Genomic DNA, 144,179 nt, shown 5'->3' on the forward strand with positions numbered 1-144,179 from the left:
AAAGTCTGATACTGTTTCCACTGTTTCCCCATTTCCCATTAAGTGATGGGACCGGATGCCATGATCTTTGTTTTCTGAATGTTGAGCTTTAAGCCAACGTTTTCACTCTCCTCTTTCACTTTCATCAAGAGGCTTTTGAGTTCCTCTTCCCTTTCTGCCATAAGGGTGGTGTCATCTGCATATCTGAGGTTATCGATATTTCTCCTGGCAATCAAGATTCCAGCTTGTGTTTCTTCCAGCCCAGCGTTTCTCATGAGGTACTCTGCATAGAAATTAAATATGCAGGGTGACAATATACAGCCGTGATGTGCTCCTTTTCCTATTTGGAACCAGTCTGTTGTTTCATGTCCAGTTCTAACTGTTGCTTCCTGACCTGCATACAGATTTCTCAAAAGGCAGGTCAGGTGGTCTGGTATTCCCCATCTCTTTCCGAATTTTCCAGTTTATTGTGATCCACACAGTCAAAGGCTTTGGCATAGTCAATAAAGCAGAAATTGATGTTTTTCTGGAACTCTTGCTTTTTCGATGATCCAGCGGATTTGGCAATTTGATCTCTGGTTCCTCTACCTTTTCTAAAACCAGCTTGAACGTCAGGGAGTTCACAGTTCACGTATTGCTGAAGCCTGGCTTGGAGAATTTTGAGCATTACTTTACTAGCATGTGAGATGAGTGCAATTTTACCTCTTATCAATTCCCTCTAATTCATCCTACATCCCAGTGCCAAAATAATTGTAAAATATACTTTAGAACCACATTCCCATCAGAATCCAGATAATTTCCAGCCTAAACTATGCCACACACTGACCAAACTCTGCTATCCTCTTCTACGTGCATTTAAAGCTTTTGTTTATTCTGCCTGCACTGCAGAATGCCTTAGTGTGTTCCCTTCTCTACAGATCCAGATTATTCATGCTCCAGTTTAAATTCCTTTATGAAGTCTTTCCTAATAATCTTTCCCCAAATGTACTCCTCACCCAGGCCCCAGGTGAAAGTAATCCCTCTTTCTCTCTCTCCTTAAATGCTCTTGCCATTCCTGACACTTGTAAACATACACATTCTAAGCTTCCCAGTAAGAGGAGGAGGTAACTTTACCTACTTCACATTTTTCTCCTGGTAGTGTCTTAGAACAAATTTCCTCTTCTTGGGCTCTAAAATCACTGAGGATGGTGACTGTAGCTATGAAATCAGAAGACGTTTTGCTTTTTAGTAGGAAAGCGATGACAAACCTAGACAGTGTGTTGAAAAGCAGAGACATTACTTTGCCAACAAGGTCTGTATAGTCAAGTCTATGGTCTTCACAATGGTCAAGAATGGTTATGAGCCAGACCATAAAGTAGGCGGAGCATCGAAGAATTGATGCTTTCGAACTGTGGTGCTGCAGAAGACTCCTCTGAGAGTCCTTTGAACAGCAAGATCATCAAACCAGTCAATCTTAAGAGAAATCAATCCTGAATACTTGTTGGAAGGACTGATGCTGAAGCTGAAACTCCAGTATTTTGATCATCTGATGAGAGCAGCTGACTCAGAAAAGTTCCTGATGCTGGTAAAGACTGAAGGCAGGAGAAGAGGGCGTCAGAGGATGATGAGATGGCTGGATAGCATCACCAATGCAATGGACATGAACTTGGGCAAACTTCAGAAGATGGTGAAGGACAGAGAGGCCTGGCATGCTGCAGTCCATGGGGTTGCAAAGAGGCAGACGCGACTGGGCAACTGAACAACAATAAGTATCTTGGAAAATATTAGGCACTCAAATATTGAGATGTTCATTCTCAACTCCAGGCCTATTCTGACCCTGCTCCCTCATTTTGAACTTGGCTTTTCTCTCCCAAAGCCTCTATTTAATTCATCCTTTAAAGTACAACCTAACAAATATTACATCCAAACTAATCTCATTTCTCCAGCAATATAGCACATATTTGGATACCTGCAGTCATATGTTGTTTCCGTATGTTGCTTAATTCTCACATTTTATATCCTAAACTCTCCAATACTGTGAAGTTGCTCAATCATGTACGACTCTTTGCAATCCCATGGACTGTAGCTTACCAGGCTCCTCTGTCCATGGAATTTTCTAGGGAAGAGTACTGAGTGGCTTGCAATTTCCTTTGCCAGGGGATCTTCCCAAGCCAGGGATCAAACCCGGGACTCCCACATTGCAGGCAGAGGCTTTACCCTCTAAGCCACCAGGGAAGCCCAAACGAAGCTTTACCCAAACAGGGACATGAACCCTGAGTCCAATACTGTACCATTCTCTAAAGTATGCCCACTGAACTCTCACCTCCCCTACCAAAAATCTCCTTGAATTTATTTATGCTGTTTCTTATCCTACTGTATTTTGGCCTATCAAAATCCTATCATTCTTGGGATAGACTGGGAGTCTGGGATTAGCAGATGCAAACTATCATATTTATATAATGGATAAACAAGGTTCTACTATATACTATATTTGATATCCTATAATGAACAATAATGGAGAATATGAAAAAGAATATGTATAACCAAATCACTTTACAATACAGAAGAAATTAACACACTGGAAATATACTTAAACAATTTTTTAAAGTCCTATCATCCTTTAAGCCAAACTCAAATGGAAGTCCATTCAGTAAGTCCTTCCTAAATGCTTCTTAGATTTGTTCTAAGTTCTTACGGAACTCTGTACCAATATTCCATAGTACCTAATGTATTTCAACGCTAGTTTTATTTATATCTGTGCCCTCCATAATTTAAGAATTCAGAGCAGGACTCCTAATATTTCATTTTTCTCTTAATAACCTAATTCCTGCATTTAAATAAACAATAATACAAAATGGCTTGAAAAACCATTTTCAAGAACTGGGAGTACAAAAAACATCCTGTAATAATACTGTAAAAGTCCTATAATAAACCTTTGAATTGAGTCCCGGCAGAAGACAGAAGCCCTAACTTCAAGTGCCTGTGTGAAGTGAATGTGAACTTATTTGGAAACATGGCTTTGCAGATGTAATTAAGTATCTTGATGTTAAGTTTTGTTTCATGAAGTTAGTTTCACTACAATGTAAATCTTTATCTTCTGAATGGTGAAGGTGCAAATTTTCTATGTAACTTAATATCAGGAATAGGTCAATATTTTTACTATTTAGAAAATTTAACCCAGCAGTACCCTTTAACCTTTGTATCATGCTTGAAGTTATCCAACTTTTGCTTTTCTCACTGTGCTTAAAGTAACACTAAAATAAGTTCAATGATCCTAAACCACAACCAAATTCCTCAAATTAAAAATATAAATAATTGCATAATCTGTTAATCTGTTTACCTACTGTTGTTGTTGTCAGTCACTCAGTCGTGTCCAACTCTTTGTGACCCCATAGTCTGCAACATGTCAGGCTTTCTCGTCCTTCACTATCTCCTGGAGTTTGCTCAAACTCATGTCCACTGAGGCAGTGATACCATCCAACCATCTCATCTTCTGTCACCCACATCTCCTCCTGCCCTCAATCCTTCCCAGCATCAGTGTCTTTTCCAGTGAGTAAGCTCTTTGCATCAGGTGGCCAAAGTACTGGAGTTTCAGCTTCAACATCAGTCCTCTCAGTGAAATTTCAGGGTTGACTTCCTTTACTATTGACTGATTTGCAAACTTTGCAGTTCAAAGGACTCTCAAGAGTCTTCAACACCACAGTTCCAAAGCATCAATTCTTTGGCAATCAGCCTTCTTCATGGTCTATACGGACTTTGTAGGCAAAGTGATTGTCTCTGCTTTTTAATATGCTATCCAGGCCTGTCATAGCTTTTCATCCCAGGAGCAAGGGTCTTAATTTCATTGCTGTAGTCACTGTCCACAGTGACTTTGGAGACCAAGAAAATACAGTCAGTCACTGTTTCCATTTTTTCTCCATCTATCTGCCATGAAGTGATTGGACTGGATGCTATGACCTTAGTTTTTGGAATGTTGAGTTTTAAGCCAGCTTTTTCACTCTCCTCTTTCACTTTCATCAAGAGGCTCTTTAGTTCCTCTTTGCTTTCGGCCGTAAGGGTGATGTCATCTGCATCTCTGAGCTTATTGATATTTCTCCTGGCAATCTTGATTCCAGCTTGTACTTCATCTAATCTGGCATTCTGCATGATGTATGTACTCTGCTTTTAAGTTAAATAAGCAGGGTGTCAACATACAGCCTTGACATATTCCTTTCCCAATATAACCAGTCTGTTGTTCCATGTCCTGTTCTAACTGTTGCTTATTAGACATGCATTCAGGTTTCTCAGGAGACAGGTAAGGTGGTCTGGTACTCCCATCTCTTTAAGAATTTTCCACAGTTTGTTATGATCCACACAAAGGCTTTAGCATAGTCAATGAAACAGAAGTAGACGTTTTTCAGGAATTCCCTTGCTTTTTCTATGATCCAACCGATGTTGGCAATTTTACCTCGGTTTCCTCTGCCTTTTCTAAATCCAGCTTGTACATCTGGCAAGTTCTCAGTTCATGTACTGTTGAAGCCTAGCTTGAAGGATTTTGAGCATTCCCTTGCTGGCACGGAAAAGCGCAATTGTGGAGTAGTCTGAACATTCTTTGGCATTCCCTTTCTTTGGTATTGGAATGGAAACTGACCTTTTCTAGTCCTGTGGCCACTGCTGAGTTTCTGAATTTGCTGGCATACTGAGTGCAGCACTTTCACAGCATCATCTTTTAGGATTTGAAATGGCTCAGGAGGAATTCCACCACATCCACTAGCTTTGTTCATAGTAATGCTTCCTAAAGCTCACTTGACTTCACACTCCAGGATGTCTGGCTCTAGGTAAGTGATCACACCATTGTGGTTATCCAGGTCATTAAGACCTTTTTTGTACAGTTCTGTGTATTCTTGCCACCTCTTAGTATCTTCTGCTTCTGTTAGGTACATACTGCTTCTGTCCATTGCACTCATCTTTGCATGAAATGTTCCCTTGGTATCTCTAATTTCTCTCTAGTCTTTCCCATTCTATTGTCTTCCTCTATTTCTTTGCATTGTTCATTTAAGAAGGCCTTAACTCTCCTTGCTATTCTTTGGAACTCTGCATTCAGATGGGTTTATCTTTCCTTTTCTCCTTTGCATTTTGCTTCTCTTCTCTCAGCTATTTGTAGGGCCTCAGGCAACCATTTTGCCTTTTTGCATTTTTTCTTCTTGGGCATGGTTTTGATCACTGCTTCCTATATAGTGTTACAAACCTCTGTTCCATAGTTCTTCACTCAGTCAGATCTAACTCCCTTGAATCTCTTTTTCACTTCCACTGTATAATCATAAGCGATCTGATTTAGGTCCTACCTGAATGGCCTAGTGGTTTTTCTCTATTTTCTTCCATTTCAGTCTAAATTTTGCAATAAGGAGTTCATGTCCTGAGCCACAGTCAACTCCCAGTCTTGTTTCTGCTGACTGTATAGAGCTTCTCCACCTGTGGCTGCAAAGAAGATAATCAATCTGACTTTGGTATTGACCATCTGGTGATGTCAATGTGTAGAGTCGCCTCTTGTGTTGTTGGAAAAGAACGTTTGCTATGATCAGCACATTCTCTTGGCAAAACTGTTAGTCTCTGCCCTGATGCATTCTGTACTCCAAGGCCAAACCTGCCTATTACTCCAGGTATCTCTTGACTTCCCTATGGCAGTGGCATTTTCAATTAGCAGATAAAATTTTATTATAGCAAAGCTTAACAGTAGACACAGTTTCTCTAGAAAGGAACCCCAAATAAATGCAAATTAAAATTTAAAACATCAGTCTTTAAGTACTACTTTTAAGTAAAAACCTATTTTTAAAACATTTTCAAATTTTAAAAACTTATTTAAAAAATTTTCAAAAACTCAAGAGTTTAACCCTACTGAGACATATTAAATTATACCTTCCACATAAAGACAATAAAGAGCATAGGTAATTTATTTTACACTTTTTCCTGACTTATTTAGCCAATATAATAAACCAAATTTAGCTGATATACAATTACATGAATTTGGTAAAACTATTTCATTAGAAATTATGATCCCCTGAAGCTTGGCATTTTGTTCAATTGCAATCACATAATTTTAGCACTTAAGGTACTAAAAAGTTAAATTACTACTATTCAATTCTTATATTCATTTAATAACCTGTAAACTCAAGAAAATTAATATGGAATTACTGCTCTGACTGAAATACTACCTCCTGTCTATTCCTTTAGACTACTTTTATGACTATTGAATATATGCATGGAGTAACACCATGTCAATTTGCTATTCTCTAAAATAACTTTGTTATTATATGACAAGTGCAAACTGGACAAAACCTTATTTATCTTTCCCATAATGCAATGGGATTCCCTGGTGACTCATGGATTCAATCCCTGGGTCAGGAGGATCTCCTGGAAAAGGGAATGGCAACCCACTCCAGTATTCTTGCCTGGAGAATTCCAGGGACAGAGGAGGCTGGCAGGCTACATATAGTACATGGGGCACACAGTCATAGTCAGATATGACTGAATAACTAACACTTTCACTTTTTCATAATGCACACACAGCATGAGCCAATGCTGAACACCTTTTTGGAAAGGAAAAGTCTATTGAATTCACCTAGTTTTATGGAGGAAAGGTTTTGAATCCTGCCACCCTTTATCACCAAATCTCTTCCAGTAAAGAGTTTATCTCTAACAAGCCCACTGATTTTTTTTTTTTGCTACGCAGTTTTTACTATCTTAGGATTGATTAGAGAGCCACAAAAGAATCACCTACTTTGGCTTATATTATAGTCTTATCTCACTTATCCAGAAGTCAAGATTTCAAAAAATATCAACCACTCATGTATTATAAAATGGGAAGCATAAAAAATTAAAAAACAAAACAAAACTTGTTTATTACTCAAGACAAGGATGTCAACTGAAAAAGAGTGCACAACCTAAAGGCTGAGAATTGTTTTATTCAATGGACTTACTGAGGACTTAAGAAAGAAATACAGCCTCTCAAATCAAGGGACTGTTGTAAGTCAGATAACAAAAACAAGGAAATGGAATAGGACTAAGATGGGAAGACTTCATGTCAAGAACAATGACACTTTCTTAGTCTTAAACAGAAAAAGACATGATAAAATGTCTCTCTTCTCATCATAGATCAAAGTTATTTTCATTTCTTTGGCATTTCCTCTTTATTCTGAACCTGCTTTGCACCTTCAAGAGACACATGCAAAATGCAAGACTGTAATGTATAAGTAAGCAATTACATTTTTGCATCAGAAAAATGGATCCAATCTGTATAACCAATGTCTAAATTTCTTTCAAAAAATGCATTTTCTGCAGTGAAAAGCTAGGAAATAGAAAATTAGAAATTCAGTCTTTATGGTAGTTGCTGGCACTGCCTTAGCTAAATAGGATTCTATGGCTTTTATTGTAAAACTATTTTGCCAACCAGTAAGTCTTCTCAATCAAGGCTTTAAATTCCTAGATGAAGAGACAGAGCCTTCTATAATACAAGATGGAATACAGAATGTTGAAGAAATTTTTCCAACTCTTAAGTACCTGCAAATGAAAGATATTTATTTTCTACATTCAACTATTCAAAGACAGTTGAAAACCTATCTTATGTGTTTGATAACAAAATCTAATGCAATTTATGATCATAAACATTTTGATCAATAAAATGTCAAATAGGAAAAAACAAAAAAAAGTCTTGTTTTGAGTAATGAACAGTATAAAAAAGCATTTAGCATTTACTCTTTCTCAAAGGAATCAGTCTTGATTCATTACTCAGGAATCTAGAGCCTCCTGGGCAGTCCAGTGGTTAAGGCTTCGCTTTCCAATGCAAAGTGTGGATTCAATCCCTGGTCAGGGATCTAAGATCCCAGGCTGCCAAAATGCAAAACATAAAACAGAAGCAGTTGTAACAAATTCAATAGACATTTTAAAAAATGGTCTACATCAAAAGAAATCTCTAAAAACAATCAGAACTGTGGGTAGAAAAAGGTTTAAATTTTGACTGAAGTGGTTATCTATTTGTTCCGGAAAACCTCATTAAAGTTCTTCCCAGTCTACTGTAAATTAGTAATGTTTAGAAGCTAGAGAAACAAATAGGAAGAAAGCTGCTCAATACACTGTGAATAAATATGGATTATTAACTTGGGGACTAACACAAAAGATATGTGAAAAGTAGACAAATGTAAGAGCATCACGCAGCCTAAGTGATTAAGGACTAGAGTCCCCTACCCACATCCAGATCCCTGAAAGTACCACCATATTACAGCAACATAAAATAAATCAATGTTCACAATTTCTCAGTAACTAGGAAAAAGTTAGCATGCTAAGAATGGTGTTATTAGAAATATGAAGCACTTAATAACTAGAAAAATCTTCAATGAAGTGGCATTTTTAAACATTTATGGTCTTCAAGAGTTTAAAGTTGCTTAAAGAGTAAACTATGGTTTATAAAGAAGTATCAATTATGACATAATTTTTCATTGGATAACTTGTATCTAGAGGTAAGAAAAACACAGAAAGTCACTATGTGGTTATACAAAATTATAATACCAAAAGCAGGGGAAAAAAAAAAAATCAATGGAACTTACAGATATGCTTTGGGGTTCTAGAAGAGATTTGGCAATATAGGGAAACACAGCTGGAACCAAAAGTGTGCCTCAATCTTTCATGAATCAGTAGGCATTCCCTGTCAAAACTGTCTCTAAAAAGCTTCATCTGCTTAAACTTTCATGGTCTCCTCAAGAAGTTTAACTTCAGATGCATCTAAGCAAGCTTCACATGATTTCAAAGGGTATCCAAATTCTCACAAAATCTTTTGTCTCAATTCTGTACAGGAAAATTTTCCTTACATTCCACTAGTTCTGTATAGAAAATTCTAATCCCCTCACCAAGCATGTACAATACTATTAATACTGGATACTCCTATTATAGTTTCATTACAAATAACTTTCAATGTTATTTACTTCTGTAAATTGATTCTAAATTTACATGTGCCATTTTTATAAACACATAACAATAGCAATATAGTTAAATATTTTAAAATTATTCAAAGGTGGTATTTCTCAGGAAAAGTAAAACATTAGAAAAACTTAATTTCTTTAAAAAAAAACTGTTTTTGGTGAGCTTATTTTGAATGTTTGCTTAATATGAAAAAATTACTTTGAACTAGCTGCTAGGTATTCCATTCATTCATTTGACATTCATTCTACATTCAATATTTTTTCTTTTCTGCACCTAACAGAGTTAATGATGGGTTAAATAAACTTGAGCTTTACTTTTATTTAATTCTCCAAGTCCAAGTCACATACAAGTACTTAGGATCAAACATAAATGAAACCCACAAAAGAGTCAGTGGAAGCCAATGGGCATATGTAGACCCTCCTCTCACTAAGTGAGTTCAAGACTAAACAAAGTTCTCTGGAATACAGCTATACATTTGCCAGCACTGATCTTAAAATTATCTTGTATATGTTCCATGACTTCGATGTCAGTGCTGCTCTTGTGATAGTCAAGAAAACTCAAAAGTAAATAAAAAGGAATAAGATTTCTGTCACATAGAGTTTTGAGTTCTGGAGGGCTAAAAATCATTAAGATTTTTTTGGCTCCTCTAACCCTACTCCTAAACCCCATTTGTGTGGCAAAAATATTCCCCCCTAACTGGGAAAGCAGGTCATAAGATAGAAGGGAAAAAAGGACTGAATACCTTTCATTAAATATAAGGAACAGAAATTAGTAATTTTAAAACAGGACATAGTTTTGCTTTATGCAATGAGTACATAAAGATTTCTGTTAGTGTTAGGGTAGAAATAATTTTTGGGCTATTTGATTGAGTTTTTATTAGGTATTATCAAGTTTTATCATCTATGAAAGTTTTATTTATTTTATCATCTATGAAGGTTTTGTTCATTTGTTGGCTTGCTTAAATCCAGTGGAAAATTTTCTTGAATGAGAAATCATATTCCTTGAAGATACTGCAAAAGTGAGGAGCTACTACTAAGCATCCAAGCATCATCTCCGACAAAGAGAAACTACATGGGTAAAAAGCAGAGTGTGATATTGCTCGTGGTCCAATGGTTAATACTCTGCTCTCCCAATGTAGGGGGTACCCGTTTGATCACTAATCGGGGAACTAAGATCCAACATGCCACAGGCCAAAAGAAGGAAAAAAAAGGCAGAAAGAGATTTTATTGAGTAAAAGTGAGGCAAGGCGAGAAATAAAGAATGAACTGCTTAATTTGCCTTCTTCTAACTATAAATATAAATACAGTATTACATTTTGATCCATTTACTGCTCTAAGATATTTTGACATTATGACTTAGAAGTTACTTGCTCCTATCTATCTGTTATTCAGAAAGCCAATCAGTTTGCTTTCACAGTTCCTCCCATCTTCAAATCTGTATCAGACAGATATCAAGTTTCTTACCTGCTACTAATTATAAACAAATTCCATGATAAAACTCTCACTTTACATTTAACTATCAAATTTTTATTCCCCTGAGGAAAGAACATGACTGGTCAACTGCCAAAGAAGAAACTGAAGGAGACTTCTGGAAGTATATTCATAAAGGTAGTCCAACGTAGCACAGACATCTCCTTTGCCATTATATTCTCATTCAAACAACCCTAGAACTGGAGTACAAGTTTGCTATAACTATACAAATCAGATTAGGTTCCAAGCAAAACTTTATAATACCTAATAAAAACTCAATCAAATAGCCCCAAAATTATTTCTACCCTAACACTAACAGAAATCTTAATATATACACAATAGAAACTAAACATACCTTGCAAATAAAACAAGAAGAAATACCCTCAAACTTATCAGTGAACATTCACTTCTATTAAACATTCAGTAACAAAATAAATCCAACAAGATAAGATCTGACTTCATCACTCTTACATTAGAACTGACAGAATAACTCTGATAGCTTATATTCTGTTTGATCACCTAAAGGCCTTAGAATCCATATTTATTCATGACTATCAGGGTATTTATAAAATATATTTGAGTAAAAATGAATAAGGTATACTATTTTTACATCTTTTCTTTCTGTAGCCTGGGGCAAAGCTTTTCAGGAAAAAGAAAAAAAGAAATCCTTTTATGTAAACCCTAACACCTTCTATATAGGGAAGAAGAAAACGGTTGAAAAGTTGAATTTTTTTGAAGTTTGGCAACAGGGAGATACCTTGCCTTTCAAGTATAAAGTGTACCATCTGGCTAAACATAATTTATTTCTTCAGAGGATCATATAAGATGAGCATGAAGTAATTATTAATATTTATTGGGAGGACAAGAGGAAAATGAAAGTAAAGTTTTATAAAGATTAACTTAAGTGAACATATTTACAACAGAACTAGAAACTCTAGCTCCCTGGCTAGATAAAAGCAGCCATCTACTGCACTAGTGTGTATTTTCAGCAAAATACAGAAGCAAAACTCATTAGCTCTTTAAAAAATACACACATTTAATGTTCGTCTGTTTTAATTCTAAGTAAAGCAATTCCAAAAATACAAACTGAACATCAGAGCCATGTGAACCACCATGATAAAATAAAACAGACATTCACAATAATTACGTCTAAAGACAGTTCAGCTTAATAAATCATCTTCCAAGTATGCTAAAGAAAGAATTACTAAAAATACTGCTGGTGTTCAGTTAGAATTAAAGGACTTTGGGGAAAATGAAATAATATGATACAGGTGGAGTGAATAAGGTTACACGGGATTTACATTTTCCATTACCCCTAGATATAAACAAACATTCAAAATCAACACAAACTCTTGTGTGTTATTCAAAATATTGCAGCTGCAGGAAAGGCAACTTTAAATTAATAGCTAGGGGAAAATCAAGTTTTGGTGGAGGTAAACAGAAGTGACAGTTCTTAATTTGCACTTTTGTAAAGCTCATTTATACCTGGCCAACCAGGAACCAAATGCAGGACTACAAAGTTCTCTGCTTCTTTTGGCTATAATGTGACAAGAAAAGGTCATCTTTTGAAGATGTTTAAAGAAATAAAGCAACTTTCTTATAAACAGTCAAATAATCAATCAATGGAATAAATAAGCACTAACCCACATTTTTAACCACTCTGTAATCACTACACTTTACATATTTTTCATTTTGGTGGCAAACTCTCCAATTTTTAGGCTAAAATCCATCAATCACTTTTAAGAGTAAAATGAACAGCCACCAAAATAAGAATATTCTTCTGTTTACTCTTTGGCTAAAAAAGAAAACAAATAAACAAAACAAAAAGAAACAGAAGACAACTCTAACACTGGTGATAAAAAAAACTTTTTTTTTTTTTTAAAAACACATGTAAAATAAAGTTATCAATTTAAATCTTGGTACATTTCATAAAAACAAGAGGTAATGTTGTAATAAAACAGCAGCTGCCTCGCAGGCAACACACTGTTTGTTAACCCTGTGCAATAAAATACTTTGTTCATACTACACTTATTCAACATGACTAACAGTTACTACTGACATTTCAGGAATCTTCACGGGATTCCTATAGACTTACTGTTAAAACTGAGAGACATTTACAATCATAATGTGCCATGAAAATCTGAAAACGTTACTTCTAGTAGGAGATAATGTTCATACTATTTGAATTTGTTTTAGGTACTGAACAGCTGAGTTACAAAGACTGATAATGAAAAGCATTCGAAAAAGCCCATGAACACTGTTGTTCACACCCTTCTTCAGAACACACTAAACTTGTTTGACACATTTCTCTTCATACATAGCAAGCAACAGCACCCAATAAAAGCCTGAGAAGAAATGCTGCTGTGTAAATACTGCAACTATTCCTGAAAAAAGAATTATGGGATATATACTCCAAAGCTGCCCATTCCCATAATTTGTATTGCATAGGTCACATAATCAATCACACACATATATATACACATGTGTGTATATATATGCACATGCAAAGAATATATTAAGACGACAATGAAGTCTAGTCACAGAGCAATTTACAGGCTCAATATATTTTTTACACTTTGTTTGAAAGAAAATTTCAGTATTTTACAGTCTTTTAGTAGGCATTATATACACTGCACTTCTAAAAGGTATTGAAATAAATTTTTTCCAACATTTTGGTAACAAAACAGACAATGTTTCTCCAAATACTTGTGCTATCTATCTACATGATCAGTTTGCTCTGAGAACCACTAACCACAAAAACTGACTCAATGGAATAATTAGAAAAATTATCTAACACCATGCATGGGTTTGAATCATTTTTAATATCCTATCCTAGAAACATTCTACAAATCTTAAGATTTAAAAAATTAAGTCTCTGATTTTTAAAAGATATCTTTTTATGACAATATCCGTAACAATGACAAGTACATGTTAAGGCTAGTATCATCTTATGTGATTTTTTTTAACCTTTTTAAAGATAGTAAAAGCCAGACTCCTTTAGGGTTTTGAATTGTACCTACAGAAAATGAGAGTGCAGTGAACATAATGTTCAGTCCTACAGTCAGGACGCAGTTGCTCCTTCCCATTCCACAAGATACTGCACCTTTCCATCAAGTGTCACCCGACGAGCCAATACTCGGTATTTTTCACCACATGCTATTCTACCTGCAGCACCAAAATAACTGGTAATGGAGTTTTTTAGATGATTGAGTTGTAACTCCTGATCTGCTAAGTTATTCAAAATCTCTGTGTTGAGTTCATCAAATTGGTAATCTTCTTTGCCTTCATCATCTTTTACAATTTCTGAGTTCTGAGTCTGGAGTGCTCTTCTTGGAAGACGACCCCTTCTCCTCCGTAAATGTGGTATTGCAGCAGGCCAAGATCTTCCTGTACGAGTTCTTTTTCTGGAGTCAGATAATCTACAGAACAAAAAAGGCCACAATTGTCTACCCTTGCTGACATAAAAATCAGCCAAATCAAAACAACAAATGCTATATGAAATGGATTATCACTCGCCTTCATTAAATTCAATCACCTTCTTGGGGCTGACCTTTGAAGAGCTTTTCTTCCTTAACTATGTACTATTAAGCTTAAAAGAATCAGAGGAAATTTTGATTTATGAAGCCAACAAGGCAAATTCTTACTTACCAAGAGGATTTTTAAGTCAGATCTTGTCAACATTTTTATCATTAAAAAGAAGAAAGTTCATTCATTCACTCAGTGCAAGAAATATTTAATAAGCACCTATTACATAAAAGACACCTTTACATGTGCTTTAACTGATGGCAGAACCAGTACAAAAGTTCTCTTGGTTATCAATTCTAGGCCTACTGTTAAGTAATATAATAAATTGAAATAAGCCTAAACTATACCCTTAGTATAGCTCAACATGATATTGGTCAAATTTAAATCTCTTTATCTTCTGTGTTCTCTTAAGAGATTAAGTGAAGGGACTAAACAAGACAAGCTTTGAGTTCAGAGATTAAAAGATTTTATGATATTATAAAACAAGGTCAAAATATAATATAGCCAATAAATTCTAAATCATACTGCCCAAGTTAAACCCCAGTTTTGTATTCATTTGCTAATGAACATGCCATCTTGGGCTTGTTACAAAAACCCTCTAAGTCTCAGTTTTCTTATCTACAAAATGGAAACAACTCAAAAGACTGTTTTAAAAATTAAACAACACAATGTACAAAAAAAAAAAAAGATAATGTACATAGGTTTAACAGAATGCTTGGTTGTGAAAACAAAAATTGAACAAAGGGAAGTATAAAATCTGCAAGCTCATGGCTCTGGCCCTTTTTTCTTACCTGATACATCAGACTTCAGGAAAAAGTTGCCTTTCTAAATCCTTTTTCTAATAAAAAGGTTTGTGTGCTTGATTCCAACTTATTAAAAAAAAGATTCACACTTGTATATTAAAAGTATAAAAAGGTCTCACAGAAAAGAGCACACCTATAAACACCAGGATACCTCTTCTTTGTGTACATAGCAAAATTCCTGACAAATTTGAAAATTTTAACATCTATGCTCTGAAAAGTAAAAATATTCAGATGAATATTAACAACCTAAGATATCTATATAGAGACTGCATCTCAAAAGCTGCAAGACAAACTGGTATCACTTTCAATTCTTAAAAATGTATTTAATCATCATTTTACAAAGAAAAAACTCTAGAGGAAAATTAGTTAAGAATAAGAACATAAAATATCTACCCATAATGCCTGGAAATACTAGACGAGGTAGTTTCTTTTGCACTGGAAGCACCCGTGAAATCCACATCTGAGGTATTGGATGAATGTGCAGTTCCCTCAGTTCTCCTGAGACAAAAGAATTTAAACGGTATAACAACTATATTACATAACAATAGAAATACTAATTCCCCCCCAAGAAGAAAATTCCTAGGATAGGCAAAAATAACTTTCTATTTACCCTATAGAACAAGGTAAATCCAAACTAGGATTCTCTGAAATTGACTCCTTATCCTGGAAAAGAAAAACAAAAATGTAAAGAATGGTTTCTAAAAGTAACGAAAAGAAATTAGTTTCTCAGTAATTTCAAGCAGACTTCTGCTCTGAGAACATAGACCAATATATCCTCTTACCAAAGGTGGCTCAGCAGTTTTTTGAATCATTTTTCTTGTATATGGGCCAGGTGGACGACCTACAGATTTTTTCTTTCCTTTTTTTTCTATGCCATTGCTTACTTCCCTGAAACATAAAACCATTATGTATTTAATCTCTGCAGAAAGAAAACAAAGACAATGGACAATATGTACTGTCATAACCTCTACTTATGTAGTAATTAGATTATAAAAACAAAGTTAAGCTAAATCTACAAGTTTAGTCAAGTTCACAGATAATATATTCTAATTTGAATAAATATTTCTTAAAGAGATATTTACATATGAAAGGTTTAAAGGAAAAAAGTTCTCTAATAACAATTTTGAAAAATACACATCCCCTAAAAATTTTTTACAAAACAAACAAAAAAAGTACTACTGTATTGGATGGAAGATTTCAAAACTCCTTTAAGTTCAATTATTTCATTTAAGTTGTTACTATGTAGGTACCTGGAGGATGTTTCAAGAATTTAGTACTAAATTCAGTAGTATGAATTCAGTAGTTAACCTCATGGAGCCAGGAAGTATCTATGTTAAAATTGTTCAGTCCCTATACTGTAGCTCTAGATAGAAATATCCTGTGGGTTCCTGAATGATGCTAATCAGAAAGAGGTTGGAGAATGTAAAAGAGGAATCCTTCATATTGTGCAGGGGAATCATTCAAAGGACAAAATTATAAAGTTTTAGAAAACCATTTTAGAGACATAAAGGAAAAAATCAAGCGTAAGAAGGGAAAAAAAGAAATAGGTCAAGAACACATCTAATTAACAAAAGGGAAAAATGACAAATAGCAATATGCAGAACATCTATTTCATTTAATCGGTAAACATCTCCATATAAAGGGAATACTATAATATAAAAATGTTCCCTGTACTAAGGGGTTTGAGATCTTCCCTGGTAGCTTAGCTGGTAAAGAATCTACCTGCAATGCAGGAGACCCCTGTTCCTGGGTCAGAAAGATGCTGTGGCGAAGGGATAGGCTACCCACTCCAGGATCCCTGGGTTTCCTTGGTGGTTCAGATAGTAAAGAATGTGCCTGCAATGTGGGAGACCTGGGTTCCATCCCTAAGGTGGGAAGATCCCCTGCAAAAGGCAACAGCTAACCACTCCAGTATTCTGGCCCAGAGAATTCGATGGACAGAGGAGCCTGACAGGGGCTATAGTCCATGGGGTCACAAAGAGTAGGACATGATTAAGTAAGTGACTTTCACACACACTACAGATAGAAGACAATAAACATGTATGCAAGCAGAATAATAAAATGGGTTAAGTGCTACAATAACATTATCCAGGAAAAACTGAATTAAAAAACAAGGTAAAGGAACAGATTTATATCATACGCTAGAAAGAGGTGAATGGAGAAAACAAGAAATGAATATCCCTCCTCACCAAACTGGTTTGGGGAAATAAAGGTGGAAGGAAGTATGAGGAAAGAGAAAGTAGAGAAGTAGAGGAAGAAAGTGTAACTAGAACTATAATCCAAAATCTTATCCAAGGATAAGATGGGTGGGGTGTACATTTATTTTTTTGGCAGGATGATCAACATAACATTTACAAAGGACCCCTGGACTAAAGAAAGTACCCTTTAGTCCAATTCATACATAGGGCCCAGAATGAACTGAGAATGCCTTTAGAGAAAGCTGAACCATTATCTGGTCACATCAAATGAAAATCTGGTAACTACCACAGACAGAATGTCCTATCAAAATCAAAATAGGAACAAGAAAGATTGTGGAAATCTTTTTTCTAATTTATAATATAAGCAATTGCTAGAAAAAGATTAATAATAAAAATCTGAAAGTAACAGGAATAGTATTATTCTCCTTCATAAAAAAAAACCCTTAAAGTACTACTACTTTATTACTAACTCAAATGGATACACAGCACTGACAACCCTCTGTAATTATTTTTTTCTTATTCGCCAAGATGATTAACTCATACCTTACATATTGGCTCCTTAAATTTCTCTCTCAGCTATCTTTGCCTCATCATTTCATTGAGAAAACAGAAGCTACTAGGCAATAACTTCAGTCATCACAGAATTAGCATTTGTACTCCACTGGAGTGGCAATCCACTCCAGTACTATTGCCTGGAAAATCCCAGGGACAGAGGAGCCTGGTAGGCTACATGTAGTCCATGGGGTCACAAAGAGTCAGACACGACTGAGCGACTTCACTTCACTTCACTTCTTTTTTCTCTCCACTTCAACAGAAAGACGTTAAGTCCTGCTTTAGAAGGTCAATCCCATATTTAGATTCCCACATCCTGTCCCTTATGACTTCTCAAAGACTTTACAATATCTTCAGTTACCTCTCCTTCTTCTGTACCATTCTCCTCCACTGACATACAGAAACAGGTTACAATTGTCTTATATCTATTTTTAAAAAACCATCACTTGATTCAGCTTCCATTTCACTTGTCTACTTCCCTCCCTAAACAGTACAGTGAAACTACTTCCGAGAGTTGACAACACATACCCTTCCCACTTTCTTCATTCTCTTTCAAAATTCTTAAAAAGTATTTCCTTTTTTTCCCTTTTCTTGTACTACTGTCATCATCATTATTTTGAATCTTCCCATGTCCCTAATTGTAGAAAAAGACCAGTTTTGACAGTACGTTGAGCAGTGCTGGATTTGATCATATTGTCCCACTTCCATCTGACTTTTACCTTTAACACTCAAGAAAAATAGTTTTTGTCAAAATCACTAACAACAAAATGTTATCTAATCCAATAAACATTTTTCTCTCATCTTAACCTGCCTCTCAGCAACATTCAGTACTGTTTAACAGACCCATATCTTTCTCAAACACTCTCCTTCACTTGGTTTTCATGACATCAAACTTTCCTGGTTTCCTCCTATTTCAATGATCGTTTTCTAGTCATCTCCTACATTTATTTCACTTCTTCCAATCTCTAAATAATACCAGGACATTATTCTGGGCCACATTCTCTTCTTTTCTCTCTCTAGGTAATATCATCCATTCTCATGGTTTTATAAATCAACTTCAAAATTTATTATCATGTGTCCTGAGCTCCTGACTGAACACACCCAATTGCCTGTATCTAACATCATTATCCCTTAGATATTCCTCATAAGAATCTTGAACTAAATGAGTCTAAAATGGAAGAATGCTTTATTCACGTCATCAAAATCTATTCTTCCAGTTCTTGGTACAGACATAACCACCCACTAGTTGCTCAAACAAGATATCTGGGCATGGTATAACTTTATCTTGCCCTTCCTTTAAAATTTTAATTCATTAGCAAAGCCAACAAATTATGCCTCCAGTGGAGATCTTGAATCTATTTTCTCTCTACTTGACTGCTATCACCTACAACTGCACAAGCTACCATTCTCTCTCACCTAGAAAACTGGAAGTCTTCATTTTTTCTTGTTTCTACTCTTACTTCTATAGATTTGTTTTCCAAACAGATCCAAAGAAGTATTTTAAAAGATAATTCAGTGTACATACATCTTTAAATAGCTTCCCATTATTCTGAGAAAACAACCGAAACTCCTTATGAGGTCTACAAAACACATGACCAAGCCCCACCCAACCTTTCCAGTACCCAATACTACTCTCTCCAGCCCTTGTTCACACCTTAGTAGCCTTCTGAAAGTTCCTAGAACATGCCTCATAGCTTCACACTTGTTATTTCTGCTACCTGAAGTATTCTTCCCTTTATTCTTCACATTGTTAGGTCATTCTCATTCTTTAAAGTTTCAGCTTCAATATTATCATAAACAAGCCTTCTTAAGCCTCTTTCTTAAAGTAGACCCCTATATCTCTATCCATCTCAGTACAGTCTAAATCTGTTTGCTATTTCCTAAATGGTATTAACCTGATCTATAATTATTTTGTTTACCACCTTTCTTCTCCATTATAATATAAACCCCACCAGGGCAGAAAGAAGGTCTTATTTATTATATCTCCAGCACTTAGACAGTAAGGTGCTTGATACATACAATGAATGAACAAATGAATGAGAAATGAACAAACAAATGAATAGATACCTATGCTGAACAAAATCAATAGGGCCTATTCCTGGAAAGCCTTAGATCTATAGTAGATAAATAAACATCTAGCATTAACTCTTTGTACCTTGTTCAAGCGAGAAATTTTAAATAGGATAACAAATCAGGGTCACTGCCACTTGTACTTTCAAATATACTAATGAGGCTTAAGTAACACACATTTTTAGTTACAAATGAGCTAAAGAGAAAAACCAACCCACAGATCAACTTTTACCTTGATTCAGATATAGGTTTGGATGCCTTTCTGCCTTTAATTTTAAATTCATGGGAGGTTCCTTCAGGTTCTTTCTCTGCTTTGAAAGCCACATTTGGTGGCACAGGAGGAACACGAATTCGCAACCCAAACAAATGCTTCTTCTTCTTTATTTCTTTCCCAGACATAAACCTAAATTTAAAAAACAATTAACTAAAAATTTAAAAACTGAACACATATACATGGAAGACCCTGAGTCGTAAAACACATGAAAGTCTACCCAATACTACCCCCTTGCTTTTGTTTTTTCCCTTTGCTTTATTGGGTTCTTATCTGCCCCAGAGCCAGTCCACAGTAGGATATGACAGGGGAGCAGGAGAGAGGAATAGTATTAGAAGGAAGAACACATGTCCACTTTTCTTTTTAAAATGTAACATCTAACTTTTTAAACAAAGAAGAGTAGAGAGTGGTGTCTCTTTTAGTCTCAATGTGCTTTTCCACATTTTCAGTCTTATCTGTTACAAACACCTCAAAAAAGGTTTAGGGAAAAAAGAATTCTATTTCAGAGTGAATAGGTGAGGAGAGAAACCCTGGCCAGAAATAGGTAAGAGCACTGGAAAAAAGTACATCAATCCTAGAGGCCCAGAAAATAAAAGGAGTGTCTAGCATGTCAGATCTGGAATTGGAAATAACCTGGAGCAGAGGTGACATTTCTTGTGGGCTTGGGTTTCTGAAATATATGTTCCTTAATCGTTTCCCAAAGTCCTTAGAGTCCTTATTCTAAAATAACCTCTTAGCTCTACTAGAGCATGCCTGGCCTAATAACCACTACCAAGTGCTTGGACTGCCATTCACCTTTTATATAAGTGTGAGAAACAGGAGCTCCCATTTCTACCATAGTAGGAACAAAGGTTATTTCTAGCACACTAAATTGGGATTTCAGAATTCATTGTCCTATAAAGTATTTTTACCAGCACAGTAACTGCTCAGGTAACTTTATGGCTTTTTTAAGTTGTCCTAAAGATCTAACCACTTGTAATTATAACATTTATTAATGAAAAAATGTTGCTAAGTTCAAAAAAAGCAACATGTTACAAACAAAAATGTTATAATTCAATAGCTGGTTGAAACCAGCATATACATTTTATTTCTATTGCCTTTTTAAAATATTTCTAAGAGATGTAGATATGCTCCTTTAAAAAAAAAAGGGAAAGATTTATATAAGACTATATCAATGTCACTTAATTATCAAAAACTTAGATCACTAATACTACTACTATTCCTAAAGATGGCACTAACTAAACTTAAAATCATAGAAGACCTCAATCATTTAAAAACCTATCTTCTCTTTAATATAACCCCCTATCTTCTGCATATTCCTACCAGCTAATATGATTCTGTTTTACTTTCAGCAGATTAAATTATAAGAACAAGTCATTACTGATTATGCTTTTTCAACTAAACTGACCAAATTCTCCTGAAATACTGATATGCCTTCCATCCACCATTTCCAGAGAACTGTTCCTCCCCTCTTCAATCTTTGAGAATCACTGGTTTACTCTGACTGAGCGAGGACATTAAAGTGGTATGTATTAACTCTATACCAATCTCACAATTCTTAATGCCATTATTCCTTATAATTACCAAATATCTCCCTCATAGGGATACATAAAATAACTTACATGGTCTTGTAATCATTTAATGCCTCCAGAACATGCTCATATCTTTCAGATTTTGGTGTGTCTGCCAGCTGTGAAGTATCAAAAAACAATTTAGTGCACTGTAATTTCATTGATTAGTAATACACAGGTGATAGACGCAATGTGATACAAAAGAAAAGTTGACCGACTAGTTGTCAGAAGATCAAAGTTCTAATTTCAGGTCCTCACTGACCAGCTTTGTGACTTAAGGCCATTTAGCCTCTCAAATCTTGTTTTCTCACATATAAAAAAGAGAGTATAAATCCTTTACTATTTTCTTTACTACTATCAATACTTATATAGATAAAATGATATGCTTGAAAGAACCATAAACTATAAAATACAATAAAAATGGGATTTTATTATTTATCATTGAATTTACTTTAATTCTATAACCTGGGAAAGTCATAATACATTAGAATTACTTTAATATCAACTATAAAGCTTCTAATAGATATTAACAGGAAAGAATATAAAAGGTAATGCTAAACATGCCATTTTATTTCCCAATACTTCTAACACAAATCAACAACCTCTATAACTTTGAAAAAATAACAAATTTGGGGATTTTGTTTTCATACCAATTACAGACTTTGGTTAAGCCTAAAATCAAAGTGACTCAGTACGTTTTTATCATCATATACCATTTTAAAATATAAACATTCAATTCTGGAAAATACTCTATTTTGTTTCAAAAAAGTTTCTTTCAGAGTTATTTCTGCCTTTTCTTCAAAGTTTAAAGACTAGGGCCCAATAGAAAAAAATTAAATTATAAAATACCATCTTCAATTAAAGCAATAAAAATTAAAACAAATGAACAAAAAATCTTCCAAAATACCACCACTGACTTTCAAAATGACTGCCAGTAATTTTATTTAGCAGCTGAAACTCCCAAACCTCAGAACTTCAAGTAAAAAAAATACACAAATCTGTCAAATATAACATGGTAGGTACAAGAGACTTTCACAGTCATCTACTTTTATTTTACCAATTAGTCAACAGCTATAAACCTAAATTGCCCAAATTCACACTGCTGGTTAGCTAGAGGTAGAATTTGAACCCAAATGACAAGTACATTCCTTCAACATTCACTGAGAGCCCATTGTGAGCCTGTATTGGGTACTTTAAGAGGAAAGGGAAAGTAAGAAAGTTTGGTGCTCATTCTCCTTAACCATACCACACCTTCCTGTTGTAATTTCTGAAGTGTCCAATGACAGAAAATTTCTATTAAAGGAGAAATAATGGACTCAGACTTTATAATTCAAAAGAGACATGAGATATCCACCTAATTCAAGTTTTCATTAATACTGTAATCCCTTTAATAGTACTCAAGAGTCATGAAACCTTGGTTTTACCACAGATGAAACCTAATGAAGAAGCCCATGCCATGGGCGAACAAAACATTCCCTCCTGGATTCTTTTTTTTTTTTTTTTTTTACTTTACAATTCTGTATTGGTTTTGCCATACATTGACATGAATCCACCACAGGTGTACATGTGTTCCCAAACATGAACCCCCCCCCACCCCCCTCCCCACAACATCTCTCTGGGTCATCCCCGTGTACCAGCCCCATGCATGCCGTATCCTGCATCGGACATGGATTCTCATTTATACAAGGCAGTTCTTCAAGTATTTGACAGTAGGGAAGAGGGCTAAGCATTAAGATTATGTTAAGGTTTTTAGCAGCACCATCACATGATTATTTCACACTAAGCTTGGCTAAGTACTTCCATCCTCTTCCTGGTCCCCTCAGTTCAGTTCAGTCGCTCAGTCGTATCCAACTCTTTGCAACCCCATGAATCGCAGCATGCCAGGCCTCCCTGTCCATCACCAACTCCTGGAGTTCACTCAGACTCACGTCCATCGAGTCGGTGATGCCATCCAGCCATCTCATCCTCTGTCCCCTTCTCCTCCTGCCCCCAGTCCCTCCCAGCATCAGTCTTTTCCAATGAGTCAACTCTTCGCATGAGGTTGCCAAAGTCCTGGTCCCCTACTCCCACCTTAACTCTAAAATCTCATTAAATCAACTGCCATCAAGCCAAGTATCCCCCATTATACATTGTTCTTCCATACTGTTGTTTGTATATTTAAGCCTAAAAGAAAAATTTTATAACTACTGTTGATTTGGTTTTCAGCTCAGTGTTTGAGATGATCTTTTTTCCTGATTCTGTCATCCTTCTTGAACTGAAGATAGAGACAAAAACAGAACCCTGTGGCTCGCCATTAGAATCTCCCTCAAGAATATTTCCAAGCCAAAGACTGCTTTTGCTACTAACTCATTAGCTACAAATGCATTTAAATTTTATTCTAACCAGTTCACATTCCAATATCTTATATAAAACTGAGTTATACTATGCACATTAGCACTTGACATATCAGTGCTGCTAACTGTATCTATCAAAAAAGAAACCAAGGTATTTAACATGATTTATTCTAATAAACTAGTGGTATTTTTTGACTGCTTTTTAATTCTTCACAAGAAAAATCTGCTCTACAATTTTGCAGACATTCAACAACAAAAGTTTAGAATTTCTCAAATCTACTCCTTTTCACTTTTTGGAAATCACAACAAACTCTCTTTTTTTCTTTTGGTACCTGTTCTCTATGATTTCCTGGGCCTCCCTGGTGGCTCAGATGGTAAAGAATCTGCCTGCAATGCAGGAGACACAGGTTCAATCCCTGGGTCAGGAAGATCCCCTGGAAAAGGGAATGGCTACCCACTCCAATATTCTTGCCTAGAGAATTCAAATTTTATCTGTAAGTTCTTTCAGCACTCCAGGACTATTTTGCATAGGACTGTTTATTTCAACTCGCATAATGCAGTCAAAGGTTCCCTCACTGTATTTTGAAAACAGAGTGTGCAAATATTACACTGTTAATCAAATAATCTGTATTAGAAGAGCATCATAGTCGAGTTCTTCCATCTGACCATGAGGTTTATAATATAGAACTTCAATAGAAGAAACATTTTTGTTCCTCCCTATACTGACACTAATCTCACACTGTGATTTCACGTTCAGGGTTATGTATTTCTGTACAGCAATACATGCTATTACATATAGTTAAAATTCTTCCCTTCGATAAAATACATGCCTCAGTTACCACAGTGAATTCCACACCACCTAGGCTTAAGTATGCCAAACAGCTTCAGTAATTTGTTTACCAACATATACTCTGTACGCTAATATACAACTCAAGGCCCCAAGTACTGCTTTTAATCAAATTTCTTATAATTTTCCCTTAAAAGTATTATACCACCTCTACTATTTTTCTACTATTTTTTTTCTACTATATTTTTCTCTAGCCAAAACACTGTTTCTGCCATATTATTTCATTTTATCTATGCTTTTCTCTATATATCCTTCAAGTAAAGTAGCACTCAACCCACTGCTCTATCAACCTTTTAGGTATTTAAAACTTAAGACCACAGCTAACAGAAAAGTGGGCTGTCCTTATGAAAATGAAATTTCAAATCACATTAGGAAGTAAAGACAAATGATAATAGGCAGATTTCAAAAAGTATTAATATCTCATTGTAACTTCCCAAAGCAATCTGATATAACCTCATTCTAAACACTTCATTCTATGTAAAAATTTTAAGCAACTTTTATTTGGGGTGTCAAATTATACTACATATTTTTACTATCTCAAAAAAAAATAATTCAAAACACAGTAGTTTCTCAAATACTAGATTCAGTGTATATGATAATCATTAAGGTACCAACTCTCAAAGATGTTTACCAAGATCACATAAGGAAATTATCACTGTGTTCTAACATGTTCTAAAAGTTTCAGCTTCTCTTGACATAGCAATCCTGAAAATAACCAAGAAAAAAGAAAATATGTATGTTAAACCTTACCTTTCAGTGTGAAAGGATATACAGTTGACCTCTGAACAAGTGGGTTTGAACTGCATGGGTTAACTTATGTATGGATTTTTTACCCGCCACTAAATACATACATCTAGGACTTCCTTGGTGGCTTGGAGGGTAAAGCATCTGCCTGCAATGCAGGAGACCTGGGTTCAATCCCTGGGTCGGGAAGATCCCCTGGAGAAGGCAATAGCAACCCACTCCAGTATTCTTGCCTGGAAAATCCCATGGACAGAGGAGCCTGGTAGGCTACAGTCCATGGGGCCGCAAAGAGTTGGACATGACTGAGCAACTTCACTTCACTTCTTCAAATACATACTACAGTACTATACTGCGGACAGTTGAATCTGCAGGTGCAGAACTGCAGACAGGGCAGGCCAACTCAAGGTGTATGTGATTTTTGATGACAGAGAGGGTCAATACCCCAACTCCGTGTACTCCAGTCAACTGTACTCTCTAAAATGCACTCTCTAAAATTCTAGCATAAACATCTTTGTCATATAGTCTACAGCATATATAATAAGAACTGATGTTCAAAATGACTTCAGTATTCTAAGGTACTTAAATAACCAATATAAGCATACCTTCTTTCATTGTATCTCACTTCACTGTACATCACAGATCCTACAATTTTTACAAATTGAAGGTTTGTAATAACACTGCCTCGTGCAAGACTGTCAGCACCATCCTGCAACAGTATTACTTTTAAAAAATTTTTCTGATGTGGTCATTTTTAAAGTCTTTATATCTCTACTGAATTTGTCACAATACTGCTCCTGCTTTATATTCTGGGTTTTTGGCCAGGAGGCATATGGGATCTCAGCTCCCCAACCAGGGATCAAATCCACATCCCCTGTATTAGAGGGTGAAGTCTTAACCACTGGACCACCAGGGAAGTCCCAGTTTTTAAATTAAGGTTATGTACATTGCTTTTCTTAGACATAATGCTATTGCACACAAAGACTACAGTATGGTACAAGCATGACTTTTATATGCACTAGGAAACCAAAAATTTGTGATTTGATTTATAGCATATTAGTTTTGTTGCAGTGGCCTGAAATTGAAACCACAGTATCTCTGAGGTGTACCTTTAATATACTTAGATGTAGTAATTCACATGTTTTGAAAGTACAGTTGGCCCTCAGTATTCCTTGGTTCCAACCATGGAAAATCAACCAGATACGAAGGGCCAACTCTATTACATCATTTTGAATAACTATAATTAATGTTACTTTATATAAAGATTTTTAATACAAATATAAAAAGAAAATTTTATTAACCTAATTTTGAGTTAGTCACAAAACTCAATTTGCAATTCAATTTCAGTTAGCCAAAGATTTACTACTTTAATAATTAGGAATAATACACTGTGTGTATTATCTTTGCTTCTATTACCACAAACATTTAAAAGTAAACTAAATGAACATCAATGAACAAATACTTCTTACAAATTTTATGGTCTCTTTATCATTAAAACTTCACTCTAAAAACTAATTACAATATTAAGATATAAAGTATTAATACAGAAAATTAAAACCTGAACTTCCATCTATAAATAACCAGAGAATGAGATGACTAACCTACTAAATCTGAATGTTTTCTTTTTCTTTTAATGTGGAAAAAGAGCAATGAGAAATGACTAGAAAGTCACTTCTTATGATAATAAATCTGATGGCTCCCCAAAATGGGAACATTTCCTAGAAAAGTGAAACATTTGTTATAAAGTCATATTTGATTGTAATCATGTTTTTCTTAATTTTTAAATAAAGATATATTTTTCCATTTGGGGCAAAGAATAAGAAATTGAAATTTCTTACATGTAAGACATTATCTCATAGAGTTCAGAAAATAAAACATGTACCTATTGCTGAAATAAATGTTTTCTGATGTATAGCAGAAGTTCAGCTGGAACTGAGACAGCTAGAATTCATAAATTGAACTCATTTCTTTAAAAACAGCCTGTAGTTTTTATTATTTTCTATTTTCAGCTTCTTCAATAAATCTAAGTTATCTTTTATTGTAATAAAACATGATAGCATTTGAAATAAACAAGTTAAGTTTTTATATGCATGCCCACTATCTACATGGAAGTAACCAATGCAGACTTTAACCATGTAAAACGTAACAGAAATATAAATGTATCTGCATATGAAGTGCTAAAAGAATCACTGCTAGGAAGAAAGTATTTGAAATTAATGTATGAGAACATTAAATATTCAGATGACTATAAAGAACGATATACTTAATAATAGTGCCTTACATTTTCTTCTCCAATTACTAATCAGTTTATTAAAATTTATCATATTTACAAGTCACTCACTTTCTCTCCAGTCATCTAAAAGAAGCTTTTAAGAGAAAACTTAATGAGAATATTATATTCTAATTTCTAACACTCAAAACTCTTAACTCAATTGATTTTAGTATCATTGATTTTAAAATCTAAGTATATCACAGGTGTTTATTTTATACAACTGACCTACTACTTTTAATAAATGTGTACTGTGCACTCCCTGATACCTCATAAAACCCCCAGAACAACAACAGAAACTTGATACTGTATTTGATGTAAACCTTATAAATTGCCTGTCTAAAAGCTACAAATGCAGAAATGCTTCCTAAATTTCGTATCAGTTTAGTTTTTGCCTCAAAAAGTAACACATGACTAAAATTCACACATCTATTCCACATATTATAGAACAAAAAATTTAGTATCTGTATTTTAACATTTAATATCTATATTTTAATAATTCTAAATAAATCTTTTAAAAGGTAAATATAAAAGTTACTTTCTTCTTTGTGCTGTTCAGTATTTTCCAAATATTCAATGAACATGCATTAACTTTTATATTGCTTTTTGTAAAAAAAAAAAAAACTCTTCACAAACAGCATGAGTGGTTACACTTTGCAAATGAAAAGAAAAATGAGATGTGAGAATGAGAGGGATAATCCTCAATTCAGGTAACTTCATTCTCTTATTATTCTAACATTATTACCAGGTCCCACTATTCCTGAAAGTCAAAGATATAAAAGAGAGTACCAAAAAGAGAGAAATGAAGAATGTTAATTACATCTCTAAGTTTACAGTACACTTAGAAGAAAAGAAGGAGGAACCACAGGATACCCAGTAATAAGGATTTCTCCCTCTCTTCTATCTTCAGCTACGGCAATTCTCATTTCAGAAAATGGAAGAATTAAGTAATTTATTTCCTCCTACATTTTTTCTCAAGTTAACAGGCAACAAACAGGAGAATGAGGGCTGATCCTGATAGCCTCACCGAAGTTATTTCTCCCTATCTAAAAATACAATGCTACTTTAGATGTATGGCTTGCACATGTGCCTTAGCTGCTTTCAACAAAAACAAAATAAAAGAGACATTAAGTAGCTAATGATGTTAGCTCTGAGACCACCTACCTCTCCAGGGTGCAATCTATCCCAGTTTTCATTAATGTATGTCATAAGCTCAAGTTCAGAATCAAAGTATTTCTTCTTGTGAATAACACTTAGGTTGTAAAGGCATAGGTGTGCTATATCTACCCTGGAATCCAAAAATAATCAAATCATATGAAAATAATGTTTTGGTTATTATTTTTAAATCACACATTATTATTATAAAACCAGCTATTAAAAAAATCCAAAGTATTTAGCTGAACAGATGGTTAATACCATATCATATTCACAATAAATCACATATATGAAAATAAATGAAAAACATTAATTTACCCTGAATAATAACTAAAATTTAAGATACTCGATTTCTTAAAAGAGAATCGGATGTTTAAAAGTTAATTTATGATCTAAAATTTCATGTTTTCACTACTACATAAGCTATAAAATGGATCATACTGTAACAGATTTTATTTTATCTGATTCATTAATTAAATCCTATCTTTTCCTAAAATATGTAAAACATTTAACAAAAATATCTAAGTACTTACTATAAGCATTTTCAGTAAATCTCCAAAATTCATCATACTTCCCATGCCCAAGGATTACTTAACTGAGGCAGAAACTGGCATATTATAAGACCTTTCTCTCTTCTACTGTATTCTGAAGGCCCAAAAGAACTAGAAACATGAATAAGAATTTTGAAGATCTAAAAGATATTTCAAAGTTACTTTTTATACCATTAGAAACTGAATGGCCTTATTACCTTAGCAATAAAACTAGATAACCTTTGGGAAAGATAACATCAGGCTTGAGGATAAATAAAGGAAAAGAAAGAAAGCCAGGCATAAAGGACAAATTTTTCTTTAAGCTAAGTAAATGTATATAGAAAAGTTTCATCCTGTAGATTTAAAACACAATTCTTCTTTTGCTCCTTAATAGAAAGGTCCATACTTACCATTGTAATGGTAGACGTTTGAGGTATTCTGGTCCAGAACTGCAGACAGAGCAAATAAATGTATAAAACCTAAAGAAAAAGAAAGTTGTAACTGAGTAAGCAAGAGTGTGTACAAATTATTTACCAATTACAATTAATATTCAGCAAGTACATATCCTACAATTGACATAAGGACTGATAAACAAAGCAAATTATAATCTGAATCATGACACTGTAAAGAATTTCTTCTCTAGTAATGACAAGTAATGAAACAGTTTGTATATGGTGAGGGGGGCAGGATCAGGTTTTTTTAACCATTAGAGACCTTCAGAATTCACATACAAATTCATATAAGTATAACTTACTAATGACTTGTTTGTACTGAGAATTGTGATGGCTGCTCTCATATGCTATAATCACTGTTACTTTTACATGTCCAAAACAATCTGGTAAAATAAGCCCAGAAGACAAGCTGACATTGCTAAGGTCAGAAAAACAATAAAATGCATAAACTATGATTTAAACCTAGGGTTTTTGATATTACATTTAGTGCTCTATCTATAACTTTTCTTCCTAGAGCCCTATGTCACATTCTCTTAATCAAAAAGGACATTAGGTCAGCTTTCTGACATTCTTTAGATCTAAGATATAAACTGTGTGCATCAAGGTTCTGTGGCCTTTTCCAATTGCCTATCATGAGACCTAATTGAGCTTCTTTTAAAAAAGTATAATAGAATGCATTGTGGGGCAATAGGTACCAATATAATCACTGGTTAAATACTTTAAAAGCTTTCTGTAATAATATCCAAAAGCACAGAAATTGTGTTTTTAAAAAATTATGTATAATTTAAGTATATTAAACAATATTTTCCCTCTAAGCTGAACCGTTTCCGAATCAAACTTGGGGGAAAAAAAAAAAAAACCTTTAGAAATGTGAAAAGGCAAACACACAATTTTTAAAAGCTAAAAAAAAGCCCATAAATAAGTCAGTAAAGCTCAAAAGCCCTTCTCTCACCTGTCTCCAAATAGCATTGGCTTTTGAAGGCATTGCACACAAGCTTCATGAAACCACTGTTTACATTTGCAGCACTGTAGCATCTTTAAATACCAGCTATACAAAAAAATTTAAGATTAAAATTACTACCTTTCATGACGTAAAGGTTAAAAAAAAACACGACAAAAGTGACGTGCAGAATATAGTTGTGAGTATAGCATCATAGTTCTGATATTGTGTTAAATTTTTTCCTTTCCAAAAAGTTTATTAATACTGACTACATCATCCTTTCTCGCGTTTTATTCTTGAGAATTTATAAGCTCTTGAAAGCTATGTCTACTATTTCTGGTTAACAAGAGTGTGTGTATGCACACACACATGCACACACTCAGTTACTCAGTAGTGTCTGAATCTTTGCAACCCCATGAACTGTAGCCTGCGAGGTTCCTCTGTCCATGGAAATTTTCCAGGCAAGAATACTGGAGTGGGTTACTATTTCCTACTCCAGGGGATCTTCCCAACCCCAGGATCAAACCCATGTCTCTGCATCTCCTGCATTCACAGGCAGATTCTTTGCCACTGGACCAGTTGGGAAATGTGGGTCCTAAATTAGTAAAGGATCTTTGACAAGTCTGCAATTTTTTTTTCACATCAACAGTCTCAGAGGTCACCAATATGTAGAGCTATTCTGTCCTATATACCAAATGACCATAGGCAACTTTATTCCTGTGTTTCCATCATTCTTGTTCATTATAACACAAAGGAGTATAGCAATTTAATAAATTTGATTAACATAATTACAAACCTAATCTAAGGCTCCACCGGTATAAAGGCTCTGTGACAGATTTTGTCCCCTTTCAGATAGCTGAACATACTAAAACTGAATCTTCAGCTATAGCTAAGTCTTTTTTAGTTAGTACATGGTTTTAATATATAAATATCCTTATTTGCCACCAAATTAATACCTTTTCTTCAAATTCTTTTGCTCACTAAATGAGCCCCACCATTAATCTTAAGCCATACACAGGCAAAGGCAAGACAACTACTAAAGGCAAAAGACTAATGAATACGATTTTCCAGGTACTCTGTTAGGTGTTAAAGTGTTAGCAGTATCAAATATAGTTCATGTAGTCAAGAGATTAAAGAACAATAAATAATCTGCTTCATAAAATAATGTATATAAACTTCTTTGGTGGCTCAAAGGGTAAAGTGTCTGCCTGAAATGTGGAAGACCTGGGTTTGATCCCTGGGTCGGGACGATCCCCTGGAGAAGGAAATGGCAACCCACTCGGATACTCTTGCCTGGAAAATCTCATGGATGGAGAAGCATGGTAGGCTACAGTTCATGGGGTCGCAGAGTCAGACATGACTGAGTGGCTTCACTTTCACTTTCAAAACACTAGGTATAAATGATTAAAGGGAAAAGATTCATCTCTTTTCACTGTATCTCTTTTATAAATGATTTAAAGAAACCAGACATAATGTTTTTCAAATCTACAAGAGACCAAAAACTGAAAAATATTATAAAAATGTTAAACCACAAATAAAAATTCCATAAGATCAGAGACAAGATAAAATGAAGAAATAAAAATAATTTATATGTTCACTTATTCACGTTTTCAGCACTAAACAACTTATATGTCCCTGTATCCTCTAGAGAGCACCTCTGTCTTAAGAAACATGGAGTCCAATAAGATTTAAGAAACCAATAATTATAATTTAAATAGAGTTAAATGTAAAGTTATTCACTAACATTTTTTAAGTGTAGCACAAATACATGGTACACAATTTGGTTTAATATCAGTTTATATGAAAAAAAGAACTTTAAGTTTTAGTCAACTACCAACAAACCCAGAATGAGCCAAAAGAATATGATGGGACATATTCAACCAAAGAGAGGTAACACAATCTTTTCTTGCAATAACAGAAGCATAATACCTAGAACTTTTAACAGCCTCGTTATATTGTCAGACTATTCCTGGAAACACTGCATTTTGAAATCATGGCACCATATTTCAAGAGTAAACTTTCAAAAACTGAAGAGCAACAAAGACAGAGTTCATAAAGAATGTTTGATGTGAATGGAGATTTTAGCCTAGATGAGAGAACACTTGGTATGTCACTCAGAGAGTGGGAAATATGATTATTGGACTTAACTATTTTAAGAGCTACCTCTACAAAAAATAAGATGGATGGGTTTAGTTTCAAAGAGCAGAACTAGAACCAGTGATCAGAAATTAAAGGTAAATTTCTAAACATTCTTAGAACTGTTTGCTGACTCGCTTATTCAGCAAACAATAGTAGATAAATAAAACTATGGCCTCTAATCCTCCCCAATTTTCTTCATTGATACTTTCATGCATTTACAATTCACTATCACTCCGATACCATAATCATTAACAAAAATAAAGTAGATAATATAAGCAACTAAAAATTAAGGGCATTAAATAACTGTATTTACTTACTCTCCAGGGCCTCCACAATAGCAGTAACATTGCTGGACATTGGTTTTATGACCTGCATCCCATTCAAGGTCTGCCACACTATAGGGTAATGTCTGCTTCATGACTTGCAATGCTTTGGCATTTGGTCCTTTCTTAAGCGCACCACCCCTCTATATTAGAGGGAAAAAGTTATTTAAAAGAGTGAAGGATAAAATTTTAAATATAATTCTCTAATTTTAAAATGCTTCTGAAACTTCCAAAGAAATTTGCATTCTAAATTTCTTACCACATCACAAACTGTTTGACCAATAATAATCTTTATTTATTTTGTTGTCTTTTCTTTCAAATTATTGCCCCAATTCCAAGACCACTATCAGAAAATAAGTGCAAGAATAGTTGCAAGTCACTTAAGCATCATTAGTCAAACAATAAGCAGTACCTCTTTCTACCCAGCACTGACTGCTCATTTCATTCAGATAAACTTTCAACGTACACAATCATTACGTTGATAGTGCCTTACAAATTTCCATTTAGGGCATTAGCCCAAAACACTTAAAAGATACCTTTGTTGTTGTTGCAAAAACACACTGTCGACAGAGCCATTTTTCATCTGAATCAATCACACTGGAATCAATATGAGGTGTGTGACACAACTGATGATATCCTTAATATCAAAAAAAGCATAAAGCAAATTCTATTTTATTAATAAATACTGCAACACAATTTAAAGAAGGCATTTTAGTATTCTCTTTCCTACATTAATATATTTATAACTGATGACTAAACTTATGGTAAGAGCTTCAAATTACCAACATAAAGAATTTTTAATCATTAATCATCAACAGGGGCATTAAGTATATAACAAAATGTTTCCACAAGATTAAAACAAATCAATGCTTACCTTGGCCACACTTATCACATATAACCATTTCATTGGGAGCTTCTGAATACTCTTCTTGACATATTGTACAGACCATTTCCCCACTTCCAGTGGCTCCTGAAATATTTAAAATATACATAAAGAATTGTTCCATATAACAAAACTACTTTTTTGACGCAGAGAGCAGCCTATGCTGGCAACATTTGTTTCCCAGATCATAATGGTATTTTCTCAAGTCAAAGTACTATACACAAAACACTCTCTCTCTGCTCCCTACCTCTGTTCTCACCTTTAACGAAGACGCCTTACTGTCTGCCTTCACAATTTAATCTGCCTTTTGGCAAAGGGCATAATTTAAAATGCTCTGAGGCAGGATCCCTTACCATTCACTTCCAGTGTTTCCACCATCCTGGAAGGCGGGAAAAGCCAATGTTTTTGAACACTAGAACAACTCTCCAGAACACACACCTACCCATGTACATGTATTCACTCACCCTACACTGCCTAACATCATGAGACTAAAGAAAAGGGGCAAGGAAGATCCATCAATGACTCGTTACTCTCAAGTTAAAGAACATTTATTTTTATTCACTAATTTACAAAAAGGAAAGGCTGAACATTATCAGATCTCCAGCTTCTGAAATATGGAAACATGGTGTCAATGTACCCTAAACAATATGACACTGCAACAAAAATAAGGGGTTCCATCATTAATTTTTTACCTGAATAAGTTATTTCTTCCTTAAACATTTATATTCTAAAAACAATTTTATTCCACAAAATTTAGAATTTCATCACTTTTAACACAATTATAATCTCAATTTCAATATACATAAAATATTAATACACACATATTTTATTCACATACCAACAATAATAAAAATGTATAATTTTGTGCTATGAGCCAGCACTGTGTTAGGCTCTTGACAATATTATTTTGTTTAATTCTACAATTTATTAGATAAATACCCTATTTATAGAGAAGAACTAAGACTCAGAAAGATAAAGGAACTATAGTTCAAGGACCCTTAATCAAGTATCAAGGGTAGAATTTAAACCCAGATACACCATATTCTCTCCACTGTGAGCTGTTTCTTTTCATTAATACTATGTAATAGTACAATACTACATTCATTAATATATGTAATGTTTCTTCCATCAAAAGAATTTTTCACACACTGTAGGTTTCAAAGAGTGTAACTTTTTTTAAAAATTTGGCTGTGGGATCTTAGTTGTGGGTTCTAGTAGGTCGAACCCAGGATCCTTGCGTTGCAAGCATGGACTTTTAACCACTGGACCACCAGGGAAGTCTCTCGAAAGTCTAACTTCTAATAGTTGTATGCTATTCTTTCCAGTAGAAATAACCAAATTTACTTTTTTATGACTATTCTTAGATATGCAGGTTACCAAATTTTTTGCTTGCTTTTTCCATTTTTCCATTTTTGTTTTGGCTCTTGTCCTCTCTCCTCTCCTCTCAGGCTCTGTTCACATAGCTGGATGTGGCTTCCCACAGTTTCTCAGTTTATAGCTCCAGTCAGGAGAGCAACCAGACTGCACCTAGAACCTCTCAGTCCAAATCTGCAACTTCCTGGAAAAGGAGCAATACGCCCAGATTGCAGTAGGTGCCTGATCTCTCATTATAACCATGTAGACTGCTGTGGGGGAAGGCAGTTCCTCAGAAAAGAGGGTGCTGATCCAAAAGACGTATGTGTTCACCTCAAGAAAACAATCCTGAGGAAGCAGAGAATTGCCTTTAGTTGTGATATACAGTATGTCTTTTTACCATCAAGTTTACAAAAACTTTCTGTGTAGCTTATTAGCCTTCTTAGTCTCCCTGACTCTAAGCCCAAATGACTATAAAGCCATTTCATCTTAGATGTGCCCAATTTTTTGTTGTTGTTAAAGCTACAGGAAACATTTTTCATCTGGATTTTTTACTTCTGAATTATTTCTTTTGAGTAAACTGCTACAAATGAATCTGTTGTATAGATGAAAGCATAGAAAACATTTTTATGCATTTAACGCATTTTTATGCATTTCTTGCAAATATCCAAAATAGAAATTTAATATTGCTACCAGCAGTGTACCATATTCACAGAAACCATAACAAATAGTTATTAAGATCAAAATCCTTTTAAAATTATTTAATGGTTTTAACTGTTATCTGTTGCAATGCACATTGCTTTGATTACTAATATGACCATACATTGCTTTTATGTAAACTTTCTAAAAGAATCTTATTAGATGAGTGAAACTACTATAATTTATTAAGTCATTTTGATATATAACTACTATATGCAGGATTCTTACAGAAAGAAAACTACTAAAGCTACACTCCACACTGACATCTGCCATAACGCAATTTCCAGGTTCACTTACTCATTCTATAGCAACTCCAAGTTATATGTGTGCAAGTTTCTAGGTGTTAGAAAGAATTAAATGGCCCAAGAGCTATCTAAGAATAGTAAAAGGAGCCAGCAAGGAAAAAACAATCAGAGGCCACTTAACTGACATACTGAGTATGCCACATGTAGAACACAACCCCCTCACTTCCACGACAACTTTCTACCTCTGTGTGCAATTGGTTTTCTCCTTCCTTTATGGAAGGAAGGATGAGAGAGAAGGAAGAAAGAGAAAGACCTTTATATTTAATTCACAGGAACCTCAAAAATGTGGAAAAGTTTAAAGGGACACATAGCTAGAATCAGTATCACATGTTTCAGTTCCACCAGAAGGATCCATATTTACAAACTTGTATGCAGGCTAATAAGAGCTATTCAGTATCACTACTATTGGAGACATCCTATGCTCCTCCTATTCCTTTTCTCACTGACTCAAGCTGAGATTCAAAACATCATTTAGTCCTTTAAATTGATCAGTCCTAAAAACTGGAAACAAATTTTCTCTAGAAAAACATTTTACTAAAGTTAACAGCTATTGAACTCTCCATCTAATTCCTAAGTACCATGTATAAAAATGGCAACTAGAACATTCCAACTCCATTACCAAAACTTTTTATTCTTTAAAAAAAAATAAGAGTGAAATCAAGAATATGAACACTGCAGTAACCTACCATAAAGTCGCACCTCAGATTCAAATTAAAAACCCAGTTGATAAATACTTGAAAGAATCTGTCTCCTTTCTACATAAGGAGATATAATAATATCTAAGTGGAGACCCATTAACAAATTACAAGAATACCAAAACTGGGGCTTTAGTTTGCAGCTAAAGTACTTGCACTTTTAATATTCATAATTTTTCATAACTATAGCACTTTCATGAAACAGATACCTGGGAAAATGCCTTTATTTAACAGATTTAAAGGGCATGCAACAATTATAGTTTGCAATAAAAAGCATTACAAGAAACATACCTATAACCAAACCAATGCATACCTGTATTCACTTCTACTTGTATCCAAATATAACCTAGTTTTCTCATCTAAATATAAAAACTCATAGCTAAGCAGTAATTTTAAACTATTCTTAAGGATGAGTATTTCTAGTATTCTAAAGCTATTTAATATATCCTAATCCCCCAAAACATCTGGCAAATAGTATGCTCTCAATAAATATTAGCTCTCTATATAACTTCTTACTAATACAGGTAAGTAACAGTTAAGGTGAAGCCCAAAGTATTACTCATATTAACAGCTAAAATTTTTCTTCAAAGTTCTTAGAAGGGCCCTAACAGTAATTTATACATGTGCATCTGTCCTCTAATCTACTCTTATCAACAGAGCAATTCTTGATCATCTTATCATCTATAACACAGATAACTCCTTGAAGACTGAATACCACCCTGATTTTTTTTTAAGTTATCTTAATATACTGTACTAAAGAGACAACACCAAAAAATGACACGTTGAAGAAAATAAAATTTTAGTGTAAATCATGTCCAGGGGAAATAGTAGCACCTGCCTGTTTGAATGTCCTTCCAGAGAACCCAGGATTTAGAACTGTCTTCAAATATGATGAAGCAGCTCTGTTTCAATATGTTTATCTGGAAAAGAGGAAAACTTACAGTGATTTCTTTTAAAATCAAAAACAATCTTAAATTTAAATCCAAGATTATTAAAAGTTTACTGCAAAAACAGCAAAAGATGTATTAAGGTAACTTGCCTTTTTGATAGTTCCAAGATAAAACAAGCCATCTGACCATCTAGCTAGGACATCCTGACCCTCTTCAAATTTACATGCTGGCTTTTTGACTTTATGTCCATCCTGTAAAGACAGCTTGGTCAAGGATGTTGGGGTCTTTTGGTTTCGACGTAAAGGAGACCGCTTGTGGACCAGTGAATTACCTGCCCCTGTAGAGTCTCTGTTTAGGAAATAAATAATCACATATAAGACTGATACTTATAAAACTTATTTTATACCAATCATGTATTTATCAAAATGTTTTATCCATTAAAAACCTTATAATTAGGGAAAATACTAACAAGTACCTCTCCAGAAACAAAGAACCTTAAAACAAAATTATAGCAGTTGTCAATATTCATTCAGTGTCAACCCAAGGCAGGCCAGGATTCAGCAACCACTCCAAGGTAACACATTCAGGAAAGCTATAATCAAAATGACAGCTATAAGTTGAAGTGGGTAGGCCATGGTTATGAGCAAAGGATGCCCTGAATCTCATATTTAGGTTTTTTTTAAGTATGTGTGTATTTATTTATTTGGCTGCACCAGGTCTTAGTTGCAGCACACAGGATCTGGGATCTTTAGTTGCAGAATGCAAACTCCTAGTTGAGGCATGTGGGATCTAGCTCCTTGAACAGGAAGGGAACCCAGTTCCCTGTATTGGGAGTGCAGAGTCTTAGCCACTGGACCACCAGGGAAGTCCCTCATATCTCTTTAGATAAAATAAAAGAAGCTGCATGACATAATTTCATAAGCACTCGATAAAAAATAAGAATGATTATGTCCACTACTACATATACGATAAACAACAAAGACCTACTACATACACAGGGAATGATATTTAATATCTTGAAATAACCAATAATGGGCAAGAATTTTAACAAGAATACATATATAGGGATTGCCCCGGCTGTCCAGGGGTTAAGACTCAGCACTCCCAATTCAGGAGGCACAGGTTTGATCCCTTGTCAGGGAACTAAGATCCCACATGCCGCCCAGCCAAAGGAAAGGAAAAAAAAAAAAAAGAATACATATATACACACATATATGTATAACTGACGGAGAAGGCAATGGCAGCCTACTCCAGTACTCTTGCCTGAGAAATCCCATGGACAGAGGAGCCTGGTAGGCTATAGTCCATGGGGCTGGGAAGAGTCAGACACAACTAAGTGATTTCACTTTCACTTTTCACTTTCATGCACTGGAGAAGGAAGTGTCAACCTACTCCACTATTCTTGCCTGAACAATCCCAGGAACAGAGGAGCCTGGTGGGCTGCCCTCATTGAGGTTGCACAGAGTCGGACACAGCTGAATCAACTTAGTAGCAGCAGCATGTATAACTGAATCACTTTGCTGTACACCTGAAACACTGTAAATCAACTATACTTCAACTGAAAAAAAGATTATGCCACATGTAGTTAAAATATACTAACCAGTGACTCTGGGTAGGTGGGTATATTTAACTCATTGGAAGGGTAGTCATGACCTCCCTACAGGGTATCACTACTGAATGAAGCCTTGTTCACTGATGGGAATGCATCACAGTCCCTCAAGTATACTAACTTCTAGAAGTTTAAAAATATACTGAGAGCCACCAATTTTTACAAAATCATATTCAACTGAGAAGCCAATTGTAAGATCACTTACATTTTTTAAGCATAAGACCCCAAAATTATATACTCCAAAATTACATTGTGACATATATCAATTACTGCATAAATAGCACAGCACACCACTATCAGCCTTCATAAAGATAACCAAGCAATATGTGTTTGGTCTCATCCTCCCAATTTAGACTTTTAACTAATTAAATGCACAATAACATGTAAAACTAGGTAGGTGATCATTCTAAAACAGTATAAAAGTTAGGTAAAAATGAAGTAAGTAGGGAAGAAAAAATAGTTTCCAATTGGGAATAACTATTTTCAATACCTAAGGATACACAAATTCTGGGAAATTCTGTCACAAACCACAACATGAATAAACCCTGAAAACATTAGGATGAAGTAAAAACAGACAGACAAAAAAGACAAATAATGTATAATTCCACTCACATGAGGTAATTAGAGTAGTCAAACTGATAGAAACAGAGAGTAGAATGGTCAAGTTCCAAGGGTGTGGAGGAGGGAGGTGTGAGAAGTTAGTGTCTATATACCAGTGGCTGATTCATGATGTATGGCAGAAACCAACACAATACTGTAAAACAATTATCCTCCAATAAAAAATTTAAAAACTAAATGAATAAATAAAGGGCACAGAGTTTCAGTTTTAAAGATATACTACATTCTAAAAATATCCAAAGGAATAGTGACTGATATTCCACTTTGCTAAAAAAACATTAATCTATGTAACCAAGAAGCTAAACAAACTCCAAGCAGTATAAATTCAAAGAGATCTACATCTAGACAAAACACAGTAAAAATGTTGAAACCCAAAGAAAATCTTGAAAGCAGGAAGAAAAATAATTCTTCACATACAAAGAAACCCCAGTAAAGCCAACTTCTCCTCAGAAACAATGAAGGCCAGAAGGCAGTGAAATAGCATATTCAAAGAACTGAAAGGGAGGGAAAAAACTGTCAATCAAGAATTTTATATACAGCAAAACTGTGCTTTCAAAAATGAAGGTGAAAAAAAGATACTTCCAGATAAACAAAAACGAAGAGAATTTGTTGCTACCAGAGTTACCTTACAAGTAATAAAAAAGTTCATAGGGTTGAAATTAAGTAAACCAAGGTAGAAATTCAAACATGCACATATGTGTACACACACACAAAATAAAAAACAAAGAACACTAGGAAAGGTAATTAATCATGAAAGTCAGTATAAATGCATATTTACTCTAAAGCAAACATATGGAACAATATGTACATAATTGTATTGTTAGGGCTATGACATACAAGAATGTAATATATTTGACAATAACTGCACAAAAGATTGTGGGAACAAAACTGTATTTAAGTAATGACATCATATTGTAGCTCCAACCCATAAGGACAAAGCAAGAAAATAAAAAATGGTGAGTAAATACAAATGAAAAGAATGTCAAGAAAGTATCTACCATATAACCCAAGCAAGTCATTATTTCAAGTAAAAACTTATGTTTCATGAAAAAGCTACTAGTTCAACCAGCAACTCAATGGCACAAATATCTTATATGAATTTCCTATTCTGTCACATATAATATTAAAAATCTAAACTCAAGATTAATATTAAATGAAAATAATGTTTCATCAAGAATGTTCCCTGGTAGCATAGTGGTTAAGAATCTGCCCACCAAAGCAGGGGACAGAGGTTTGATCCCTGGTCTGGAAGATTCCACGTGCCTTGGGGCAACTAATCCCATTTGCCACAATTACTGAACACATAAGCCCTAGAGTACATGCTTCACAAGAGAAGCCACCACAATGAGAAGCTTGTACATGACAACCATAGTAGCCCACACACAGCCACGAAGACCTAGCACACCCAAAAATAAATAAAAATTTTAAAAAACAATGTTCTTAAGTGCAATAGGGTTTTCTGTGAGTGTGTACAGTGTTTTTGTTTAACTGTGAGTGCTCAAAAATAAGTAATACTAGCATACATTGGTGCCTTGTTTCATGCTAAGGCATACACTAGTTTGACCAAACACTGGTTTTACACAATCATACAAAGGTCAATACAGTGGGAAAAGCAAGTAACATATAGTATTATCATGAAAACAGTTAAGACCTTGCAGACCACCTGAAAAGACCCATGGATCACATTTTAAGAGTCATGCTCTAAAGATATATATCACCATATACTGTTGTCAGGTCAGCATCAGCTGAAGAAAAAGCTCTTCAATACTATAATTAGATGATTTACAAGACTTAAAAACATGACAAGATGAGTGATAGAAATAAAAATGGAAAATGAGTCACTATAACAAATTTTATCAGCAGGAAAGATCCATGTCAGGCTGAGAGTTTTCTCTATCCAGACAGTGAAACAAAATCTTCAAATCACTGTATGAAAATGACTCTATTAGCAAGCAACTTTCTAGAAAGCTATAAATTCAAAGGTCACAGAGAGATTTTGCTTCCCTTAAAGAAACTAAAGCCTGAGCAACATAATTAATTATGTGTGAGAAATAACCTCATCAGAATGCCAGGGAGACTACAAGGACCTAGACTCTTCCAATTCTAGAGTGGAATATGTACAAAATTGCAACTGCAAACATTTCCACATACACTAGTATGCTCTGCCATTGCTTCACCAAATTCTCTCCCTTTTTAACTTTTGATGGCAAGGTCTGTCCCCATCTTACTCTCCACTATATTACTCCTACTATACAATAAGCCCTTAGATCATAAGAAATAAACCATTAAAAATTTTTTTCCACTCCTAGTGTTTCCACCTTGATTTTACTAATATTTCTGGCACATCGTATATTAACAATCCTTAATCCAGTAACAGATGCCTTTGATTCCTTATGTCTCACTTCCACTATAACCTTTTTCCCTTCCATTCACAGCCAAACTCCTAGGGAAAAGTCACTTGAGTGACTACTGTGTGCTCAACCATACATCAACCTGCACGTTTATTCACAGATCACTTTATAAGCCTGTATCAAGAGCCATTTACTGTGCCAGGGGAAAAGTGATAATACTCAGAACAATACTATGGAGACATTTTTACAGATAATGATTTTACAGATCCCTTTTTATCTATGAAAAATCTGTAACTCTAAGAAGACAGATTAAATAACGTGACCAAACTTACAGAATTACAGACCAGAGTCAGCATTCAATCAATCTTTCTACTGGCACTTTCCCAGTATCATTCAACTACTCTTAATAACTTGTAAGGATAGTGGTGGGAAAACAGAAAAACTAAAATTCCCTTGATTCTTTCCTTCCCCTCCCACCCTTTCTCTTATTTCTTTCCTCCCATTCACAGCCAAACTTTTGGTAGAAAGTTATACACATTTCTGTCTCTGCTCTTACAGTCGTCTCCCCATTTAGTCTGAAATTAACTGCAACACACACCACCACTCTCCCACCCAAACATTCTACCAAAACCAGGAAATGTGTGTTACTCTTCCGACAGCTGTAGCCTCACTGCTCTGTTATAGGGTACAGTACATAAAGCTCAGAAAGGTTATATGGAGTTTATAAAGTTCAAACTCAAATTTTTAAAAAGCTATGTAAAGTAACATTTTTTTTTCTAAAAATATATGCCAAAATAATCTCAGTTTTGCTCTAAGAATAGACTCTAATTTACATTCTAAGGAAAATGTACACCAATATTTTATCAATACAAACACATAAAACATAAATCGTGTATTATCTGAAACTACTTTAATAAAGACATTTTGTAAAAGTATTATCCTACTTTAAAATTCTTCTTCCCAAAGAAATTTTAGAGAAAACAAAGTAAGAAAGGGTAAATGACCCATAACACTGAACACAACTCAAACATAACTAGGATAAACAATGTACATCTTCCCTTTTCCCCTGTTACTGTCACTGATTACTTCCCTCCTGTCCAGAATGTATCCATTATTAGAAGTTAAAACATTTTTCTAATTTTAGAATGTATTACTTCCTTTCTAATTACAAAGGTAAACCCAGAGCTGGTTAAATAAATAATATAAAAATATACACTCAAAAATAAAATTCCCTTCACTGATCATCTGAAACTATTGCAACATTGTTAGCTGGCTATACCCCAATACAAAATGCTTTTTGTATTAAAAAAATAAATATAAAATCAAAAAATAAAAATAAAAACTTCCCATGCTACTTCCTCCCACAAAAGAAAACTATTCATCTCATTTTTCTTATGTATATAATCTACATGTAGATATAATTTACATACATATGATAACAAAAATTAGAATATTGTATACACTGCTCTATAATTTTTCTCACATAATAATATATCTTAAACCAATGTAATGTCCATCTGTATAAATATAAAAGTATGTAAGATAATCTTTCCAACAGTTGCTAAGCTCCTTTCCAACTACCACACAACTGAGGAACATTTAGGATTTTCCAGTGTTTTAGTATTACTATCACAGGTAATAATACAAAGTTCATCCCTTTACACTTTAGTTTTAAAGCATTCCAAATACTATATAGCATAAATTCAAAAAGAACTGCTGTATCAAAAATATGCATTTTCCCCTTTATTGTAGAACATTATAAATACATGCAAAAAGAAGAGACTAAGAAATGGCAAGAATACACTGAAGAACTATACAAAAAAAGTCTCAACAATCCAGATAACCATGATGGTGTGATCACTCATGTACAGCCAGGCATCCTGAAGTGTGAAGTCAAGTGGGCCTTAGGAAGCATCACTAGGAACAAAGCTAGTGGAGGTGATAAAAGTCCATCTGAGCTATTTAGAATCCTAAAAGATAATGCTGTTAAAGTGTTGCACTCACTATGTCAGCAAATATGGAAAACAGCAGTGGCCACAGGGCTGGAAAAGGTCACTTTTCATTCCAATCCCAAAAAAGGGCAATGCCAAAGAGTTTTCAAACTACTATAAAATTGTGCTCATATCACATTCTAGAAAGTTAATGCTCGAAAATCCTTCAAACTAGGTTTCAGCAGTATGTGAAACTGAGAACTTCCAGATGTAAAAGCTGGGTTTCAAAGCTGCAGAGGAGTCAGAGATCAAATTGCCAACATCCACTGGATCATGAAAAAGCAAGGGAGTTCCAGAAAAACATCTACTTCTGTTTCATTGACTATGCTAAAGCCTTTGACTGTGTGGATCATAACTGTAGAAAATTCTTAAGAGACAGGAGTACCAGACCAACCTTACCTGTCTCCTGAGAAACCTGTATGCAAGTCAAGAGGCAACAGTTAAGAAATGGACATGGGGCAACAGGAACATATATATCAATAATTACTTTAAATGTAAATGGATAAAATGCTCCAACCAAAAGACACGGATGGGCTGAATGGATACAAAAACAAGACCCACATATATATGCTGTCTACAAGAAACCTAAAGACACATATAGACTGAAAGTGAGAGGATGGAAAAATATATTCCATACAAATGAGAAGCAAAAGAAAGCTGGAGTAGCAATCCTCATATCAGACAAAATAGACCTTAAAAGAAAGAATATTACGAGAGATAAGGAAGGACATTACATAATGATCAAAGGATCAATCCAAGAGGAGGACAGAACAATTGTAAATATCTATGCATCTAACATAGGAGCACCTCAATACATAAGACAAACACTAACAGACATAAAAGGAGAAACTGACAGTAACACAATAATAGCAGGAGACTTTAACACACCACTCACACCAATGGACAGACCATCAAAACAGAAAATTAGTAAGGAGACACAAGTCTTAAATGATACATTAGATGACATGGATCTCATTATCTTCAGGACATTCCATCCAAATGCAGAATACACCTTCTTCTCAAGTGCACATGGAATATTCTCCAGGATACACCACATCTTGGGTCACAACTCAAACCTCAGTAAATTTAAGAAAACTGAAATCGCATCAAGCATCTTCTCCGACCACAAAGCTATGAGACTATATATCAATTACAAGAAGAAAACTAAGAAACACAAACTCATGGAGATTAAACAACATGTTTCTAAATAACCAAGAGATTACTGAAGAAATCAAAAAATTTCTAGAAACAAATGACCATGAAAACAGGACAACCCAAAACCTATGGGATGCAGCAAAAGCAGTCCTAAGAGGGAAGTTTATAGCAATTCAATCCTACCTCAAGAAACAAGAAAAACATCAAATAGACAATTGAATAACTTTACACCTAAAACTGGGAAAAGAAGAACAACAAAGAAAAAACCAAACCAAAATTAACAGAAGGAAAGAATCATAAAGATCCAAGCAGAAATAAATGAAAAAGAAATGAAAGAAACAATAGTAAAGATTAATAAAACTAAAAACTGGTTCTTTGAAAAGATAAACAAAATTGACAAACCCTTAGTAAGACTCATCTAGAAAAAAAAGAAGAATCAAATCAACAAAACTAGAAATGAAAAAGGAGAGGTTACAACAGACAATGCAGAAATACAAAGGATTATAAGACTATTATGAACAACTATATGGCAATAAAATGGATAACCTGGAAGAAATGGACAGATTCTTAGAAAAGTTCAATCTTCCAAGACTGAACCAGGAAGAAATAGAAATTATGAACAACCCAATTACAAGCACTGATATTGAGGCTGTGATCAAAAATCTCCCCAAAAACAAAAGCCCAGGACCAGATGGCTTCACAGGAGAATTCTATCAAACATTTAGAAAAGAGCTAATGCCTATCCTTCTAAAACTCTTTCAAAATATTGCAGAGGAAGGAACACTTCTGAACTCATTCTACGAGGCCACCATCACCCTGATACCAAAACCAGACCAAGACAACACAAAAAAAGAAAACTATAGGCCAATATCACTGATGAACATAGATGCAAAAATCCTCAACAAAATCTTAGCAAACAGAATTCAGCAACACATCAGAAAGCTCATACACCATGATCGTTGGATATATTGCAGGAATGCAAGGATTCTTCAATATACGCACATCAATCAGTGTGATACACCATATTAACAAACTGAAAGGTAAAAATCATATGATCATCTCAACAGATGCAGAAAAAGCCTCTGACAAAATCCAGTACCCATTTATGATTAAAACCCTTCAAAAAAAATGGGCATAAAAGTAACCAACCTCAACATAGTAAAGGCCATATATGATAGGCTTACAGCAAACATTATTCCCAATGGTGAAAAACTGAAAGCATTACCCCTAAGATCAGGAACAAGAAAAGGGTGTCCACTTTCACCACTATTATTCAACACAGTTCTGGAAAGTCCTAGCTACAGCAATCAGAGAAGAAAAAGAAATAAAATGAATCCAGAGCAGAAAAGAAGAAAGCTCTCACTGTTTGCAGATGACATGATACTGTACATAAAAAACCCTAAACACAGTATCAGAAAATTACTAGAGCTAATCAGTGAATTTAGCAAAGTAGCCAAATACAAAATCAATACACAGAAATCATTTGCATTTCTATATACTACCAATGAAGAATCAGAAGAAGAAATTAAGGAATCAATCCCATTCACCACTGCAACAAAAAGAATAAAATATCTAGGAATAAACTTACCTAAGGAGACAAAAGAACTTTACATAGAAAATTATAAGACACTGATGAAAGAAATCAAAGAATGACATAAACAGATGGACAGATATTCCATGTTCCTGGGTAGGAAGAATCGATATTGTGAAAATGACTATACTACCAAATGCAATCTACAGATTCAATGTGATCTCTATCAAATTACCAATGGCATTTTTCACAGAACTAGAACGAAGAAATTTCACAATTCACATGGAAACACAAAAGACCCCCGAATAGCCAAAGCAGTCTTGAGAAAGAAGAATGGAGCTGGAGGATCAAGATTCTTGACTTCAGGCTATACTACAAAGCTACAGCCATCAAGACAGTATGGTACTGGCACAAAAACAGAAATACAGAGCAATGAAACAAGATAGAAAGCCCAGAAATAAACCCATACACCTACAGATACCTTATTTTTTATAAAGGAGGTAAGAATATACAATGGGACAAAGACAGCCTCTTCAATGAATGGTGCTGGGAAAACTGGACAGCTACATGTAAAAGAATGAAATTAGAACACTTCTTAACACCATACATAAAGATAAACTCAAAATGGATTAAAGACCTACTATGTAAGACCAGAAACTATAAAACTCTTAGAGGAAAACATAGGCAGAACACTGGGTGACATGAATCAAAGCAAGATCTCCATGACCCACCCCCTAGAGTACCGGAAATAAAAACAAAAGTAAACAAGTGGGACCTGATCAAACTTAAAAAGCTTTTGCATAGCAAAGAAAACTATAAGCAAGGTGAAATGACAACCTTCAGAATGGGAGAAAATAATAGCAAATGAAACAGCTTACAAAGGTTTAATTTCCAAAATATACAAGCAGCTCATACAACTCAATACCAGAAAAACAAATAACCCAATCAAAAAGTGGGAAAAAGACCTAAACAGACATTTCTCCAAAGAAGACATACAGATGGCTAACAAACACATGAAAAGATGCTCAACATCACTCATTATTAGAGAAATGCAAATCAAAACAATGAGATTAAAAAAAAAAACAAAAAAACAATGAGATAGCACCTCACACAGGTCAGAATGGCCATCATCAAAAGTCTACAAACAATAAATGCTGGAGAGGGTGTGGAGAAAAGGGAATGCTCCAGCGTGGCTGGGGGGAATGTAAACTGATACAGCCATTATGGAAGATGGTATGGAGAGTCCTTAAAAAACTAGGAAAAAAACTACCATATGACCCAGCAATCCCATTCCTAGGCATATGCCCTGAGGAAACCAAAATTGAAAAAGACACATGTATCCCACTGTTCACTGCAGCACTATTTACAATAGCTAGAACATGGAAGCAACCTAGATGTCCATCGACAGATGAATGGATAAATAAGTTGTGGTACATATATACAATGGAATATTACTCAGCCATAAAAAGGAACACATTTGAGTCCGTTCCAATGAGTGGATGAACCTAGAACCTATTATACAGAGTGAAGTGAGTCAGAAAGAGAAAGATAAATATCGTATTCTAAAGCACATATACAGAATCTAGAAAAATGGTACTGAAGAATTTATTTACAGTGCAGCAATGGAGAAACAGACACAGAGAAGAGACTTATGGACACTGGGAGAGGGGATAAGAGTGAGATGTATGCAAAGAGTAACATGGAAACTTACATTACCATATGTAAAATAGATAGCCAATGGGAATTTGCTGTATGACTCAAGAAACTCAAACAGGGGCTCTGTATCAACCTAGAGGGATGGGATGGGGAGGGAGGTCCAAAAAGGAGGGGATATATGTATACCTATGGCTGATTCATGTTGAGGTTTGAAAGAAAACAACAAAGTTCTATAAAGCAATAATCCTTCCATTAAAAATAAAAAAAATAAAAAATAAAGAAATGGACATGGAACAACAGACTGGTTCAAAATTGGGGAAGGAGTTCAACAAGGCTCTATTTTGTCACTCTGCTTATTTATCTTATATGCAGAATACCTCATACAAAATGCCAGGCTGGATGAATCACAAGCTGGAATAAAGACTGCCAGGAGAAATAACAACCTCAGATATGCAGACGATACTACTCTAATGACATAAAGTGAAAAGAAACTAAAGAACCTCTTGATGAGGGTGAAAGAGGAGACTGAAAAAGCTGGCTTGAAATTCAACATTCTAAAAACTAACATCATGGCATCCAGTCCCATCACTTCATGGCAAACAGAAACAGAAAAAGTGGAACAGTGGCAGATGCTATCATCTTGGGCTCCAAAATCACTGAGGACGGTTACTGCAGCCATGAAATCAAAAGACGCTTGCTCCTTGGAAGGAAAGCTATGACAAACCTAGAAAGCACATTAAAAAGCAGAGACATCATTTTGCTGACAAAGGTCCAACTAGTCAAAGCTATGGCTTTTCTAGTAGTCATGTACGGATATAAGAGTTGGGCCATAAAGAAGGCTGAGCACCAAAGAACTGATGCTTTTGAACTGTGGTGCTGGAAAAGACTCTTGGAGAGTCCCTTGGACTGCAAGAAGATCAAACCAGTCAATCCTAAAGAATATCAACCCCGAATATTCACTGGAAGGACTGATGCTGAAGCTCCAATACTTTGGCCCCTAAGCAAAGAGCCAACTCATTAGAAAAGACATTAACGATGGGAAAGATTGAGGGCAGGAAGAGAAGAGGGTAACAGATGTTGAGATGGTTAGACAGTAATATTGGCTCAGTGGACATGAGTTTGAGCAAACTCAGTAGTGGAGGAAAGGGGAGCCTGGCATGCTGCAGTCATGGGGTCACAAACAGTTGGACATAACTTAGTGATTGAACAACAATAAACAAAGCAAGCACAATGAACCATCAGATATTCACCATCCAGTTTCAATTATCATCTTGTGATGGGTGTTTCATTTAAACACCCCATTTTGCCCAAAATCCGCATTATGTATATATTTTAATGTGATACTTACTGTCAAATGAATCTCCAAAACAGTACCAATCAACACTTTGACTGGATCAGAGAAGTTACTTCATGGCCCACACCTTCTCCAAAAAGGAGTATCATCCTTTTGCTATTTGACAACACACACACACATACAAGCGTGTTTCTATTTACATTTCTATTACCAAGAAGCTTTCTCCCCCATAAATTTGTTGACAATTTGTGTTTTCTTGAAACTCCAGCTGATGTTCTCAGCCTGTTTTTAAAGCTGAAATGTTAATCCTTCCCATAATGATTTTCATGAGCACCTTATATATTTCTAATACTTTGCTATTATACAGTTTGAAATATTTTCCCCAGTTCATATCATGTAAAAGTGCCTTGATAAATACTTTTTGATCAGGAAATATTACTTCTGGATGCTCAATTGACCCTGGTCAATAGCTACAAAGCTCTATCACTCATCTTGCATCAATGCTAGGTTGACTCTCATGTTTAAGTTAAATTTACACAGAAAACCAAAACAAACAGAAGAAGCTGGTCCACCTACCCTTTCTTTAAGCTCTGTAGTCCCTACCTTTGCTATTGGGTAATGAATGCTCAACACTCATTAAACGTCCAGTCCATACCTTCCTTTTTACAGGATGTTAAAAGTGTAGAGAATACAGCTTCTCCCACATGGAGTTGATGCAGGCTAAACTTCACAATATTAGGCAGTTAATCTTTAGCATATTAGGTTCAATGCAATTCCAATTAAAATCCCAGCAGGATTTTTAGAGGTAAAATACTTCAGAAAATTAATGGAAAAACCAATAGAACTGCTAAATCAACCTTCAACAGGAAGAACCAAGAGGGGAAGACTTGTCCTATCAGATACTGTGATGTATTCCAGAGAAAACTGTTCTGTCCTGATAATCTATAACAGCAATGCAACAGAACAGGTATTTCCAAAACAGATCTATTTACAGGAAACTGTTAATGATAAAAATGATACTACAAATCCATACAGACAGGATATATTATTCATTAAACATGTGTTATAGAAACTGTTTCACTTAAAAGGAAAAAAAGTTGTATCCCTAGTTCACAATACAAAAAAAGGTGAACTCCAGATGGACCAGACATGAAAGGTAAAATACAAAACATGAAATCTAATTAGAAAATGTAGAGTACTGTTTTGATCTTGGAAATGAAGAAGAGATTCAAAAACATGGAAATATTCTGCAAAAGCACAGATGAAAACAGAACAAAATTTATAACACAATTATCACTTATGCAAACTTAAAAATGCACATGTAACACCATACATAAGAACACATACATACATAAGAATATATTTAATAATATATTAATTATATTCAAGTGGGTATGTTAAGACAATTGGTAAATGAGAGCAGGGATTTGACTGAGGATTGGGGAAACTAGACATATACTGGCCATAGACTTGGGATAACACTGTATACTAGTGACATACATTATAGGTAACTGAGTAGCAGGACTCAAATCATATCTCAAAAATATTCATTACTACTATCACTATTTCCTATTTGCCTTTGGCACAGTGGTAAAGAATCCACCTGCCAAGGCAAGAGATGCAAAAGACATGGGTTCAATCCCTGGGTCAGCAAGATCCCCTGGAGTAGGAAATGACAATCTGCTCCAGTATTCTTGCCTGGAAAATTCCATGGACAGAGGATCCCACGGGGCTCAGTCCATGGCATCAAAAGAGTCAGACATGAATGAGCACGCACACACATTTTACTATTTGACAACGCACACATAAAGACTCTATCTATAACATATCTGTACCTATGATGCTATCACTATTAGAGAAGCATTTCATCACTAGTATTGATATCCATCTTGAAAGAAACTGCCTTGACAAAAAGTTTTTCCTTGAAATCAAGTGGGAAAAAAAACAAAATCAAGTGGAGACCAAGGATTCTTCCCACTCCTTTGTTCGCTTCAGTCGTGTCCGACTCTGTGCGACCCCATAAACGGCAGCCCATCAGGCTCCTCTGTCCCTGGGATTCTCCAGGCAAGCACACTGGAGTGGGTTGCCATTTCCTTCTCCAATGCATGAAAGTGAAAGTGAAAGTGAAGTCGCTCAGTAGTGTCCGACTCTTAAGACCCTTGACTCAAGAACTTGAGAACTAGATGTGTAATTCAAATAGTGTGGCTTTTTTTTTTCCTCCCCAACCCATTTCCCAATTTATCCCCCAGCTAATTAGGAAATTATCTGACTATTACTTGTGACACCGCAGACAGTTTATTTCATCTGTCTGATATAATCTCTGAGGACTACTACAAGGCTAATATTAAAATATATGAGGGATTTCCCTGGGAGTCCAGTGGTTAAGACACTCCTAGAGCATGGGGCACAGCTGAAGCCCTTATCAAGGAACTAGTATCCCACATGATGCACAGCGCTGTCAAAAAAAAAAAAAAAAGAAAAAAAAATTATTGTATATATGTAACTGAATCACTTTGCTGTACACATGAAATTAACACAACACTGTTAACCAACCTAGGTCTCCTGCATTACAGGCAGATTCTTAACTGTCTGAGCCACTAGAGAAACCCTGAATCAACTATACTCCATAACAAAATAAAGTTAAAAAAACAAAATACATGAGTTATGCACTTGACAGTATAATTTCTCAAAAATGGTAGAAGAAATATTAGAAACTCAATGTCCTTTCAGGTTAATTATTTTTCCTTCAATAAATATTGAATAAGTACTGGACATGGAACAACAGACTGGTTCCAAATAGGAAAAGGAGTCCGTCAAGACTGTATATTGTCACCCTGCTTATTTAACTTCTATGCAGAGTACATCATGAGAAACGCAGGACTGGAAGAAACACAAGCTGGAATCAAGATTGCCGGGAGAAATATCAATAACCTCAGATATGCAGATGACACCACCCTCATGGCAGAAAGTGAAGAGGAGCTAAAAAGCCTCTTGATGAAAGTGAAAGAGGAGAGTGAAAAAGTTGGCTTAAAGCTCAACATTCAGAAAACGAAGATCATGGCATCCGGTCCCATCACTTCATGGGAAATAGATGGGGAAACAGTGTCAGACTTTATTTTGGGGGGCTCCAAAATCACTGCAGATGGTGACTGCAGCCATGAAATTAAAAGACACTTACTCCTTGGAAGAAAAGTTATGACCAACCTAGATAGCATATTCAAAAGCAGAGACATTACACTGCCGACTAAGGTCCGTCTAGTCAAGGCTATGGTTTTTCCTCTGGTCGTGTATGGATGTGAGAGTTGGACTGTGAAGAAGGCTGAGCGCCAAAGAATTGATGCTTTTGAACTGTGGTGTTGGAGAAGACTCTTGAGAGTCCCTTGGACTGCAAGGAGATCCAACCAGTCCATTCTCAACCCTGGGATTTCTTTGGAAGGAATGATGCAAAAGCTGAAACTCCAGTACTTTGGCCACCTCATGAGAAGAGTTGATTCATTGGAAAAGAGGCTGGGAGGGATTGGGGGTAGGAGGAGAAGGGGACGACAGAGGATGAGATGACTGGATGGCATCACTGACTCAATGGACGTGAGTCTGAGTGAACTCTGGGAGATGGTGATGAACAGGGAGGCCTGGCGTGCTGCGATTCATGGGGTCGCAAAGAGTCAGACATGACTGAGCAGCTGAACTGAACTGAAGTACCTATTCTAGGCCTGGTGAATGAGACAGTCAAGGTTCCTATCTTCGAAGCTCAAGATCGTGGTAGGAAAGACTCAAACAGATCTTCTTAGTTCTTCAGTTCAGTTCAATCACTCAGTCATGTCCGACTGCAACCCCGTGGACTGCAGCACACCAGGCTTCCCTGTGCATCACCAACTACCAGAGCTTACTTAAACTCATGCCTATTGAGTCGGTGATGTCATCCAAGCATCTCATCCTCTGTTGTCCCCTTCTCCTGCCTTCAATCTTTCCCAGCATTAGGGTCTTTTCAAATGAGTCAGTTCCTCGCATCAGATAGCCAAAATTTTGGAGTTTCAGCTTCAGCATCAGTCCTTCCAATGAATATTCAGGACTGATTTCCTTCAGGATGGACTGGTTGGATCTCCTTGCAGTCCAAGGGACTCTCAAGAGTTCTCTCTAACACCACAGCTCAGAAGCATCAATTCTTCAGCACTCAGCTTTCTTTACAGTCTAACTCTCACATCCATACTTGACTACTGGAAAAACTATAGCTTTGACTCAACGGACCTTTGTAGGCAAAGTAATGTCTCTGCTTTTTTTTTTTTTTTTTTACTTTACAATACTGTATTGGTTTTGCCATACATTGACATGAATCTGCCACGGGTGTACATGAGTTCCCATTCCTGAAACCCCCTTCCACCTCCCACCCTATATCATCTCTCTGGAACATCCCCGTGCACCAGCCCCAAGCATCCTGTATCCTGTATCCTGTATCGAACATAGACTGGCGATTTGTTTCTTACATGATAGTATACATGTTTCAGTGCCATTCTCCCATATCATCCCACCCTCTCCCTCTCCCTCAGAGTCCAGAAGTCCGTTCTATACATCTGTGTCTCTTTTGCTGTCTCGCATACAGGGTTATTATTACCATATTTCTAAATTCCATATATATGTGTCAATATACTGTATTGGTGTTTTTCTTTCTGGCTTACTTCACTCTGTATAATCAGCTCCAGTTTCATCCATCTCATTAGAACTGATTCAAATGTATTCTTTTTAATGGCTGAGTAGTGTTCCATTGTGTATATGTACCACAGCTTTCTTATCCATTCATCTGCTGATGGACATCTAGGCTGTTTCCATGTCCTGGCTATTATAAACAGTGCTGCAATGAACACTGGGGTACATGTGTCCCTTTCAATTCTGGTTTCCTCAGTGTGTATGCACAGCAGTGGCATCGCTGGGTCATATGGCAGTTCTACTTGCAATTTTTTAAGGAATCTCCACACTGTTCTCCATAGTGGCTGTACTAGTTTGCATTCCCACCAACAGTGTAAGAGGGTTCCCTTTTCTCCACACCCTCTCCAGCATTTATTGCTTGCAGATTTTTGGATCACAGCCATTCTGACTGGTGTGAAATGGTACCTCATTGTGGTCTTGATTTGCATTTCTCTGATAATGAGTGATGTTGAGCATCTTTTCATGTGTTTGTTAGCCATCCGTACGTCTTCTTTGGAGAAATGTCTGTTTAGTTTTTTGGCCCATTTTTTGATTGGGTCGTTTATTTTTCTGGAATTGAGCTGCAGGAGTTGCTTGTATATTTTTGAGATTAGGTGTTTGTCAGTTGCTTCATTTGCTATTATTTTCTCCCATTCAGAAGGCTGTCTTTTCACCTTGCTTATATTTTCCTTTGTTGTGCAGAAGCTTTTAATTTTAATTAGATCCCATTGGTTTATTTTTGCTTTTATTTCCAGTATTCTGGGAGGTGGATCATAGAAGATCCTGCTGTGAAAAAATATGGAACGCTTCACGAATTTGCGTGTCATCCTTTTGCAGGGGCCATGCTAATCTTCTCTGTATTGTTCCAATTTTAGTGTATGTGCTGCCGAAGCGAGCTGTCTCTGCTTTTTAATATGCTGTCTAGGTTGGTCATAGCTTTTCTTCCAAGGACCAAGCGTCTATTAATTTCATGGCTGCAGTCACCATCTGCAGTGATGCTGCAGCCCAAGAAAAGAAAGTCTGTCACTATTTCCATTGTTTCCCCATCTATGTGCCATGAAGTGATGGGATGAGATGCCATGATCTTAGTTTTTTTCAATGTTGAGTTTTAAGCCAGTTTTTTCACTTTTCTCTTTCATTTTCATCAAGAGGCTCACCAGTTTCTCTTCCCTTTCTGCCATAAGGGTGCTGTCATCTGCCTATCTGAAGTTACTGATGTTTCTCCCAGCAATCTTGATTTCAGCTTGTGCTTCATCCAGCGTGACATTTTGCATGATGTATTCTGCATATAAGTTAAATAAGCAGGGTGACAGTATACAGCCTTGACGTACTCCTTTCCCAATCTGGAACCAGTCTGTTGTCCCATGTCCAGTTCTAACTGTTGCTTCCTGACCCGCATACAGATTTCTCAGGAAGCAGGTCTGGTATTCCCATCTCTTGAAGAATTTTCCACAGTTTGTTGTGATCTACAGTCAAAGGCTTTGACGTAATCAATAAAGCAGATGTTTTTCTGGAATTCTCTTGCTTTTTCTATGATCCAATGGATGTTGGCAATTTGATCTCTGGTTCCTCTGCCTTTTCTAAATCCAGCTTGAACACCTGGAAGTTCACGGTTCATGGACTGTTGAAGACTGGCTTGGAGAATTTTCAGCATTACTTGGCTAGCATGTGAGATGAGTCCAATTGTGCAGCAGTTTGAACATTCTTTGGCATTGCCCTTCCTTGGGATTAGAATGAAAACTTAAGTTCTTAGGGCTGATTCAAGCCCAGCCACCAAGTTCAGGTTACATGCTTTCTTAGTATACTATATACAGCTCTCCAATCACTGTACTTTCCACACTGTGCTCCATTTGCACAGTGGAGCATTAATTTGTCTTTACTTCTCAACCCTTCTCTGAGAGGGGAAAAGACTGTCCCAGTTTTGTTTACCAATACTTCCCAGGTACACAGCACAGTGCTCAGAATGCAGTAGAAACACAGTAATCAATAAATTATCAGCAGGAACTCTTAATTTAATTAAAAACAGTCTAAGAGCCAAACAAATGACTCACCTCCCTAATAGGAACTTCTGCCCCTCTATTGGGCTTAAGGTTTCCCTACTCTTCTGTAATAAACCCAATAAGCCAAGACAGATTCACTACAACCATGTCTCAAGTACCCCTGCCACTAACCTTCAACCTGTAAGTACTTGGCAGCAAAGAAAGCAGGGAAGAAAAACCTAGTCCCAATTCACTACTGCAATCTCCCACTGGAGCACATTCCACCTCTTACTCACCTCAATCCAGAAACTCAAAAGGGTATGCAATAGCAAGAAATGACTAGCACTGACAAAGGAAAAAAAAACCTATCCTGCTGCTACCTTAACCCCAAGCATCTCAGGTCCTGATCAATCCCATCTCATCTTAAAGAGTAAAAGTTGCCATCTTGCGCAGGCTCTTTCCTACAATTTCTTCCCTTCCCTGAGAAAAGTACCATATGTTTGGGATATAATCACATGTGAAGAATATAATGTAACCTAACAATGATGCCACTTTTGATGGGACCTTTCACAAAAATACAGTCAAATTCATGAGGTCAAGCAGGGCCAAAGCAGAGCCCAGATATAAGGGAAGTAGAAGACAATCTACAGAACCTTCACCCTGCATTAAAGCAACAGGGAAGAAATTCTCTTTTGAGGCAAATATAGTAAAATGAAGTTTGAGGTTGGTTGCCTTCTGACTGGCTGTGGTTTCATTGTAGAACATCTAAGGGAACCAGGGTTGGACCCAGAGGACAGACAACATAAGCAGGCAGCTTTATGGCTGCTCTACTCAAGTGCTTAGTTTTAGAAACAGTGAAGACAAAATAATGATTACATTTTTAAAATCAAGTATTACAGAAAGGATTAAAATGAAATGCAGTAGTTCCCCACCAATCCCTTCCCATATTTCAGTCCTGCTCTCCAGAGGCTGATGCTTTCACCCATTTCTCTTGGGAGGTGTCACCGTATTTCTAAATAATGTGCTTATATTTCTTTTTAATTGATCAACTTCAGATCTTAACTATTTATTATAAAAACAATAATCACCAAACCCCTTCCTCTACAAATCTTACTGGACTATTTTCAAGAAATCAATGAAGTGTTTTACTCAGCTAAATGGCATACATTTATTACATATCTTTTCTTATTCACTTTTTATTTTTCCTAAAATTGCTTATTAATATGATAGTTTAGTCTCCTTAGTTCAAATTGTCAGACTGTCAATTTTTTCCCCCTCATATAAGTCTTACTATTAGAATTCTCCTCATTCCTGAACCAATCTGCACTAATAATCTTCTAGGCCCCATCATCTTTGAAGTTTCCCTTATCACTTTATTTTCTGGATCACATATTCTTTTGTTGAACCAGTGGCTTGCAATAAAAAGATGTGTGCATGTACATTTTCTGAATCTTTATGTATCTAAAACTATTCAGTCCTAGAGAGTTTTATGTTGAAAATAATTCTCTCAGAAGTCTGACTGAACTCCTTAACTACATCCAGCACTTAGCACTGACAATGAAAATCAGAGTTATGCTACTCTGCTTTTTCCTCCCTGGTAGGCTAGTGCTTTTTTCCCCTCAGGAAGTTTTTAGGATCTTCCTTTATCATTGATGTTTTCAAAATTCATAAGGATGTGTCTAGATGGAGGCTCTTCTTTTCATCATACTTGCTCACTTCTCAGTAAACCCTTTCTATTATCTACTTATTCAGGAATCATTTCTTCAGTTTATCTTGGGCTCTCCTTTCATGCAACAGGCTTTCAGTGAACTTTTCCTTGTTCACTGATATTTAAGACTGCTACTGCTGCTAAGTCACTTCAGTCGTGTCCGACTCTGTGCAACCCCATAGACGGCAACCAACCAGGCTCCCCCGTCCCTGGGATTCTCCAGGCAAGAAGACTGGAGTGGGTTGCCATTTCCTTCTCCAATGCATGATAATGAAAAGTGAAAGTGAAGTCGCTCAGTCATGTCCGACCCTCAGCGACCCCATGGACTGCAGCCTACCAGGCTCCTTCGTCCATGGGATTTTCCAGGCAAGAGTACTGGAGTGGGGTGCCATTGCCTTCTCTGATTTAAGACTGAGGTTATAAGAATTTGCATGTGAATTCTTCCTTCTGATACAGAACTTAAAGAGTGATGAGATAAGCTTTAGGGTTATTAGCTGGGAAGGCAAAACTTAGGTTGAAAAGCCAAAGTATGAAGGTCTTTCTTCAGAACTCCCTCCACGTTATTTACCTGAAAAGCTAGACAACTGGGTGTGGGTCAGTGGGCAGTGTCCACCTGTTTAAGATACGGACATCTTACTTCTCACAACTGTCGATGTTATCCTTTCCACCGTCACCTTGCTGGAACACCTGGTCAGGGTTACTACTAGAGGCTTAGAATCAGCAGATACCTCAGTCCTACAGCTGGGCAATGCTGAGAAGAAACACGCTCAATTAGAGCACAGGTTTAAATTTTGAAACCATTACAGTGGGTAGTAAGTATTAGGAACACTGCAAATAAGTTATATGACAAATTATACACCAGGCGACTTGGAATCCTAATTCCCATTCACAGTGAATTATGTATAAAATAACACATATTTTACATATTAAATATGTATATGGCTTTCTTTGGGGGAGAGAGGGCACACTGCATTGCATGAGATCTTAGTTCCCCAACCAAGGATCAAACCTGCACTTTCTACATTGGAAGCAGAGTCTTAACCATTTGAATGCCAGTGTAGTCCCAGATTACACCCTTACTATAAACAACTAACTCATACACTTTTGTCTCCTAAGCTGTTAATAGCTGAAAACTGGTATCTCAGAACAAATATACTTTTAATTAACCAGACAATTTAAGCAACAAAAACAGTCCATTCCCCAAACAATTCTGAAGAAGAGGCCAAATGGAAGTTAAGGCAAATATGATGATTCTACCTGTTAGATATCTGCTACATCTCAGGTACTATGCTAGGTGGTAAGAGAAACAAATACATGACATAACACCAAGGAACCACAGACTAAATGGGGGAACAAAGGGCATGAAGAAACATTTCTTATAATGAACACACTGAGAATTTCTAATCTATCTAGGAGCAAGAGACAAGGTCAGTCAAGACTTCATCAACACTCAGCTAATTAACCTGAAACATGAGCAGTAGTTTCCCAGATGAACTTTATAAAGGGCTTTGTAAGCCTAGGGAACATATGCAAAGGCACAAAGTTCCACAACAATACACACTTTTCTAGGTACAAAACTTCAGAGAAAAAGTTGCAAAAAATAACATTGGCCAAATGAAAAATGCATATAAGGCACGCACGTGTGCTCAGTCGTGTTGGACTCTTTGCAACCCCATGGACAGTAACTTGCCAGGCTCCTCTGTCCATGGGATTTTCCAGGCAAGAATACTGGAGTGGGTTGCCATTTCCTTCTCCAGGGGATCTTCCTGACCCAGGGATTGAACCTGTGTCTCCTGTATTGGTAGGTGGATTCTTTACCACTGAGCCACTTGGGAAGCCTACATATACCCCCTACCTAGCACATAATAGGTTATCAATACTGGCTGAATGAATAAACATACAAATAAATATATGCTATCAAAGGAGAGAAAAGATGGGAACTGTAATAAATCCACAATAATCTATGAACAAGAAAATAACAACATGAATTAGAGTCATGTATAGCAGGGCTTTGAGTAACTTAGTTTATATACTTTAGGCTTTCCAAGGTTTTCATTTTAGTAATGATATTAAATAATTTTAAAAGTATACTGGACAGATATCTAGAATTAACTCCATGTGGTATTAAAGCAAACGAGAAATTTAGAATAATTCCCAGGTTTTCAACTTGAGAGAATGGGAGGATAATATGAGGGAAATTAGGAGGAAAACAGCAGCCATGTTAAATTATCTGTTTCATCAAAGAACAGATGTCTATTAGACAAAATATTTATAAACACTGACCATCTACTAAGACATAAAACAAGTCTCAACAAATTTTAAGCTATAAAAGTCATATGGCTTATGTTCTCTGACTGCAATGGTATAAAACTAAAAAGCAATAAGAATATAAATTAAAAATTTAAAAACTTAGTCATATACTTCTAAAATAACCCACGGGCCAAAGAAGCAACCATAATGGAAATTATCAAGTATTTTGAGTTGAACAATTATAAAAATATCATATATTAAAACTTTTCAGATATGGCTAATGCAGTACTTAGATAAGTCATTTTAAAAATATCTATAATAGAAAAGAAAAACATTAAGACTTATTTTGTAGCCTAATATATAACGTATCTTGGAGAATATTTCATGTACACATGAAACACATGATGGAATAGAAGAAAGTATATTCTATTCCTTTTGAATGGAATGTTCTGTATATATCTGTGAAAATCCACTTGGATCATTTAAGGTCAATGTTTCCTTTCTGAGGTTCTGTCAGCATGATCTATCCACTGATGAAAAGGGAGTATTAAAGTCCCCTATTATTATTGTACTGCTGTGTATTTCTCTCTTTGGGTCTGTTAACATTTGTTTAAACATTAAGTGATCCTAATTGGGTGCATTAGTATTTACAAATATTATATCCTCTTGTTGTATTGACCCCTTTACCATTATGTAATGCCCTTCTGTGTCTTTTATTACAGTCTTTTCCCACTATAGTGGTATGAAACTACACATAGATTTTAAGAAAAAAAAACTGAAAAAAATCACAAATATGTAATTAAACAACATACTACTGAACAACCGACAATTCAAAGAAAAATCAAAAGAGATATTAAAAAATATCTTAAGACAAATGAAGATGGAAAAAGAACATACCAAAACATATGGGATGCAGCAAAAGCAATTCTAAGAAGGAATTCTATAGTAATACAGGCCTATGTCAGGAAAAAAGAAAAATCTATAGTAAGCAACCTAACTTTACACTCCAAGGAACTAGAAAGAGAAGAACAAGGGACAGAGTTAGCGGAAAGAAGGAAATAACAAAGATCAGAGCAGAAATAAATAGAGACTAAAAAGACAATAGATATCAAATTGCCAACATCCGCTGGATCATGGAAAAAGCAAGAGAGTTCCAGAAAAACATCTATTTCTGCTTTATTGACTATGCCAAAGCCTTTGACTGTGTGGATCACAATAAACTGGAAAATTCTGAGAGACGGGAATACCAGACCACCTGACCTGCCTCTTGAGAAAGCTGTATGCAGGTCAGGAAGCAACAGTTAGAACTGGACATGGAACAACAGACTGGTTCCAAATAGGAAAAGGAGTTCGTCAAGACTGTATATTGTCACCCTGCTTATTTAACTTCTATGCAGAGTACATCATGAGAAACGCTGGACTGGAAGAAACACAAGCTGGAATCAAGATTGCCGGGAGAAATATCAATAACCTCAGATATGCAGATGACACCACCCTTTGGCAGAAAGTGAAGAGGAACTAAAAGCCCTCTTGATGAAAGTGAAAGAGGAGAGTGAAAAAGTTGGCTTAAAGCTCAACATTCAGAAAACGAAGTTCATGGCATCCGGTCCCATCACTTCATGGCAAATAGATGGGGAAACAGTGGAAACAGTGTCAGACTTTATTTTTGGGGGCTCCAAAATCACTGCAGATGGTGACTGCAGCCATGAAATTAAAAGAGGCTTACTCCTTGGAAGGAAACTTTTGACCAACCTAGATAGCATGTTCAAAAGCAGAGACATTACTTTGCCGACTAAGGTCCGTCTAGTCAAGGCTATGGTTTTTCCTGTGGTCATGTATGGATGTGAGAGTTGGACTGTGAAGAAGGCTGAGCGCCGAAGAATTGATGCTTTTGAACTGTGGTGTTGGAGAAGACTCTTGAGAGTCCCTTGGACTGCAAGGAGATCCAACCAGTCCATTCTGAAGATCAGCCCTGGGATTTCTTTGGAAGGAATGATGCAAAAGCTGAAACTCCAGTACTTTGGCCACCTCATGCCAACAGTTGACTCACTGGAAAAGACTCATTGCTGGGAGGGACTGGGGGCAGGAGAAGGGGACAACAGAGGATGAGATGGCTGGATGGCATCACTGACACGAAGGACGTGAATCTGAGTGAACTCCAGGAGTTGGTGATGGACAGGGAGGCCTGGCGTGCTGCGATTCATGGGGTCGCAAAGAGTCAGACACGACTGAGCAACTGAACTGAACTGAACTGATGAAACCTAAGACATGGTTCTTTGAAAAGATAACAAAATAGACAAATCTTTAGCTAGTTACCAAGAAAAAGAGAAATCAATAAGATCAGAAATGAAAGTGGAGATGTTAAACTGATACAACAGAAACATAAAGAATCATAAGAGACTACAATGAACAATTATACACCAACAAGGACAACACAGAAGAAAAATTCCTAGAAACATACAACCTGCCAAGAATGAATCATGAGGAGAAAATCTGAACAGACTGAAGTGGAGATGGAACCATTAATTTTTAAACAAACTCCTACCAAACAAAAATCCAGAATCAAATGGCTTTATTGCTAAATTCTACAGAACATTCGATGAAGAATTAATACAAATCCATCTCAAACGCCTTCAAAAAACAGAAGGCAAGAGAACAATTCCAAATTCATTTTATGAGACCAGCATTAGCCTGAGACCAAAACCAAAGAGTCACAAGAAAAGAAAACCACAAATCAATATCCCTGATAAACACAGATGCAAAAAAATACTAAACAAAATAGTAGCAAACTGAATTCAACAAAATATTAAACAATCATACACCATAATCTAGTGGGATCATCCAGAGATGCAAAGATGGTGTAACATTCATGAATCAGTCAATCTAATATACAACATTAACAAAGTGAAGAATAAAAACCACATGATCACCTCAACAGATGCAGAAAAAGCATCTGACAAATGCTAACCTCTTTGACCCACTTCTCAGAGTAATGAAAATAAAAATAAACAAATGGGACCTAAAAGCTTTTACACAGCAAAGGAAATCATAAATAAGATGAAAAGACAACACTCAGAATGGGAGAATATACATGCAAATGAAGCAATAATAAAGGGTCTATTTTCAAAATACACAAGCAGCTCAAGCAGGCTCAGTATCAAAAAACAACACAAGCAAAAAACAGGTGAAAGACCTAACATTTTTCCAAAGATGACATACAGACTGCCAACAAACATGTGAAAAGATATTCAACATCACTCATTATTATAGAATGCAAATAAAAACTACAATGAGACATTACCTCACACTTGTCAGAATGGCCATCATCAAAAACTCTACAAACAATAAATGCTGGAGAGGGTATGGAGAAAAGAAAACCCTCTTGCACTACTGGTGGGAATGTAAATTGATACAACTACTATGGAAAACAGAATGTAGGCTTCTTTAAAAACTAAAAATAAAACTATCATTGGCAGCTGGATTCTTAACCACTGAGCCACCTGGGTATCATTACAGCAGCATGAAACACTAAAAGACAGTAAAGTACTCATTTAAAATTCTAAGTGAAAAATAAATAGGGTGAAAATCAACTTTATAACAAGCCAAATTATGGATCAAGAGTGAAGGTACAGACTTCCCTGGTGGTGTAGTGGTTAAGACTCTGCCCTTCCACTGCAGGGCCTGTGGGCTGAATCCCTGGTTGGGGAACAAAGATCCCACATGCCTCTTGTCTTCAACCCAAAAAGAGAATGAAGGTAGTGCAAGAGTATTTTCAGGCCTATGAAATCTGTAAAGACTTATCCCCAAACACACTTTCTCTGACCCTTACAGAAGATACCAAAGAGCGGGAGTAAACCAAATAAAAAGCAGACATAGGATACAAGGGAGTCAACACAGCAGACAGGCAAAGGAATGATGGTGCAGGCAAGCCCCAAGACATCTTTTAGAGAGCTACGAGTACAGATTAGAGCAGAACTCCAGAAGAGCTCCAGGAGAGTATTTCAAGAAAAATAAACGTGATTGATTAAGTTATACAACAGATCTCGAAAAGTACACTTCAAGACTTTACAAACTGTGGAAAGATGAGTGAATATTTCAATGTTCAAAGAAAACTAAGCAAATTTTAATTTTTAGTGAGACAACTTTGAAATACAGTTGTATAAGAATTCTAGAGATAAAAGCTAAAAATATCTAACAAATTTCTGACATTGTTCTAAGATCTGTGCATGTATTAACTCACCGAAGCCTCACGATTACTCTGCAACATCATACTCTATGTGGCTCATATGTAAACTATTTTTATAAAATCCTACAAAGGAAAATGGAGTTTGAAATTTTTTGTATAACCATACTGAAAGAATGTTGGAAGACAGTAAATGAGAAAAAATTCTCATTTAACATCACAGGAAGAAAATGCCTCAAACTGATGAATCAACACACAGCTATGCTTTCTTTAGCAATATAAAGAAACAGGAGAGCTAACAAGCAGCATGCGGGCAGCGGAGAGGGGTGGGGAGTTGGGGGGTGGGGGCGGGGGTGGGGGCGTATCATGAGGCGAGATATGTCCCAGCCACCACCGTTAGTATGCCCAGAGCCATAGTGGAGGTGAGGCACGGACCCCACGGGCTTGGGGCCAGGGCCAGCAGAAGCCCTTCCAGGTGGGTTTCTACAACATCAAGCGGACCCTAGGCAAGGGCAATTTCTTGGTGGTGAAGCTAGCTGGGCATTGAGTCACCAAAACACAGGTTGCAATAAAAACAATTGACAAAACATGATTAGATTCAACCCATCTGGAGAAAATACATCAAGAGGTTCAGATCATGAAGCTTCTGAATAATCCTCACATCAAAAAACTCTGTTTATCAGTTTTGAATGCATGGAGGTTGATTGTTAAATTTAGGATGAAAATTTTAAAACTTATCTCTTTACTGCAAATGTGTCTGTGCTCAGTAGCTCCTGGGGCAGGCTGCCATTTCCTATTCCAGGGGATCTTCCCTACCCAGGGATGAAACCATGTCTCCTGCACTGGCAGACAGGTTCTCTACTACCAGCATCACCTGGAAAGCCCACACTGCCGAAAAGTCTACCATACAGTGCGAAAAGAATCTGAGTTAAACAAGACCCTTCCACCTTGGCAGATAATTATTAAACTTTAAAACTAGCTGCTCTTACTAGTTTTCCTAAACTTGTCTGTGCAAAGGCAGAGATCCTGTTTCAAACCGTCCATCAAAAATGGAGACCTGTAACACCTGTGCCCTGATGAGAGCAAGGAACCTGCCATCTAATCCACTTTAAAAACCTACCTCACCCTGTCTGTCCAGTTTGCTTTGTGACTTTACTTTTGTTCTCCTGTTGAAACTAATAAACTGTACCTTTGGGGAAAAGAATAAAAAGAAATAGCTAAAAGTTAAAAACAGTTGCCTTTAAGAAGGATAGCGGGAACAGACAAACTGTATTTTCGTTAAAATTTTAATTTTACAACTATTTGATGTTTTATACTCTCAGCAAGCAATATTTTGATGAATATTAGAAAATTATTAAAGTTAAGAAATACTCTTGGTAACATCAACATCTACAGCAGTTGTTTCCCAAAGGAAGTAACAGTTCTGGAATAACAGTTCTACAGAATATTAATAGCCGCTTTATGAAAAGTCATATGAAGAAAAAGTAGGAGGCTTTTTCATGAAGGATTATTCTGAAACCCTTCATATGTTAAGATACACTTCACAGTTTTTTCACAGAACTACCCACACTCCCTTCCCCTTGAACTAGCTCAAAAATCTTACTAAGTCAGCAGTTCTCAAATGTAATTAAGTCCACAGACCAGGGTCAATCTACAACAAAGTAAGAAAAGCAAGGATATACTGAGCTTTAATTAAGTTAAAATTATACTGAGCTTTAATTAAGTTAATCACCTTATAGACCGTTCTGTATTTTGAGAGCATATCCTTTTCACGTTCTTGGAGCTGAAATATATCTTCTTTTACGAAATAATGGTGATAAGTGGCAGTTTTTTTAAACATTTTTACTTTCCCAAATAAAAAGCTGACAACCTTATGTCAGCACACTACCTCCAGCCCACTAAGAAAAGCGAAAAGTTTATGAAAGTCAAATCTGGGAATCTTACGAAAACTCTTTTAAAAGATGATCAAAACAATCCTCTAAGGAAAAGAGTCACCACAGAAATGGAAAGATAACCCAGAGAGAGAAATAGCATTAAAAAAAAAAAAAAAGATGACTGAGAAAAAGGAGATAGTAACATATCAGATGTACCTAATAGAGGAGGTTAGGGAAAATAAGCAACAAAAGCTGTTTATTGAAGTTAACCATTCCAAAGTCAACTATGATCACTGAGCTTAAATGCCAGATTGCTGCTACTGCTGCTAAGTCACTTCAGTCGTGTCCAACTCTGTCCGACCCCATAGATGGCAGCCCACTAGGCTCCTCTTTCTCTGGGATTCTCCAGGCAAGAACACTGGAGTGGGCTGCCATATCCTTCTCCAACGAATGAAAGTGAAAAGTGAAAGTGAAGTCACTCAGTCATGCCCAACTCTTAGCGACCCCATGGACTGCAGCCTACCAGGCTCCTCCGCCCTTGGGATTTTCCAGGCAAGAGTACTGGAGTGGGTTGCCAATGCCAGATTACATGGGGCTTTACAAACAGGCTGAATTTAGCTTACACTTTTTAAGCTCCTCAGAGATCAAAAGATGTTTTGGGATGGACAAACTTAACCATTAATATAAGCTACTGGTTAAAGAATGAAGAGATGGTTGAATCTAGGTTATTTACTAACCATAAATATTAATAGTCTAACAAACCTACTCTCATAAACTGATGATTAAGTCTGAATCTACTGTGTAAAACATATATTAAAAACAAAATCCAAGAATTTTCTAGGAATGTATCACCTAACAACTTCTCACAAATGGAATTTGCATTTCAAATTACAAATGAAAAGAAATATATTGCTCTCTAAAACTTTACATAGTGTCTGGCAGAAAACAACAGGTACTTAATAATTATCTCTTTAAAAAATTAATCAAAGCTTATATTCACCAATACACATATATAAGTAAAAAAAAAAAATCCACCTATCAAGCAAATATCACTATCCTATGAATGCACATATTTTACTATAGAAAAAGCCAAAAACTTTTAAATTGCCTTAATTTCACCTCACTTGAAGACTGAAACTAAAAGCAGAGAGGCAATTCTCCACCCCAACCTCAGTTTCAGCCTATATCCTCTAGAATTAAAAATAGCTTAGCCATCTAACAGGTCAGGCAATGACAGAGGTGTTAACAATTTCAGTTGAGTGTGGCTTTGGCTCTCCGTGAAATTATAGAAAATATACTTTAAAACCTTCAAATTTAGGCAAAAATATCAGTTTTATAGAACACTTTCGTATGTTCAGGCTTTTGCAACAAGTATATTTTGTGATCACAAAAAGATTTTTATAAACTATTAATAAAAGATCATTTTTTTAAAAAAAAATTGTAAATGACACTTAAATATAACATATCAAGTGTTTTTGGAATGGCAAAGAAATACCAAACATTTAGAGACAGTATAACATTTCAAAACTATATTGGATTTTTTTTTAAAAGATAGTCGGTGCCTTTTCATCATAATATCCACAGTCATCTAAACTGTGCAAATAGAAAACAGAATGTCTCCACAATGACATTTTATTATTTAGCTAATAATATCAGTTTGCATATCCCTGATGATATTAGTTATGAGATGAACAGTTATCTTGCATGCAATAATTAGCTATACTGCATACAATAGATAGCAGGTAACCACAGATTTAAAACAACAAAACCGACAACGCTAATGTTGTTTAACTGCTAAGGCGCGTCCAACTATTTTGTGACCCCAAGGACTGAACAGCCTGTCAGGTCCTCTGTCCATGGGATTTCCCAGGCAAGCATACTAGAGTGGGTTTCCATATCCTTCTCTTGAACTGGGGATTGAACCCCGTTTCCTGCACTGACAGGCAGATTCTTTACCACTGAGCCACCTGACAAGCCCAAAATGCAAAATAACTCAGCCATAAAAAAAGAAACAATGCCATCTGCAGCAATATGGATGGACCAAGAGATTATCCTGCTAAGTGAAGTAAGCCAGATAGAGAAAAACAAATATTAGATATCGCTTTATGTGGAATCTTTAAAATAAAAATGAACAAGAAAACAAACTTGTGGGTTATCAAGGTCGAAAAGAGGGGAGAGGGATAAATTAGAGGAGTTTGGGACTAACATATACACACTATGTATAAAAATAGATAACCAGCAAGGACCTACTGTACAGCACAGGGAACTATATTCAATATTTTATAGTAACTATAAGGCAAAAGAACCTGAAAGAAAAAATGTAACAATCACTTTGCTGTACACTTGAAACAAATACAACACTGTAAATCAACTACACTTCAATAAGAATAAAATTCACAAATCCCTTTTTTAAAAAAACAGAAAAAAAACGTAATGTCGTTAGAACCCAAAACTACATGAGAATGCTCTGAAATTCAGTATAAATACATTTTTAGTAATAGATAAGAACACTTAACCAGAGCTACATAAACCACTCTTCTAATACAATTCATGAACTGCTATAGAAAAGTCCTCATACTGTCAGTAGAGAGGTTCAAGTATCCGTAAGGAAACCTTAAACTGTGAGATGGAAATTATCATCTCTCTTGTGGTTGAAAATTGGTATATTTTGTTTCTGTATGTTTAAAACATCTTAATATTATAAAACTATAATTCTAAAAAAGAAAAAAAAAAAAACTCACCTAACAATAGTAAAGTGGTATTTGTGCCAGACACTCCTCAAAGAGCTCAAAGTTCTTTTTTTGATGTCTATTAATAACTTTAAAGTCAAATTCCCTGGAGGTTTTCAGTCCCTTTGCCAGATTCCCAGGTTGGGAAATCTGTTGTGGATCCTAGAACTTTCGTATTGTGGGTCCTAGAACTTTCAGGTCATGGAGGGGAGTTCTGACAAAACGTGGTCCACTGGAGAAGGGAATAGCAAACCACTTCAGTGTTCTTGCCTTGAGAACCCCATGAACAGTATGAAAAGGCAAAAAGATATGGCACTGAAAGATGAACTCCCCAGGTCGGGAGGTGCCCAATATGCTACTAAAGAAAAGTGGAGAAATAACTCCAGAAAGAATGAAGAGATGGAGCCAAAGCAAAAATAACACCCAGCAGTGGATGTGACTGGTGATGGAAGTAAAGTCCAAAGCTGTAAAGAACAATATTGCATAGGAACCTGGAATGTTAGGTCAAACGGGAATTGGGAGTGGTCAAACAGGAGATGGCAAGACTGAACATCAATATTTTGGAATCAGTGAACTAAAATGGACTGGAATGGGTGAATTTAATTCCAATGACCATTTTATCTACTACTGTCGGCAAGAATCCCTTAGAAGAAACAAAGTAGCCCTCACAGTCAACAAAAGAGTCCTAAATGCAGTACTTGGGTGCAAATTCAAAAATGACAGAATGATCTTTGTTTCCAAGGCATATCAGTCAATATCACAGTAATCCAAGTCTATGCCCAACCACAAATCCCAAATAAGCTAAAGTAGAACGGTTCTATTAAGACCTACAAGACCTTCTAGAACTAACACCAAAAACAGATGTCCTTTTCATCATAGGGGATTGGAATGCAAAAGGCAGAAGGCAAGAGATACCTGGAGTAACAGCTAAGTCTGGCCTTGGAGTACAAAATGAAGAAGGGCAAAGGCTAACAGAGTTTTGCCAAAAGAACACCCTGGTCATAACAAATACCCTCTTCCAACAACACAAGAGACGACTCAACACACAGACATCACCAGACGGTCAATGCCAAAATCAGACTGATTATTTTCTTTGCAGCCAAAGATGAGAGAAGCTCTATACAGTCAGCAAAAACAAGACATGGAGCTGACTGTGGCTCAGCCAAATTCAGACTTAAATTGAAGAAAGTAGGGAAAAATACCACTAGGCCATTCAGGGGTGGGGGAGAGAGAGAGAGAGTGTGTGAGTGTGTGTGTGTGTGTGTGTGTGTGTGTGTGTGTGAGTGTGTGTGTGTGTGTGTACACCTTTATATAATTATTTTAATTATCCCACAGATTAGCTTTAAGAAATAATGTCATCAATATTCATGATGTCACCAAAATTGATTCTATGAGGGAAAAGTATGCTATAAAACTCAAGTAGTGATTCAGAATACACACACATATACATACACACAAACTACTAACACTAATAAATCAGTTCAGCAAGGTTGCAGAATATAAGATTAACATACAAAAATCAACTGTTTCTATAAACTAGCAATGAACAATCAGAAAATGAAATTAAGAAAAAATTTGATTTGCAATAGCACCATAAAGGACAAAATATTTATGGAATAAATCTAACCAAAAAGTGGAAAGCTTGTACAATGGCAACTACACAGCAACAGAGATAGGAATTAAATAAGACCTACATGAATGGAAAGAAAGTCAACTCATTTAAGTTCATAGATGTTAACACTGTTAAGATGGCAACATTTCCCAAACTGATCTACACATTTGAAGCAGTACCTATCAATATCCCAGCTGCCTTTTTTTTTTTGCAGTAACTGACAGATCCTAAAATTCACATGAAGCAAGGAACAAATACCCAAATAACCTTGAAAAAGAATGACAAAACTACTGTAAGTACTTCCCAATTTCAGAACTTAAAAACAATGGTAATGAAGACATTATGATACAGGCATAAGCACACAAAAATAAATGGGTGGGATGAAATTAAGACTCCAGAAACAAACCATTACATTTATGATCAATTGATCTTTGAAAAGACTGCCAAAATAATTTCATGGAGAAAGAAGTTTTTTTAATAAATGGTTCTAGGGCATTGGTAAATGTAAAAAGAATAAAGCCGGGGCTTCCCTGGTGGCTCAGTGACAAAGAAATGTGTGCCAATGCTGGGAACAGGAGTCTGATCCCTGATTCAGGAAGATCCCATATGCCACAGAGCAACTAAGCCTGTGCACCACAACTATTGAGCTTGTGCACAACTACTGAGGCCCAAATCCCTAGAGCTTAAGCTCAGCAATAAGAGAAGCCACTGTGATAAGAAGCCTGTGGAGCATATAAGAAGCAGATAAGAAGCAGAGTAGCCTCTGCTTCCCACTAGAGAAAAGCCCACACAGCTACAAAGACCCAGCAGAGCTGACAAATAATAAAATTTAAAAAAAAAAGAATACAGCTGGATACTTACTTCACACTGTATGCAAAAATTTACACAAAATGGATCATAAATCAAATGTAAGAGCTAAAACTATTCTTAGAAAAAAAGAATGTAAATCTTTTGTGACTCTGTGTTAGAAAACAGTTTCTCAGATGACATCAAAAGCACAAGTGAAAAAGGAAAAAGGGACAAATTAAACTTCATCAAAAGTTTTGTGCTTCAAAGGACACCATCAAGTGAAAAGACAACCCACAGAAGAAAATAATTACATATCATACATCTGATAGGGGACTTGTACTCAAAATGTACGAAGAATGCTTACAACTCTCAGTGAAAAAAAAATAAGAAAGAATCCAATTTTTCAAATAGGCAAAGGCCCTAAATAGACAGTTCTTCAAAGAAGGTATACAACAGGCCAATAACTATAGGGTTTAAAACATGCTCAACAACATCAACCATCAGGGTAATGCAAATCAAAACCACAAAGAGATACCACTGCACACCCACTAGCATGGTTTGGTTTTTTTGTATCTTTTGGCTGTGCTGGGTCTTTGCTGCAGCACGCACACTTTCTCTAGCTGCAGAGCAAGGGCTCTAGAGCTTGCAGGCTCAGCAGCTGCAGCACTCGGGCTCTCCAGTTGTGGTGCTCAGGCTTCTCTTGTTGTGGTGCATGGACTGTCCAGCTGCAGAGCACAGGCTCAGGATTTACAGCACATGGGGACTATAGTTGTGGTGTGCAGGTTTAGTTGCCCCACAACATGTGGGATCTTAATTCCTAGACCAAGGATTGAACCTATGTCCCCTGCAATGGAAGGAGGATTCTTAACCACTGGACCAACAGGTAAGTTCCCACAAGGATGGTTACAGTCAAGAAGACAGACAAGTACAAGCAAGGATGTGGAGAAACTGAACCCTCATTGTTGCTGCTGAGGCTATAAAGGGTGCAGGGCCTTTGGAAAATGGTTTGGCAGTTCCTCAAAATTTTAAACAGAGATATCATCTGACCCAATAATTCCACTCATAGCTACATACCTAAAAGAGAAATGGAAGCACGTGTCCATAGAAACCCTGCATATGTATGTTTATAGTAACATTATTCATAATAGCCAAAAACTGTCGGGGGGGGGACAATGTCCAGGGACTTCCCTGGTGGTCCACTGCCTAAGACTCTGCACTTCCAATGCAGGGGACCCCGGACTGATTCCTGGTCAGGAAACTAGCCACAACTAAGAGTTTGCATGCCACAACTAAAGATCCCACAAGCTGCAACAAAGATCAAAGATTCCATGTGTGGCAACTAAGACCCAGTGCAGCTAGCTAGCAAGTAAATAGAGTCTAAAAATATACACAGAAAAAAATTAAAAATATGCTGCATCCAAAAACTGAAAACATGACGATGTAAAAAAGGAACAATCAGAATCCACAAACAAGCTCCTAGAAATTAAAAATAAGATTTAAGAAAAAGTTTAATTGAACAGGAAAAATAAGTCAATAAAAATATCCCAGAATACTGGGGAGTGAGGGTGGGGAATAGAGTAAATGATCAAGAAAATGGACAATATAAAAGAAATGAGGCCATCAACCAAGAGATAATGCATAGGACAAATAAATTTTTTTGACTCGTGTGGATATGTATTATCATCTCTAAAAACCAGGTCTACTTTCAGGTCGATATAGAGCAAAAACCATCACAATATTATAAAGTAATTATCCTCCAATTAAAGTCAATAAATTTTAAGAATTACATCAGTTCAGATCAGTCGCTCAGTCGTGTCCGACTCTTTGCGACCCCATGAATCGCAGCACGCCAGGCCTCCCTGTCCATCAGCAACTCCCAGAGTTGACTCAGACTCATGTCCACATAGGCCCCCACCCCCTCAAAATCAGGTTACTCTATATACTGCTCTGTAATAAGCCTTAAAAAAAAAAAAATTTTAACAGTAGTTTGAAACATTTTTTCCTATCTAGAAATACATTTCCACAGCACTTAATTTATTTTTGTTAGTTAACGTTTATCTTTCATTGAGATACAACTGACATATGCTATACTAGTTTCAGGTATACAATATGATTTGCTATTTGTATATACTTTGGAATGACAATAAAAGTAGTTTAACATCAGTTAGCAATAAGTCTAGTTAACATCAGTCACAATCTTTTTTCTTGTATGAGAACTTTAAGTTCTACTCTCTTAGAAACCTTCAAATATGCAATACAGCATATTAATTATAGGTCACTATGCTGTACATTATATCCCCAAACTTTATTTTATAACTGCAAGTTTGTACCTTTTGACCTGCTTCACCCATTGTGTCCAACCCACACCCATCATCTGGCAATCACTGATCTGTTCTCTGTATCTATGAGCTTAGGTTTTTTGGTTGCTATTGTTGTTTTAGATCATACAATATCTGTCTTTCTCTGACTCATTTTACTAAGCTTAATGCCCTCAAGATCCAATCATTATGTTGTCACAAACTGCAAGATCTCATTCTTTTTAATGGCTGAATATTTCATTATACACACACCTACACAACCCTACCTCATTTTCTTTATCCATTCATCCATTGATAGGCACTCAGGTTGTTTCCAAGTCTTTGCTATTATAAATTTAATGCTGCAATGAACATGGGAGGTATATACAGTTGACCCCTGAACAAGTTGGAGGTTAGAGGCACCAACCAACCCCCATACCAATGCACAATCAAAAATCTGAATGCTCCTATCTCTGACTCAAAAACAAAAGAACTGATAACTCAAAGTCAGTAAGCTGAAATAGTCTTAGATAGAATTATCATCAAATTCTAGTTCATATGATTCCACATTTTGTGATCTCTAATCAAACAAACTTTCCCCCAACACTTAGTTAATTTAAAGATCTATAAAGTGAAAATACAGGTACTCTTTTATTGAAAAAAATCCACATTAATAGGTGGAATCCACACACTTCAAACCTGTGTCCTTTTAGGTCAACTGTGTACCATTTCCAGTTACTGCTCCCATTTTCTTGAAATAAATACCCAGAAATGGAATTGCTAGATCATATGGTAGTTCTGTTTTTAATTTTTTGAGGAACTTTCATACTGTTTTCCGTAGTGGCTGCACCAATTTACATTCCCACCAACAGTGCACAATGATTCCCTTTCTCTACATCCTCACCAATACTTGTTATTCGTCTTTTTGGTAACAATCAAACAGATGTGAGGGATTATTTTTTAAATAATAATAAAAGGAAATCTGAAAAGACCCTGATGCTGGGAAAGATTCAAGGCAGGAGAAGGGGACAACAGAGGATGAGATGGTTGGATGGCATCACCGACTCAACGGACACGAGTTTGGGTAAACACCGGGAGTTGGCGATGGACAGGGAGGCCTGGCATGCTGCGGTCCATGGGGTCACAAAGAGTCAAACACAACTGAGAGACTGAACTGAACTGAAAGGAAATTTCTCAAGGTGGAAAGACAACAGAAATCTTCAAAATAATAAGACTTTCAAGGTACTGATTTTCAAAAACCCTAAATTCACATGAAACTGTATAATAATGGAAACAGAAGACTCAATAAACTTCCAAAGAGAAAAATCAAGTTACTTACAAAAGAATAAGAATCAGAATTAGACTTAAGAGAAACACTAGATTCTCTAAGACAATGGATTGCCTCAAAATTGTGAAGAAAAATAATGTTCAAACTAGAATCCCAATCAACCAAACTAAATTTGAAAAACTGAAGGTATATAAAATAAATGTTAAGATCTTAAACCAAGATTTGAGGATTTGGCTCTAGTTAAGTGAGGAAATATCCTCTAAGAAGAAAAATCATGGGATGCAAGAAATAGAACACCCAACCCAAGAGAGCAACATAGAGAATCCCCATAATGGCAGCCATGAAAAAAATCTAGAGAGCAACCAGTCTGGATTACAAAAAGGAAAAAAAAAACTAAGACTGAAAAGGAATGTAAAGATAACAAAAATGAAGCAGTGGAAGGAGGAAGAGAAATCAAAGCAAAGGAAGGGACTTTTTAACTTGGCTTACAGTAGAGGAATAAAGTCTAAAGCTGACAGAATATGAAAGAAGGTTTAAGTTTAAAGAACTAACCAACAAAAACCCAAAACTGGAAAGGAGAAAAGAGATGCAGGGCCTAAGTGAACTGAATCTTTACCGCTACAGGAATGTCTTTATCCAGCAAAACGTCTAAAGTGAATAAATCAAATAGTATAAAAAGTATCATTTAGCACTATGGAAATAATGAGCAGAACAAAGGAATGTAACACTTAAAAAGAAAGCAATTCCCTCACAAAACAGGACTCAGAAGGCCTGAAGACTGTAGCTTTTGATTTTAAATCCTTCTGTTTCTGTACTCTGATACTTTGTCAACTACATGCATTACCCAACTAAAAGAAATTTTAAAGTTTAGCATAAATGAAAAATAAACTTAGAAATAAGGCAATGAGACTTAAAAAAGCATTTTTGGTAGCTGTCAGGGTGACAGATTAATTTTCAAAGTTTTTTCATATTTAAATTTTCTACAAGTATATATAATATCTAATAATAAAACTAAATGAGAGCTGAAGTTGAAACTATGTTTTCAAAGAACATATGTTTTCCTGACTACATAGAAAAGAGAAGCCTACAAACATGTGCATGAGGATACAAGATTAAGGTGAATGCCTTTTTCTGTTTTAAGTATGAAGAGTCTTGACCATTTTTCTAATATGAAAGGAAGATACCAAAAGATAACCTACAGTTAAGCTGGTAGATATGAAAGGCAGAAGTTGAAGCAGGTCATGTTTGAGAGCCTCAAGTTTTTTCCAAGAATTGACAAAAATCAGCCTAAGGAGAGGCGGTTAGGAATGTTTATCACCATGCAATGCATAAAACCACCCTAACTCCCTAAAGAAAACAGTAGATTGGAGTAGAAAGTCTCAAAGTATGGTCCCTAGGGATCTACAAGGTCTACAAAGTCATAGCTAGTCTCAAAATAATATTAAGACATATCTGCCTTTTTCACTCATTCTCTCACAACTGTAGGGTGGAATTTTCCAGAGGCTAAATGCTACGTGATGATTTCACTCTTAAGATTAATGGGGTATATACATAAGTATTTTCATTTGTAAATTTTCTTAGTTTTAATTTATAATCAGTAAATATTAAGAGATGACTCTCGAAAAATTTTTTGTGATTCTCAATAATTAAGAGTGTAAAGGGGGGACACTTCCCTGGTGGTTCCATGGTCAAGAATCTACCTTCCCATGCAGGAACTTGGGTTCCATCCCTGGTTGGGGAGCTAGGATTCCACATGACTCAGGGCAACTAAGCCCTCGCACTGCAACTAGAGAGCCCCTGAGCCATGCCTCGACTAAGACCCCATGCTGCCAAAAATAAACAAATATTTTTTAAAGGACGGGGGGAGTGTAAAGGGCTCCTGAGACCAACAACTTTGAGAATCACTGCACCAGTGAATACAAGAATATTCTAAATTTTTAATCTTTGCAAATGATCACTTTTGTTTGTTCCTCTCTAAATGAACAGCAAAAACTCTTGAAACAAAAGGAAAAAGATTCTATTCTGCAGCCTGTTTTTGAAAAAGAAAAATCTAAGAGATAGATTTAGACATAAAGTGGAAAATACGGTGAGACCTAGAAAAACATAAAAGAGGATACTCAGGAAAAACTTGATTTGGAGAATGATTCAATTCCCTTTGACAATTTCCATCAACCTAAAGGAAAGCCAGTGTCCAGTGGCTAGAACCTTATTTTAGTTAAGAAGTTCCTAGCAGGTCATTTACTTCCTAGCTAATGGAAAAAAAAAAAAAAAAACCCTCCTTATAATATCCCTAAATAAGTGGATGATCTAGCCTCTGTTTAAATGTTTCCCTGAAAAGAGAATTCTCTAATTCATAGCACCTAAATGCAATTTTACAAAACCTTTAACAGTTCAAAGTGCCCAGTCTACAAAGTTCCATTAACTACTTTATTAACCTCTTATTTAAAGTATTTTAAATGAGTATGATGGAAACAGTACTAAAATATTTTTCAAGTAAGAAAAACGTCTATTATTAGTCTTCCCTTTGTAAGCTTTTAGTAATGTTTTAATAAGAACTGCTAAGTTCCTAAATTTGATCCCAGAACAAAATTCAGTACTTCTTAACCCTGGCTGCAAAACAAAATCAACTGGGAAGAATTTTTAAACACAAAAATATACAAAAGCTTGCACCAAATTTCTCAAATCAGAATCTCCAGGGTTTGAGTTCTAGGAAACTGGTCTTTGTTTTGGTTTTTCAGTTCTATGGGTGCTTATCTAAGGTGAGTTAGCAGCACTGCTGCTGCTACTGCTAAGTCGCTTCAGTCGTGTCCAACTCTGTGCGACCCCATCCATAGACGGCAGCTCACCAGGCTCCCCCATCCCTGGGATTCTCCAGGTAAGAACAATGGAGTGGGTTGCCATTTCCTTCTCCAATGCATGAAAGTGAAAAGCGAAAAGTGAAGTCGCTCAGTCGTGTCCGACTCTTAGCGACCCCATGGATAGCAGCACTGGTCAACCCAAAATACCAAGAGCTGGTATTTTTCAAATTTTAATATGGTTTTTAAAAATTCAACATTCGGTTCAGTAACACTTCTAAAAATAGTATACTCAACAGGGTACATGACAGTTTAGCTTACATGTTTGAAGTCATACTTATGAATAGGGAAAAATAAATTATTCATTATTTGACATATTCGTCGTCTGGAGAGGAAAGTTGCAGAGGGTGTTTTTAATGTATAGGTTTCATCATAGGTACTTCTCTTGTTCTATACAACTCTTCAGGAAAAGGATTTTGGAAAATAATACTAAACAATTACATTGCACCTAGAGTTTTTAAAGCGCTTTCTCATTTACTTTCCTTCTTGACCCTCCCAGCAATCTTGTGAATAACACATGTGGGTAACATCCCTGTTTCATAAGTAAAGGAACTAACTAAAACTGCTGCAGAGTTAGTAGATTAAATAAAAACCCAAATCTTCTGAGCATACATTCAGTACTTTCCAGTAGACAACTGTGTCTTTCCACCTCAACCCCCAACTACAACCTAAAAAAATTGTGGGAGCTTTATCTGCAATATAAACTTCACTAGTAAGAGTAGAGAAAAACAAAAGTTGACTATTTTTAGAACCTGACCAACTGAAACCAAACCAAATTTAACCTCATCTTGCTATGCCTGATTTGGTCCATTTTTGTCCCCCTAATTTTTATTTTTTAATCAAACATTTTAGTTTGAGATAATTATATTTTATAAGCAGCTGTAAGAAATAATAGATTCTGTGTAACTCTTATCTAATGGTACTATCTTTGAAAACTGCAGAATAATATCATAAGCAAAAATATTAACATCAATACAGTCAAGATACTAATATTTCCATCATCACAAGGATCCCTCACATTACCTTGTTCCCCTAATTTTTATATCTTCATCTTAGGGAACATCTGGAAGTAAATGTGCTAGAGTTCACGGGGCCACAAAGACTGAGTGACTGAACAACAACTCATTAAGTCCCTACTCAGTTTTATCCATTCAGAGTAACAGAACTGACTTCACAAGCCATTAAAAAACCTTTATGTTACACCCTTAAAATGTTGGTTAGGACTGTCACCACATAATGTTAAGATTCTTAAGCCACTACTATAATATTCCTTGTAGAATGGAATTTTTCAAGCTAAGACAGCAGTTACAGTTTTATGAAACAAAAATTTTAACAGATATGCATAATGACAAGATTCCAGTATTTATATTAGGTGAATTATATAAATTAAAGTGAACTGTAATTAGGGAGATGGAGGAGCCTAAGAAAAGCTACATGTGAGCTTCCTAGGAAGAAAACAATATTCTGTGATACCATGATAGAATATATACAATTATATCCATTTGTCAAAACTGTACTGGAATTAGGGAATGGTTTCTTAGGTATGACATCAAATGCACAAACAAGGGACTTCCCTGATAGCTCAGTGGTCAAGAATACAATGCAGGAGGCATGCGTTCGATCGCCCCATCCAGGAAGATCCCACACGCTGTGGAGCAACTAAGCCCAAGCTCCACAACTACTGAGCCAGCACTCCAGAGGCCAGAAACCTTACATACCTAGGCCATATGCTGCAACCACTGAAGCCCAGGAGCCCTAGAGCCTATGCTGCATAAGAGAGGCCACCACAGTGAGAAATTGGCACACCTATCTAGAGAAAAGCCTCAGCAGCAATGAAGACTCACCACAGTCAAAAAATGATAATAATAACAAAAAAACACACACAAGCAAAAAAGAAAAAGAGGATAAATCAAACATCTTCAAAATTGAAAACTTTTGTGTTTCAATGGACATCATTAAGTGAAAAGACAACCCACAGGAGATAACGGTACATCATACATTTGATAAGGGACTTGGATTCAAAATACACAAAAATGCTTACAACTCTCACTAAAAAGAGAATCCATTTTTTTTAAAGAGGCAAAGGACCTAAACAGGTAGTTATTCAAATAAGACATACCACAGCCCAAATAACTACAGGGTTTAAAACATGCAACAGCATTAGCCATCAGGGCAAACCACAATGAGATACCACTGCACACCCAATCAAAAAGAAAAGTATAAGCAAGGATTTGGAGAAGGCAATGGCACCTCACTCCAGTACTCTTGCCTGGAAAATCCCATGGGTGAAGGAGCCTGGTAGGCTACAGTCCATGGATGGGGTCGCTAAGAGTCAGACTCGACTGAGCAACTTCACTTTCACTTTTCACTTTCATGCACTGGAGAAGGAAATGGCAACCCACTCTAGTGTTCTTGCCTGGAGAATCCCAGGGACGGGGGAGCCTGGTTGGCTATCGTCTATGGGGTCACAGAGTCGGATACAACTGAAGTGACTTAGCAGCAGCAGCAGCATAAGCAAGGATATGGAGAAAATGGAAACCCTGTAGTTGCTGGTGAGGATATATAAGGGTCCAGGGCCTTTGGAAAATGGTTTGGCAGCTTCTCAAAACTTTAAACACAAAGGTATCATCTGACCCAGTAATTCTACTCATAGCTATGTAATTAAAAGAAATGGAAGTAATGTCCATACAAACCCTGCACGTATGTGTACAGTAGCATTATTCATTAATAGCCAAAAAGTAGGGAGAAAACGTCCATGAACTGATGAATGAATAAACAAACTGTAGCATGTCCATACAATGAAATATATTTTAGCCATAAAAAGGAAGTAATTACTACAAGTGCTACAACATGGATGTACCTTGAAAATATTACAATAGGTTAAAGTAGCCCAACACAAAAGGCCTCAAAAATGTATGATTTCCACTTGTATGAAATGTTCAAGATAGGCAAAATACAAACACAGAAAGTAGATTAGTGGTTGTCCAGGGTAGGGGTAAGGGAAGAATAAAGAGTGACTACTAATGAATATAGACTTTCATTTGGGGGTAAAAAAAAGTTCTGAAATTAGATAATTATGTGATGGCTGCACAACTCTGAATATACTAAAAATCACTGACTTGTAAGTTAAAAGGGTACATACGTGTGAATTATGTATGCGTGCATGCTAAGTCATTTCAGTCATGTCCAACTCTTTGCAACCCCGTGGACCATAGCCCCCCAAGCTCCTCTGTCCATGGGATTTCCCAGGCAAGAATAATGAAGTGGGTTGCCTTTTTCTCTTCCAGGGAATCTTTCCAACCCAAGTATCGAACCTGCATCTCCTGAGTTTCCTGCACTGCAGGTGGACTTTTTACCACTGAGCCACCAGAGAAGCCCAAAATGCTGCCTCTCCCTTATGACTGAGTGCCTGCCCACTAAGACGCTTCAGTCATATCTGACTCTTTGCAACTCTATAGACTGTAGCCTGCCAGGTTTCTCTGACCATGGGATTCTCCAGGCAAGAATCCCACGGATTCGTGTTGCCATGCCCTCCTCCAAGTAATCTTCCCAACCCAGGGATGAACCCATGTCTCTTATGTCTCCTACATGAGCAAACGGGTTCTCTACCGCTACCCCACCTGGGAAGCTTCCAGGTATATGTATACTACTACTACTACTGAGTCACTTCAGTCGTGTCCAACTCTGTGCGACCCCACAGACGGCAGCCCACCAGGCTCCCCTGTCCCTGGGATTCTCCAGGCAAGAACACTGGAGTGGGTTGCCATTTCCTCCTCTAATGCATGAAGGTGAAAAGTGAAAGTGAAGTCGCTCAGTCGTGTCCAACTGTTAGCGACCCCATGGACTGCCGCCTACCAGGCTCCTCCATCCATGGGATTTTCCAGGCAAGAGTACTGGAGTGGGGTGCCATTATAAATATAAAACATGCATTATATTTCAAGCTATTGAAGTGTAGAGTTAATGTCTGCATTTCAATATGTATAAATTTTCCACTGAAAAGCTCATTATACTTCTGTTCACTTTGTGTTTGAAAGTTTATGCGTAAAAATAACTAATTATTTTAAATAGCAAAGTAAACTAATTTTCCTAAAAATCGTTTCTGTTGTTTTTGACAAAAGAAAAAAAATCTTGTATCTTATAAAAGACAAGAGACATTGCTACCTTCATTATTCTTTTGCAATGTTATGTGAAAACAGATATATGACAGAAGACATGGTGTGTGCAAAAATGAAGATTACTTCACCTTAAAAAGTTATAAAGGGAATGTGAATCCCTTCAGTTCAAAGATAGTTCCTTACCTCAGGTTTGTGTGGTTTCCATGGTTAATGGGTGTGACAATACCTAATAAACGGATGCAATACTGTGCTGTCCCATACAGCAGTCACATATGGCCATTTTAATTTTAGTTTAAATGAAGCATATTAAATTATAAATTCAACTATCAGCCTCACCAGTTACACTTCTAGTGTTTAACACCACATAGGCCTATGGCTACCATACTGGGTACAGCAGATATAGACAGCTGCCATCACTGCAGAAAGTTCCACTGGAGAACACTACTCGAACACATTAAAAAACATCCACAGAGAAACCATCATAGTCCAATTCCGGGTTGTTATACTGTATTTTGGGCTTCCCAGGTGGCACTAGTGGTAAAGAACCCGCCTGCCAATGCAGAAGATGTACAAGATGCAGGATAGATCCCTGGGTCAGGAAGACCCCCAGGAAGAGAACACGGCAACCCACTCCAGTACTCTTGCCTGGAGAATCCCATGGACAGAGGAGCCTGGCAGGCTCCAGTCCATATGGTCGCAAAGATTTGGACAGGACTGAAACAACTGAACACACACAGAGACACAAACACACACACACACACACACACATTTTGCTACAAGAAACAAATCTTGAAGAACAGGGAAAACAAAAGCATAATATACCAACAAAGAAATACCATTCATGGAAGTTTAGATTAACTAGAGTTAAATTTTACTTTCAGAACGACCAAGCTACAGATGTTGGCCTTGGCAACTGCTCAGAGGCAAATTTCCCCATCTGTTAAACTAGATTATCACTACACTGCGAGTTTCCTAAAGTCAGATGTAAAGATTATGCTGAAATATAAAGCAAAGTATCCTTTCAGTCAAAGGTCTAATGAAAAGGTCTATTTATAATCCATGACATCAAAGAGTTTATGACCCATAGCAAAATACACAGAATAAAATTAATTTCCTACTCGAGTTCTGAGGTAACAGGCGTAATTAAAAGCATAATTAAATACATTGTTTTACCTAGATATAATGTTTAGCCAGATGATTTCTATACTTCTAAAACTGTGAGTGCGCTTCATCCTGATAGGTATAGATTCCGTTAATGCCCACTGACATGAATGTGCAGTATCAGGAAACAGGTGCACTCTTAATTCAAATATTTTAAAATATTTTTAGCACTTAAAAAAATGGAGGTGAACAAATTTAAAATGTGAATTCAAATAGATTTTTATATTTGGAAACCTAAAAAAACAAAAACAAAAAGCTTCACCTCATATTCCCATCCCAAGTTATCACCACAAACGCTTGGAAGGTGAACAACATTCCAAATATCAAGGGATCGAACCGGGGGCTCCCGCATTGCAGGCGGATTCTTCACCAGCTGAGCTCCCAGGGAAGCCCCAAGAATATAAGAGAAATTTAAAATCAGCTCTTTCCTTGCTAAAACTACTGGGCACTTGAAGCTTAGTTAAATCAATTCTATTTAAAGCATTTCAAACCACCGAAAAGGTCACTCATTTACTGACGCACACTTTATTTTATCCACACTAAATACTTTTAAATGCACTGTCTTTACAATCCAATGCCAAAGAAAGAAATTCTCGAGAATGAAAACATGAAACTGAAACCAAACTACTGCCAAGGTGTACAGAAGGGTCACCTGGAATCAATCTGAAGGAGAAAGTTACTACTACCGGAGCATCTGGAGTCCAATAAGGCACTATATACATGCTTCTAGTTCTATGCTGACCTCACATGGTGCTTTCTTATATTATACACAAGCCTACCTAGGTTTATATATTTGAATTAGTAAATGGACTCTATCTTCAACCAAAGTTAAATGTTTTAAAGAACAGAACAGCATTTCACACCCCTTTTCCCATTGTTCTCGAACCCTTCCAGTTCGTCAAATCACCCCGATAAATCCATCTCATCTGTTCCCGCTAGTTGCTTCAAAGAAAAAGTCTAACAACCAAGGACGCCAGACTGAAAAACACACACTTAAGAGTTCTGGCACTACTAAAACATGTTAAGAAATCTTGGCAAATTAGTTAAAATCTCTTAAGCCGTAATTACCGCAGTTGTAAAGTGAATACAATGATACAAATCTACATCCGAGCAGGCATTAAGAGTTAGACTTAATTAAACAGAAGAATTGCCTCCGATTTTTGGTGGGCTCCGAATATAAGGTAGCTCTCTTCCATCTCACATTTTTCTTCCACTTTTTCCCTTTAAGTTTGCAGGGTTTGCTCTCAGGCTCTACTTAGTGTTCCCCTTAACCTCACACTCCATCCTGCCCTTCTACTCTATCCCCATACTCCAATTCCATACAATTTCACCACCCTCCCGTTTCAAGCAGCTACTTCCCTTTGCGCCCTCTAAGGTCCCAGACAACCCCTTCACTCTGGTCCCCACATCTCCCTCAGTCCCCATTTCCTAATGGCTCCTCCCCTCGGTTCCCCACCCCCTCATCACCAGGTTCATCCTGCCCCTCCAACCGTCTCCCGCCCCCAGGTTCCTTCCTGCCCCTCCAAAGACAGCTTCCCCGTCTCAACGTTTCATCTTGTTCCTCCAACCGACTTCCCCCAATGCCCTGCTCGCTCCTTTAGTCCCTATTTTCTCCAGTACCCAACTGACTACTCCTTTCCATCCATTCTTTTCAAGGCACCCCCATACACATACTGCAGCCCCCACCCCCACCTTGAGCCTCCATCTTTCCCTTTTGCTTCCTTTCTTCCTCCTCCCCACCCCCTCCACCTCCTCCGGAAGAGCCTGGTTCCCAGGCCAAGGTCTCTCACCTCATTCGGTCACTTCAGTGGTGCCAACCGCTTCATACAGGAAAAAACAACCAATCACGACCCCGTGGGCGCTTCCCTTGCGAGTCCGAGCACTTACTAGGCACCCGCCCCACCGGGCACCCCGCACATACACACGCACAAACCGAGGTCCTGGGGACGAGGGTTGGGGAGGGGTAGAGTGAGCGTTCTTACACCGGCCTCAAACACAGCCCACTTCGCTACAACCCTTCGCCATTTTGGTTTCCCGCGGACTGCCGGTGCATTCTGGGAGAGCGGAGCGCCTCCGGTGCCGAATGGCAGCTCTCCAGAGCCGCGAGGGGGCGGGGACTGCGGGGCGAGCGCGGAAGAACACCGCGCTCTGCGACCGCGGCTAGGAGTGAACAAAGAAGGACTCTTTGATTTTGTGGTGAACTAAGTCCTTCCGCCGCCGGTGCTAACACAATAGTGAACGGTGTTCTCTGGGCTCTCGGCTCTTTTGCGGCTCTTTCTGTTACAGAGGAAAGCTTGTGTTCAGCTTTCACGTTGCATGTTCTGTTCCTAACAAATAGAACGGTACCCCTTACGTCTTGCCCTGCCAATTTTCTTTCTATGGAGAAAATCTCTTACCTTCACCCTGAGGCCTGTTCGAATTTCATTCTGCGGGGAAGAGGCCCGGGACGTCAGAATCACATTTTGTTCGGCGATTATTGTCCAGCTCCAAATTCTTTCCTATCAGGAGAAGATTTTCACACTTTTTTCCCTGACGATGAAAGATTTCTCTGCTTATCTGCTTTGCAGATTCTTAATAATTGTTATGAAATCTGAGAATAATTTCGTCCTAAGTGGTTTATTTTGGGAATATAAAACTTTCTTGTGCTAGAGCAGACCCTAACCCTACAAATATTCTGCTGCAGATGTCCTAAGTGACAGTGTGAATGCTTGTCTCTGTGACTTCTACTTAGATAAAACCCAACTCCTCTTAATAGCCACATGGTACCTTTGTTTATAACTGTCAAAATGCTCTAAAAATAATTTTTAATTTTTGTCTCATTACTTCACAGGGATAATTAGTACCATGTTTTCCGTCTAAGAAGACAGCCTCAATCTATCTGCTACCTTTCAAGTTTCACTTTTATAATAACCTATTTTCTCATAAATTTGTCTTCAATCCCCTTCACACTTTTGGTTGAATAGAGTTTAACTTATTTTTTAAAAGGTATACATGCTGTGCAGCTAAATCTAATCACAGAACATCAGTTTTAGAGAACATTTGGTCTAAATTCCCCTCAACAATTCTCTCAAGTGGTCATCAAGTCTCAGCTTCAACATCTTTAGTGATTCAGTACCTCGGAGGCAGTCTTACCGATTTCACAAACGCTAATAATTAGAAAGTCGGTCCTTTTATAAATGTACGATCTGCCTTCCTATAATTTCCACTTACTGGTCTAACTTTTAGTTTCTTTAGCCACACAAAAGTGTTCTGATCTGTTATACATTAGAGAAGTCAACGATGACTGTCTTGGGGAAAAAAGTTTACTTTTTCCCTATGTAAACATATGAGTACAAAAGTGCAATCATTTCATTTTAGGAAGCCAGGTGCTCAGGGAATCGAGGGCAGTGAGGGAGTCACAGTAAAATGCAAAGAATTTCTGTAACGGTGGTCTCAGAAATTACTGCTAAGTAAGCAATGGACGTGAATCTGAGTGAACTCCGGGAGTTGGTGATGGACAGGGAGGCCTGGCGTGCTTCGATTTATGGGGTCGCAAGGAGTCGAACACGACTGAGCGACTGAACTGAACTGAAGCAATGTGCCATGGGTTAGAACCTTAAGAAGAAACAAATGTGAACCTCTCGGATGTACAAAGCAAAACAACTCCAGTCCAAGTAAACTGTACTCTTTATTGTTATGTATTTCTCTGATGGTCATACGGGTTGCTCACAAAAATTCCGGTTCTCCTTTCTTCCAGACAAAGAGTAAAATTGCATTTTACCTAGAGTTAGGTATGGCTGTGTAACTCATTTTTACCAATTGCATTTTACCTAGAGTTAGGTATGGCTGTGTAATTCATTTTTACCAATAAAATGGAAGAGAAAATCAATCACTCTCTAGAAAAATCTTTAAGAGGCAGTTGCACATCCCCTCCTGCTTCCTGTGGTGATCCTGGAAGCCTGTGTTGTGATGGAATATCTTTCATTCTGGGTCCCTAAATGAAAACAGGAGAGACTAACATTGTGTAACCATCACCACAGTCCAGTTTTAGAAGATTTTCACCACCCTGAAAAAAGTCATTATGTCCATTTATAATCAATCCTTGTTCCAACTCCTGCTGTTGCTGCTAAGTCGCTTCAGTCGTGTTCGACTCTGTGCAACCCCATAGACGCAACCCCACCAGGCTCTGCCACCTCTGGGATTCTCCAGGCAAGAACACTGGAGTGGGTTGCCATTTCCTTCTCCCCTGCCTGAAAGTGAAAAGTGAAAGTGAAGTCGCACAGTCATGTCCGACTCTTTGTGACCCCATGGACGGTAGCCCACCAGGCTCCTCCATCCATGGGATTTTCCAGGCAAGAGCACTGGAGTGGGGTGCCATTGCCTTCTCCGACTCCTAACCCCAGGCAATCTGTTATCTGTTGCTGTAGATTTGCCTTTTCTGGCCATTTCATATGAATGGACTCATACAATGTGTAGTCTTTTGGTCTGACCTCTTTCACTCACCACAATGTTTTTGAGGTTCATCCACATTGTACCATGTGTCCCTAGTTCTTTCCTTTCTATTGTTGAATAGTACTCCACTGTATGAATGTATTCTATTTTGTTATCCATTCACCAGTTTGGGGCTTCTATGAATAATCTGCTATGAATGTTTGTGTACAACTCTTGTGTAGATACTTGTTTTTGTTTTTCTTTGATAGATTCCTACAATTGGAATTGCTGCATTGTATAATCAGTTTATATTAAACCTTTTAAGATACTGCCAAACTATTTTCCAAAATGTGAGCAGGAAAAGCATGTGGGAGGGTTCTAATTTCTTCACATCCTCACCAGTATTTGTTATTCTTTATCTTTTTTATTTTACTCTTCCAGTGGGAATGAAGTAGTTCCTCATGATTTCAATCTGATTTTCTCTAATGGCTAATGATGTTGAGCATCTTTTCATGTGCGTATTAGCCCTTCTTACATCTTTTTTGGTAAAGCATGTATTCAAATCTTTTACCCACTTTTTAACTGTATTGTTTGTCTTTTTTCAAGTTATAAGAAGTCTGTATATATATCCTGGATTCAAATCCTTTATCAGATACATGATCAGCAAATTTTTTTCCCAGTCTATGGTTTGTCTTTTCATTTTCTTAGTGGTATCTTTTGAAGCACTAAAGTTTCTTAATTTTGATGAAGTCCAGTGTACCTTTTTTTGATACCATATGCTTTCTTTAAAATTTTTAATTATTGTTTTAGTTGAAGGATCATTGCTTTACAGAATTTTGTTGGTTTCTGCCAAACATCAACATAAATCAGCCATAGATATAAATATGTCCTCCCATCTTGAAACTCCCTATCTTCCTCTCCATCCCACCCATCTAGGTTGTTACAGAGCCTCTGTTTGAGTTCCCTGAATCATACAGCAAATTCCCATTGGCTATCTTACATATGGTAATATAAGTTTCCATGTTATTCTCTCCATACATCTCACCCTCTCCTTCCTCCTTCCCGCCCCCATGTCCATAAGTCTGTTCTCTGTGTTTGTGTCTCTATTGCTGCCCTGCAGAAAATTTCATTAGTACCATCTTTCTGGATTCCATATATATGCATAGTATATGATATTTGTCTTTCCCTTTCTGACTTACTTCACTCTGTATAATAGGCTCTGGATTCATCCACCTCATTAAAACTGACTCAAATGCATTCCTTTTTATGGATGAGTAATATTCCATGCCGTATGCTTTTGATGTTATTTCTAAGAACTCTTTGCCTGACCCAAGATCACAAAGATTTTATATTATGTTTTCTTCTGAAATTTTTATAGGTTTAGTTCTTACATTTAAGTCTATGATCCATTTGAGTTAATTTTTGTGCACACTGTGAGATATAGGCCTGTATTCATCTTTTTGCATGTAGATATTTAGAAATATAAACTATTGTTATATTAAGAGAAGTGAAGTCGCTCGGTCGTGTCCAACTCTCTGGAACCCCATGGACTGTAGCCTATCAGGCTTCTCCATCTATGGGATTTTCCAGGCAAGAGTGCTGGAGTGGATTGCCATTTCCTTCTCCAGGGGATCTTCCCGACCAGGAATTGAACTCGGGTCTCCCGCATTGCAGGCAGACACTTTACCATCTGAGCCACCAGGGAAGCCACTGCAATTTGGAATTGTTTGCCACCCAGGACATTTTAGTTTACTCTGACTGAAACAGTCCAGATATCTTAATATGTAACACAACTCAATAATAGCATTTAGCTCTCTACTATATTCAAAGCCAAAAATGAAAAATACAAAAATTAAAATATTAGGTAATTCTAAAATTTTGTAAAAATTTATAATTGAAAAATCACAAGGAATGTATAAACTTAAGAACTGTTGATTATTAGCTATTACTCTTTGTGGGGAAAAGCTAGAAGACCTTTTGCATTGTTCATTGTGCAGAGATAGAATGCAAATAACCAGAGAAGTCAAAGAAAATTACCCTTATAGAGTTTGCTTTCACTGGTCTGAAAAGCGAAATGGATCTGAAACTGTACTATTAGTCTTCTTTAATTAAGTTATAAGAAGTCTTTATATATACTGGATACATTAAAAAAGAATGTTTTCATAATAATCATATAAAAAAGATTTGTTAAAATTCCTTTCCTTCTTATCCAAAGCTTAAACACAGCAACTCACTCCAATATTCTTGTCTGGAGAATCCCATGGACAGAGGAGCCTGATGGGCTATAGTCCATGGGATCACAAAGAGTCAGACAGGACTGAGCAACTAACACTTAAATGATAATGAATATAATATAAACATTACTTTTAAACTCATTTATCTGTTGTAACAGTATATATAGAAAATTTAGACCCTTCATATAATACATCCTAAAATATAGTGTGCCCCTTATCAGTTTATTGCCTACCATTTCAAAATTTACCCTTTATTACATGCTTTGTGAAAATGGGTGTGGATCCTTTAAATATTTTTCCCTCACCAACAGCACATGCACCTTCCTCAAGCTTTTCAAATTACCTCTCCCCTACCCTTATAGCTCAACTGGTAAAGAATTCACCTGCAATGCAGGAGACCCCAGTTCGATTCCTGGGTCAGGATGATCCACTGGAGAAGGGATAGGCTACCCACTCCAGTATTCTTGGGCTTCCCTTGTGGCTCAGCTGGTAAAGAATCCACCTGCAATGCGGGAGACCTTGGTTCGATCCCTGGGTTGGGAAGATCCCCTGGAGAAGAGAAAGGCTACCCACTCCAGTATTCTGGCCTAGAGGATTCCATGTACTGTATAGTCCATAAGGTCGCAAAGAGTCAAACACAACTGACCAACTTTCAATCATTCACTCCCCTACCCTAATCCCAGAATTTATTGTGCTTCTTTAAAGTGATCCTTGTGCTGTCCTGGCAATCAAAATTTAAGGTAAGTGAAAATTGTGTGTGGAGTCAAAACAAATCACTCAATTCAGAGTCATAGGGGAAACACAGATAGACCAGTGGTTCAGACTCCACGCTTCTGTTGTCGGGGGCATGGACTGGATTCCTAGAGGAACTAAGGTCATACATGCTGCATGGCACAGCACCCTTCCCCGCCCCCCAAAAGAAGAGTCATAAGAACTAGGTTCTAATTCATGCTTGTGACATACCTTGGTTATGACACAAGCTTCTGAAAATGAAATCACTGAAAGCTAGGAGGAAGAGGATAAGAGAGAGAGAAAGAATTATCTGTCTTTATCTGCTTTGTTCTGCTATTTTTCCACTGAGTGACGAAAAATGCGGACAAGGTAAGAGAAAAAGCATAATGTGAAAGGTGGAATAACAAAAGCAGGAACCCTGGAAGACAAAGGACCTCAGTCACTGGCTAGCCTCTCACTTTATTAGCTGAATGATCTTGGGCCAGGTTCCTAAACTCTCACAACATTCAATGGGGAGGATAAGAATATCAACATTAAAGCTTTATCATTTGGATTAAATGAAAATGTGTGTAAAAGTACTTTATTTTTTTCTCTTACAGCAATTATTACATGTCTGACTCCCCTGATTCAACTGCGAGCTTCTTGAGGGTAGGGCAGGCATTACTATTTTTTATATTCCTATCCCTGGAAATACATCTGGACCATAGATCTATCTTTATATAAATAAAATTATAAATGGTTATTTAATAATAAATAATAGAAAAACTATGCCATACAGTGTTCAGGACAGGGTACAAGCATTGATAATATATACCTACAAAGGTGGAGGGCTTAGAATCTGGAGGTAGTGCCATTAATAAGCAATTGAGATACAGTATAAATGTACAGAAGTGTGAAAGGGTGTGATGTATGCTGGGAATGAGAACAAATTTAGTGAAACCTAGTGTGAAAGATTGAAAGATGATTGGGTCTTATTGTGAGAGACCTCATATGACAAGTGATATCAGTCAAGACTTTTTTTGATTGCAAGGGTCACAGCTGCAACCAGAATAAGCTTTGGAAGGGTGGAAACCCTTGCCTTGATATTGTCTGGAAACAGAAACTAAAAAGATAGAAGGAGCCTCCATCTCTCTCTCAGTGTCTCTCTCAGACTCTCTCTCTCAATCTCCCCACCCCCGCCCCACCCCACCCCTGCTGTCTCTCTCTCTCCTTTTTTCTCCTCTCTAAATGGTGTTTCATTTTCTTCTTCTGCAAATGGCCTTTGCTGTTTAGTGGGAAAGAGGTCTTTTAGGAAGGTTACATTTTCTGTAGTAACCAATTAAGAAAAGGGAATTTTCTCCTTCTGCCTCCTTTCCCCACCCCTACTCTCCACCTTTAGAGTTCCAGCCAGAAAAATCCCAAGGAAGGATTCTGTTGGACTAGTCTTGGGTCACATGCCCAATCTCAACGGTATGTCACAGGCAAAAAGATGAGATATTCAACATAAATTGGATCAATGCCCATCCCTGTAGCCAAAAAAGTGGAGTCTTATTAGCTGCCATCACAAGAGGCAGATAATTGGCCTGGGAGATAAGATGTTTTCCCAAAGAGAAGTTGTTATTTTGAGCTATCAAAATATTTTGAATCTACTAACATGCAATGGAGTTTGAACTTCCATTATTATAATAATAGTAATAATAATTATTATTGAATGTTTACACTCTGCTAAGACATGTGAAAAGGTACATATGCTATTTTGTTTAATATTCTCAACAACCCTATGAAGCAGATATTATCAATTCCTATTTTATAGATGAAGCAACTGAAGTACAGAGAAGATAAGCAAATTGTCCGGGGCTGTACAATAGTAAGTGAAGATCTGAATTTTCTTTTCTTTTTTTTTTGGCCACACCACACCATTTGCAGAATCTTAGTTCTCACACCAGCGATTGAAGCAGGGCCACCACAATGAAACACCAGGGAAATCCCTGAATCCAGTTTTGTTTGACTACAGAGACCACTCTTTACTTTTTTCTGTTTTTTTCAAACTTTAAATTTTTTACTTTGTATTGGTGTATAGCCAATTAACAATGTTGTGGTAGTTTCAGGTAAGTAGCAAAGGGACTCAACCATATACATGCATACATCAATTCTCCCCCAGAAACCCCTCCCATCCAGGCTGGCACATAACATTGAGCAGAGTTCCATGTGCTATGCTATAAGTCCTTGTTGGTTATCCATTTTAAATATAGCAGTGTGTACATGACCTTCCCAAAGTCTCCTAACTGTCCCTTTCCCCTGGCAGCCATAAGTTCATTTTCTGTGAGTCTCTTTCTGTTTTGTAAGTTCATTCGTATCATTTCTTTTTAGATTCCGCATATATGGGATGTCATACAGTATTTTTCTTCTCTGTCTGACTTCACTCAGTATGACACTCTGTAGGTGGAGTGTCTGTATGTGTGTGTGCTCAGTTGTGTCCGACTCTTTACAACCCCAAGGACTGTAGCCCACAAGGCTCCTCTCTCCATGGAATTTTCCAGGCAAGAATATTGGAGTGGATTGCCATTTCCTACTTCAGGGGATCTTCCCCACCCAGGGATTGAACTCGAGTCTCTTGCATCTCTCTCATCACTCTCCTATACAGAAATAGGAGGATCATCAGAGGATATTAAATAAAGAGATCCTTAAGAAATATCTCTTTGGTAGTAGTGTGGAAATTGGATTTAATGCAGGAAATACTGCAACTGAATAAGTGAGTGATGGCTGAAGATCTGAACAGAGAGGAAAGAAGAGACAGAAAGAGATACTAGCAAAACTTGGCAGTCACTGGAAGAGATAGGTGAAAGAATGAATTGATTTAATTATAAGCTTTGAGGTTTGTGGCTTGAGTGAGAGGACAGAGGATGACTTTTTCTTTGTTTCCTCTTCCCTCTTCCCTTTCTTTTTCCCATCTTCATTTTTGCGAAGATTGGATAAGGTGGTTGATGTTAAAATTAACAAAGATAGATAATAAAAGATATGGAATAATTTGAGGGAAAAACTAATTAAGTTCTGAACAAGTTGAGTTTAAGGTGCCCATGGGATATTAAAATGAGATGTCAAGTATGCAGCAGGAAGTGCATCTGGAGCTCAATAAAGGAGAGGGCTGATACCACATGGAAAACTGCACACTTAATCAAGCCTTGGTACTCCAATCCAGTTTGCTCCCTAGCATTCTTTCCTGTCTCCTAATACAGGAACAAGGCCTTGGCAAAAATAGTAACTGAATCAGAATATATTTAATTACATAATCTTAGGTATTCAAATTTAATTTCACAAAATGTACACATTAAACTGGAGTATTTGAAGGGTTGCTAACAAAAGAAAACAGGCATGAATATGAATAAATAAGGTCTATTTGTGGATCCTGCTTCACCATTGTTATTAGTTAATCATCATCTCTGCTGTAAGATTGTTTCTCTCCTTTATGTTCCTCTCTATTTCCTAATTTTTCCACTCTTGTAATATCTAAAAGTGTATTTAAAACACACACAATGCCATGATATAAGTTTCAGGTCTTGTAACCCATGAGACTATATAGATGCAGTCAGCTATGAGTATTTGAAACTCCCAGGCTGTCAAAACAGGAGCTCTTTGGGGAGCTCTCCAGGGTACTGGACTGCCTCCCTTGAAATTCCGATCAGTGAGCCAGATCTTTATGTCTCTTCTGACTTACTTGTCATTGCTCTACCCTGAATCCTACTCTCTGATCAACTGGCTGTCTCAACTATGTCTTAACTGGCAACTTAGTTCTCTGGATCAGTTTCCAACAGGTTTTAGCTGTTAATTTCTTGCTGATGCCTCCAGAATCTATAAAACCAGTAACTTTCTTCCCACACAAACTCATCTCTTCCATTTAGGTTGCCATTAACCTTTCTTAATTTGTCTAACAATACTCTTGACTATAACAGAAATGTAAAGTGCAAAACTATAAAACTTCAAGAAGATAATATAGGAGAAAATCTATGTGGTTTGACACCAAAACCATAATCCATGAATTTAAAAACTGAGAAGTTTAACTTTATGAAAATTAGTTTCACTCTGCAAAAGATACCCTTTAAGAGAATAAAAAAGAAATTAAGGATTGGGAGAATATATTTGCAAAACACATATCCAGTAAAATACACATCCAAAAAATACAAAGAACCTAATTAAAAATGGGCAAAACACCTAAACAGACAACTTACCAAAGAAAATATACAGATGACAAATAAAGCATATGAAAAGATGCTCAGTGTCATATGTCACTAGGGAATTGTGAATTAAAATAATGAGATACCACTATCAGAATAGTATTGATAAAATAATTGATAGTATTGAATAGATTCAACATTGAATGCTAATGAATATATAGAGCAACAGGAACTCTTCATTGCTGGAGAATGATAAAGGCACTTCAGAAGACAGTTTGGCAGTTTCTTACAAAACTAGATATAGTCTTACCATATGATCTAAGAATCACAACCTTAGGTATTTACCCAAAGAAATATAAATATGTCCACACAAAAACTTGCACATGAATGTTTACAGATGTTTGTTGCAAAACTATAATTAACTAACATTCCTTCAACTGGTGAATGAACAAACTATGGTGCATCTATACAATGGAATATTATTCAATGATGAAAAGAAATGAGCTAGGAAGCCAGAAAGGATATGGAGGATAAATGCATATTGCTAAGTGAAAGAAGTCAGTCTGAAAATTATGAATATGAGTTCAACACTATGATATTCTGGAAGAGGCAAAACTATAGAGATAGTAAAAAGATCAGTAGTTGCCAGAGGTTAGGGAGGCAAGAGAGAGAGGAATGAATAGGAAGAGCACAGAGGATCTTTAGTGTCATGAAAGTACTATGTATTTTACTATAATGGTGGATCATGACATTGTGTAGTTATCAAAACTCATAGAATTATACAATATAAAGAATAAACCTTAATGTCACCTATGGAGTTCAGTAAATGGTTCAATATTGTTTCATTAATTATAACAAATGTACCACACTAAAGACATAATATGGGAAATTGGGATAAGGGAGTGTGTATGTGTACATATGTGTGTGTGTGTGTGTACACTCAGTTGCTCAGTCATATCTGACTCTTTGTGACCCCATGGATTGTAGCCCACCAGGCTCCTCTGTCCAGGGAATTTTCCAGACAAGAATGCTGGAATAGATTGCCATTCCTCCTCCTGGGAATCTTCCTGACACAGGGATCGAACCTACACCTCTCACGTCTCCTGCACTGGCAGGCAGATTCTCTACCACTGTGACACCTGGGATGCCCAGGGGAAAGGGTAACTCTGTACTATCTGCTCATATTTTTGTAAACCTAAAACTTCTAAAAATTGAAGTCCATTATTAAAAGTATTATCTAATGTCTACTATATGTCAGCCATTGCACTAGAAACTGGGATTATTGACCTTCTTGGCATTTCAATGTGGCATGTGGGGTATAAGAAGACAGATATTATTGAAATATTGACACTAGTATGTACTTACACACTGCTATGAGTCTTCTCTAAGGAAGAGATGTTAGAACTAAGATCTCAAAGATGAATAAGAGGGACTTCCCTGATGGTGCAGTGGCTAAGATTCACCACTCCAAATGCAGGTGCCCTGGGTTTGATCCCTGGTCAGGGAACTAGATCCCACACATTGCAACTAAGAGTTTACCTGCCACAACTAGAAAGATCTCTCATGCCACAACAAAGATCAAAGATCCCATGTGCCACAGCTAAGACACAGCACAGCCAAATAAATAGATAAATAAATAAAATTATTTAAATGGATTAATAAGAGTTAATTAGATTTGTGATTTTGTTTGTTTTTGTTTACAGTACAGGGGTTTATCGCTTTTATCTATTTTCTTAGAAAAGTTCTGGTCTCAGAGAAGATTAATGTACATAGTTTTTTGGTCATTTTACATATGCACTTCTTAAGAAGAATTAAGCTTCATTTTCTGTTGAAGAGTTTGTTACCATGGAATCTGGCTTTTGAGTCATTCTATCCAGTTTTTCCTGAATATTTGTCAACACAGTCTTTTGTTCTGACTTCTTAGCTGTGCTCTGCACCCCACCAGCACCAAGGATTTCCAGGACAGCCTGTTTTGTTTTTCTTTTTTTTTTTTTACTCAACAGACCACTGAAGAAACTGGTCAACACCTCTTTACTTGCTGCATTATTTTTGATGTTTGGGGTCTGACTTCTTTAGTGACATGTTTGGGGAGTCACTAGGCATGCTGGCTGGCCCTCCCCAGCCCTGTCATACCCCCACTTTTTTTTAAATGAAAATATCTCCTGAAAAGGAGCCACAAAACACAGCCACATGTGACAACACGGACCTCTCTCTTTGTCACAGGCTGTTTTGGTTTTGTTTGGCCACACTACACAACATGTGGGATCTTAGTTCCCTAACCAGGAATTGAACCCGTGTCCTCTGCTGAGGAAGCACAGTCTTAACCACTGCATTGCTGGACAAGTCCCTGCTTGCAGGCTGTTTTGATGATCACATTAAAGATACCAGGACCCTATCACCAAACAGGACTCAGAACATGAACATGCCCACCAACTGCACCAAGCAGCAGGTGCCACTCAAGCTTGCTACAGCCAGGAGGATTCAGACAGCCACTGCCTCTACTGGCCCATCTCTCACCACCTCTGAGGTAAAGTCCTCAACAACCCAGTTAAGGGTTATACTCTTCCTCTTTAGGCAGCCAGGCCTAGGGTTGGAAGGCCAGGTAATGTTAACAAAGATCCCAGGTATCTGCTTCTGACAAGATCGCTATTTTCCCATGCAGGGAGCCCCAGAAGCCTGGGAGACACCAGGGCCTTCAGTGGTCAGTGCATCTCTCAGGGCAGCAAAGCCAGGCTCTGACCTCATTGCTCCATTCAGCTGTACCTCTCCCTACTGGGTCCCATCATGCTTTTTTTTTTTTTTTTTTTAAGATTCTGTATAATGAATGGAGAGCAGACAGGTATATTTAGTGGCCTCACTCAGTACTCCAGAATCGTCAATATGGAGCCTCTGGGTCTCTCCCAGCTGCCACCTCCCCCCAACACTTACACTTGTTCTTCTGTTAGAATTAGGGTCAGGGTGGGGGTTGTTAGGAAGAAGAGCATTCTGACAGAGGGAGGGTAAGGTCCCATAGTGAGACATAGTATGGAAGCCGTAGTGAGCACAGAAGGAAGGCCCATGTGGCTAGAGCACAGAAAGCAAAGAGGTGAGTGCACAAGCTGAAGATAGATGTTGGTAGGGGCGACCCTACAGAGAACGCTATGGGCCAGAAAAAAAGATTTACATTCTTAACCTAAAATCAGTAGGAAGACCTTCAAAGATTTTCAGCTAGGTGTTGACAAGACTGTAATTGAAAAAGGTCTCTGGCTATTTGGTGAAGAAAAGATAGCAGTGTTTCTCAACCATGGCACTATTGACATTTTGAGGTGGTAATTCTTTGCTGTGGGGGGCTGTCCTGTGCATTATAGGAAGTTCAGCAGCATCCTTGGCATCTCCACACTAGGTATATCCACACATGGAGTTGAGACAACCAAAGTCTCCAGACTCAATTATACTGATATTTAGAAATATAAACTGAACTTGTAAATAAACATCAATTTATGTCTAAAAATAATCCTCTCATATAATGCATGTGCTTTCCCTCACCCCTTTTTTCACTTTCATCATATTTTAATGACTTTATCATATTATAAAGAGGTGGAGCTGCGTATCCTAATGCACAATTGCAGGGAGGCCGGGGGAAGATAAAAAAGAGAAACTCTCAACATAAAAGATCAGACTCCTCCGTGGGAAAATAAACCCTCCAGAGATAACAGAAGATGTATTCTATTAAGTCAAAATTCTTGACCCTTACCTTGACCAGAAAAGAAAAACTGAGAAAACCCCAAATGTTCATCTCATTCTGGCACTGAACAACTATCAACTCCTTGCATTTGCCTTTTGAGAACAAGCGCTACAAACAAACTGTAACCTGCTTTCTCTCCACTACTGGGCAAAAGTTTTTGTTTTTTTTTTAATTTTTGTTGGAATATAGTTGATTTACAATGTTGTGTTTGTTTCAGGTGTATAACAAAGTGAATCAGTTATGCATATACATAGACATATATCTGGGGCTCCCCAGGTAGCTCAGCAGTAAAGAATCCACCTCACAAGCAGGAGATGCAGGTTTGGTCTCTGGGTCGGGAAGATCCTCTGGAGTAGGAAATGGCAGCCCACTCCAGTATTTTTGCCTGAGAAATCCCATGGACAGAGGAACCTGGCCGGCTACAGTCCATGGGGTCGCAAAAGAGTCATACATGATTTAGTGACTAAGCAACAACAATAAATACACATATCCACTCTTTTTAAGATTCTTTTCCCATTTAGAGAATTACAGAGTACCGAGTAGAGTTCCTTGTGCTATACAGTAGGTTCTTATTGGTTATCTATTTTATATATAGTAATGTGTATATGTCAGTTTCAATCTCCCAATTTCTCTCTCTTTTTCATTATCCCCTCCCTTATCCCTTGGTAGCCATAAATTTGTTTTCTACATCTGTGATTCTACTTCTGTTTTGTAAGTAGGTTCTTTTGTACTCTTTTTTTGGATACAATATGTAAGAGATATCATATGATATTTGTCTTTCTGCGCCTGACTTAACTTCACTCAGTATGACAATCTCTAGGTCTATCGTTGCTGCGAATGGCATTATTTTGCTCTCTTTTAAGGCTGAGTAATATTCTATTGTATATATGTACCACATCGTCTTTATCCATTCCTGCTTCCATGTCCTGGCTATTGTAAATAGTGTTGCAGTGAACACTGGGGTGCTTGTATCTTTTTGAATTATGGTTTTCTCCAGGTGTTTGCCCAGGAGTGAGACTGCTGGGTCACATGGTTGTTCTATTTTTAATTTTTTAAGGAACCTCCATATGTACTCCATAATAGCTATACAAACTTACATTCCAACCAAGTGTATGAAGGGTCCCTTTTCTCCACACCCTCTTCATCATCCATCTATTGTTTGTAGATTTTTTTTTATGATGGCCCTTCTGACCGGTGTGAAGTGATACCTCATTGTAGTTTTGATTTGTGTTTCTCTAATAATTAGTGATGTTGATCATTTTAATGTACTTTTTGGCCATCTGTGTATCTTCTTTGGAGAAATGTCTATTTAGAGCTTCCTCCTATTTTTTGATTGGGTTTTTTGTTTTTTGATATTGAGCTGCATGAACTGTTTGTATATCCTTCTCTCCTTTTTTTAACTGGTGGAAAGTGTTATGATTATGAGAAGCTGTTTATAAAACTTTTAAAATGAGTTTTCAAACAGTTCTTTGCAGCTGGAATTTGATTGTTTGGTACCTATTATGTCTTGATTGTTAGTAAAATGTCTAAAAAATTATAAATTATAAAAAATTACCCATATCTTATGCTTATATTTTTTAGATTGAGTTTATAATCCCAAGAAGTTTTGCTTTTAATTTGAATCTTCAGTTCTTGAAAAAATTTTAAACAAGTTATACTGTACCATGATTAAAAAGAAAGAGTAGAATAGAAATGCAAAGGGAGGTCATAAATATCATCCAGCAACCATACTTGATGAATTTTGGGAATTCTAGGTCTATATAGCTTTCTTAAACTCCAGAGTATCAATTGATTTTATTTAGGATTTCTGTCAAGAGTGATGATACTGTCTAAATAGATTTCATTCTTACTTTCCCAAGATATTACTTTGACTATGTAGCAAACTAAGTTGGGTGATAAATATACTAGATTTCACAATAATATGGAAATTATTGGGCTGAATTTTGTTTTGGTGCACCAACTGTTGTGGTATTTACTTCTGTTTAAGTCAATTATAGTGTATAATGTCAAAACAATACATTAGAACCAGTAATTCATAGATAAAAATTATCCATGTACAGATGGTGACACTTAAGCTCTAGATGTATAAATACCATAAGCACATATTCAGGGTTGTGAATGGAATAAGGATTCCCACAGTATTAACCCACCTTCAACAAGCCATACAGGCTGTTTCACTCATAAAAACAGTGAAACACAATCTGTTCTATACATTTTTCACAGCCTCAATTGCTGTAACATGAGAACTCTTTTCTTAAGGGTAGAAACTCTCAACTGCTCTTAGACCACATAAGTCCATCAGTTTACAGGTGGAGTCTTCTATCCATTCAGAATATTATGGACAGAAGTCCCATTGTTTAAGTTAATAGATTTTGTATCTATAGAAGTAAAGTGCTCTTAAGTCATGACATGACTTTTGCTTTGGCCTTAATTTTCCTTTTATTTCTAAGGGCTTCCATAAAAAGATTCCTTTGTTATCATATAATGTATTTTCATTGTAATATAACATTAGATTTTCCTTTGTATTTTCACAAAAGCAAAACATTTTTTGATCTGTGTCAGATATGTTTCTTATGTCCTGCAAACCTATTGCCACAAACTTCTGTGGAACAAACTGCCTCAGGTCCGACAACATGAATGAACCTTGAAAGCATTATGCTAAGTGAAACAAGTCAGTCACAGAAAGAAAAGTATTGCCATGAGTACACTTAATATGAGGTTTCTAAAATAGATTTAAAGAATCAAAGAACGACCAGAAATTTTCAGTTAAACAAAATGAATCAGTTCTACTGTACAACATTGTACCTGTAGTCAACATAATATATTGTAAACAAAAATATCTTAGAGTGGGTTTCATGTTAAGTGTTCTTACCACCAAAAAAAAATTTAAAAATAAAGCAAACAAAATTTTTGTACAAACCAATAATTATCTCTAACACATATTTTTCCAATTAGAAAATATTGATGTTATTTCTGGAAAAATACAGAAAAGTTTAAAGCATAAAATAAAAACTACTCATAATCTACATGGAAATAAACATTATTAACATTTGGTGTCTGTGTCCCATATGAAATACTTCTTTTCAAAGGAAGAAAAAAACGTGACACTCATAGTTTATTTAAATTGGAAGTAGAAAAAATAAATAAATTGGAAGTAGAAAATACTAGAAATGTGATTAGAAATATTTGTGACTATTCCCTTTTCTGATACCTACTGAGGACTAATGATGAATAGCTCCATGAAACTGGAAGTGAAGACAGAGGAGACAGATTTGTAATTCTCATTCTCAAGAAAAGATATATTAATTTCAAATTTTATTTTAAAATATAACATAAAATATCACCATAAGGAAGAGCAAGAGATGAATAAACTCATTATCAAGATATATGTCTAAAGTGAGAAAGAACATCAAGAATACAATAAAAAAAGGAGTACAGAGGACATTCCTGGTATGGTGGATAAGAATCTGCCTGTCAATGCAGGGGACACAGGTTTGATCCCTGGTCTGGGAAGATTCCATATGCCTTGAGCAACTAAAGTTCATGCGCCACAGCTACTGAAGCCCACACCCTAGAGTCCACACACTGCAGCTACTGAAATCGGAGCACCTGAAGCCTGTGTTTCCCAACAATAGAAGCCACCACATTGAGAAAGCCACCACATTTCTTCTACACCGCAAGAAAGAGTAGCCCCTGTTAACTGCAACTAGAGGAAGCTGAACAAAGCAATGAAGACCCAGCACAAAAAGTAAATAAATAAATTTAAAAAAAACACAGAGTAATACGCACAAAGACTGAACCTTATTATAAACTATGCTACTGCTGCTGCTAAGTTGCTTCAGTCCGACTCTGCGACTCCATAAATGGCAGCCCACCAGGCTTCCCTGTCTCTGGGATTCTCCAGGCAAGAACACTGGAGTGGGTTGCCATTTCCTTCTTCAATGCATGAAAGTGAAAAGTGAAAGGGAAGTTGCTCAGTCATGTCCGACTCTAGCGACCTCATGGACTGCAGCCCACCAGGCTCCTCCGTCCATGGGGTTTTCCAGGCAAGAGTACTGGAGTGGGGTGCCATTGCCTTCTCTGATTATAAACTATGGACTTTAGTAAATATTAATGTATTGATACTGGTTCATCAGTTTTAACTTATGTACCCCACCAATGCAAGATTCTAATACCTAACAGGGGAAACTGAAGGATTAGGGAAGAGAGAATATGGAAACTTTGTATTGGCTTCTTAATTTTTCTGTAAACCTAAAATTACTCAAAAATGAAGTCCAGCAATTTTTAAGTTAAAGAAATAAGCAAATTAAAGTAATGTGAGTCTTCAAAACTCAATTCTTTCCCAATGGATTTTCTAACTAAATGTTTGTTAATTATTATTCTTCTGCTTAGCCCTTAAATAATAACTATGATACCTCTTCCTCAGTCCTTTGCATTTTTATTCTCTAGTCTACATTTCATAAACCAGTTGATCCACTGCCATATTCAACTGTCACTTGTTACATATCATTTATTTCCCCCCCATCTTCCACTAAAAACATCCACTATCCCTGTGTTCCTCTCTTGGCTGTACATCTACCATTTTCTATCCCACTTCCAGTTGTGCTGTGTTTACACTTATTTCTCTGCCTTTTTTCATCCTGTGCCCCCTGCCTGGAATGCCCTTGCCCTCCATCTCATCTTCCTATATTGTATTCGTCCTTTAATACCTAGAACAAATGTTACTAGCTTTGTGAAATGACTCCTGACTCAACCTTTATATTAATTTTGCAAATGCTTATAACCACAATATAAGCAAGCCATGTTGGATGGTATCACCGACTCAATGGACATGAATTTGAGCAAGCTTTGGGAGATGGTAAAGGACAGGGAAGCCTGGCATGCTGCAGTCCATGGGGTTGCAAAGAGTTGGACACAACTGAGGGACTAAACAACAACAATAACCACAATTGGGGCTTTAAAAAAGAGAAAAAAACCCACACAATCTGATTTATATTGTCATTAGTTTTATGGTTTGCTTACCTCCTTCACTAATCTTTGACATCCCAAGAGGTAGAAAATATATTGCTACATTTTACATTGCCCTGTTGCCAAATATGGTACTATAAGCATAAAAGATAATAAGTACTTCAATTCCTGATAATCAGTCTTTGAGCAAAACTCTAACTTATTACTCTGCTTTCATAAGATAACTTTTGAACTAAGTGGAAATTTTGATGGGGTTGTTTCTTGAAACATTCCTGGAATATTAAATTCTACAATTTAGTGTTTATAGGCATTTAGTGGTGAGAGTAATATTGATGCTGTCATTAATAAGCATTCAACTTAAAATATAATAAAAATAATTTATAGAATAAAGAATTAATAAAGTCTATTGAAGTGAAGACTGGTAGTAAAAATGTTTTAAATACTACCAAAAGAAATTGAATCTCAAATAATCCAGAAAAAGTAAAGTTGGTAACTGCAATTTCCTTAGTGTTTCTCTAGAACTTTTCAAGGGAAGGGTACCTAGATAACTCAATATGAGTATTTCTTTTTTTTAATTTTTATTTATTTATTTGGTTGCACTGGGTCTTAAATGTGGTTTACAGGATCTTTAGTTGCAGCATGCAATATTTATCATAGTGAAAAAATTACTGTATCTGGCATATAAAAAGGTTATAAAATACAAAAGACCAAAATCTCATCTCTTGTAGCATGTGGGATCTAGTTTCCTGACCAGGGATAAACCTGGGCTGCCTGCCTTGGCAGTGTAGAATCTCAGCCACTGGATCACCAGGGAAGTTCCCACAATATGAGTATTTCACTTGGCATGAGAGCATAGTCTTACATGAAACATCAAATATTCACAAAAAGCATGAAAGAGGGATATCATAGCTTAGTTTTTGTTTTTATTGTTTCCAAGAGCAGGACTTTATCATACTCTAAGTTTCTGGTCATTTACACACACGTGAATAAAACTGAAGGTGCTACACTGATAATCAGCCATGTGTATTTATTAATTTAGACTAGAAGAAGATAATCATATGGTAAAAGACACAACTGAACTCAGCCCTCATACCATATACAAGGTATACCAGAGACATTCAAATGGGATTACAATTTTAATGTAAAAAGAAGAAAATAATTAATTTCTTCATGGGAGTAGAGAAAACTTCCTATTCAGAAACATAAGAAAAAGATTAATAAATATTTCACAAAGTAATTTCAAAATGGGCTTCTCTGGTGGCTCAGTGGTAAAGAATCTGCCTGCCAATACAGGAGACACTGGTTTGATCCCTGGGTTAGGGAGATTCCCTGGGGAAGGCGGTGGCAACCCACTCCAGTATTCTTGCCTGGCAAATCTCATGAACAGAGAAGCCTAGTGGGCTACGGTCCAGGGGGTCACAGAGAGTCACTGTGATTGAACAACAACAACAAATTTTAAATTACGTGATAAAAATTACAATAAGGGCTTCCCTGGTGGCTCAGTGGTAAAGAATCTGCCTGCTAATGCAAGAGACATGTGTTTGAACCCTGTTGCAGAAAGATCCCTTATGCAGCAGAGAAATTAAGCCCCTGCACCACAATTATTGAGCCAGTGCTCCAGAGCCCAGGAACCACAACTGCTAAGCCCATGTGTGGCAACTCCTGAAACCCACACACCCTACAGCCCAGCTCTGATAAGAGAAGCCACCAAAATGAGAAGCCGGAGCATGACATCTAGAGGGTAGCCTGCATTTGCTACAACTAGAAAAAAGCTCACATGCAGCAACAATGATCCAGCATAGCCACAAAATAAACAAATAAAAACATTTTAAAAATTACAATGAAGAAAATAGAAAAATCCCTAATTGGGAAAATTTTTTCAATATTTATCATAGTGAAAAAATTACTGTATCTGGCATATAAAAAGCTTATAAAATGCAAAAGACCAAAATCTCATATATCAAGTGGATTAGAGATATCACCAAAAAAGTAATGCTGTCTGTCAACTATATGAAAAGATTTCAATCTCATTCATAAGAAAAAAAATACAAATCGGTACTACAATATCATTTCTCACCTATAAGATTGGCAAACATTCCAAAGTTTGACAATACTTTTAGTGAAGCTGTTTGGCACAGGTACCCTTTCCTGTATGCTTATGAGAGTACAAAACATGACAACTGCTAATGGCAGAAAATTTGGCAGCATCTGGCAAAATTACATGTGCATTTTATCCAGAGATCCTACTTCCAAGAATCTATCGCAAACATTTACTGGCACAAGTAAGAAAAAAATTTGCATGGGACTATTCACAACTACATTCTTTGTATTATTGAAATACTGGAAAAACCCAATAGTTCATTAAAAAGAGAAACATTGACTAAATTGTGACACATTTACACATGATAGAAATATAAAACTGTAAAAAAAAGAGAGACATCTTTATGTATTAAAATGGCATGATCATCAGGATTAAGTGAAAAAAGCAAGGTAAACAAAAGTGTTTTCGTATGCTACCATTTATCTATGCAAAGGTAGAGAAAACTGGATGTATACATACATTTGCCTATATATATCATTAAGCAGAATGATAAACACACAATTTTAAAAATAGTTACCTATGGGAGACAGAAGGATAGGCTTGAGGGAATAAGGATAGAAAATATATGTGTTTAATTACATCTTCTTTTAGTTTAGACTCTGGAACAATGTAAATATTTAATATAGTTATAAAACAAAATTAAATTTAAAAACATTTAAAGCAAAGAACCAATTCAACTTAACCACGTATCCAGTTGGTGGCATAACTACACAGAGAGGGACTATTCCAAATGACTTTTAAAAATTTATTTATTGGCCGCATTGGTCTTTGTTGCTGCAAGAGGGCTTTCCCTAGTTGAGGAGAGTAGGGGCCACTCTCTAGTTGTGATGCACGGGCTTCTCATTGTGATGGTTTCTCTTATTGTGGAGCGCAGGCTCTAGGTCACTCGAGCTTGTGTAGTTGTGGTGCATGGGCTCAATAGTTGCGGCTCTCACGCACTAGAACAAGGGCTCAGTAGTTGCAGCACACAGGCATAAGCTCCCTCGAGGCTTGTAGGATCTTCCTAACCATGGAATCGAACCTGTGTCCCCTGCATTGACAGGCAGATTCTTAGCCACTGGACTACAAGGGAAGTCCTCCAAGTGACTTTAAAACTCAGTAATTTGACTGTAGGTTCCTATTGGAATATACCTTAAGGAAAAAAGAATTGCAAAAACAAAAGGAAACAAAAACAAGACTGTTCAACTGTTTTCAGTTGCAGTATTCATATTGTTGATGGAAGTGTTGGTGCTGTCCTGAGATAACTGTGTGTTTTGGTATAAACTGAATCAGCAGTTTATATTGGTACCATCAAGAACTTGGATTTTTGCCATGGGACAAAAGAGATATAAATGCAAAAGAGAATAAGGTGGGGGGGCGGGAACCTGAATTTAAACTGAAAACATCAATATGATCTCACAGTGTCTTTTATCTTTAAATATATAGTATGCATTTCCTATCTCTGCCCACAAAAATGGTCTAAAAACAATGACAAACCAGAAGTAATGAGCAATCCTGATGCCCAGTTTGTAGGTTGTATGTAGCATTTTGTACTAAAAATAAAATCAAGGATCCTAGGAGAAATGGCTGACTCTGTCTAGGGCAGAAAATATAAGACAAAAGGTTGGAATATTTTGTAATACCTCAAAGCAAGAAGGCAAATCAAAGGACCATTGGCAAATCAAAGAACTCAGAAGCCAACTGACCTAAGATAGGATAACTTGAGTATTAAGTTATTAAAAAGAGAAAATAATTTCAATAGGTTTAAAAACATAAATTTTATTTATATCCATGAATTCATAGTGATTAGGAGAAACTAATTAGTCACATTTAGAAGGTTCTAGGAACCAACACTGTATCTTGAAAACCAGTAAGAAAAGGAAAAAAAAAGCAAACCTTTATTCTACCTTTCCTCTGTGAACTCTACCAAATAACCAAATAGTTCACGAGAAAAAATTTCTCATTATAGAAGTATTCTAGTTAAAAATGCAGGGCTTATGGAATTAGAATATCTCCTTTTTACAACTTCTATTGAATTAATACATGTATTAATTATGCTGCTGCTACTGCTAAGTTGCTTCAGTCGTGTCCGACTCTGTGCGACCCCATAGACAGCAGCCCACCAGGCTCCCCCATCCCTGGGATTCTCCAGGCAAGAACACTGGAGTGGGTTGCCATTTCCTTCTCCAATGCCTGAAAGTGAAAAGTGAAAGTGAAGTCACTCAGTCCTGTCCGACTCTTAGCGACCCCATGGACTGCAGCCTACCAGGCTCCTCCATCCATGGGGTTTTCCAGGCAAGAGTACTGGAGTGGGGTGCCATTGCCTTCTCTGATTAATTATGTTAGCTAACGTTAAAAAAAGCTAATCAGACATTGTGTGCTGTTTGTTAAGTGAGATTCTACAGATGAAGTAGTCCTGCACCCCCAAACTAGCAAACATCTAAGCAAATCTTATTTAGATCTAAACTATCAATTTACAGAAAATATAAATAAGAGAGAAATATGCTAAAACAATATCATTGGGGATAATTCAGCATTGTACTGTGGAAACAGTATAGGACAAAAAACATGGTTTTTCCAACAACTTTCAAGTTAAGGGGGGCAGCATGCAGAGGAATCTATAGATTAAAAAAAGATTTAAAAGATATAACAACCAATTACAATGTATGGACATTATTTGTATCCTGATTCAAATGAATACTGTAAAAAACAAACCTTGTGAGACAATCAAGGGTGTTTGAACATTGGATATTTGATGACATTAAGAAACTGTTCATATTTTAGATATGACAACAGTTTTGTGATTACATTGTTTACAGTCCATAACTTTTTTTTTAACTTTTTATTTTGTATCGGAGTATAGTCGATTACGGAGAAGGCAATGGCAACCCACTCCAGTACTCTTGCCTGGAAAATCCAATGAATGGATGGAGGAGGCTGGTAGGCTATAGTCCACGGGGTCGCTACTAGTCGGACACGACTGAGTGACGTCACTCTCACTTTTCACTTTCAGGCATTGGAGAAGGAAATGGCAACCCACTCCAGTGTTCTTGCCTGGAGAATCCCAGGGACGGGGGAGGCTGGTGGGCTGCGGTCTATGGGGTCGCACAGAGTTGGACACAACTGAAGCGACTTAGCCAGCAGCATAGCTGATAACAGTCTTGAGGTAGTTTCAGGTGGACAGCAAAAAAAGTATCCATAACTTTTAGAAATACACATTGAGATATTTATAGATTAAGCCATATGAAGCCTGGGATTTGCTCCTATGAACTGATGAGGGCAATAGAGGGCTAACAGATTGAACAACATTGCCCATGAGTTGGTCATTATTTAATCTGGTGACAGGAATTCTTTATTCTATTCTACATTTGTAAATATTTGCAGTTTTGCTTAAAAGGTTAAATAGCATCTAAACTCCTCTTTGTCTGGGAAAACCTTTGATCACTTTAGAAAGGTGAGACCCTGTGGGCTTCAAAAGGAAATAGGTCACCAGAGGAGTGAGGGAGAACATTATTAGTACCAGAGATATTTAGAAATTTGAGCACATTTATTGATTAGAGAAAGTTGCCGTTTGAGAGAGAGAACTTGAAAATACAAGGAAAGAAGGATAGCTGAAAGAGCATGGGCTTATTTTATTGATTAGTTTAGTTCACCTTTTTCTCAAAAATGTTTTTAAAATAATATTTTTCCTTGAAAACATTTATTTCAATATTCTGTCCTTCAAATAAGTCAGGCACCACTGAAATATCAACCCTCTTAACAAATGTCTTCCAAATCAATACCTTTAACTCTCTCCCTTCTCTGGCTTTTGAGTATTTCCACTCAAACATCTTATCATTTCCTCTGACTCATCGTGACCACAAACTAACTCCTCTAACGGCCAGCTTATGTCAGTGGGGCTGCAATTCCCAAAGTCACCAGCTGGCTAATCCTTTAAGTCCTCTTAACTCCTTCCTTACCCTTGACACCCCAGTCCCAATCAACAAATTTCTTTTTTTGTAAGGCCTCTTTCTTAGCCTTTTCTTTCCATTCTAATATCCCTATAATACAATTTGCAGAGTATCCATTCGTTCCAGCAACTGTTTATTGAGCCAACTATTCACTAAGCACTATTCTAGACTCTGGAGATACATTAATGAACAAAAACATTGGAGACACCATCTTTATGAAATTTTGCATTCTCATGGAACTGACTTTCCAGAAATTCTATTATCAAGGAGTAGGTCTTTAGATGTAATAACCTAACAACTGGAAGTGTCCTAAGTCATCAGTCTTTGGTGATTGTCCCATCTTGATCAAGTAAAATAGAAGTTAGACTCTTGCCCAGATAAGAGAGCAAAGGTCTCCGGCTCTACCCTCCATCTGTGGTGGTTTCTTGCAGGATATTGTGAAGGTGTGATGTGTATGTGCTCAGTCATGTTTAACTCCTTGCAACCTCATGGACTGTAGCCCGCCAGGCTCCTCTGTCCATGAGATATCCCAGGCAAGAATACTGGAGTGGGTTGCCGTTTCCTTCTCCAGGGGAACTTCCCCAACCCAGAGATGGAGCCCACGTCTGTTGTGTCTCCTGCACCGGCAGGCAGGTTCTTTAACACTAGCGCTACCTGTGAAGTGTAGAGGGAGTTATTGTTCAAGTCCCTTCCTCTGAAAACTCCATCCCATAGACAACTGTCTGAATCTCACACTCAAGCAACAGAAAACAAAATTCAAATCACCCTTGGAATTCTCTAGCAGTCCAGTGGTTAGGACTCAGCGCTTTCACTGCTGGGGCCTGGGTTCAATCCCTGGTTAGAAAGCTAAGATTCTGCAAGCTGTGCAGCACAGCCAAAACAAATGAACAACCAAAATATGGCTCTTAAACATATAAAAGGATACTATCATAACTGCAAATTAAAACTAGCTGAAATAACATCTTTTACCTTTCAGACTGTTAAAAAGCAAAGGGTGACTACACATTTTGCTGACAAGGTTATGGAAATAAATAAAGGGCTGTTGGGAGTATAAAATCCAGGACCCCATGGAGGGCACATGGAAGGCATTTCAATTGCATTTATTCTTTGACCCAACAATTTCACTTCTGGAAGTTTATCCTAAAAATACATTTGCATTTATATAAAGCAAGATGTTTACAAAGTTGTTTGTTGAATAATTTTGTACTAGCCAAGACTGGAAAGAGCCCAAGTGTCCATCTGTATCATGGTTTCTCAACCTCAGTACTAATTGATATTTTTGAACCAGATAAATTCTTTGTTGTGGGGACTGTCCTCTGCACTGTAGGATGTTTAGCAGTATCCCTGCCTTCTACTCACTAGACACCAGTAGCATTCTTCCCTCCAAACTGAAATGACTGCAGACATTGCCATGTGTCTCCTGGAGACATATCTTTCCCATTCTCCTGATGAAAACCACTGATCTATAAAAACTGGTTAAATAAACAATGGTATATCCATAAATGGAATACTATGTAGCTGTAATAATAATGAGGAGAGCTCAATCTACTCTACAGAAAACTGATAGGATAATAAAAAAAAATAGAAACAAAAGAAAAAAGGAAGTTGCTATTTTGATTACTACAGGGTGCCAAGGAGAGACAGAGGGGAGCTTGTATCTCCATTATCCATAATACTTTTTTTAAAGTTTATTTTGGATAACTTAAATGTTATTTCCATGAAAAGTAAGGCTATAATTTCAATTGACTGTGTTCAAGATAAATAGTGAGGCTACAGAGAAAAATATCATTTTATAAATTATAACAATATTTCTCATTTATAAAAAGTGTTTTTAAAAAGATATAAAAAGAAACTGTTAGAAGGTTGATTGCACTTGCTTTTAACTTAGGATATTGTGCTACTACAAGGAATTGCTTAGAGATTTTTTCGAGAATCTATTAATAACTAGTGATGGAAGTTGTACAGTTATATTTTTCCAACAGACTTTTAAAGGTGCTTCACTCTTTAAAATCCTAAGACAGAAAAGAAGCAAGCTGCTGCCTTTATGCTACCAAGGATGTAAAACCATCCTCCAGTTGTGACTCAAATAAAAATAGCTATGGCATAGGAGAAAAAAATACCCTGTAGATAAGATGTATATCAGTGACATTGTTTCACAAAATCTATCCCTGGTTAATCTTGCAGCTCCATGGAGACCTGTGTATTTCTCCACTCATTGAACATCATGCTTGAGTGCCTACTGTGCACCAGACGTTACGTTAGGTAATGAGAATATAGTGACAGTCATAAATGACACGTTTCTTGCTTTTAAGGAGTGAAAGAGTTAGACTTAAAAACACTGTGTGTACAGAATGGGAGTATGGAGAAAAAGCACAAAGGAACTGGTTTGTGGTTTTGCCTTGTTTAGAATGAAACTCATATAATGCTTATTTCATTTCTCATGACTGTAGCAATTGCCTTGCTCACTCATTGCCTATGTATAATCTACCCTTTCCATACAATTCAGTTTAGGCTCTACACAATTCCACCTCCTTGGAGAAATCTTCCTGGACCATCTCCAAGACATCACAAATGTGATCTTTATCATTTACTGATCATATACCATGTACTAGGCCCTATACATGCAATACCTAATTTTCACATCAACCTTTTGTGCGCGTGATGATTATGCCTTACTTTACCAATGAGGAAAATGAAGCTTAAAAAGATTAAATAACTTTCCCAAGTTTTCCTTATGCTAAATGGTTGTATGGAAATTTTAAAAAGGACTGATTCCAAATCCTGTACTCATAAACATTGTGTCTAATGGTCTACTATTGTGCTCCTCTGATTCTCATAGTGACTATTGACTATACTTCTCACTCATTCATTCCAAATGACTCTTGTCATTTACTGCTTAGGCTACTGTTTGTTTCTGAATTGTAGATATGTGTGTGTGGGGGGTAACATGTGTGTGTGCATGCAATTGTCTTGCATTCTCAACCTGATTGTAAACTTCTTATGGATGAGGACTTTTGGGTAGGCTCTACAACATAACTTTCAGCTTGCGTTTGACTTAAACATTCAGCTGGTCCCTTAATTTTTTTGATTCTTCCTTAAAATTCTCTGTAGATCTTTCTTTTCTTTTTTCCCCTTCCATTGCTAGTGCTACCACACACACATCATTTCTTCCTTTTGTCTCTTACCCAGTCTCTGAGCCTCCATTTTCTTCTTCTCCCTTCAAAGATTCTTCCTCTCTTGAAGCCTAGATTTGTCCATCTACAATATGCATCTTATCATATCATTCCTGTTCTTAAAATACTCCTAATTCCACAGAAATGACCAGCTTGAGGTCAGAACCTTCCTTTTCTGCATCTCCCTGATATACACCCCACTCTTTGGCCCATTAGTACAGTCACATTCCCCAAATAGAATATGCTCCAGAGCTCTGGTTCTTCTGCCCTGCTAGAAGGATCTTCGTTTTTTGCATAGTGAGCTCCTCTTCATCCTTCAAAGACCAATTCAGATGTTCTAGATATTAGTCCCATTAGTGCCAGAATTGAAAGCTCCTTCCATATTTCATATTTCTATGTTTCAGTTGCTCACTGTATAATTTATAATAATTAACTTATATCTAAATAATTTCTAAAAGTTTCCTCCTTTTAGTCTGGGCTCTTTGAAAGAAAGAACTATGTATTTTCCCTATATATTCTACCATGGAGCAGGTTCACAATATAAATAGGTGATGAATCAACAATTTAGTGAATTGCATTCCTTTTTCTCATTTTAAAAACAGCATTTCTTTTTCTTTTTTGCCTATGCTAAATAATTAGTCTACATATACCCATAGAAGTCAAGGCTATATATTGTCACCCTGCTTATTTAACTTCTATGCAGAGTACATCATGAGAAACACTGGACTGGAAGAAACACAAGCTGGAATCAAGATTGCCGGGAGAAATATCAATAACCTCAGATATGCAGATGACACCACCCTTATGGCAGAAAGTGAAGAGGAGCTAAAAAGCCTCTTGATGAAAGTGAAAGAGGAGAGTGAAAAAGTTGGCTTAAAGCTCAACATTCAGAAAACTAAGATCATGGCATCTGGTCCCATCACTTCATGGGAAATAGATGGGGAAAAAGTGGAAACAGTGTCAGATTTTCTTTTTTTGGGCTCCAAAATCACTGCAGATGGTGACTGCAGCCATGAAATTAAAAGTCGCTTACTCCTTGGAAGAAAAGTTATGACCAAGATAGATAGCATATTCAAAAGCAGAGACATTACTTTGCTGACTAAGGTCCGGCTAGTCAAGGCTATGGTTTTTCCTGTGGTCATGTATGGATGTGAGAGTTGGACTGTGAAGAAGGCTGAGCGCCGAAGAATTGATGCTTTTGAACTGTGGTGTTGGAGAAGACTCTTGAGAGTCCCTTGGACTGCAAGGAGATCCAACCAGTCCATTCTCAACCCTGGGATTTCTTTGGAAGGAATGATGCTAAAGCTGAAACTCCAGTACTCTGGCCACCTCATGCGAAGAGTTGACTCATTGGAAAAGACTCTGATGCTAGGAGGGATTGTGGGCAGGAGGAGAAGGGGACGACAGAGGATGAGATGGCTGGATGACATCACGGACTCGATGGACGTGAATCTGAGTGAACTCCAGGAGTTGGTGATGGACAGAGAGGCCTGGTGTGCTGCAATTCATGGGGTCGCAAAGAGTCGGACACAACTGAGCGACTGAACTGACTGACTGACTGACTGACCCATAGAAGAGTAAAAACAAAATCCCAATGTGGATTGTTTCATATGTTTGCATTATATTTTTCTTTCTCATAAGATTTTTCTCCCTTCCCACTTCTATATGGCAGAGAACCCAGGAATCTTATTCACGGCTGTCCTAAAGATTATCCTTCCTCTGTCCCTACCCAGTTTATTCAGTTCTGGAGTATTAAGGGCACCTTCTGGCTTGTCCCTACTCTTAAGTCATGGAGGTACTTTTTGATTCAGACTGGTGTCCTAGCCCTCTTTTCATGTGAATGATTCATCAGTCAACTGTGATTTATTTTAATGGCAAACAGTCACAACAGAAAGACAAAATCAAATAAAGTAACTATACTGCCTTTTACCAAATATCAAATCCCTTCTCTCCTATCTTCAGTGGGCAGAGGCACCTGGCAGCTTCAGAGGCTGGGCTTCCCTTGTCCTTATCAGCATGTCTGCTTTGGCCTGCTTAATTTAGGGAAAAGGCTGTCTGTTTAACAGCCCTCAGGGAGTCAGTATGCTCATGAAATTGACCATGCTGACCCAGAAGTTGGAGCACACTCCCATAGAGAAGTCCCTGTCCAGATCTAACTGTACTCTATGTATTGAAATGTTTTGATGTTAAGCACATTGTAAAATATTATGATTTATTTCAAGTTAATAATCCAAGTTGGAGAAGGAAATAGAAATCCACTCCAGTATTCTTGCCTGGAAAATTCCATGGACAGAGGAGCCTGGCAGGCTCCAGTCCATGTGGTCACAAAAAGTTGCTGTTTATCTTTCTCAGTCTTATTTCACTTTACTATAATATCCTCCAGAATCATCCATGTTGTCACAAGTGGCAAGATCTCACTTTTGTGAACTATATCTTAGTAAAAGCTGTTTTGTTTTGTTTTAAAGGTACTCAAATATAAAGTTTTTCCTTTATTCTAAGGTCTGTTTCTGGATTTGTAAGGTGGTGTTTTTTTTTTTTTTTTTTGCGGCATTGGGTCTTAGTTGCAGCACATGGGCTTAGTTACCCTGTGGCATGTGGGATCTTAGTTTCCAGACTAGGGATCAAACCTAAGTCCTCTGCATTAGAAGGCAGATTCTTAACCACTGGACCACCCAGGAAGGCCCTCAATGGCGTTTTTTTATTTGATATTTAACGTCATTCTAAATAAAGAGAAAAGTAAAATTTTAAATTATTACCATAATTTCAATGTTCATATTTGTATTGTGCAATGCCAGTTTTAAGTGCAAATATAAAAGCACGCGGTTCATTCAGAATTACCAAAATTACAGAGTTCATATATTGTAGCTCATACACACACATATTAATATATTTTGTCCTTATCAGAACAGTGGAAACACTGCACAGAAATAACTCAACTGTTTTTATTTCACTTCTTGATACGTATATATCCTACATGCACTATCTTCAGCTTGCTGATGAGTAAGGAAGAACTGAAAGAAAAGAACTACTCGCCATTATCTTTCCCTTTCCTTCTGTGTCATTTTTAGTGTAAATGGTTGGTTAATATAAGGAAGCAACACAAGTAAGTATGATACTGTTTTTCAGTCATTTGTGTTAGGAAATCAGAAAGCAAGTTCTGGTTTCAACAGAAAGCACAGCCTCTAGGGGCTGTCAGGGCCCCACTTAGTTTTGGAAATGACATGCTTACCTTGAACTTGTTATGAATTTTGCTGAACACTCAGGCATTGTGGATCTCTACCAGAATTCTGCATTCGTGGGGCAAATCTAAAAAGTTACATGCAATTTCCACAGCAATTTTATCTCTTCTGTTCTTGCACAGGCCACATTGTCCCATCAGACTTCACTCGCAATATTTAAGTTCAACGATTAATTATTAAGAATCTCAAGATGAAAACAGTAAAAGTGTCAGGCACTTTTGAATAAGGATCCTGTGTGAATTGCATAGGTTGCATGCTCACGAAACCAATACAGTGAAAATATTTGATTTCTAAATGATTTTAGATATAGTTTTGGATCAATGGATCTGAGGGCATAAATTTTCCTGAGTTTAATGTTTTTCTAACTGAGTGACTTTGAGCAAATGATGTTTTATTCTGAAGGCTCTTAAAATCTAATTGGATGATTTCATCTCTCCATTATACTGTCCTGTTCTATTGACCAATCATGATATACGATATACTGAGTAACATAATCACAATAGTAAAAGATGTTTATCAATTTTCACAATCAATAGCCAGACAAAAAATAAATTACAATTGCAAACATAGTGGAAACACGGTTAGTGAAGTGAAGTCGCTCAGTTGTGTCTGACTCTTTGCGACCCCATGGACTATAGCCCACCAGGCTCCTTGGTCCATGGGATTTTCCAGGCATGAATACTGGAGTGGGTTGCCATTTCCTTCTCCAGAGGATCTTCCCAACCCAGGGATCGAACCCAGGTAATATAAAATAATTACATATAATTTGGGGGGTCAAGCAGAATGATGTGGTAAGTGGAAGTACATACATGCCCATGTTTCATTTGCTCAGTCTTTCTCTTTTGGTTGGTGCATTTAATCCTATACTGTCCTGACCTAAAAAACTAGAAGAGTTAATTATTGAGTCATTTTTCTTAACTCTTTCAGATTCAAAGAAAAGTTCAGTGAAAATATATGCCATGATCACTTGGATATATAAGCATGAGTCTAAGTGGGGAAGAGATTGCCCTGTATAAGAGAGTTTAACCCCAAGAGGGTCTATGGTTGATTGAGGGAACAGGAAGGGGTTGAGAAGTTGGATAATGTGGGGAGCATGGTTGTGGTTAGTTGGGGCATGCATCTGGTCATAAGCTAGGAGGGGTCTGAGAAAAAGCTCATCAGCCTCCCAGCCCTCCCCAGAGCAAATGAGTAGAAAGGTGGTTTGAAAATTAAAATTGTAGGTGCTCAATAATAATTTTTAATGGCTTTTTACTTGCAACTAATTTATGGCCTTGGGCTTCCCAAAATGGCACAGTGGTGAAGATTCTGCCTGCCAAGGCAGGAGACAAGAGTTCAATCCCAGGGTCAGTAAGATCCCCTGGAGTAGGAAACTGCAACCCACTTTAGTATTCTTGTCTGGAAAATTTCATGGACAGAGGAGACTGACAGGCTGCAGTCCATGGTGTCACTAAGAGTGGGACATGACTGAGCACACAAGCACAATTTACGGCCTCAATAAATAGAGGTCTTCTAAGCAGATTGTTTCGGAGAAGGCAATGGCACCCCACTCCAGCACTCTTGCCTGGAAAATCCCATGGACGGAGGAGCCTGGTAGGCTGCAGTCCATGGGGTCACAAAGAGTCAGACACGACTGAGCGATTTCACTTTCACTTTCATGCATTGGAGATGGAAATGGCAACCCATTCCAGTGTTCTTGCCTGGAGAACCCCAGGGACGGGGAGCCTGGCGGGCTGCCGTCTATGGGGTCGCACAGAGTCAGACACGACTGAAGCGACTTAGCAGCAGCAAGCAGATTGTTTAAGAGAAATATTCAGTAAGGGTTTATGTAGCTAAAAGCACATAACACTTCTAATATTATGAGCTCAAAAATCCTTATTGAATGTAGAATTAAATGAAAGAATCTAGTTTAAAAAAAAAACTTTTTAAGCTGAAGCAATGGGCCACTAGATGCTGTTGAATGCAGAAATTTTACTATCATTTATTCTTAGTGAGAAACACCAGTGTTAGCTGACATTTCTCTTTAACCCAGTACTACATAATGATTATGAGGGCTTCCCTGATGACTCGGTGGTAAAGAATCCGCCTGCCAATGCAGGACACTCGGTTTCCATCCCTGGGTCGGCAAGCTCCTCTGGAGAAGGAAATGGCAACCCACTCCAGTATTCTTGCCTGGGAAATTCCATGGGCAGAGGAGCTGGCAAGCTACGGGTTGGCAAAAGAGTCGGACACGACTTAACAACTAAACAACACCACCATATTGATTACCGGGTTTCATGTATGACCCTCTGCCTTTTCACACTGGGAAATAGAACAACAGACTGGTTCAAAATTAGGAAAGGAGTACATCAAGGCTTTATATTGTTACCCTGCTTATTTAACTTATATGCAGAATACATCATGCTAAATGCTGGGCTGGATGAAGCACAAGCTGGAATCAAGATTGCTGGGAGAAATAAACTCAATATTCAAAACATGGATATCATGGCATCTGGTCCCATCACTTCATGACAAATAGATGGAAAAACAATGGAAACAGTGGCAGACTTTATTTTGGGGGGCCCCAAAATCACTGCAGATGGTGACTGCAGCTATGAAATTAGAAGACGCTTGCTCCTTGAAAGAAAAGCTGTGACAAACTTGGTGTATTAAAAAGCAGAGGCTACAAAGATCTGTCTAGCCAAAGCTATGGCTTTTCCATTAGTCATGTATGGATGTGAGAACAGGACAATAAAAAAGGCTGAACATCGGAGAAATGATACCTTCGAACTGTGGTGCCAGAGAAGACTCTTGAGAGTCCCTTGGACTGCAAGAAGATCAAACTAGTCAGTCCTAAAAGAAATCAATCCTGAATATTCATTGGAAGGACTAATGCTGAAGCTGAAGCTCTAATACTCTGGCCACCTGATGTGTAGGGCCAACTCATTGGAAAAGACCCTGACGTTGGGAAAGATGGAAGGCAGGAGGAGAAGGGAACGACAGAGGATGAGATGGCTGGATGGCATCATTGACTTGATGGACATGAGTTTGAGCAAGCTCCAGGAGATGGTGAAGGCCTTGAGTGCTGCAATCCAAGGGGTCGCACAGAATAGGACACAACTGAGTGACTGAACAACAATAAATGTATGACCCTGGAACCCATGTAGTAATTCAAAAATTTTAAATGGTGACATTACATTCAATTTTTCCAGAACATTATAGTGTGCATGTGGTGTTTATCAATATATCCTATTCTCTGACCAAATGTACTCTACTTTACTTATAGTAAAGATTTTATTTATTTAACTTTTAGAGTAAGATTTACAATCCTCTGTAGCAGCAAAAAACATATTTCTGCCTTTTTTAAAAAGTGTTTTCATTATCATCAAATGTAATGATTTATTTATTTTCCAGACCCTTGCCCTTTAAGGTTATAAAATACACTTTTGTTGCCTTCTTGTGTCATAGCCCTTCTATTAAAACAGTATACTCTTAAAAACTTCATGATACAAGTGTAAATTTTATCCCTGTGCAGCTGGTTGATATGCTTCATTTTGGTAAAGGGAGGTGGAGCCATGGGAAATACAATCCCAGACTAATTTTGAAAGCATTGTTCAGCCACAGAACAATCAGAGAGACCACCCTGGAACTTCTGCTATTGAGTTGGCCGAAGGGTTGACTTGAGTTTTAACATACACTGTTACAGAAAACCCTGAATGAATTTCTTGGCCAGCCCAATATGTTATGAGTAGTTAGTGCATGAAAAGATGCATCAACTTAACTTTTTAAAATGATGATACATCTAGCTTTGTTTACTTTTTAAAGAAAGCTAAGTATATAACTAATGCCAGAAAGGAATTTTTAAAACTTCATTCTCATTTAAAATTCCTTGGCATGAAATTATAGAAAGCTTTTCCTATGCCTACTCTCCCAGTCCCTTTATTGGACTTAAATGAATTCCCATGGTTTTGGACTCTGTATCTGGGGAACGCTTTATCAGAGAACCTATAAATGATCATTGCCAGTAGTTATCATCTGTGAACTGTGAAGCTGCACTGTGAACAGTGAAGCCAAAGAGGAACAATATTGCCTCTTTTTTAATCAGCCAGACTGACAGATTGAGGAAATGCTATGGCTGCAAGGTTTCCAGATTAAAGCTGGTCAGTTAGCAAAAAGTTTTCATTGTCTCCTTTAAGATACTGACATATAGGCAGGATGAAGGCATTACAAGTGTCCTCATAGTTGATGGGACATTGTAAGCCAAAGGCTATTCCCTAACAGTCTGGAGAGAACTCTCTAGTAAAGTGTCCTGGGTAAGTTCTTTTTTTTTTTTTTTTTTTTTGGTGCCGGAACCCGGGACCTGGGTAAGTTCTTATTGTTGCTGTTGTTCAGTTGTTAAGTTGTATCTGACTCTTTGTGACCCCAGAGACTGCAGCATTCTTGGGCTTGCCAATTCAGGATTTATATTGGTGATTTAGATCATGGTTTTGAAGGGTTTTTTAAAAGCAAAACTTCACTCAAGTTTAATCTTCACAAAGACAAATATATAAAATAGATAACAGTGGTATGGCTTCTGTGAAGTGAGGAGTAAGCAAAGACATCCACATACCTCTAGGTCTTTCCAGAGCTCAGAGTACTATTGACCCAGGTTAATAAAACTAGCTAACTTTTATTGGGACTCCCTAAGTGCCAGACATTGTGTTATGAACTCTATATTACCTCATATAATCATTACCACACCTTTCCATGTGGAAGAATCCCTTATTGACTCCATTTTACAGAAAAAGAAATTTAAAATCAGAGCTGTTCACTGTTTAGTTAATTAATGATCACACAGTGGTAAACAATGGGCCAGGAGACCAAATTTCCTGACTCCAAAGCCCAGGCTCTTAAATGTCATATTATTTGGCCTTCTGTGAAAATGTGCATGTTACAGGTGCCAACTGCTGGACAGTGCAGGGAGTTGAGATGAATGATAGTAGTACTGAGCTCATTCAAAGCACCCCAAACCCCAAAACACACACACTGGATGGATCCACATCTGCTTTCCCATGTCTTATCTTTACCACTTTTCTCTTTCTGCCTCTCTTCCTTTCCCAGCTACTCATCTGTGGCTTCTCTTTGTGTCAACCCCAATCAAATTTGGCACCTTGTGGTTAAACACAGGCTTCACCCTATAATGTTCCCATTGCTTCTCTGATTGAATCTGACAGGTACTTCTGCTTTCTAGGAGCCCACACATCTGTTTTCAGTTTTCTGATGACCCAGGTGTGGCCACCAAAATGCCAGATGCAGAGGCAACTGTTGGTACTGTGAAAATTAAAAGAGTAAACATCAAATGCATTCTGGTTTTTTACACAAAAACCCGAGAAACATTTTGAGGTGAAATTGAGTGCTCTAGATTCCACATTTATATGTGAACTTCGTTCCTAATAATCCACTAGCTTGAGGCAAAGTATTTTAACATTGCTTTGAAAAGAAACAGTTGTTAATATTGTCATGTAGTCACTAAAGAAACACTTGTAAGAAATATGAGAAGCTCAACTGCTTTTTTTCCATCTCATATCATTTATAAATATATATGTATGAATATACAAAATAGTAAACACCACAAATGTAATAAGAAGTTAATATTTGTATAGAATTGAATGTGTAGAAAGACTGTAATGATCAACAAAAATGCACATAAAAATATTTCGTCTTTGAAAGAGAATTAGAGGGATTTCCCTGACAGTCCAGTGGTTAAGACTTCACCTTCCAATGTGGGGGATATGGGTTTAATTCCTGGTTGGGGAGCTAAGATCCCACATGCCTTGCAGCCATAAAACCAAAACATAAAACAGAAGCAATACTTTAAAAACTTCAATAAAGACTTTATAAATGGTCCACAGAGCCTGCTGTATAACACAGGAAGCTCAGCTCCATGCTCTGTGATGACCTAGAGGGGTAGGATGGTGGGGAGGCTCAAGAGGGAGGGTATTATATGTGTACTTACAGCTGATTCACATTGTACAGCAGAAACCAAAGCAACATTGTAAAGCAATTATCCTCCAATTAAAAATAATTTTTTCAAAGTGCTATATAAAAAAACAGTCCATGTAAAAAAAAATCTTAAAAAAAGAGAGAATTAGAAAAAGTATTTTCATTATAATTCTTTCAAAGTTGTCTCCATGATATAGTCCAAAAGATCTATGAGTTCAAAGAATTTGGGTTGCTGCAGGACCCTGACCTTGGGTCTCATTACATCAGCCTCCTACAAAGCAACCCTGCAGAGTGCCAAGGAGATGAAGTGACAAGACTGCACCTACCTCTGTGTCATGTGGGCCCCACTATCATCTATAACTTTCCATCAAGGTATAATGTTCTTTCAAGCTGCTTCAGCTCCTAGGTCCACCGTAAACTCAAATATTCCTATAATTCCCCAGGCCCAGGGAAGTGCCTGCCTCTCTGGAGAAATTTTAGAGTAGGGAAGCACTACCCTTTCCATTGGGGTTTCAGTTACAGAATCAGTAATATTTCCAGAGCTGGGAACTAATCCTGAGAAAGATGCAGGAGTCAGGCAGCTGGACATCAAAGAATCACTTTAATTACTGAGGCAGGCTAGTTCAGAGAATGTAGTTTAGCAGCGAGATTGGACAGACAGACCCACACACTCACAGGCAGCACTGGGCAATGCTAGACCCATCCCTGTAAAAATCCACAGCCTAGAGCAATATCCCAGAATGTGTGTTCTTTTTAGAAGGGTAAATTCCAAAGAGATACAAGGAAGAGGCTTGTCCATCTTTAAAATTTATGCATCAGCTAATTAACACTGCCTTCCATGGTGTGGAAGGAGAAATGACCTGAGGAACAAATATGTGGAGACTCCTGGCAGTGGTCAATAGCCTGACCATCTGGTCAGGGGTGTGGAAAGAAAAGGACTAGAAGCTCAGAGACCAGGAACACAGGCTTGTGGAAGGATATAGAAAGTAGGCACCAAGTATGAAGATTTTTGTATCAAGCATTAATGCCTGCCGGAAGCATCCATCACAGAAGTGCTGAACAAAGTAGACAAAATGTCTCAGCTAGTTGATGTTAGCCAGCCGCTGCCACTGTCAAGGCGTGACGGGCACGTGAACAGACTGCCTAGGGTGGGAGTGAGGGAGGCAATGCAGCTTGGGAGGCTACTTCCCAAGGCCAATCTAGCTTTTGCTGCCTCTGAATGTTCAAACTTTCAGCAGCATGGGTCCAGCAACACTGGGGTCCTCATATGGAACCGTTCCTCAAAGAAACCAACTTCAATGTCCCTTCCATCATGGAAGAGCCAGTGTTTCATCTTCACAAGGATAGATACCTGTTCCAAGTGTGGGTTTCCCTTTCCTGCTCACAGATCCACAGCCTGGACCATTTTCTGGAGCTTATGAGCAGCTTGATCCACAGGCATGAAATCCCACTCAACATAATGTCTGACCATAGCATCCATATCATAGGGAAGAAGGTGTGGGAATGGGTCCATGACTCCATTTCTTGTCTGAATGGTATGTTCAGAAAATAACTTAGGTTTTCCAATTTTAATTTGGCACTACCCAAGCAGATATTGTGTAGTTGTTACATTTCGTTTCTATTATATGCTGTTATGGACTGAATAGTGTCACCTGCAAAATTCAGACATTGAAGTCCTAATCCCCCAGTGCCTTAGAATTGCATTTGGAGATAGGGCCTTTAAAGAGGTAAAGTGTAAGATAAGGTAAAAGGAGGTCATTAGGGTGGGCCTAGTCCAAATGACTGGTGTCCTTATGAAAAGAGATTAGGACACAGACACGCACAGAGAAAATACTCTGTGAAGACAGAAGAAGATGGCCATCTACAAGCCAAGAGAGAGATCTCAGAATGAAATAAACCCTGCCAGCTCCTTGATCTGAGACTTCTAGCCTTCAAAGTCTGTGGTATTCATTATGGCAGACCTAACAAACGGATACATATGCTAAATTAACATTTAGGGAATTCCCTGGTGGTCCAGTGGTTAGGACTCCACACTTTCACTGCAGAGGAACCAAAATCCTGCAAGCTACACAGTGCAGCCAAAACCAAAACTAAACTAACATCTGTAGAGTTTAGCTTTACAGTTTACAAAGCACTTTTGGTTATGCATCTCAATCAAATCTCATAACAACTCTGTGAGGTGGTTGATAGGGTGTTATAATTTTCAGTTAGGAGAATGAGGACATGGAAATCCCTAAGATCACATAGCGAAGGACAAAATTAGATCCTGAATCCAGGTATTCTGACTCCAGCTCTTCCTATCAAATGTGTGCGTCAGTCTTTGAGACTGCATGCACTGCAACCTGCCAGACTCCTTTGTCCATGGGGTTTCCCAGGCATGAATACTGGAGTGGGTTGCCATTTCCCCCTCCAGGGGATCTTCTGGACCCAGGGATCTAACTCAAGTGTCTTGCGTCTCTTACATTGCAAGCAGACTCTTTACCACTGAGCCATCAGGGAAGCCCCTTTATCAACCAGGACCTGCTCTATCTAAAAACCATCAGTAGCCAGGTGGTCTTTACTTAGACTGGCATACAAGGTCCCTCTCATGCTGGTGTGAGGGACCACTTTCCTGTCCTGTCTACTACCACTCAACCCCTTTCAGCCTATGCTTTATCAATACAGATTTACCCACCACTCTTGATAAACAAAATCAAATTTACCCTGCTCTCTCATGCCATCACATGAACTGTTTCTCCAGCTGGGATGCTTTTGTTGCTTTCTCAACTTGACAAATTATCAGCTCAGATATTGCCTTCTCTGTGAACCCCACTGTGACTTTCTCTCCTTTGTGGTCCCATATTTTGTATATATCTCTACAACTGCACCTATCTCATGAGATTGGGAAGCAAATTAACAGAGTGAAAAGGGGCCAGGGTTTTCAAGTTAAGCAGACACAACCTCAAATCCTGACTCTGCCATGTTTCATTCAATCAAGAGGCTTTAACAAGAATGAATTATATGACACATGCTGATCCATGTTCCAGGAATACAGAGATGACAAAATTGTGTTTGCCCTGAAAGAAATTCAGTCCTAATGCAATCTACTTGAGGATTCAGACAGTAAATTAAAATTTAGAGAGACAAGTGCACTGCTAGAGATACATGCAGGGAGCACCGGGCAGGGCATTGACACGTCCCAGGGTCAAGAAAGGCTTTCTGAAGGACAAACAGGAATTGTTATTAATAAATGAAAGCGGGTAGAAAGTTTCAGGCAGAGGAATTAAATGTACAAACGAGAGTGAGAGAATAGCAAAGGTAACTCTAAGCAAATGAGATATACCCCTGTCTCTTATGGTTGATGGTAGGATTAAATGACATATCATATGTAAATCATCTAATAAAGTGTCTGATATTGAGTGAGTGCTCTCATTATTGACATATTATTAATATTATTGTGTTGTGGTTATAACTGTTTCTATCTCTCCTACTTCTGTCTTCTCCTATATGGGGGTTTCCTAAAGGGCCAGGAACAGCTTTATTTGCCTTTGTATTCTTGACTTCTGACACTGTGCCAGGCATGTAGGGAGGTGTATTTGTTGAATAAGCTCATGAATGCATGAAGGACTAAGGACTTCAGGAACTCATCTATTCCAAAATAAAGATAAGAAGGAACCAAAAAAACTACAGCAACTCTAAAGACCCTTCAAACTTTTCAAAACTTTCCCCTTTTCAATTAATAGAAAAGCAGAGCTCCCTTCTGTGATTTATGTCTCCTGATTTATCCAGAAATTACCAACCTACCACCTTAAAAAAGCTCAGAGAGCCATCCACCTAGGGTGAGTTGATTTGTACATGAAAAGGAGGAGTAGTAAATGAAGGTTAAACCAAGTATAAATTCAAATCCCATGATGTTTTTCTCTTCAACAATTGACAATACTTTATTACAGAGGATTTAAAACATATTTAATTGAGAAATTGGTCAATGATAGAAAGGTAGACCAATGTCTCAGAAACTCCCTTTCTTTCCCCTTGGCAAGTCCTGAGGGAGGACCCTGGGATGATGGTGAGAACCAGTCTCAATAAATTTTATAAATACCATGTGTGTAAATAGAAATGTCTAGGTCTTCATTAAGAACCATTCTTTTTAACACCAAAAAATGATTATAATATAAATAGACATCAGTCTTCAAGGTCAGATTCTCTTGAAACAATCCCAAGCTATTAACTATGAGAGTAATTAAACTGTAATTTAAGCACATTTTAAATAGCTGAGCAGATCTTTGTCCAGTCAAACTTTCCTAGAGGACATGCTGTACTACCGGATTAATTTTAAACATACTCCAGCAGTATGAGTAATCAGAATTTATTCTCCAAATTACCAAATCCAGATTCTACTCTCCACTATTCAATTTATTTTCTTCAGTTTGTATGCAGATTATGCGAAGCAGGTGGTCTGTAGCTCGAGACTGACAACACTTACCAGCTGTTAAATTTACACATCGCTCTAATTTAAATGCTTAATTGCTCTCAGAGCACTCAATTTACAGCTCATAAACCCCTCCCAATGGCCCTCAAATCTCTTCACCTATGATAGATTCAAAGCTAAATGAACCATAGTGTCCCTTGATAGGAAAATGAAATATCTGAATAATCTTATGCTCTTTAAATGTTTATAATTATTTATTAGAAAAAAATAACGTCTGAGCATTTTTTCTAAATTAATTTTAGAGAGGAGAGTTTAGGTTCAATGACTGCCAAATCTCCTACTAGTTCATTAACATCCTTTCCCTTTGAAGCTGGAACACAAGGATGATACCTTCCTTTATAGGCATACGGTGTCCAAGATGACCAGGGAGAATCAAGGAAATATTAAAAACACTGTGAACAATGACTGTATAATTACAAACTGTCTCATGTCAATGGCATCTAACAAAGGTAAAGAATAAGGTGCTGTAAGTATTGTAGGCTGGCGTGAGTGTCTGAAGGCTTTTCTGTCTACTCCCCCCTTTAGCTGGGAAATTGAACGCTGATTTTGGAAGAGCTTGTCTCATTCAATGTCATTATTTTATGGGTTAAGACATAAAGTTTAAGCGATTTGCCCAGATAAATGAGTGATGGAGAGCAGGACCAGAGTAATTGCCTCTATGGGCAACATTTTGGCCATTTGACCACCCAACCTATCTTGTCCCCCAGTTTGTCGCAGTCAACTGCAGCAAGAAGAAAGGGAGTTAACCTGTTTTAAACCTTGCACAAGATACAGAAATGGGTTATCTTCAAAGACTGATACTAAGATGCTTTCTGCTTTCAGTCAAACCGCATATGAAAATAGAGTGCTTCTGACTTAATTTACAAGGATTCTCTATTGGATTGTTGTAAACATCCAGCTCCTCTACTGAATTTTAAAGTTTGATTATGCTAGCCTCAAGAACACATCTATTATGTAAAGTATTTATGCATCCAAACCAGTTAGCAAGTGTTTATAAAGTATAGTTGTCCCTTCATATTCACCGATACCAAAATCAAGTCACTTATATAAAATGATGTAGTATTTGCCTATAACCTACGCACATCCTCCTGTAACTTTAAATCATCTTTGTTGTTGTCCTTTAGTCGCTAAATCATGTCCCACTCTTTTGCAACCCCATGGACTGTGGGCCGCAAGGCTCCTCTGTCCGTAGGATTTCCCAGGCAAAAATACTGGAACCGGTTGCCATTTCCTCCTCCAAGGATCCTTCTGACCCAGGAATCAAATTCGCACCTGTTGTCTCCCGCGTTGGCAGGCGGATTCCTTACCGCTAGCGCCACCTGGAAAGCCCTAAGACAATGTAAACGATATGAAAAATCATTGCCTTTGCGTGAACTGAAGTTTTGCTTGGGGGGAATTTTTTTTCCAAATATTTTCAATCTGTGGTTGGTTGATTCCTTAGATGTGAAACTTGAGGATATGGAATACCAACTGTACCTAACACTGCGTCAGGTGCTATGCAATTTTTTAAAAATAATAAGTACAATATAAGTCATGTTCCCTATCGACAAGAAGCTTGCATCTTAGTTGTGGGCACTAGACAAAACAGATGAAACAACTTGAAAATAAAACAGTATATAATGAAGCATTAAATTATACCATGTGGAAAATCTATAGGACATGAATAATAAAAAAGACACATGAAAAACTTTGTGAGACTTAAACATCTCTGTACTAATTTTACTTGTGTGATTTTCTGCTTATTCTTGGGTTTGCAAATGAAAACAGGCTGAAAGCAAAGCAAAGGCAAAACCAAGTCCTCTACCCCTTTCAAAATAATTTGGCGGGTTTGTAAGAGTCTTGACGCCCTCTAGTGGTCAGTTATAATAGTATGTCCGTCACACTTGAAGTTCTGCAACAACTTTTGAAGCCAAAAGCAATGGGAAAGACTGATTTAAAACTACTTTCAAAGTTTTCTTTGAATAATAGAGGCTACATAGCATAGTGGCTCGGAGAAGGCAATGGCACCCCACTCCAGTACTCTTGCCTGGAAAATCCCATGGACCGAGGAGCCTGGTGGGCTGCAGTCCATGGGGTCGCTAAGAGTCGGACATGACTGAGCTTCTTCGCTTTCACTTTTCCCTTTCATGCTTTGGAGAAGGAAATGGCAACTCACTCCAGTGTTCTTGCCTGGAGAATCCCAGGGACGGCGGAGCCTGGTGGGCCACTGTCTATGGGGTCGCACAAAGTCGAACACGACTGAAGCGACTTAGCAGTAGTAGCAGCGTAGCGGCTAACACACAATCTCCAGAGATAGCCTGTCTCAGTCCAAACGCCAACCTTGCCACTTACCAGCGGTTTGAGTCTGGGTAAGTCATGTTTAATCATTCCATGTCTCAGTTCCCTGTCTGTAAAATGGGAATAATAGTACCCTCTTCATGACATATATATATATATTTATTTATTTATATATTTGGCTGCGTCGGATCTTAGTTGTGGCACCCAGGATCTCAGATCTTCGTTGTGGCATGTGAGATCTTTAGTTGCAGCACGAGAACTCTTAGTTACAGCAGGTGGGATCTAGTTCCCTGACCAGGGATTGAACCTGGGCCCCCTGCACTGGGAGCATGGAGTCAGCCACTGGACTACAAGGGAAGTCCCTCTTCGTGACATTTTTACAAGAATAAACTGAGCTAATATTTTTAAAGCATTTAGAATTGTTCCTATCACATAGTAAGCATAATATATATATTTGCTAAATAAATTAGAGCAAAATCACAACAAATCTCATTCTTTTAAAAATTTTATTATTTACTGATTCTTTTAGGAACATTATTTATTTATTTATTTTTGGCTCTGCTAGTTCTTCATTGCCGTGCATGGACTTTCTCTAGTTGCTGCAAGTGGAGTCTACTCCTTGTGGGGGTACACAGGCTTCTCACTGTTGTGACTTCTCATGTTGCAGAGCACAGGCTCTAGAGCATGCCGGCTTCAGTAGTTACGGCACACGGGCTTAGTTGACTCAAGACGTGTAGGATCTTCCCAGACCAGGGATCGAACCTGTGACCCTCACAGTGGCAAGCAGAGTCATAACCACTGGACCACCAAGGTAGTCCTAAAGTTCATTCTTATATTTAGGTTATACTGACAATAATTTATAATTTTTCTAAACTTGGAAAAATTATTTAACTTTTCTGTGCTTAAGGTTCTTTAATAATAAACGATTATGTGTCAGGAAATTTTTAAAAATAGACTTTATTTTATTAAGAGTTCTCTTTGATGGCAGCCTGGATGAGAAGGGAGTTTGGGGAAGAATGGCTACAGGTATATGTATCACTGAGTCCCTTCACTGTTCACCTGAAACTATCACAACATTGTTAATCAGCTATGTGCGTGCACGTGTTAAGTCACTTCAGTTGTGTCCAGCTCTTTGGGACCCTATAGCCTGCCAGAATCCTTTGTCCATGCGATTCTCCAGGCAAGAATACAGGGGTGGGTTGCCATTTCCTCCTCCAGGGGATCCTTCCAACACAGGGGTCAAACCTGCATTGGCAGGCAAGATCTTTACCGCTAGTGCCAGGTGGGAAGACCTAATCAGTTATAGCCCAATACAAAATAAGAAATTTTAAAAAATAAATAAATTGGTTTTCTTCCTGAAAAAAGAGTTCTCTTTTAGAGCCCTCCTAGGTCCCCAGAAAAATTGAGGGGAATGTACAGAGCTTTCCCATATACCTCCTACCAGTGAACATGCATAGCCTCCCCCACTATCAACATCCTCCACCAGATAGAACACTTGTTAAAACTATTGAAACTGTTGATACACCATTACTACCCAAGGTCCATAGTTTACATTACAGTTCACTCTTGGTGTTGTACATTCTGTGGGTTTGGACAAATGTGTAATGACCCATATCCATCATTATGGTATCATACAGAGTATTTTCACTGCCCTAAAAATCCTCTGTGCTCCACCTATTCATCTCTCCCTCCCCCCAAATCCCTGACAACCTCTGATCTTCTTATGGCCTCCCTAGTTTTGCCTTTTCTAGAATATCATATGGTTGGAATTACACAGTAGGTAGCCTCTTTAGATTGCCTTCTTTCACTTGGTAGTATGAATTTAAGGTTGTTCTGCGTCTTTTCATGGCTTAATAGCTCTTTTCTTAGCACTGAATAATATCCACTGTCAGAACGAACCTCGGTTTATTAATCTATCCACCTTATGAAAGACATCGTGACTGCTTCCACATCAATTATGAATAAAGCTGCTATAACCATCCATGTGTATGTTTCTGTGTGGACATATGTCTTTAACGCCTTTGGGTAAATATAAGGACCATGATTGCTGGATCATATAGGAGTATGTTTAGATTTGTAAGAAGCCGCCAAACTGTCTTCCCTTTTGCATTCCCATTAGCAAGGAAGGAGAAGTTCCTATTCTGCATCCTTGCTAACATTTGTTATTGACAGTATTCTGAATTTTGGCCATTCTAACAGGTGTATATTTATATCTGTTGTTTTCCTTTGCATTTCTCTGATGATATATAATGTGAAACATTGAAACACCTGTATATCTTTGTTCAGGTGTGATTTATTTTTTAGAAGTTTTATATATACAGAAAAGTTGAGAAGACAGTACATAGAATTACCATATACCCACACAGAGTTTTTCTTATTATTACCATCTTACATTAGTATGATACATTTGTTACAATCTATAAACCAATATTGATACTTTATTCTTAACTGAAGTTCACAGTTAATTCATATTCTCTTAGTATCTACCTACTGTTCTTTTCCTATTCTAGGATTCCTTCCAGGATACCAAATTCCATTTAGATTTTATATCTCCACAGGCTCCCCTTGACCATGACAGTTTTTCAGAATTTCCTTTTTTTGATGACCTTGACAGTTTTAAGGGGTCAGGTATTTTGTGGAATGTCCTTCAGTTGGGATTTGATGTTTTACCCATGATTAGATTGCATTGGGATTATGGGAGGTGGGGAGGAAGGTCAGACGCAAGGTGCCATTTTCATCAAGCACTCGGGCTCTCTGGTTGTGGTGTACAGGATTAGTCCCAAAGCTTGTGGGATCTTAGTTCCCTGAGCAGGGATCAAGCCCTTGTCCCCTGAATTGCAAGGCAGATGTTTAACCACTGGACCACCAGGGAAGTCCAGTCCTTTATCATGATTTATGACTGTTGATGTTGACCTTTATCACCTGACTGATGTAGTTTTTGCCCACAGTAAGCTTTTGTAGGTTTCTCCACAGTACAGTTATTCTGTTTCCTCTCTTTCCATTCTCTTTAGTTATTACATGCAGCCCACACCTAGGGAGTAGGGATGTATGCTCCTTCTCCTTGAAAACAAAGCATCCTTGTAAAATATTGGAAATTCTTCGGTATAGGTAATTTGTCTCTTCTCTGTTTATTAGTTTATTCAATAATTTATACCTGTATTAACTCATAGATAATTATTTTATGCTTTGGGTTATTATCCAATTTTAATTTTGTTTATTTTTTTCCAAATTGTTCCAACTTTGGCCATTGGGAACTCTTTCAGTTGGCTTTCCTGCCTTTTGTCATATCTGCATCAATATGATTTTTAAAGATATCATATCCTAAAAAAAAGAAAGAAAGAAATCTCATCCTTACTTTCTGTTCACTTCTGTCACTTCAACATGTTCCAGGCTTATCTTGTATATTTCATGCCCTAGTCCTAGAATCATTTCTCCTAAAAGCCCTAGTTCCTTTCACTGGAGAATAACATTAGAAACCAAGATCTGAATGCTACATGTATTTGTGCTAGGTGGTGTCATTTCTTTTAGGACCAGTAAACAGATCAGTTAACAGATCAAATCAGTTATACAAATCAGTATATACGTACACGGAAAAGGCAATGGCACCCCACTCCAGTACTCTTGCCTGGAAAATCCCATGGACAGAGGAGCCTGGTAGGCTGCAGTCCATGGGGTCACTGAGGGTCAGACATGACTGAGCGACTTCACTTTCACTTTTCACTTTCATGCATTGGAGAAGGAAATGGCAACCCACTCCAGTGTTCCTGCCTGGAGAATCCCAGGGATGGGGGAGCCTGGTGGGCTGCCGTCTATGGGGTCGCACAGAGTTGGACACAACTGAAGTGACTTAGCTGCAGCCTATACATACACATCTATTGATATTTCTATCTGTAAACATATATATCTGTATTAAGCTCAACATGAGTTCTTCCTGATATCTCTGATGTCTCCAACTCAGTCCATCATGACATGGATCATTTTAGCCCCCCTCCGCTTGCTTGTCTATAAGTTCTCACTTCAACAAAGAGCTGCACCTGCTGCCCATTCACTCAGTTATGTTTAGTTCCAGTATACACATGTAGCAGTATCAGAATTGCTGACACATACCCCCAAGTGAATCAACTTTATCAACTAGAGTTCTATGCAATTTCTTTTGCCTTCAGTCCTACAGATTCCACTTGTTCTCAATTTTGCTTAAGTTCATCACCTTTCCCTCCTACATTCTTCAGTGATGTTTCCTCTATTTTTTAAAAATGTAGATTCTCCTATCACGCATGATATGCTTTCCTTTCTGGAATTTTCTGACCTCCTAAATGATTTTAATCTCAATACATTAAGGTTCACTCTTTGTGTTGTACAGTTTTATAGGTTTTGATAATTTTAGACTGTCATGTACCCATGATTAAAGTATTACATATTATACAGAATAATTTTGCCTTCCTAAATGTCACCTGTGCTTCACCTCTCCATCCCTCCACTCTGAAACTCTGGTAACCACTGTTTTTATTGTCTCTACAGTCTTGCCTTCCCCAGAATGTTATATAATTGGAGTCACACAGTGTGTAATCATTTCAGACTGGCTTAGTTCACTTGGCAATATTCATTTGCAATGCCTCCATGTCTTTTTGTGGCTTGATAGCTTGTTTCTTTTTATCTATGAATAATATCCCATTGAGTGAGTGTACAATTTATCCAGTCAGGCAATGTTTTAATAATTTAAAATGTAGAGATGAAAAAGCCATCCTTATCCTGGAGAAGGTTTCTGCCACTGGAGTTGGTGCCACGTATTTAAACTATAGCCTGATAAGAGCTATATTACCTGTATAAATGAGGCTCTATAGGCACCAATAGGAGGAAGTGGCTATCTATTGATATGCAGGAATGTGATGCAGTGTAGTACAGAGAAAAGCTGGCATTCATCTTAGGCCTTGAAGAAAAAGTAGGCATTTGAGGGTGAGAAGGGAGCAGTAAGATGACTGGTTAAAGTGAGCCTGCCAATGAGTATTGCAAGAAGGTGAGAGAGACAGCCTCAGGTCCCAGATAATAACAAGTGCACTTTTCTAAGGCTGGGAAGAAGGGGCTTTGCAGTGCACCTTCTGGTGTGACTTGGATCACAGCAGTTAACAATGGATCTCATTTCTCATTTCTCACCTGCTACCACATGCCAGGCACAGTGCTGGGCAATTTGTGCATGTTTTTCCCTCACAGAACTGGACTCATGGGTATAACACACACCCATGCAAAGATATGGCAAGACTCCATCATTCTTCCTGTTGGAAACATACTATTGAAGGTGATCGCTAGTCAGCTGTGTGGGGAGACTGAAGAGACGTTGTCTGATATGTATAAGGAAAGCCTGACTTTTGCTGTCTAGCTGCCACTACCACTTTCAGGCCTTCCTCACCCCAGCGCCTCATCTCAAGGCCCCCAGACTTTAGAAAAACACTGCTTTACCAGTTGCTGTATTCCATGGAACTGGCTACCTCCTCTGTCTTATCCAGGGATCAGGTCTCAAGATCACCTCACTTTCTTCTGCCTCTAATATTCTATACCCAAACAATTCTAGAAATGAGCGATGATAGGAACTTGGATCAGAATTAGAGGACAACAAACTCTTCTTTTAACAAAATAGTGAAATGAGGTCAATGTTCTCTTGACTCTGCTTCATGTAAGTTTCCTAAAGAAAGTCAAAGCTGATCTGTTGATCTATATTTAGGCTGCCTGCTTCCTACTGAGAGTTCAGAACTGAACTTTTCTCCCTTATGTTGACTCTATACTATGTGGCAAGGCTGGAGACGGGGCCAACACCCCCTATTAGCCATCAGAACAGCACTGTTCTGTAACAGAGTTCTCTAGGGAAAAAAGCCATAAAGATATGGAAACAAAAAGTAAGAGCTGCACTAGTTCCAACGCTGTTTGATAATAATGACTTTTGGCGTTGGAAGATGACAGGCCAATTTGTACCAAAAAACAAATTACCAGTTTGGGATAGTCTTTAATAAAGACTTGGTAACCATATAAAAACTATAAATCTTTCCCGCATTTCAGCTGTTGCAAACCTTCAGGGAATGTGTACATAGCTAAATATAAAACAGCAGTTAATTTGACACCCACTACTAGAAGACAGAAGTGGAGCCTAACAAGTGACTCATAATTATTATTTCCAACATTTAAAATATGGGTAATTAAGTTTCCTGTATTCACTTCCTAAGATGCAAGTGTTTCCAAAAACTAAACTCAAAAGTGTTGTAGAATAAAATTTCAGGATCCAAGCATTTATAGAAAGTCATAAATGCAAACATGTGTCCTTATCCACAATTGGCTAATTAATATTTAGTTTACATTCCTTATAATTTTATCAATATTGTAATCATATCTTTCCCTTTAGGCAAAAAGATATTTTAGTCAAGTTAGACTGGGGGTTGTTGTGTATACAACCAATTCCACTACTAGACTGAAGCATCCTGAGGGTGTGCCTGTGTTTCAAATGTTCTTGAACCTTCCACGCAGCACAGGCTTCCAGATGTCCTTCAATATTCATGGCACTACACTCCCCAGTTTTTAAGTGGGTTACATGGTCACTCAGAATACAGACCACGTTTCCTCCGGCTACCTTAACAGTAGGTATGGCCTGGTAACTAAGTTCAAACAAACGATAGGCAAGCATAAGTATAAACAGTCTCCAGGAACCTTCCTTAATTTAACTTTCTTTCCCACTCTTCTCTTCATCCTGCTGGCTGGATGGTGGATCTGATGGCTAGAGGGAAAGCAGCTAACCATGAGGGGAGCAGCTTTGACCATAAAATAATCTAAGAAGTGAGGCCTGGCCTGGCAGAGCAACTTCATGGAGCAAAAATCACATGCCATCTGGCCTGCTTTGATCTGGACTTTTAAATTTATTAATTAATTTAGGCTGTGCTGGGTTTTTGTTGCTACATGCGGACTTTGTCTAGTTGCAGTGAGCGAGGGCTATTCCCTAGTTGCAGTGCACAGGCTTCTCAATGCAGTTGCTTCCCTTGTTGCAAAGCATGGGCTCTAGGACCCTTGGGGCTTCTTAGTTGTGGTTCATGGGCTCTAGAGCACGGGCTCAGTAGTTGTGGTGCACAGGTTTAGTTGCCCTGAGGCATGCAGAATCTTCCCAGACCAGAGGTGGAACCTGTGTCCCCTGCACTGGCAGGCAGAGTCTTAACCACTGGCCCACCAGGAAAGTCCCTGATCTGGACTCCTATGTGAGACAAACTTCTGCCTTATTTAAGTAAGCTGCTATCGCTAGCAACTGAGAATAATTTTAACCGTTAAACCTTAAAATCACTAGCATATGTTAATGTCATCAGTGCAGAATATATAATGTTGAAAATTTATTGAATAAATGTTGCAAATTTGGGGGGAGTACATTATTTTTGTTGATCCAGAAATTCATGGGCTGAAACAGGAAAACAGTGAGGTCATCCCAAGGTCAGGGGGAAATGATTGATTGAGGAGTGGGAGCATTCAAGAGACCAGCACTTGTCAGGCAAATAAGGAAGAAATAGTCAAAGCCTAGAAGGAAATGGCAACCCACTCGTGTTCTTGTCTGGAGAATCCCAGGGATGGGGGAGCCTGGTGGGCTGCCGTCTCTGGGGTTGCACAGAGTCGGACATGACTGAAGCGACTTAGCAGCAGCAGCAGGCTCACTGAAAGAAGACATCACTTGGTTGGGGGTCCTGGAGAGGAGAGGAGTTGGGGATTATCTGTGTCTGGCCTGGAGGACAGTGAGCATGAAGCTCAGGTCTATGTCAGAGGTTCTCACCTGAGGTAATTTTCCTCCTCGGGGAACATTGGCGATAACTGGGAGCGTTTTTAGTTGCCATAGCTGGCTGACAGAGGAGTGATGCTGGGGGGCTCTAGTGCATAGAGGCGAGGATGCTGCTAAAAACCCTACCACGCACACCACAGTTCCTATAATGAAGAATTATCGCCCAAAATGTCAGTAGTGCTGAGATGTGGAAACCCTGGTTTAGCTGGCTGTAACTGTGCAGGTTGGACCCCAAACTCCAGCTACTCTTGGAGGTCAGGCCCGAGGTAAAATTGACTATTTAGCCAGCCTGGAAAGCAGCTTGGAAACAGACAATCATCCAGACTTCGATGTTCAGCATCGTTAAGCAGATTTTGTGGCTAAGCTGCATCCCTGCTCCCAGCATATTAAATAGCTTATATCTCAGAGTTCCTCCTTCAACACAAAGATGCTTGTGCTTAAGTATAAGGCTGAGGCTGTGACATACTCACAAGCCCTTAAGAAGAGTATGGGATATAACACAGGCATATACTAGGACCCTAAGATCTCAGATGGAGAAGCTCCCTTCCATTCTCCAAACGTTAGGGAGAGAAATTAACCTGACAAGCAGCCTCTCCTTTGGTGTGTGTCATCCGCATCCTGATGTGGGAACCGTCTCCACATGCCCAAGGCTAGAGCTTGTGCAGAAGACCCATGCTAGAGCGGCAGAGAGGGCAATCTATTCTCAATGCTGCAGTTGGCTTGCTGGTTTAACTGAAGTAACCTCTGCATTTTCCAGGTGCCAGCTTTTCTTACAGTGTGAAAGTCAAAAACTCTCATTAGCTGGAGGGAAGGCCTGAGGGAAAGAGAGAGGAAGAGCAAGTTGATTGAGCTGCTCTGGCTGTTAAGCACTAGGTATATAAATCAACTCACTTAAACTGCAGACTATCCCCTTTGGTTCTAGGATGACAGCACTGTGGAAACAAAGTCCTATTTATATTATAATTATATTCCTGCAGCATACATTATTTCTCATATTAAGTAGATCACAGTAATTACTTTTGTTTCTTAAAAAACTTTTGCCCAACTGCCCTCAGTATTAACTGAGGATTTCCCTGGTGGTACAGTGGATAAGAATCTGCTTGCCAACGCGGGAAACATGGGTTTGATCCCTGGTCTGGGAAGATTCCACAGGCCATAGAGCAACCAAAGCCCATGCATCACAATTGTTGAGGCCATGCTCTAGAGCACAGAAGAAACCATCATAATGAGAAGCCGGTGCACCACCACGAAGAGTAGCCCGTCCTCCCCACCCCTGCTCACTGCAGCTAGAGAAAGCCCGCATGTAGCAACAAAAAATAGATAAGTAAATAAATTATAAGAAAATATCAATTGGATGCTTATAAGAAAGCACAGTGCTTGGTGTTATGTGATTCCTGCCCACACAAGGCTTTCATTCCAGAGGGAAAGCACACATACACACAAATAAATTGTTATAAGTCATAATATTACCTGAAAACTATGTTTGTCTCTTTGTGGCTATTGAGCCAAAAGACAAAACCAAGCCAAAGACTGGGCGACAGAAGGATTTAATACTACTTGCTGCATGTAAGAATACTAGGGATCTTTCACAAAGCACTGTCTCCTCAAACAGCAAAATTTGAACTGCTTTAGGGCTTCCCAGGTGACGCTAGTGGTAAAGAACCTGCCTGCCAAAGCAGGAGATGTAAGAGTAGCGGGTTTGATCCTTGGGTCTGGAAGATCCCCTGGAGGAAGGCATGGCAACTCACTCCAGTAATCTTGCCTAGAGAATCCCATGGACAGAGGAGCCTGGTGGGCTACAGTCCACAGGGTTGCAAAGAGTCAGACACAACTGAAGCGACTTAGTATGCATGCATGCATATGCCTATTTGTGAAGGGCATTTGTTGTTGGTCAACAGAGTCCAAGCTTTAGTTGACTGAAGTCATGAAGGTCAAAAAAGGTCAACATGCTCACCGCTTAGGTTCCAGTAGCTCTGGTGGTTGAGCACTCTAGGGAAATCTTTGCCACTGAAACAAAACTGGAGTCTTTACAATAGATATATTATCTTTGCTATTGTTACTTTTCTGGCCTGATAACATTTTCTTCTGCATTTTTTTGTTCCCTCAAGATCATTAGTTAGTGAGACCTGTTCAAGGGCAAGCATTGTGGCCAGGCTTAGATCACAGAATGGCTTAAGCCAAAAATGGCTTCTCTTATGTCAAGAAAGCCATGCCTGGTTCTCTTTCTCTGGGGAACCCTGACTCTATCTGCTTACAATAATGCCATGGAAGAGACATAGAGTGTTATGGGTGTTGGGAATCAGGGATCGAATCTTTATCTCCTGCTTGGCAGGCTGATTCCCACTACCATGGGATTCAAAAGGAACTGCCAAGTTGTTACAAATCCTGTTCTTTGGTCACAATTGATGGGTCTGTGGGTGCAAACACGACCCAAACAGAGCCAACCAGAGTATTTTATTACCTGGTCAAACCCAAGTCAAATCACAAGCCAAGTTAGTATGCATACTGTCTTCCTCCCCATCCCCCAATTTTGCTTATCCCAACTTCTGCTTCATAAATAAAATTCCTCTCCAAAGTGCTAGGAGAAAGTAATCTGATTTGGTATTGAAAGCAATTCACACTGAAATAGGGACAATTTAAAAGCTTCCCCGTGTTGATAATGGAGGAGGCTACATCTATGTGGGAGCAGGGGATATATGAGAAATCTATACCTTCTGAATTTTGCTGTGTACCTAAGATTGCTCTAAAAAAACCAAAGTCTATTTTTAAAAAAAGCTTCCCTGGAGGCTTCACCTTGAGATTGAATTTTTTTTTTAATTGAAGTATAATTGAAATACAGTATATATTAGTTTCAGGTGTACAACATAGTGATTCGATATTTCTATAGATTGTACTCCATTTAAGCAACCATTTTAAGGCACTAGAATGAAAATAAGACAAAAGAGAAACAATTTGAAAGTTTTCCCTTTGCCTGGAATAACCACCTCCTCCCCCCATTCTCAAAGTTTAAAAACCACTTCACAATATGCATCTTTTATCCACTCAACTTAGGGCTCTTTGGTCTCATTCATTTTTAAAAATAATTATATGTTTCTCATTTCTTTGCTTCTCTCAGCAGGAGGCTTCATTCTCTCAGTACAGCTTCACAGCAGGGAGAGGACGTCCAGCTCCCTATAGCTCCTTGGGCTCTCAAGCTTTGCCTCTGGATGCCTGACCTTTCCCCCCGAGCTCCAAGCCAAAAACCCCCAAATCACAAGCTAAATAACTTGGTTTGTGATTTGACCTAGCTTTGACAAGTTTATAAAATACTCTGGTTGGCTCTGTTTGGGTCATGTTTGCACCCACAGACCCATCAATTGTAACCAAAGGGCAGGATTTGTAACAACTTGGCAGTTCCTTTCCAATTAAGTGGTGGTAGTGGGAATCCTCCTGCCAAGTAGGAGACACTGTTTAGATCCCTGGGTTGGGAAGATCCACTGGAGTAGAAAATGGCAACCCACTCCAGTATTCTCGCCTGGGAAATCCCATGGACAGAGGAGCCCAGTGGGCTACAGTACATGGGGTCGCAGAAGAGTTTGGAATAATATACCCCAGAAGAAAAGGGTGCCATTCTGAAGAAAGGAGCCCTGTAGATCAACACATATGCTAGCTGTCCACTAGGGGAACACACCAGGTGGCTTGGCAAGGCCGTGGGCAGAACAACAAATTCCTATCACTTGCAAATTTTTTCAAAGCCCTGGAAGTCCTAACAGCCCTACATCACCCTCAAGTCATCTCTGGCTTATGCTTCTGATAATATAACAAACCCCGTGCACAATGAGCTGGATTCCTCAGAGACCCCTCCATTCAGTTCAGTCGCTCAGTCGTGTCCGACTCTTTGCGACCCCATGAATCACAGCACGCCAGGCCTCCCTGTCCATCACCAACTCCTGGAGTTCACTAAGACTCACGTCCATCGAGTCAGTGATGCCATCCGGCCATCTCATCCTCTGTTGTCCCCTTCTCCTCCTGCCCCCAATCCCTCCCAGCATCAGAGTCTTTTCCAATGAGTCAATTCTTCACATGAGGTGGCCAAAGTATTGGAGTTTCAGCTTCAGCATCATTCCTTCCAAAGAAATCCCAGGGTTGATCTCCTTCAGAATGGACTGGTTGGATCTCCTTGCAGTCCAAGGGACCCTCAAGAGTCTTCTCCAACACCACAGTTCAAAAGCATCAATTCTTCGGCGCTCAGCCTTCTTCACAGTCCAACTCTCACATCCATACATGACCACTGGAAAAACCATAGCCTTGACTAGACGGACCTTAGTCGGCAAAGTAATGTCTCTGCTTTTGAATATGCCAGCTAGGTTGGTCATAACTTTTCTTCCAAGGAGTAAGCATCTTTTAATTTCATGGCTGCACTCACCATCTGCAGTGATTTTGGAGCCCCCCAGAATAAAGTCTGACTCTGTTTCCACTGTTTCCCCATCTATTTCCCATGAAGTGATGGGACCGGATGCCTCTATCTTCTGCTATTTAGTTAGCTGGGGGAGGAAATGCACCCAGTTCTGTCCGTTAGCATTTTTTCCCTTGAGGATTAAGTTGTAAAATAAACCACAGGGTCCTGAAGTGGCAAATTATATCAAACATCATATCACACTGATTTGTGCTGAATCCTTGGTATTTTCTGGCTCCTTTCCTCACTGTGTTCACATCAAGGTCACCTCTTCAGAGAGACCTCCCTGACCCATCCAGATATTCTCATTCCGACTCTCCTACCTGATTCTACTTCCCTTCATTCACGTTTATCACGACCTGATGTCTATTAGTCTCTTTGCTTACTGCGTGTCTCTCAATAGAATTAAGGCTGCCTGAGGGCCAAGACTTTGCTCACTGCTGCACCCCTGCGTCTGGAGCAGCCCCTGTTGCGTGACAGATAATAAGTAAATTTTGCTTCACGTCAGCCCCTTTGATAGAGCAGTGACCTTCATACTCATTCAGGGTGAAATACTGGGAAATCATGATGTCATGCTGGGAAAATAATGTATTTAATTTCATCTTATGGAATAGAAACAATTTTCTTACAGAAAAGAATGGCTGTAGGTTTCTAATTTTGGTGGGGCTTTCAACTGGGCCTAAACTATAATTCAGACATTGATCTAGGCATGTGGATTTTACAACCACCTCACCAGGATCCCAGATAAGCATTGGATAAATGGCCTGAGGATCCATTTGATAGGTAGATAGGTAGATGGGTAGGTAGGTAGATATATATTCATCAAATTCAGAATAGTGGTTACCTCTGAGAACCAAGAAGAATAACATTCAGAAGGACTTTAGCATTATTTTAATGTTCTAATATTTTTAAATATTTTGAATGGAGAGAGATGGAAAGAGATAAGGAGACAGAGATACAGGGATAGGGACAGAAAGATCGAAAGTAGGGTTTTTAAGAGTAACTATGAACATGACAAAAGACTGGGAGTAAATAGGCCAGAATATTAAGGGCAGTTGATTTGGAATGGTTGGAATATGGCTGATTATTTTCCTCTTTATTCTCATTTATTTTTCAACTCACCCTCACCAAATAAAAGATATATAAAAACAGAATTAATCATAAAAATGGAAGAATTAAACTATTGCTAAGAAAGCTCTTCCTGAAATAAACCCATGGAGTAATTTGACCTTTTTTTACTGCAACACCAAACTTGTATTCTTGCACTTTCAGCTCCTAGGCCAAGGATTTATCTCTTTTTAAAAACCATTTTCTTGTAAATACTGTGCTGATGTTCTGAAAATTTGTGGAGAGGAAAGATGTGTGACCTTGTGTCAGGTCTCTGCTTCCCAGAATCATTTTAGATTCAGAACTGGTTACAAATTATCTCTGACCAGCAGAGTGTTTCAGTTCTGTGAAAGGAGAGAATTTTAATGTCTCTTTCTGTTGATACCTTGCATTTTTAATATGCTTTGTAGCATAGATTAGTTTTAGAATCCATAAAGCCTATGGTAAGACTTATTTGATCATAAAGGTCTTTGCTGGATCCAGTAAATTCTCTGCGTCCCTTTCTAGCACTTGGAATTTTCGTAATCGCATGGCTGTTGTCAGAGTTACAGAATTATCCAGGGAAGGGATTATGCCTGCTTTGTTCATTGCAATGTATTTACCCAGTTCCTACCACAGTAGGTAGGTAGCATAGAAAGCGCTCAGTGAATGTTTGTGGAATAAATAAATGGCTCTGAAGCATTTAAGATACATTAATTTAAGATTTGGTTTACATTCTCTTCAGGTGAGAGTTTCTAACAACTAGTAATAAAACACCAGGAAATGGGAGACTGAGCTGATCAGACTACAGTCCCACACACCTGGGGGAGTAGTGGGGTAGAATTAGGACTCAGGTGGGAGAGGTTCTGCTAAGGAAGGGAGGAGATAGGGTTTTGGGAAATAAAGCTGACAGCTGTCTCACGAACTCATCATAAACTGTTCAATCACATTAGACTTTTCAGAAAGAAAACTTAAAATGAGAAAGGAGAAAATGTTAGGCATTATGGCGAGGAGAAGAGAGAGGTTGGAGGAACAGAAGGGAGGCCAGAATGAGTGAGGTAGAGAGCGCATGGACACGAAGACCAGCAGGACTGCACAGCAGGCCAGGGTTCAAATCTAGAATTTTATTTTCAGTGTGTGGGAATGACATGACCCATTTATAGATCACTCTGGTAGCTATGTGGAGAATGATCATTGAAAAGTGGCAAGAGAGGAAGTTTGGAAACCAGCTAGGGGTTTCTTTTAGCAGTTCAGGCAAGTGATGGTGATGGTGGGGACCGGGGCGGCAGTAGAAAAGGGAGGAACCAGACATTAAGTGACTATTTAAACAAATAATTATAACTCAGGAGTGTGCTCACTCACTCAGTCATGTCCAACTCTTTGCGACCCTGTGGTCTGTAGTGGGCCAGGCTCCTCTGTCCATGGAATTCTCCAGGCAAGAATCCTGGAGTGGCTTGCCAGTTCTTCCTCCAGGGGACCTTCCCTGACCCAGGGGTCAAACCTGGTTTTCCTGAATTGCAAGCGGATTCTTTACTGTCTGAGCCACTAGGGAAACCCATAATTGAGGCAGGTGTCATGAAAAAGTTGAATGAGGCAACCCAACTCGTGGATGGAAGAGCAGTCAGGTGAGGTTTCTTTGAGCAAATAGACTTCAAGCAGGGACTGGAAGGATGAGCAAAGAGGGAGAAGAGAAGAAAAATTTCTAGAACAGAGGATGCAGATGGAAGGCTTTGAGGTCAGGAAGAGCACAGTTCAATTAAGGAACTAAAAGGAGGTCCCTGTGGCTGCAGCAGAGAAGAGGAAGAGCCACTGTGTGAGATGAAGTTGGTGGGGTCAGCAGGAGTCAGGTAT

The 144,179-nt window shown here is 37.6% G+C and overlaps 1 protein-coding gene and 1 non-coding gene across 7 annotated transcripts; both read right to left on the minus strand.

The window, feature by feature from the left end:
• Window positions 1-6,646: 6,646 nt before the first annotated feature.
• MTF2 (metal response element binding transcription factor 2) lies at window positions 6,647-85,738 on the minus strand. 6 transcript variants are annotated; one of them, XM_040232297.1, is made up of 16 exons: window positions 85,439-85,707; window positions 38,255-38,271; window positions 38,073-38,174; window positions 37,872-37,953; window positions 33,973-34,068; window positions 33,635-33,735; window positions 33,093-33,241; window positions 30,649-30,744; window positions 29,655-29,723; window positions 28,724-28,847; window positions 21,421-21,488; window positions 19,760-19,930; window positions 15,490-15,595; window positions 15,318-15,370; window positions 15,101-15,205; window positions 6,647-13,798 (listed from the first exon to the last, which is right to left on the minus strand). In XM_040232297.1, the coding sequence occupies exons 5-16, from the start codon at window positions 34,046-34,048 to the stop codon at window positions 13,441-13,443; spliced, it is 1,476 nt and encodes a 491-aa protein (XP_040088231.1). In that variant the 5' UTR covers window positions 34,049-34,068; window positions 37,872-37,953; window positions 38,073-38,174; window positions 38,255-38,271; window positions 85,439-85,707; the 3' UTR covers window positions 6,647-13,440. The 6 variants fall into 6 exon arrangements, with proteins under 6 accessions (XP_040088231.1, XP_040088233.1, XP_040088230.1 ...); XM_040232299.1 differs by having other exon boundaries at window positions 37,868-37,953; XM_040232296.1 differs by adding an exon at window positions 59,064-59,246 and having other exon boundaries at window positions 38,073-38,271.
• Window positions 55,601-55,705, minus strand: LOC120857176. Its single transcript, XR_005719633.1, has one exon. It is a non-coding gene; the product is annotated as a U6 spliceosomal RNA (small nuclear RNA).
• Window positions 85,739-144,179: the final 58,441 nt, after the last annotated feature.

Source organism: Oryx dammah, unplaced genomic scaffold (genome assembly GCF_014754425.2).
Source record: "Oryx dammah isolate SB20612 unplaced genomic scaffold, SCBI_Odam_1.1 HiC_scaffold_28, whole genome shotgun sequence".
Lineage (NCBI taxonomy): Eukaryota > Metazoa > Chordata > Mammalia > Artiodactyla > Bovidae > Oryx > Oryx dammah.

Bases quoted from the DNA above. Each gene is read 5' to 3' on its own strand.
- MTF2 (XM_040232294.1), bottom strand. The intron at 37,954-38,072 runs GCAAGTTACCTT...CCTCTTTTCCAG, and splicing joins ATCTTGGAACTATCAAAAAG to ATAAACATATTGAAACAGAG. The intron at 33,242-33,634 runs GTATCTTTTAAG...CCTCTAATATAG, and splicing joins TTTTTGCAACAACAACAAAG to AGGGGTGGTGCGCTTAAGAA.